At 49.7% G+C, this 104,206-nt stretch overlaps 4 protein-coding genes across 6 annotated transcripts in view; 3 read left to right on the top strand and 1 right to left on the bottom strand.

The window, feature by feature from the left end:
• Positions 1-2,778, top strand: part of HCN3 (hyperpolarization activated cyclic nucleotide gated potassium channel 3) — a 7,365-nt gene extending 4,587 nt beyond the window's left edge. The window contains exons 6-8 of the mRNA XM_021532258.3: positions 58-298; positions 762-926; positions 1,575-2,778. Of these exons, the coding sequence (XP_021387933.2) occupies positions 58-298; positions 762-926; positions 1,575-2,707 (1,539 nt within the window). The 3' untranslated portion in view covers positions 2,708-2,778. The remainder of the gene's footprint in view (positions 1-57; positions 299-761; positions 927-1,574) is intronic.
• Positions 2,779-8,615: 5,837 nt separating this feature from the next.
• Positions 8,616-12,854, top strand: FDPS (farnesyl diphosphate synthase). Its single transcript, XM_021532167.3, has 9 exons — positions 8,616-8,771; positions 8,853-8,987; positions 9,689-9,769; positions 9,856-9,978; positions 10,488-10,576; positions 11,457-11,529; positions 12,034-12,111; positions 12,189-12,323; positions 12,486-12,854. The coding sequence occupies exons 1-9, from the start codon at positions 8,643-8,645 to the stop codon at positions 12,684-12,686; spliced, it is 1,044 nt and encodes a 347-aa protein (XP_021387842.1). The 5' UTR covers positions 8,616-8,642; the 3' UTR covers positions 12,687-12,854.
• A 936-nt stretch (positions 12,855-13,790) lies between these two features.
• RUSC1 (RUN and SH3 domain containing 1) lies at positions 13,791-20,265 on the top strand. Its single transcript, XM_077789401.1, has 9 exons — positions 13,791-15,576; positions 15,853-15,957; positions 16,283-16,359; positions 16,458-16,632; positions 16,721-16,826; positions 16,917-16,963; positions 17,214-18,156; positions 18,899-19,000; positions 19,665-20,265. The coding sequence occupies exons 1-9, from the start codon at positions 13,872-13,874 to the stop codon at positions 19,852-19,854; spliced, it is 3,450 nt and encodes a 1,149-aa protein (XP_077645527.1). The 5' UTR covers positions 13,791-13,871; the 3' UTR covers positions 19,855-20,265.
• Positions 20,266-25,024: 4,759 nt separating this feature from the next.
• On the bottom strand, positions 25,025-101,833 carry ASH1L (ASH1 like histone lysine methyltransferase). Of its 3 annotated transcripts, none has more exons than XM_021532166.2 (28): positions 101,708-101,833; positions 94,365-94,875; positions 77,742-82,491; positions 70,097-70,198; positions 64,300-65,023; positions 63,265-63,444; positions 58,670-58,764; positions 55,187-55,260; positions 53,600-53,645; positions 53,256-53,364; positions 51,126-51,332; positions 49,178-49,324; positions 47,866-47,974; positions 47,535-47,696; positions 47,239-47,333; positions 46,826-46,983; positions 43,323-43,475; positions 42,679-42,733; positions 42,449-42,581; positions 40,313-40,561; positions 38,048-38,134; positions 36,236-36,326; positions 31,359-31,497; positions 29,972-30,144; positions 28,659-28,825; positions 27,711-27,751; positions 26,714-27,015; positions 25,025-25,933 (listed from the first exon to the last, which is right to left on the bottom strand). In XM_021532166.2, exons 2-28 carry the CDS (start codon positions 94,773-94,775, stop codon positions 25,842-25,844), a joined length of 9,051 nt encoding a protein of 3,016 aa, XP_021387841.2. In that variant the 5' UTR covers positions 94,776-94,875; positions 101,708-101,833; the 3' UTR covers positions 25,025-25,841. The 3 variants fall into 3 exon arrangements, 2 of the variants coding, with proteins under 2 accessions (XP_021387841.2, XP_021387840.2); XM_021532165.2 differs by having other exon boundaries at positions 43,317-43,475; XR_013341318.1 differs by lacking the exons at positions 25,025-25,933; positions 26,714-27,015; positions 27,711-27,751; ... (4 more) ...; positions 38,048-38,134; positions 40,313-40,561 and adding an exon at positions 41,280-41,340 and having other exon boundaries at positions 42,449-42,580.
• Positions 101,834-104,206: the final 2,373 nt, after the last annotated feature.

A 104,206-nucleotide genomic window follows, 5' to 3' on the forward strand; every position in this document is an offset into this window, starting at 1 on the left:
GTGGTGGCAGGGGCCAGGCTCGGCGACGTCCCCACTGACCCGTTCCTCACCCCTCAGGAAATCATCAACTTCAACTGCCGCAACCTGGTGGCCAACATGCCCCTGTTCGCCAACGCCGACCCCAACTTCGTGACGGCCATGCTGACCAAGCTGCGCTTCGAGGTCTTCCAGCCTGGGGACTTCATCATCCGTGAGGGCACCGTGGGCAAAAAGATGTACTTCATCCAGCACGGCGTGGTCAGCATCCTCACCAAGGGCAACAAGGAGACAAAGCTGTCTGATGGCTCCTACTTTGGGGGTGAGGCTGGGCTGGGGGAGCTGGTGAACAGAGCAGGGGACAAAAGCTGTCCGGGAGCAGAAGCTGGGGCATCCCTAATGTTTCTGCCTGCCCTTCTCCTCTTGCCCAGTGCCAAAGTCTTGGCATCCATTCCACCCCAGTTCTGTCTGGCTGGGGCAGAGGGAGCATCCACTGCTGGCCAGGGAGGAGTGGGGCTTAGAGCAGAACATCTGAGCCGGTTTGTAGGATTACAGGCACAGCTCTGGGAGGGAAACAGGCCAGGCCATCACAGCAGCCACACCTGGGGGTGTCTCCATGGCCTGGAGAGGGAGGAAAATGCTGTGCCAGGCTGCAGGGTCAGTCCCTGCCTCTGAGCCGAGCTTTGTGCAGGGTGGTGGGGTGCCGGGCAGCCCTGCTCCTGCTGGCAGGGTGGGAGGGGGGTGGATGGCTGTGTCGCCCTGACCCCAGCCCCGTGGCCCTGCAGAGATCTGCCTCCTGACGCGGGGCAGGCGCACGGCCAGCGTGAGGGCCGACACCTACTGCCGCCTCTACTCGCTGTCCGTGGATAACTTCAACGAGGTGCTGGAGGAGTACCCCATGATGCGCAGGGCCTTCGAGACGGTGGCCATGGACCGGCTGGACCGCATAGGTGAGGAGGAGTGACCCCCCTGGGCTCAGCGCAGCCACCTCTACAGCCACTCCCGGGGGCCCACCGGCCCCCAGACCCACGGGTGGTGGAGTCACAGAGGTGGCATGAGGTGATCACAGCGCCCCAACGCCGTGGGTGCCCAGCAGTGAGGATGATGGGGAGCGGGAGGAAGGAGCCTGTCCTTTCTCTCTCCACTAGCAAGATCCAGGCAGTGCTGTAGGACAGGTTTGTGATCACAGGTGGTGATCACATGAGGTGATCACAGCGCCCCAACGCCGTGGGTGCCCAGCAATGAGGATGATGGGGAGCGGGAGGAAGGAGCCTGTCCTTTCTCTCCCCACTAGCAAGATCCAGGCAGTGCTGCAGGACAGGTTTCCCTGGGGAAAACGTAACTGCACTGCACTCAGTGCTTGGCAGCGATCAGCTGCTTGTCCTCACCCTTCCTTGCCTGTGGACAAGCAGGACCCCAGCCCCCAGCCCCTTTGGAGTCAGGGCTCTCCTGTTGTGTCCCTGCTGCTTCCACTGCTCCAGCCTGGACCCTTCCCAGGGTCTTGCTTCCCCTGGAACGCTGGCGAGGTTTTGTTGTCCCTTCCCCACTGCCACCCTGCCCACACTCCAGGGTCGGTGACGCTCCTGCCTCCTCTGCAGGGAAGAAGAACTCCATCTTGCTCCGCAAGCGAGCCGAGCACAGCTCGGGACCCCTGAACAACGAGATGATCCAGCAGATCGTGAAGCACGACCAGGACATGGCCCACAACATCCAGGACCTGCAGCAGATGGCGATGGGCCGGGAGCTGAGCGGCAAGCCGGTGATTTGGGAGCCGCTGGTGCACGCCCCGCTGCAGACGGCCGCCGCCACCACCAACGTGGCCATCGCGCTGACCCACCAGCACAGCCTGCAGGCTCACATCTTCCTGCCGCCCTCCTCCATCTCCAGCCCGCTCTCTCCCGAAGCCACGCTGCTCACCAAGCCCGTTCGCCGCTCCCAGCCCAGCCTGGGGGGCTCCCGACCCTCCTCCGTCGGCTCGCCCTCCGGGGCGCCGTCCCACCTGCAGACCCCGGCCGCCGCTTCGCCCTCCTCGCCCGTGGTCCAGCCGCAGGCGCCGCTGGAGGGCGGGGGCCAGAGACCGCAGCCCCTGCCCCGCTCCGCGCAGAGGGCGGAGATGCCCGCGGGGCCCAAGCAGCCCCCGGCCGCCCCCCAGCCCCAACTCTCCCGCTCCCGCGGCGCCTCGGTGTCCACCTCGCTGCTGCAGCAAGCGGCGGGCGCCGCGTCCCCCAGCTCCGAGCAGGCGCTGCCGCCGGGGAGAACGCTCCACTACAGCCTGTCCCGAGCCACCGGCTCCCACATCTCCCTCCTGATGCAGCCGCAGCAGCTGGTGAAGCACAGGAGCATCCAGGGCCTGCCGCTGGGGCGGCTCACGCAGGATGTGCGGCTCCTGTCTGCCTCGCAGCCCTCCCTTCCCAATAAAGTAGCCCAGCAAGGCGACGGGAGCTCTTTGAAGCAGGGCAGGAAATCTGCGGGGAATTTGGCCCGCAGGTCCTCGCCCTCGGTAGCCGGACTCCTGGCCAAGCCGAGCGCGGGGCTGCCCGGCCAGCCCGCACACTCGCAGCAGATGCCTTCAGGATCGCTGGCTCAGCCCGGCCGCTCCTCCGCGGCAGCGTCCACTCCCCAATCCCCCAGCTCCGCGTCCAGGCAGCCGCCAGGTCCCTCCCGCAAGGGCTCCGTGGCCTTCAGCCCCGAGGTGGAAACGGCGAAGCCCAAACTCCCATCCAACATGTGAGTCCTGGCGGCGCCCACGCGGGCGGGAGGGAGCCGGGCATCCCGGCGGCACCCGAGGCAGGAGAAGCAGAGCACCAGCCCCGCCGTGCCGGAGGGAAAATGAGGTGAGAGGCACCAGCCGGGGCCGTGGAGGGGCTGTTCCAGGCACGGGGTCACGGCAGGGATGAGGATGGCGCCAGCCCCAGAGCTGGCCCAGCGGGGTGAGGAGGGGGCTCTGCTGACTGCCCCAGGGGGGTCACCCTGCCCTTGCTCATCACCATCTGTGAGTTCTGCCCTCCCGCCGGAGGCGTAGGACAGGTCAGAGCCCTTTGCCCAAACTCTGGCCTCTCTGGGGAGCTCAGCCCCCCACGCTGTCCCACAGCCTGTCCTCGGGGCAGGCTGACGCTGGCAGCTCCTCCAGCTTGGCCTCTGTCACAGCAGGGGCTGCCCGATGCCCACCTCCAGCCCCAGATTGCTCTGCCCAGCCCCTTTGCCTTTAGGGTGAGGAGGCAGAGGCACAGCCTGGCTCCTCTGCCCGGCTGGAGGGAGGAGGTGGAGCCCATGGCAGAGCATGAGGGTCCAGGGTCAGCACTCCCCCTTCCCAGAGTGCCAGGACCGGCTGGGGGTCCTGGGCAGGGCTCCCCTGGTGTGGCGAGTGCCAAGGGGCAACGCTGCGGGCAGAGGAGCAGCCCCCCAGTCCCTCTCCCCGGCTTGTGGGACCGTTTTGCCTCAGAGGTGCTGAGTGCCAGTCAGGTTGGGACGTGCTGCCGGGCAGGGCTCTGTGGCTGCCCCTCCACGTGCCCCCACGGGGGCAGCCCGGGGGGATCCTGCAGCTCCAGGAGGATGCTCAGAGGGTCAGTCCAAAGGGACCCCTCTGTGGCCTCAGGAGGATGTCCAGAAGATCATCTGGGATGACCCTTCTGTGGCCCCAGGAGGATGCTCAGAGGGTCCATGCAGGGACCCCACTGCCTGTGGCCCCAGGAGGATGCTCAGAGGGTCTCCTGGAGAGACCCCACTGCCTGTGGCCTCAGGAGGATGCTCAGAGGGTCCATGCAGGGACCCCACTGCCTGCGGCCCCAGGAGGATGCTCAGAGGGTCTCCTGCAGGGACCCCACTGCCTGTGGCTCCAGGAGGATGCTCAGAAGGTCCATGCAGGGACCCCACTGCCTGTGGCTCCAGGAGGATGCTCAGAAGGTCCATGCAGGGACCCCACTGCCTGTGGCTCCAGGAGGATGCTCAGAGGGTCCATGCAGGGACCCCACTGCCTGTGGCTCCAGGAGGATGCTCAGAGGGTCCATGCAGGGACCCCTGTGGCCCCAGGAGGATGCTCAGAAGGTCCATGCAGGGACCCCTGTGGCCCCAGGAGGATGCTCAGCCCGGGCTCTGCTCCCCTGCCCTGTGCTGCAGTCCCATTTCCAGGTCACCCAGAGCTGCCAGTCACCCGTGCCACGGGAGCAAAAGGCTGTCACGAAGAGATGCCAATCCCGGGCAGCGCCTGGGTGACGTGTGGGGCTGTGGGGTCACCCCCCCGTCCAACAGGAGCCCGGGGTCCCCCCAGATGCCCCACTCCCCCCGTCTAGAGACAGCAGTGTGCAATGTGTGTGCGAGTCGTGGCTCTGCCAAGCAGCCGAGCTCTGCTTCCAGCGTCGCTTTGGGCCAACCGTGTTCAGTCCTGGTTAGAGTAGCGTCCCCTCCGTCCTCACCGCGCTGTGCCAGCTGCTTCCCACTCCCGGAGTCAGGAACCGTGGCTTGTCTTCGTGCTCTGGGGCTGAGCGGCGGGCGAGAGGTCTCGTTCCCCGCGGAACTCACCGAGCTGCGGCGCTCCCTTCTCCACGCTCGCGTTTTGGGAGCAGCGCGGAGCGCAGGGCTCCACCGGGAATCCCGGCAGCGCCTGCCGCAGGGGATGTCCTGCGCTGCCTTTTTATCCCCCACGCGTTTCAACCTCCCTCCCGTGCTCACCCCCACGTCCCGCTCCATCCCCGCGTGTCCCCATCAGGAGGGGGGGACACGAAAACCTCCCCAAATCTCGGCTGCGTTCACACCGCGTGGTGTCGGTGTCTCGGCGGGCCGGCTCGGGCAGCACCGAGCTCTCTCCGGTGAGCGCTCCCCGTGTCGGGAGGCAGAGCCGCCCCGAGCTCCGCTCACCGCCACCGGGGCGCCCCGGGGCCCGGTGCTCGCCCCCGGTGCGGGCTGGAGGGGCCGGGGGCGCAAGTTCAGCCACCAAAGACCACGACCCTCCACTCTTGCACTCACGGCAGTCGATGTACAGAGCTTGTAGTTTTCATATCGCAGAGAAATTTAAGAGCGGGGTGGTTTTTTTTAATTTAATTTAATTTTATTTTATTTTTTCGGTCGTTGTACATAACGGATTTCAATAATAAAGAGAGATTCGGAGCCGGGCTGGGGGGAAACTCCTTCTGCACCTCCTGTGACCCCCGGGGGATGGGACAGCACCCCAGCTCCAATCCTGCAGAGCCGGGACAGCCTCGGGAGCCACCGAGGGGGTTTAGCAGGGCGGCACAGCAGGTCCCCTCCCAGGCACGCCGGTCCCTCTCGGCCCTGGGCAGATTAATGTTTAATCTTGGGTCCTTTTCCCCTTCCATCTCCGTTGCCTTGATTGCCGGGGACGGGGGAGGGGCGGGTTTGGCAGCGCCTGATTGCAGAGCAGCAGCCGAGGCATTAACGCGATTAAATGAAGGTCACGGAGCGCAAGGTGGGCACCTGGCGCGGGTCACCTTACAACACAGGTGGTAAATATTAAAGAAAAACTTTAAACATATAAACATCATCTATCATATAAAAAATAACAACAGCCCTAGGCAGAAAAGAAAAAAAAAAAAAAAGAACACCATACAATAAGGGTGTCAAAAATACACGTGTCTCTGTTAGAACTCAAAATGTTTCTCAGACATTTTTAGAAATTCCAGGCCTTGCTCAGAAGCATTTGAGACCCTGGCAGGCAGCTGGAAACAGCTGGGATTTTGAGTTTGAGCCATGGAATGAGTTACCAACTTTAGAGGTAGAACAAGCAGTCACAAAGAGTTAAATAATATAGTAAAAGTAGTTACAAAATAGAGGAGAAAAAATTTTAGTGTTGTACAGGGGGGGTTTAACACCTATACAGGAGGGTTTTTACTTTATACATAAAATTCAAAAGTTCTGAAATAGAAGAAAGTAGGCTAATCCTATTCTTCCTCCTTCTTCTTCCTTGCCTCCATGCACTTATAAATTAGTTTAAAGTAAAAAAAGCACCTTATAACATAGGTAGTAAATATTAAAGAAAAACTGTAAACATATAACACATCATCTATCATATAAAAAATAACAACAGCCCTAGGCAGAAGAGGAAAAAAAAAAAGAACACCAGACAGTAAGGGCGTCAAAAATATATGTGTCTCTGCCTGAGCTGCTGACCAAACAGCCACAGCCCGAGAAGAAAATCTTTTAGATAATTAGCAATAAACTGCCTTGAGACTGAACAACAAGAGGCTGCTGAGTTTTCTTTGGAAGCTCGGGTTGGAGGAGAGACTTTTCCACCACATGAGACCCTTGAACCAGGCCGGGTTCTCACACACCTCTAGGTCGGGGGTGACTCCGTGCGGTGGAAAAATCTCTCCTCCAACCTGTGCTTTCAAAAAAAAAAGCTCAGAAATCTCCTGTTGTTCGGTCTCATGGTTGTTTATTGCTAATTATCTAAAAGATTTTCTCCTTGGGCTGCTGTGGTTTGCTCACAGCTCAGGCAGAGGCACACACACACCCTGACATCCTCTCTGACCCAGACTGCTTCTTCTCTCCCCACCCAGGGCTGCTGCTCTCTTTATATGGTACATTATGTGTTAAATGTTTATAGTTTTTCCCTATTGCTATTACCTGTATTAAATTGTGCTTTTCTATCTTTTATATGGTACATTATGTGTTAAATGTTTATAGTTTTTCCCCAATTTTACCTATATTAAATGGTGCTTTTCTACTCTAAACCAATCTGTGAGTGCCAACATCACCAAGAACATGGAGGTGAGGAAGGAGAAGAGGAAGGACAGGGCAGGCCCAAATCCCAAATCCATCTTAAAACCTCTGACCCCCATGTACAAAACCAAAATCCCCCTGTACAGCACTCAAAAATTCTTTCCTTTACTTTGTGACTACTTCCACTATAATATCTAAACTTTTGTGACTTCTTGTTCTTCCTGCAAGGTCGGTAAATCGTTCCATGGTTCAAATCCAAAATTTTCCAGCTGCCTGCCGGGGTCTCAAATGCTTCTGACCTGGGTCTGGAACACCCAAAAATGTCTGAGAGACATTTTGGGTTCTGACATCCTTCCCCAGCCCCCTCGGGCAGGGCACAGCGGGCTCAGACAGGACACGGTGGCAAGCAGGACGTGGGCGCCGGTGCCACCGAGCTGTGCCCTGCCCGGTGTCCCCACCCGTTCCCGGGGCAGCCTTGCCCCGCTGCCCGCGGGAATTAGGCTCGGTGACACAGCGAGAGCTCAGTGCTGATTAACGGTTTCTCTCTAATTTGATTATTTGAGATTACACCGCAGCCAGCCTGATTAAGGGGGCACGGGGCTGGGAGCAAAAAAAAACCAACAAAAAAAAAAAAAAACAAAGAGATAATTTTTTTGGGGAATGAATTCCAGCAGATGTGCTATTCCTATTCCAACACTCTTCCAGCGAGTTCGTGTCCTCGGCTCCGGCGGCCGAGGCAGCGGGACCGGCTGGCGCCCACCACACACCGGGATGCGGCGGAGCCCCGCTGCCCGCCCGGGGCTGAGGGCAAAGCCGCGGGGTACGGGGGCCCGCAGAGCCCCGGGGATGCGGGCAGAGCCCCCGTCCGTCCCCGCTTCCCTCTCCCCGGGGACAGCCGGGGGCTCTGCCCCGAGCCCCGCGTCCCGGTGGCGGCGGGAGGGGGATTAGAGAGAGATGAATTAACGCGGGTGAGCCGGGATTAGGGGATTCGGGGATGCGGGGCGGGCGCCGAGCGGAGGGCCCGGGGGCCAGGCAGGAGCTGCGGGCAGCAGCGGGAAGGTGGCACCGCGTGTGCCCCATAACTGCTCCGTGCCCTATAACTATTCTGTACCCCATAATTGCTTTGTGCCCCATAACTGCTCTGCACCCCATAATTGCTCTGTACCCTATAACTGCTCCACACCCCATAACTGCTCTGCGCCCCATAACTGCTCTGCGCCCCACACCCGCCCCACATCCACTCTGTACCCCATAATTGCTCTCTGCCCCATAACTGCTCTGTACCCCGTAACTTTTCTGCACCCCATAACTGCTCTGCGCCCACACCTGCATAGCATGTCAGCTGCACGGCGCCCCACACCTGTGTGTACCGCACACCTGTGTGCGCCTCACACCTGTACTGTACCCCACACCTGTGCTACACCCCAAAATCACGTTGTATACCACACCTGCATGGCGACCCACACCCCCCTACAACCCCACAGACCGCATTGCCCCCCACACCGGCACCTCACACCCCCATTTTGCCCGCAGTTCCAGCGCTCCCCCGTCCCGGTGCCCGCGACTCCCCGTTCCCCTCCCGGTTACCGATCACGCCCCGCCCAAGCCACGCCCACGAACCTAAAGCCACGCCCACGAACCCAAAGCCACGCCCCCGCGCCAGGCCGTGCGCTCTTTCCATTCCCCCTCTCCACCAATCACCGGCCTCCATCCCGCCCCCGCCGCGCTTCCATTGGCTCAGCCGCCTTGGGCTCATCCTCGCACGATGAAACAGACCAATGGGCGCCGCTCCAGCCGCGTGCCCGCTGGCCCGCCCCCAGGCGCGGGGCACACTGGGAGTTGTAGTCTACTGTCTGCCCTGGGTAGTGGTCGCACCCGCGCCTCGGAACTACGCGTCCCGGCGTGCCCCGCGCGGGGGGCGGGCCCGGAGGGGCCGCGGGGGCCGCGGGCGGCAGCGGCGGCACCGGGGAACGGCACCGGGAACCGGCACCATGAGCGGGGCGCGGGCAGCGGCCGAGCGCGAGGAGTTCGCCGCCTTCTTCCCGCAGATCGTCCGCGACCTGACGGAGGACATGCTGGGCCACCCGGAGGTGGGAGACGCCGTGGCGCGGCTGAAGCAGGTGAGAACGGGAGGGCGGCGGCGGGAGCGGGGACGGGGAACGGGAAAGGTCCGGGCTGCTCAGCCGGCTGTGCCCCCGCAGGTGCTGGAGTACAACGCGCCGGGCGGGAAGTGCAACCGGGGGCTGACGGTGGTGGCGGCGTTCCGGCGGCTGGCGGAGCGGCAGGAACCGGGGAGCCTCCGCTGCGCGCTGGCCGTGGGCTGGTGCATCGAGCTGGTGAGAACCGGCACCCGCCGGGGATGGAGCTCAAAATGTCCCGCAACATTTCCAGAAATCCCGAGCCCCCGAAACCCTAACAACAGCTGTGATTTTGGGTTTGAACCGGAGAATAATTTAGCGATTTTGCAGAAAGAGCAAGAAGGCGCAGAAGTTTAGATATTGTAGTAGAAGTAATCGCAAAGTGAAGAGAAAAAATTTTTAGTACTGCACAAGGAAGTTTTAATATTATACAGGGGGGTTTCTGTTTTATACATAAGAGTCGATAGTTTTAAGATAGAAAAAATTTAACCAGTCCTTCTTCCTTACCTCCATGTTCTTAATAATGTTAGCACTCACAAATTAGTTTAAAGTAAAAAAACACCATTTAATATAAGTAGTAAGTATTAAAAAAAAAAAACCTATAAACATATAACACATAACATACCATATAAAATATAACAATAGCTCAAAAGCAAGGAAAGAGAAAAAAAAACACCAACAAAGAAGATGTCAAGAGTGTGTAAACCTTTGCCTAAGCTGCTGAGCAAACCACAGCAGCCCAAAAAGACAAATCTTTTAGGGAACTTACAAATAAACAACCATAAAACCAAACAACGGGAAGCATAAATTAGGGGGGAAAAAAAGTTTTTCCACCGCACAAAGCCACCCCACAGTCAACACCCGGGGGTTTTACCCATCTTTGATCCAACCTCTCGCAGTTCCAAGCCTTTTTCCTGGTGGCTGACGACATCATGGACGCGTCGCTGACCCGCCGGGGGCAGCTCTGCTGGTACAAGAAGGTGAGAGCGTCCCTGTTCCCATCTTGGGGGGGTGTCCCCTGCGGGTCAGGAGGGTTTGGGACACCTCCCTCCCCTCCCTGGTGCAGGAGGGGATCGGGCTGGATGCCATCAATGATGCTTTTCTGCTGGAGTCCTCGGTGTACCGGCTGCTGAGGAGGTACTGCGGGCAGCAGCCCTACTACCTGCACCTGCTGGAGCTCTTCCTGCAGGTGAGCCCGGCTCCCCAAAACCCCTTCCTGATTTTTTTGGGGGGTCTGAGCCTTCACGTCGGACCTTTTCTGATGTGGGTCTCGGAGTGCTCCTTGCATTGCTGGCCGTCCTGCTGGATGCACCCTGGCAAAAGCCAAAGAGGAGCTGAACAAGAGGAGTTTGGGGTCTGCACTGTGCTGTGCTGGGGCTTTCCTGGAGGGTTCTGTGAATAAATCATGGAATCGCTGCTTTGGGTTGGATGGGACCTTAAAGAGCATCTTGTTCCACTCCCCTGCCACGGGAACACCTCCCAGCTTGCTCCAACCTGGCTTTGGACACTTCCAGGGGCACCCACAGCTTCTCTGGGCGCAGGAATTCCTTCCCAATATCAACATCATTGATCCAGCATAGCCACCAGCCTTTATCTTCTTATTCTCCCCGTTCAAAACATCCTCCTCCCTCTTTTTTACACCCCTCTGAAGCACTGCAAAGCCACAGGGGGGCCGCAGATCCTTTCTTTCCTCTCCAGACAGGCTACCAGACCGAGCTGGGGCAGACCCTGGACCTCATCACTGCTCCAGTCTCCCAGGTGGACCTGAGCAGGTTCAGCGAGCAGCGGTACGGGGGGGCAGAGGCAGAGCCCGGGGCTGGTTTTTGGGGAGCAGCCCGGTCCCTTCCCAGCTCTGCTGAGCCTGGGGCTGGTTTTTGGGGTTTTGGGGAGCCCTTCTGTCCCCAAGGGTGGCAGAGGCAGGGCTTGGTCCCTTCCTGGCTCTGCTGAGCCTGGGATCGGTTTTTGGGGAGCAGCCCGGTCCTTTCCTGGCTCTGCTGAGCCTGGGGCTGGTTTTTGGGGAGCAGCTGAGCCTGGGGCTGGTTTTTGGGGAGCAGCTGAGCCTGGGGTCAGTTTTTGGGGAGCAGCTGAGCCTGGGGTTGGATTCTGGGGAGCAGCCTGGTCCTTTCCTGGCTCTGATGAGCCTGGGACTGGTTTTTGGGGAGCACCTTCTGTCCCCAAGGGTGGCAGAGGCAGAGCTTGGTCCCTTCCTGGCTCTTCTGAGCCTGGGGCTGGTTTTTGGGGAGCAGCTGAGCCTGGGGTTGGATTTTGGGGAGCAGCCCGGTCCTTTCCTGGCTCTGCTGAGCCTGGGGTCGGTTTTTGGGGAGCAGCTCAGTTCCTTCCTGGCTCTGCTGAGCCTGGGGCTGGTTTTTGGGGAGCAGCTGAGCCTGGGACTGGTTTTTGGGGAGCAGCTGAGCCTGGAGTCAGTTTTTGGGGAGCAGCTGAGCCTGGGGTTGGATTCTGGGGAGCAGCTCGGTTCCTTCCTGGCTCTGATGAGCCTGGGGCTGGTTTTTGGGGAGCAGCTCGGTCCCTTCCTGGCTCTGCTGAGCCTGGGGTTGGTTTTTGGGGAGCAGCTGAGCCTGGGGCTGGTTTTTGGGGTTTTGGGGAGCCCTTGTGTCCCCGAGGGGGGCGGAGGTGGCCTCGGGGCTCAGCCTGCTCCCTCTGGCACAGGTACAAGGCCATTGTGAAGTACAAGACGGCGTTTTACTCCTTCTACCTGCCCGTGGCCGCAGCCATGTACATGGTGAGTCTGCTGGGACGGCAGGTCCTGGAAGGCGTGAGCCCCAGGTCCTGGAAGGCTTTACTGCATCCCCAGGTCCTGGAAGGCTTTACTTCATCCTCAGGTCCTGGAAGCCTTAATCCCCAGGTCCAGGAAGGCTTTACTGCATCCCCAGGTCCTGGAAGGCTTTACTTCATCCCCAGGTCCTGGAAGGATTTACTTTATCCCCAGGTCCAGGAAGGCTTCATCCTCAGGTCCTGGAAGGCTTGATCCCCAGGTCCTGGAAGGATTTATCCCCAGGTCCTGGAAGGCTTTGCTTTATCCCCAGGTCCTGGGAGGCTAGGCTTTATCCCAGGTTCTGGAAGGTTTTACTTTTTCCAAGGTCCTGGAAGGTTTAGCTTCAACCCCAGGTCCTGGAAGGCTTGATCCTCAGGTCCTGGAAGGTTTTACTTTATCCCAGGTCCTGGAAGGCTTTATCTGTAGTCCTGGAAGGTTTTTTTATCCCTGTTATTCCTCCCCTCCCCTCAGGCAGGCATTGACAGTAAAGAGGAGCACGAGAACGCCAAAGCCATCCTGCTGGAGATGGGAGAGTTCTTCCAGATCCAGGTAGGAGCTGCCTCAGCACCCCTGGGTGCTTGCCCGGCGCTGGCTGGTGGCACTCAGGCGTCGTCACTGTCACCCAGGACGATTTCCTGGACTGCTACGGGGACCCAGCCCTGACGGGGAAGGTTGGCACCGACATCCAGGACAACAAGTGCAGCTGGCTGGTGGTGGAGTGTCTGCGCCGGGCCACGCCGGAGCAGAGGCAGATCCTGGAGGTAAAATCCTGGATCCCTCACCTGGGAGAGGGGCTGGAGAAGCCTGGGTGTACACCTGGAGTGCCAGGCGCTGCTACCTGGCTGGGAGGAGGGGGGTGAGCATGAGGAAGAGAGAACAAAGCTCCGCGCCGTGAGCTGGGACTCACTCCAGCGTTTTCTCAGGAAAACTACGGCTCGAAGGAGCCCGAGAAGGTGGCCAGGGTGAAGGAGCTCTACAATGCGCTGGGCATGGAGGCGGCTTTCCGGGAGTACGAGGAGAGCAGCTACCGGCGCCTGCAGGAGCTGATCGGGAAGCACGCCCAGCGCCTGCCCGCGGAAATCTTCCTGGACCTCGCACAGAAGATCTACAAGCGGCAGAAGTGATGGAGGGGCTGGCAGGGGGCTGGGCTCCGGCACGGACCGCCCGGAGCGGCTCCCTGCCCTGGGAAGGGTCGCGGCGGGTTGGAGAAGGTGCGATGGGGTGGCCGGGCTGGGGTTCAGCCGTCTCCCCCCCCACCCCCGGCCGTGTGTGAATAAACATAAATTATTGTAGCCGCGGCGCTGCCTGCTGTGGTCTGGGGACAGGGAGGGAGGGCGGGACCCCTCCCGTGCTTTCCGGGCTGGGGGGATGCCCGGAGCGCCGCCTCCGCCGGCGGGGCGGGACCGGGCGGCTCCCGGTGCGGCGGCGGCGGGGCCGCGGCTCCTCCCTCCCTCCCGCAGCCGCATTCGCCGCCGCAGCGCCGAGGTGAGCGGGGGACGGGAGGAAGGGGATGGAGCCGGGAGGGGGATGAAGAGGGCCGCGCCCAGGAGGGCCGCTCCCGCTGCCTGGCTGCCGGTCCTCGCCCTGCGCCCGGGGGATGCTCGGAACCGGGGGATGCTCGGGGCCGGGGGGTGCTCGGGGCCGGGGGATGCTCGGGGCCGGGGGGTGCTCGGAGCCTGCGGATGCTCGGAGCCTGCGGATGCTCGGGGCCGGGGGGTGCTCGGGGCTGGGGAATGCTCAGAGCCTGCGGATGCTCGGAGCCTGCGGATGCTCGGGGCCGGGGGGTGCTCGGAGCCGGGGGATGCTCGGGGCCGGGGGGTGCTCGGGGCCGGGGGATGCTCGGAGCCGGGGGGTGCTCGGGGCTGGGGAATGCTCGGAGCCGCCCTCCCGCGGTCTCCCGTTCCCTGCCCAGAGCCTCCAGCAGGTAGCCGGGGCCGGGGCTCCCCATCCCCCCCGGTAAGGCCAGGCCCGGTGGTGCGGTGGCGGCTCCGCAGCGGCTCCCAGGACCGGGGGATTCCAGCCAAGCCTTGGTCCCTGAGCACCCGTGGTGCCACCGCCCCCAGCCAGGGCAGCATCCTCCCCCGGCCCCCCCGTCTCGACGAGGCTCCAAGGGCGTTTTCTCCTTGGCGGCATCCCCGAGATGCTCCCGATGCTCCGGAGGGAATCCAGCCCCGGAGCAGCCCAGCTTGCTGGGATCATTCCCAGGCCACGCTCCATGGAGCAGCGGCTGGTTTCGGCCCCTGCCCGGCCGCAGAGCCCCAAGCCCGGCAGGAAGGTGTGGGGCAGCCCCTCCCTCAGGGCACATCCCCATGGCTAACCCCCAGACCCATTGCTGCGAGGTCACTGCCATCCCTCTTCCCCCGGCTGTGCCTCTCTCCAGGTTTGTCCCGCTGGGTTCTTCCTCGGCCAGGAGGGTGTTTGGTGCTTGCAGGGAGCTGGATGGTGTGAAGAGAGGAGCTGCTGGCCTTTCCTGGGAGCCCTGGCACTTCCAGCGAGGAGGCAGCGCCATGCTGGCTCCAAAGAAAGGCCTCCTGTGCAACCTCAACCACATCCACCTGCAGCACATCTCCCTGGGGCTGCACCTCTCCCGGCACCCCGAGCTCCAGGATGCTTCCACGGCCGGGGGAGAGCAGACCGGCTGCACCCAGTGCCCGGAGAACCGGGAGCCGGTGGATGCCAATTCCAACAATCCCTCGGTGAAATGCCGCTGCTGTGAGTCCCACGCTCCGGAGCTGGAGACGCTCGGGCTCCAGAACCAAGAGGATTTCCCCTGCCTGCACAGCGGAGACGAGGAGGAGGCGGCTTCCCCTTGTGATCCCCCTTGTGATCTGGCTTCTTCCTCCTCCTCCTCCTCCTCCTCTGTCAGTAGCTGCTCGGATTTCAGCTTGGATGAATCCCCGGTCTCGGTGTACTGCAAGGAGTTCGCCAGAGCAGAGTCCCAATCTCCTGACAAGCAGCTGAACGTCATTCCCACAGAAAACGCCTGGCATGGAGAGTCTCTGGCTGATGGAGAGAGTCTGCCTGACCAGGAGAGGACGTGCCATGGGAGAGATGCCAACCACAACTCCCCGGTGTCCCTGCGAGCCACCGCCGTGGCCAGCAAGAGCCCGGACAGCCTCTGCAGCAACAACTCGCTCGACTCCCACTGCGACGAGCTCTCTCCCAGCGCAGCAGCAGCAGCAGCACAGGACACCGCCGGCACCTGCCCTGACCTAGACCCCAACTGCAACCCCCTCCCCGAGCCCGGTGCCGCGCCCCCAGCACCGCCGCCTGTGCCGGAGCGGCGGGACCCCGGCATCCCGAGCGGCGCTCCGGAGCCGCGGCCCCGGCCCGGCGGCCTCCCCCCGCCGGTGCCCCCTCGTCCCCGGCGGCGGCTGCAGGTCCTCAACGCGCACAGAGCGGAGCAGCCGCCGGAGCCCCGGGCCGGGCCCGGTGAGCTCTGCCGAGACACGGGCGCCAAGACCATCACCTCCTTCCACGAGCTGGCCCAGAGGAGGAAGAGGAACGCGGCCGGAACGCTCGCCCAGGCCAGGGTTGACCGCAGTGACTGGCTGATCGTGTTCTCGCCTGACACGGAGCTGCCCCCCACCAGCGAGCTGCTCGCCGGCACCGCGGGCCGGGAGCCAGCCCGGCCTCCGCCCCAGCCCCAGCCGCAGCCCCGGCAGGACGGGCCGGCCGGGCCTCCCGGCTCCGGGCAGCGCGAGGTGACGACGTTCAAGGAGCTGCGGTCCCGCAGTACCGCCCGGCAGCCCAAGGGCCAGCGGGCAGAGCCGGGCCAGCGCCCCGCTGTGCCCGCGGGGACGGGCGCGGGCCCGCAGCCCGTGCCGGCACCCAGCGACCAGCTGAGGAGGAGACCCCGGCCGAGCCTGCAGCCCATCGCGGAGGGGCAGCCGAGGGATGTGGAGAAGGGGGAAAAGGGGCTGGGCACCGCCCCGCTCCGGAGGCTCGGGGGTCCCGCCGGGGACCCCGCGGTGCCGCGGGCGGCTCCGGGAGGAGACGAGACCCGCACGGGGGGTGAGTCTGGGTCCCTCCGGGGCTCTGCCGGGGGGCTGCGGGGCCGAGCGGTGGCAGCGATCCCGGGGTGCGGAGAACCGGGGCTTCCCCCGCATCGCGCGGCCCGGGACGCGGCGGGGCTGTCCCGGTGCCGCTCCGCCCCGCGCTTCCTCCGCCGCCCGGCCCGGCCCCGTGAATCCATGAGCCGCAGCGAGCCGGGCCCCGCCGCCGGCCCCGCTCCTCCGCCGGCCCCGGGCGCCGCCGCCCCGCCTGACCCCGCCGCCCCGCTCTCTGCAGCCAGCCCCGAGCCGCTCGCCGCCGGAGCCGCCGCCGGAGCCGCCGCCGGAGCCGCCCGGCCCGGCGGGGGAAGAGCGGAAGGGCCGCACGGCGAGCAAACCAAAGGTTGGGGCAAGTTCTCCTCCGCGGAGCCTCCGCGGGGAACGGGAGGGGAGGAGCGGGCAGCGGGACCCGCAGCGTGCCCCGTTCAGGCCGTTCCCCTCGGGGGGTGCGAGCGGCTCGTCCCGGGCCGGGTCGGTGTCCTGGGGCACGGACAGTGCGGGCCGGGATGGGCAGCGCTGCTGCGCCGGGCGCGCTGCCGCTGGTCCGGGAGAGCGCGGCACAAACCCGCCGAGCGTGCCCCGAGCTGCGGCCCTGGCACAGCCCCGGGCCCGCCCGGTCCTTCCTGGGCGCTGACCCTTCTCTGCTCCTCCTCTCCCGCTGTCCCCAGCGCTGCTGGTGGCCGTCAGCTCTGCTGTGGACAAGGTCATCGCCCACTTCAGCACCGCGCGGAACCTGGTGCAGAAGGTGAGAGCTGGGCTGGAAGGATTTTGGGATGCCCTCATCGCTCCCAAGGGTCGCGTGCTGCCCTGCCCTTCCCTCCCCTCTCCTTGTGCCTGCCCCAGGCCCAGCTGGGGGACAGCCGGCTCAACCCCGACGTGGGCTACCTGCTGCTGCACACCCTCTGCCCTGCGCTCTACGCCTTGGTGGAGGACGGGCTGAAGCCCTTCCAGAAGGATGTTATCACGGGCCAGAGGAAAAATTCCCCCTGGAGCGTGGTGGAAGCCTCTGTGAAAACAGGTGAGGGCGAGGCTGGGGGCATCCCCAGGTGCCCGGCGTGCTGCTGTGCCCTGGGCAGTGGCTGTCTGTGCTCTTCTGCACCCCACAGGCCCCAGCACCCGCTCCCTGCACTCCCTGTGCTGGCACGTGGCCGGGCTGGCCCCGCTCAGCAGCGCCAGGCAGAAGTTCCACGCCTTCATCCTCGGCCTTCTGAAGTGAGTGGTGTCGGCCCTGCCAGCCCCACTGCCACGGCAGGTCGGAACGGTGCCAGGGGCTCTAAGTTGGCTTCCCTTCGTCTCGTTTAGCATTAAACAGCTGGAGCTGTGGATATCTCACCTGCAGAAGAGCCCAGGTAAGGCCACGGTGGCCAGCAGCTCCCTCCCCGAGCCCCCTGTTCATACCTGCCAGGCTGATAATGCCACTCTGGGGCTGGGATGCATCCCTGCCCGGCTGGAGTTCCCGCGGTGGACCGGGGCATTGTTTTCCGTGGTGCCTCTGCAGCACAGAGGTGCTCTGAATGCTCTGACCGACGCGGGCAGCCTGGCTGGCCCTGGGCGGGGATGTGGCGAGGGCAGGGGGGCATTCTGTCCCTGTCCCCACAGGTGTGATCTCCGTGCTCTACTCACCCACGGCCTTCTTCGCCCTGAGCCAAGGCCCGCTCCCCCACCTCGCTGACGAACTTCTGCTGCTCATCCAACCCCTCTCGGTGCTGACGTTCCACCTGGACTTGCTCTTTGAGCACCACCACCTCTCCGTGGACGTCCGGCCCCTGTCCCGCCGGGCGCGGGGGGCCGCGTCTCTGGGGGGCCTGGAGGACGAGACCCCCGCCGCTGCCCTGGGCAGGGTGGGGGGCACAGGGGGCAGCACAAGGCTCCGGTCCCCAGCGTCCGTGGGTGAGCTGGTCCCAACGCCCCCCGTGGGGGCTGCCCTGCACCAAACCTTCCAGCAGGTCCTGCGCTGGGGCGACCAGCTCGGCCGCAGCTTGCTGGGGTCCGACGCCCCCTCCCCGGAGAGCCACGGGCCCGAGGGGGACACTGGGGGTGGCCTTGGCGGCTGGTGGGGCCAGCTGAGCCAGAGCTCCAGGGTTTACACCGCTCCCAGCAAGGAAAAGTCCCCCTCGGTCTGGTGGAGCAAGCTGCGGGCGGCTGCGGGGGATCCCAGCCCGGGCCAGGCTGGGCAATCCCAAATTTCCAGCAGCGAGCCCAGAGGCACGGAGCTGCAGCTCCTTCAGACCAAAGCTGTCCCCGAACGCTCCGGCCCGAGGCCCAGCAGCAGCAGCAGCAGCACGGACACCTCGGGCACCTCTTCCCCTGAAGATCTCTTCTTGCCCGCTGGAACTGGGGCGCTCACCGAGCCCGATGATCCCAGGGCAGGGAGGAACCTCCCGGCTGGTGCCCACATCCTCCCGGCAGCAGCTGGAGGGCCGGAGAGGGGCGATGCCAAGGGTCCTGCCAGGGGCGGATGGCTGGGCTGGCTCTTCGGGGCCACCAACGCCCCGGCCGGGAGCGTCCCCGCCGGCCCTGACGCCCTCGGGGCCGGGGCCAGGTGAGACCCGGCTCGGGCAGGCACGGGGGAAGGGTTTGGGGGAGCTGAGGGAGGGTTCTGTGTGCCCAGCTGTGCTGAGGGAGGGTTTTGTATGCCCAGGTGTGCTGAGGGAGGGTTTCTGTCTGCCCAGGTGCACTGAGGGATGGTTTTGTGTGCCCAGGTGCACTGAGGGAGGGTTTCTCTATACCCAGGTGTGCTGAGGGAGGGTTTCTGTCTGCCCAGGTGCACTGAGGGATGGTTTTGTGTGCCCAGCTGTGCTGAGGGAGGGTTTTGTATGCCCAGGTGTGCTGAGGGAGGGTTTTGTGTGCCCAGGTGTGCTCAGGGAGGGTTTTTGTGTGCCCAGGTGCCCTGAGGGAGGGTTTTGTGTGCCCAGGTGTGCTCAGAGAGGGTTTTGTGTGCCCAGGTGCCCTGAGGGAGGGTTTTGTGTGCCCAGGTGCACTGAGGGAGGGTTTCTCTATACCCAGGTGTGCTCAGGGAGGGTTTTGTGTGCCCAGGTGCACTGAGGGAGGGTTGCTATGCCCGTCTCACCACGGTTTTGGCCTCTTGGGAGTCCTGTCGGCTCCGTGCCCGTGGGATTAACGCACATCCCACGTGCTGCCGCCACCTCCCCGTTCATTCCCGGTTCTCGGCGGGGCTCGCTGCTGCTCGGGGCTCCTCGGCCGCTCTCGGCTCGCCAGCACAGCCCGAGGCCAGCCTCGGCAAGCGCTGCCGGGCGAGCTCGTGGCTCTTTGCTCTGTGGCAGGAGGCCGTCCCGCTGGCTCGCCCCCGGCCCGCACCTCCTGGCCGGGCTGAGGAAGGCTCTGGTGTCCCAAAGGAGCCGCGCCCCGGAGCCCCCGGCCCGCAGGTGAGCCTGGGCACGGGGGTGGGCACGGGGTGGGCACGGGCTGGGCACGGGCTGGGCACGGGCTGGGCACAGGGTGGGCACGGGGGTGGGCACGGGCTGGGCACGGGCTGGGCACGGGCTGGGCACGGGGTGGGTACGGGGTGGGCACCGGGTGGGCACGGGGTGGGCACCCGGCCCGCAGGTGAGGCTGGGCACAGGGTGGGCACGGGGTGGGCACGGGGTGGGCACCCGGCCCGCAGGTGAGGCTGGGCACGGGCTGGGCACGGGCTGGGCACGGGGTGGGCACGGGCTGGGCACGGGGTGGGCACGGGGTGGGCACCCGGCCCGCAGGTGAGCCTGGGCACGGGCTGGGCACGGGCTGGGCAGGGCTGGAGGGGATTTCTGCACCGGGGGAAAGCCGGGGCTGCTCCCCGACACGGCCCGGGGGTCGCACGGGTCTCGAAAGGGAGGCTCCCCCATCCTCCTGCGGGTTTTGGGGAGTCTGAAGCTCTGCCCGCCATCAGCTGGTTTTTTCCCCCAGATGTTTTGGGGGGAATTTTTCGCATTTTCTCGTGTGGTTTCTGGATTGAGAATCTGGGGCAAGCATGCGGCTGGTGGTGCAGGGGTGGCATTTGGGGTTCAGGGGGTGCCATGTGGGGTTCAGGGGGTGCCATGTGGGGCTCAGGGGGTGCCACTGCTGCTGCAGGGCAGTTCGGGCGCTCTGTGACCACACGGGCACCGCCGACGGGCACCTGAGCTTCCAAAAAGGAGACATCCTGGAGCTGCTCTCCACCGTGGATGAAGACTGGATCTGCTGCTGCCACGGGGACAGCACCGGCCTCGTCCCTGTGGGTTACACGTCCCTGATTTTGTGAAGGAGGCAAAAGGGACCCGAGGAAGCAGCTGAGCTCACCCGAGAGGAGACGTCCCCTGCCAGGGCTGTGCCACCTCCGGGGCTGGCAGCTCCCAGGGGACCCCGCCTTGCTCCTGTCACTGCTGCATGGCATCAGCGTCTGCCACCGTGTCCCACCGTGTGCCACCACCTGCCACCCTGTCCCCCTCCTCTCTTGGGGGCTGGGGGGCTCCTCTGCCGCTGCCCACCCGTGTGCCAGGGCCTCTCCCTGCCCCGTGCCCCCTCCGTGCCCCGTGTCCTGCGCCTGCCGCCTCCCCGCGCCCTGCCCTGCCGCGGGGGCCCGGTGCCAGCGCTCTGTAGAGAGGTGTAAGCACAGGGCTGAGCTGGTTCCGCGGGGGGAAAAGCTGGAAATAAAGGTTGTGATTCATGTCTCCGCCGGGGCAACGAGCGCTGGGGCTGGCGGTGGCCACGGGGCCGGCGTGGGCGGCTCGGGGCGGGATGAGGATGCTCCAGCAGGGTGAGAACCCCGGGCTTGGTCTGGGGTCTCGTGCAGTGGAAAAGTCTCTCCTCCAACCCGAGCTTCCAAAGAAAAACTCCGCAGCCTCTTGTTGTTTGGTCTCAGGTAGTTTATTGCTAATTATCTAAATGATTTTCTTCTTTAGCTGCTGGGGTTTGCTCACAGCTCAGGCAGAGGCACACACACACCCTGACATCCTCTCTGACCCAGACTGCTTCTTCTCTCCCCACCCAGGGCTGCTGCTATCTTTTATATGATATATTACGTATTACATGTTTATAGTTTTTCCCCAGTACCTACTACCTATGTTAAAAGGTGTTTTTCTACTCTAAACCAATCTGCGAGTGCCAACATCACCAAGAACATGGAGGCAAGGAAGAAGAAGGAGGAAGAACAGGATCAGCCCACTTTCCTCCATCTTAGAACTCCTGACCCCCATGTACAAAGTAAAAACCCTCCTGGACAGATGCTAAAACCCCCCTGTACAATACTAAAAAAATTTCCCCTCTGTTTTGTAACTACTTTTACCATACTATCTAACCTTTTGTGACTGCTTGTTCCACCTCCAAAGTTGGTAACTCATTCCATGGCTCCAACTCAAAATCCCAGCTGTTTCCAGCTGCCTGCCAGGGTCCCAAATGCTTCTGAGCAAGGCCTGGAACCTCCAAAAATGTCTGAGGGACATTTTGAGTTCCAGCACAGGAGCGGCCGGGGCTGGGGATGGGCTGGATCTCAGCATCCCGGCTGCCAGGCGGAGCAGGGAGGCTCCGGCAGAAGATGCTCGAGCTCCTCCACAGCGTGGGAGGAGCGGCTGCATCCTCCCAGATCCGGGAAAATCCCGGGAGAAGCTCCCGAGGAGCAGCCGCACTCCGCGGGAGCAACTGGCAACAGCCCAGGTCGCTGGTTAATTATTTCTGTCGCTTCAGCTAATCTTTTCACAGCCCGGAGGATGGCAGCAGGGGCTAAACGGCTCCGAGTTCTTCATGGTTTTGTCGTTGCTCCTGATTTCATCCCAGGATTTGCGTTTCCTGCTGTGAAAGAATGGTGTGGCCATAGCGGGGAGCCACAGCAGCAGCAGCCTGCGCCCCGGGGAATTTTTGGGTCTCTGCTCCCTCCCAGGGCCACGTTTCACCCTTCGGAGTTCCCCTTTGGGTGGCCGGGCTCTGCTGCTCTGCTTTCACTCTGCTCTCATTTCCACTTGTCTCCCTGGCATTTTTATTCTCAGCCGAGTGACGTTATTTCCTAACTGGAATGTTCCTTGGCTCGCCTTAAGGAGGTTGGATTGATTTTCCGCAGCTGCTTCTGGACTTGGAAAACGGGGTCATGCCAGCAGGGGAGGAAGCCAGGTGGTACTTCAATTTATTTATTTCTTTTTAAAATAAACACCTCTCCAAACCTTGGGTTTATAAAGGAGCGTAGGGGTCAAGCGTGGAATTTTCATGATCACAGAGAGCCAGACTGGGAAAGGGAAGAAGAAAAATCAGGCTGCACAGGAGGGAAGAAGAAGAAAAAGCTGTTTAATCCCTGAGGGACCCTGGTCTCTCTCTGCACTCACCTGTGCAGGTGGGACACGCCCTGGGGGTGACAGTCCCCAACCTGTGCAGGACAAGGGGGCTCCAGGACACCAAATGGGTTTAATGGCTCACACTGAACCCTCTGAGACGTGTGGCAGCTGGGGGCTCCCATCCCAGGGGAGTTCCTGGCTTGGTTTTCACCCCACTGAGTGATTCTGGATTCCCATCCTAGGGGGTGACCCTGAGTTCCCATCCCAGTGGGGTGATCCCAGGTTCCCATCCCAATGGGTGATCCTGAAATCCCATCCCAGGGGGGGTTCCTGGGATGGTTTCCACCCCACTGAGTGTTCCTGGGTTCCCATCCCAGTGGGGTAACCCCGAGTTCCCATCCCAACGGGTGATCCCGAGTTCCCATCCCAATGGATGATCCCAAAATCCCATCCCAGTGGGTATTCCCAGGTTGGTTCCCACCCCACTGAGTGACTCTGGATCCCCATCCCACGGGGATGCATTCGGGAGCTGGGACAGCCCCATCCCCACCTTGTCCCCAGCCCAGAGCTCCGAGTGCCACCTCCAGGAGTTCCTTGGACACCTCCAGGGATGGAGATCCAAACCTCCCCGGGCACTTCCAAGGCCTGAGCTCCCTTTCCAAGGGGAAATTCCTGCTGCTGTCCCCCCTGAGCTCCCCTGGCCCAGCCTGGGGCTGTTCCCTCTCCTGTCCCTGTTCCCTGGGATGATCCCAAATCCTCCCGGCTGTCCCCTCCTGGCAGGAGCTGAGCAGAGCCCCAAGGTCCCCCGGAGCCTCCTTTGCTCCAGGCTGAGCTCCTTTCCAACTCCCTCAGGAATTCTCCAGCTCCCCCAGGAATTCTCCAGCCTTTCCCAGCTCCCCCAGGAATTCCCTCAGCTCCTTCCCACTTCCTCAGGAATTCTCCAGCCCCTCCCCAGCTCCCTCAGGAATTCCTCAGGAATTCTCCCTGTATTTCATGGCTATCCCTGTGGATTTCATGGATTTCCCTGTGAATCCCACGGATTTCATGGATTTCCCTGTGGATCCCTGGATTTCAGGGATTTCCCTGTGGATCTCATGGATTTCCCTCTGGATCCCACATATTTCATGGATTTCCCTGTGGATCTCATGGATTTCATGGATTTTCCTCTGGATCCCACATATTTCATGGATATCCCTGTGGATCCCTGGATTCCCCTGTGAATCCCAGGAATTTCCCCGTGGATCCCATGGATTTCCCTGTGGATCCCATGGATTTATTTGTGGATCCCTGGATTTCCCTGTGGATCGCATTAATTTCTTTGTGGATCCCTGGGATATCCCTGTGGATCCCACAGATTTCCCAGGGAATCCTACAGATTTCATGGATTTCCCCATGGATCCCAGGGATTTCCCTGTGGATCCCTGGATTTCCCTGTGGATCCCATGGATTTCCCTGTGGATCCCAGGGATATTTCTGTGGATCTCACGGATTTCCCTCTGAATCCACCGGATTTCATGGATTTCCCCATGGATCCCAGGGATTTCCCTGTGGATCCCTGGATTTCCCCGTGGATCCCATGGATTTCCCTGTGGATCCCTGGATATCTCTGTGGATCCCAGGGATTTCCCTGTGGATTCCTGGATTTCCCCGTGGATCCCATGGATTTCCCCGTGGATCCCAGGGATTTCCCTGTGAATCCACCGGATTTCATGGATTTCCCCATGGATCCCTGGATATCTCTGTGGATCCCATGGATTTCCCCGTGGATCCCTGGATATCTCTGTGGATCCCAGGGATTTCCCTGTGGATTCCTGGATTTCCCCGTGGATCCCATGGATTTCCCCGTGGATCCCAGGGATTTCCCCATGGATCCCAGGGATTTCCCCGTGGATCCCAGGGATTTCCCCGTGGATCCCTGGATTTTCCCGGATCCCTGCCCAGACCCTCTGGCACATCCACGCTCCCAGCCAAAGAAAACCCCCCGAGCCAGCCGTAGGAAAAGATTTTCCATTTAATACTCGACTCTCAGGATTGAGACGCAGGCTTTTTATGCAATTACATCCAATGTTAAAATTGGTAATACATAATTTACAAAGATTAACATCCAAAACAATGATCTATTTAGATATGCTTTGTAAAAAGGAAATATATTAGCAGCATTTATTTTCAGCAATCACACAGCCTACACCCATGCAGACTAAGGTTCAGCTCTATTTGCAGTAACGTAGTGCTTCCTGGCTCCGGCGGCGATCCTGGGGACACACGGGTCTGCTCAGTATTATAAAATAACCAAAAAAATAAAAAAAGTCATTAATTTCTACACCAGTAAGAAAAAACAATTCTTTGCACTTACCTAACATTTGATTGTCTAAAAAACATTTTGTTTAGTCTTTCAACAAAAGAAAGATAAAATGACAGAGCTAGTGTTCTCGCTTCTGTACGCACTTTATTTTTTTATTTTTTTTAAAAACTTTTTAGTGTTTAACACCATTTGAGACAATGATTTCTGTTTGAAACTAAATGAGACAACTCGAGGGTTTGGACATGCGATATTCCTACTACACGCACGAGTATTTTATACTCAGGGTTCCTGGTACTGTACAGTGCTTCTCTACAGTAAGAAAATATTCCAAACTATTTTCTTATTTCTTTTTTTTTTTTTTAATAAAATATTTTTTTTTCTCAAAGGGTTTTTTTCCTTTCTTTTTTTTTTTTTTTTTGTGTGTGTGGTTTTTTTTTGTTTCGTTTTCTCTTTTTAAATCAACACGTAAAAGTTAATGGAATGAGTCATGTTCCACTAAGAGTAAAATAATTATAATAATAACAAGAATGTACATTAGGACGAGCTTGGTCCAATAAAAAGGAACATGGAACTACGGTATTGCTTTACATCCACGCAGCAGATATATACAACTTGGCACATTAAAAACTGGATTTCTTATAAGAACACCTAAAACAGGACTGGGTATGCGTGGGGCCCTTCGCTGTCCACCAGCACACGAGGGTAGTGTCAGCAGCCGAAAATTCCACAGCTCACGACAAACACTCGCCTGACGGAGTGAAAGGGTCCTGGCTTGGGTTGGTTTTGTTGTTTTCTTTTTGTTTTTTTTTCCTTCTTTTGTAGTTTTTTTTTTTTCCTTTTTTTTTTTTCTTTTAACGGGTTTTTTTTTGTTTTTTTTTTTTTTAATTTGCACAACACACGAGACACACGAGAAACCACAGCTTATCAAAAAAACCAACAGCGATGGTGGCGTCAGGAGCTGACTTCGCTTTTTATAAAATTTCTCCGCAGGGGAAAAAAAAAAGTGGGGAAAAAAACCCAAAACCCCTCAGGCCCCCACCCACCCCCTCCCCCCTGCACAGCAAGTGCCTCTTCCCAGCGCTCCTGCCCCGCTCCAAGGGCTTCTGGAAGCTTCTCCTTGGCACAGGCCGCAGGGACACGAGCCCAGCTGTCCCTCGGCTCCGCTGGGGACGTCGCTCTCTCTCCTTGGAACTTGTGCAAATCACAGGCCACGGCTTCGGGGCAGCTTTTCCTTCTAAGCCACTGCTGGCCTTTCCTCTCCCCTCTGGATTCCTGGATTCCCTTGCCTGGAGTGCTGAGGGTGGCTGGTACAATCCCAGGTTAGCAGTGACCGTGGGGAACATCCTCCTCAGAGTCCTTTTCCTCTATCCTCCCTATTATTATTATTTTTTTAAAAATTTTGTTTGTTTTTTTTTTTTTTCTCCTCTGAGTGGGAATATCAAGCGCAAATAAATTAAATTTGACCATCCTGGACAATAACCACGAGGTTTCCTCAGTACCTAACATCAATACAAGGCACGCCCACCAACACACACACCACGAGCGCTGCAGAGCAGGGTGGGCAGCGTGCCGGCCCGGCCCCCCAGGTGCCACTGTTTGTATTTTGTCACTTTGCTGCTGCCTCCCCTTGCCCAGGGCGCTGCCCCCAGCCCTGGCAGACCCCAGAGCTCGGCTGCCCCTCCTGGGTCACTTCCTGAAGCTGCTCTCGGGGATGCTCAGAGTGCGGCGCCGCAGCTTTCGGCCCGAGCCTTCCTCCAGCAGGTAGGTGACGTCGATGGCTGCAACAGAGCACAGGGACACCAAGGGGATTTTAGGGCATTTCGGTCATTCCAGGGTCACTGAGGCTGGAAAACACCTCCGGGATCATCGACTCCGAGCTGTGAGTGATGCCCACCCCGTCGCCCCGAGCGCTGCCTCGCGTCGCTCCTCGAACACAGAATTTCTGTTTCCTGCTTCTCTCAAGGGTGTTCCCCTCCAGGAAATCCAGAACACGCCAGGACAAGGTGATGAGTGACCAAGCCCTGAGCCACACCTCCAAAAATCCTCCCAACCCAAATGAAGCATCAGTCCATGACTTTTTGGCACTGCCAGAATTTGGAAGAGACTGGACAGAGCTCGTCCGGGCTATAATTTAAAAGCAGGGTCACACTTCACCCTGACCCCTCATCCCACTACAGCAGGTACTCAGAACCAAAGGAAAGCTCACGAAAGGTCAAAAGAGACTTTCCAAATTCCCCTCAGTCTTTCCTGGCTTGTCTGCTAAGTTTCTCCGTTGCAGATACGGAGTGAAGGGGAGGAATTAAGTTTATGGAAAGGTTTTGTGGTCATTAAAAATATTACACAAAAAAAAATTTAAAATATTATACAAAACAGTGTCATAGTTGCAAGAAATTTCACTTGGATTTAGTGGATTTCTGTTGCAAAGGAAAACTGACTTTCCTAACGGCCGCTAGCAAGAAATTCAGCCAAAAACATTCATTTTATCAACACAGCTCAGCCAGGCGACCCCAGACCTGCAGCAGACCCAGGGGCTGTGCAAGCAGAGCCTGAACTCTCACCGTTTTTCCCTGGGATTTTCTCGAGGAGGTTGAGCAGGATCTGGTTCAGCCTCTCCCTCTGGAGGTGCCGCCGCTCCTCGGGGCTGCAGAGCGGCCTCGTGTCCGAGGGGTTCTCGTCCCCCTTCTTCTCAGCCTGGCAGCTCTCGCTGGCCACGGGCTCCTTGTCGGGCTCCTCGGGGCTGGGCACCTCCCCTGGAGCCTGCTCAGGGGCCCCCAGCACCTCCTCCATCAGGGGCAGGGAATCCTCCTCTTGGGTTAAGTCTTTGATCTGCGGTTTCGAGCGATCCGATTTCCAGGATGACCTTGCCGGGGGGGGAAAAAAAAAGGGTTTGAAGAGCAGTTTTTCACCTGAAAGGATAATTTCCAGCCAGTCCAGCACTCATCCATGGGTAGGAGCTGTCTGGAGCTCAGTTTATTCCCTCAATCCCTGAACTCACACCCACCAATGCTTTATCTGCACCGCACCAAACTCAGCTTTGAAAAACAAATGGCTTTTCCTTTTCAGTTCCAAAAGATTTTACCTCCAAAAGCACTTTGGCCCAGCCCTTAGTGGGATGTTCTTGCAGATCTGGGCTCTGACTGCCCCACAGACACGGGCAGCACGTCCAGGACCTGGGTTCCTCCATCTGGGGAGGCTGGAGCCTCCTGTTTTGGGCATCTCCTCACTCAGCTGCTTTTTTTAATTTTGACTTTCAAATGGCTCCTTTCTCCTCCTGATGTACATTATTAGGGCTACCTATCCCTCCCAGATTGTTCCCTTTTACCTCTCTGAAAGTTTCAAATGGCTCCTTTCTTTTCCTGATGTACATTATTAACGCTGCCTATCCCTCCCAGCTTGTTCCCTTTTATCTCTCTTAAAGTTTAGAGAGCTTTAAATAATTTAAAACTTCTTCTTTCCATAGCAGCCAGGGGAAAGGGGCAGGAGGAGAGGGGGCACAACAGACAAACAAACAGCATTATTTCATCTCTTCTCAACAATCTGGGAGGGGAGACTCACCTGCCTCCGTTCCTCTTGTAGTTGTCTGGCACATAATGAGGCTGCAATAACAATAAAGATTATCATCGATACCAAATCAAATTCACAGTGGAAGGAAGTGCTGGTCTATCAAATATGTGAATGTGCCAATGCAAGACACTCTGGAAATGCTGGTGTACCTCAAAGGGACTTCACAGGAGGAGGCACAATCATGTAATAAGATAAATTAGAGCCAGACTTGTCTGATTCTTCACATCTTCTAAATAAATTTCAAGCCACAGACCACGGTGATAAAAATCATCTTTGCTTTCTGCACAGCACGAGTCTGGAACCTTCTCCAAAGGCACTACACAAACCTCTGCTCCAGGAGGAACAGAGCTCACTTGCAGGTGTGCAGATCTGCTGCTGTTTCTTTGAGCTCACCATCACCATCCCTTGAGCACCTCTCTGCCTCACAGCTGCAGGTTCTGTTACACCCAGTTTTCTTTCCAAGCTTGTTCTCCAGCCAGCTTTTCCCCCCAGGCTGTGCATACTCACAGAATCATGGAATGACTGAGGTTGGAAAAGCCCTCCCAGAGCACCGAGTCCCAGCTGTGCCCAATCCCCACCTTGTCCCCAGCCCAGAGCTCTGAGTGACACCTCCAGGAATTCCTGGGACACCTCCAGGGATGGGGACTCCAAATCTCCCTGGCTTTGGAGGGAGGTTTGGATGGGGACTCCAAACCCCCCTGCCAAAGCCTGACCACCCTATCCATCAGGAAATTCCTCCTGATGTCCAGCCTGACCCTCCCCTGGCACAGCTTGAGGCCTTTTCCTCTTCTCTTGCTCCCTGGGACCAGAGCCTGACCTCCACCAGAGCATCAGCTCCCTCTGCCTGACCAAGCTTCACTTATAACCAGTCAGGAGCTTTCCAGAACTCCATCCAGCCTCCTAAAAACAGGTGAGGAAGCTGAGAGCAAAGCCACTTACTGAGAAATCCCTCTTGGGTGTGAGTTTCTTGGGGAAGTGGTCGAAGGCGTAGGGCTTGGTGCACACGGGGTAGCGGTTGCGGTGGATCTTGTAGAAGAGGTGAGCTGATTTATCCAGGCGGTAATCACAGATGTAAACATCCTGCTCCTTCACTCCCTTGGGCCTCCCTGCCATCAAAACAAGGGGAAAACAGTCATGGATTGAGGAGGAAACACATGGTTCATCACTGTGGTTGGCACAGTGTCCCTGTTGGTTCTCTCCCTCAGAACCCAACAGAGTCGCTCTGAGGGGAGAACCTGCATGCTCTGATCAAACATTTCCCCAGCTTTCACACACACAACTATCAACTGACATCATTTTCTCTTCCCTCATTTCCATTCTGGCTATGAGGGTTTTCCAGGATCCATTCTGAGCCCTTTTCAAACAGGAATCCCTGTCCCAGGGCAAAGCCATCGTGCGTCCTCAGCTCTGAACCACACAAACATCCCCCGTGGCCTTTGGGCAGCAGGAACTGCTCCAGGGCATGTCCTTGCTTCCAGAACAGAGTGGATCTGTCCCAGTGCCTGGTTCAGGGTGAGGATGACACTGGTGGTGCCCAGCAGTGCTCAGGACCCTCCAGAGTCCCCTGCTCTGCCAACAGGGCCAGGACAGTTGATCCCAGGATATTCCACACCACAGAGGGTCTGATCCAGTGGGGGTGACTGGCATTCCCCAATTTGTGCTGGACAGTGGCTGCACTGGGCATCACTTGTGCTTCCTGGGGTTTATTCACAGAATCATGGAGTGGTTTGGGCTGGGAGGGACCTTAAATCTCATCCTGTTCCACGCCCTGCCATGGTCAGGGACACCTTCCACTATCCCAGGTTGCTTGGACACTTCCAGGGATCCAGGGGCAGCCACAGCTTCTCTGAGCAACCTCTGCTGGGGCCTCCCCACCCTCACATAAGAATTTCCTCTCTGTGTCCAACCCAAATTGCCTCTTTTTCAGGTTGAAGCCATTCCTTCTTGTCCTGTCACTCCAGTTCACGATTAAGAGCCTCTCTCCACCTTCCTTCAAGCCCCTTCAGATATTAGACACCTCTCTTTCTGTAACCTCCCTTTCTATTACTACTACTGCTATCATTATTATTACCACTACAATATTTTAATGTATTTCAACCATTAAACTGTTTTTACCCCTACCCCTGGGTTTTAACTTTTTCCAGTTCCCTCTCCATCACAGGGGGAGTGCTGAGCTTTCAGCAGGGGTTAAACCACCACAGCCCAGTGCCCAAATGCTTCCTTAAACACAAAGGAATGTGTTTAATTCCCACCTTTGCAGTAGGTGTAGAGGTCTAGCACACAGCACGTCCCCACCACGGCCTCCAAGGGGATGATTTCGTACAAGGGCACCCGGAAGAGTTCGTTGTGGTAGAACTTGCGAGATGGGGAATGATGCGTTTCGTGGGGACGGAAATAGTGGTGGCCAAAGGCAAAGCGCTCCTCCCTGGGGGTGCAAAGGGGACAGAAACACCAATCAGCCCGTGACACAACTCACTCACTGTCCCCTGCTTCATTCTGAGCTCCCTCTCCTCCCTGGGGGTGCAAAGGGGACAGAAACACCAATCAGCCCATGACACAACTCACTCACTGTCCCCTGCTTCATGTTGAGTTCCCTCTCCTCCCTGGGGGTGCAAAGGGGACAGAAACACCAATCAGCCCATGACACAACTCACTCACTGCCCCCTGCTTCGTTCTGAATTCCCTCTTTTGCACCTGGCTGTGAAGAACAGCAGAGTCACACGAGTGTTCCATGTTCTGCCTGCAGCAAGGGCAAACCCTCCCAGCATCATTTTGGTGGCCACAGCAGAGCTGTCACTGCACCCACACTGAGGAAATCCATCCATTTCTATCCCTAACCCTTTGCTTAAACCTCCAACCTCACGTGTTTCCACTGTGCAGCTGCGGAGCACAGCTGGAATTCCCCAACCTCTGCACCTGGCACTCTGCTCATTCCTGCATCTATAAGGTGAGGCTTCCACAAAATCCCCGAATTCCACAGAAATTCCACAACTGCTTTGACAGGCAGGCCAGGGGGATGGCTCAGACTCAAAGGCTGTGTGGCACGTTGTCAGAATCCGTGGTATTGATGATTCCCAGATTGTAAAAGTCTCTGTCTTTCAGCCCCATTGCCAAAGAAGTCATAATTCATCTGTGCTGGTTCCAAGGTTGTTTATTCTTGCTTATCTCTAACATGTTCTGCTGCCCTGCCCAGCTCTGTCCTGCAGGGCAGCGTGTGGGGCTCTGCCCTCAGTGGGATGTGACAAACATTAAATACCAGAAACTCCCTGGGCTGGATTTACAAGAACGTGCCAATATCTGTCACCTACGTTGGACAGTGTGTCCCCAGCCTGAACCAACAGAAAAATGCCAACACCACAGTGAGACAGGGAGGGCATGAAGAAGGAGAAAAAGGACAAGGCACACACAATTTCCTCCAGCTTGTCCCCTTTGGATCCCTCATCTAGAACCCTAAAATTTTACTTTTGCACCCGTGCCGCACTTAATTATTGCTTATATCAAACACTCAGAGCTGGCAATTCATCCTGTAAATTGAAAACTCTTTTCCATGGACAGAGATCACAGCCAGTGTCTCTGGGGGCTCTGTCCAGGGGGTCCCAGGGCAGCCAGAGGGAAGCCCTGGGTTCCCCCAGCACATACTTGTCGTTTTTCCAGAGTTTCTCGATGCGGAAGATGTCGAGCTTGTCGCGGTTGATGTGGGACAGCAGGCGGTACGACTGTCGCACCGGGTGCCCGTCAGGGGTCCTGCGGCTGTCCCGCATCAGGTACACGCAGTCACCTGTCCAGGGCACAAAGGACACACCTGTGAAGAGCCTGCCTTCAGCCCAGCACGCCCAGAAGCAGAGGAAATAATCCTTAAAATGAACACAACACGGGTACCTAATGCTGGGTTGTATAGGAACGACATGAAGCTGATAGTAAAAAGGGGGATTTAGGGTTAAAAGGAAAATTAAGCTTAGTAGGCCCTGAAAAAAAAAAAAAAATACCCTAGGTACATGAAAAGCCCTTGTACCTTGCTAGAAATGCAGCTGTGTAGCCAGTACATGATAAATGATATAACTGTTAGACGTGATGATTGGTTAGTAATTAAATATAATTACTGTTTTGTGGGACTCAGATTCAGTCAAAGAAAGAAACTGAGAGTTTCTAGCCTGGGAAAGAGCTGGAAAGAATGTAAATAATTCTTGATCTCTCTTGTTTTTCACATTGTTTATAGTGAAGTTCTATCACTGTGCCTCAAGCACTCTGCACCAATGCTGTGGGTGGTTTTCACTTCAGGACCAACGGAGTTGGTCCTTAGGAAGCTCTGTTTAAAAGAGCAGTGTATTTTGAATAAATTAGAGTTTTACTCTCAGCAGCCTTCTGAGTCTCTCATTCCCGTCCTGCCTCGACAGCAACACTGTTTAATTGTAAGAATAATCATCAGAAACTGTGGTCAGGGGCCTAAGAAAGATCACGAGAAACTCATGTCAATGTATACAATAGAACAATATCAGTTTAATAATTAATACGTAAGTTATATAAGGATAGAATATAAAATATGTTCAGCTCGAAAGCCATGTCTGAGTCAGATTTGGGTCTGTACCTGATTCCCAGAGCTCTTCATCAATAAAAGCACCTGCAGATAATCATATCCCGTGATTATGTGTGCTCCTGAAAGCTAACAAACCCACTGCAGAAGCTGCCACGAGCACTAAAATGTTTTTCACAGCAGCTTTACAGCAAAACTATCCATAACTTTCCACGCCCAGTCTGAAAACACCAATCTGTAAGGAATCAAAGCCATGACAAACCACAGGATATGTAAACGTCAGTCATGATTAGGAAAAAGTGTAGGAATTAGTGATGGCTGCAATAAATCTTTGAGAGAGAAGATACTTAGAGAGAAGTTTACTATTAAGGAAATAAATCTTGTCCTGAGAAGCCCCAAGCCTTTGGTTATTGCAATGAGATGTAGAGCTCAGAAAAGATAAAGAGAATGCAAAAAGGACTAACAAACTGGCACTGCTGGCAATCAAAAGGTTTTTCTCAAGGGTGACCCCTAGGTTTAAATTTATTCATTTTGTCCCATAATTCACCCCTTAATTTCTCTGCTCTGACCTGTGAAATCCCAGAATGATTTGGGTTGGAAAGGATCCTAAAGACCATCCAGACCCACCCCCCTGCCTTGTGCAGGGATCTTTCCCTGGACCAAGCTGCTCAGAGCTCCATCCCACCTGGCCTTCAGCACTTCCAAGGCTGCGAAGAGACTCCACTTCTTCTGTTATTTACCTAAAAATGACCAAAACCTGGGAGGTCCCAGGTTATAAAACCTGCCCTGGGTAGGAGCAGAGGTCACACAGGAACAGACAAGCCAAGGAAAAGCCTCCCCGTGCTGTCCCTGCCTTTCTGCTGTTTATGGACTTTCAGAGCCAAAGGCTAGAGCTTTGGGGATTAATCCTTCTTCCAAGTATTTGCCTAATCTTTTTTGGAATCATTTATACTCTGACCTCTCCACCCTTCTGTAACAAGGCTTGCCACAGCCTAGTTATGCTTTTGTAAAAAACATCTTTACAGCCCAGAGTTTCACTGTTGCCAGCTGATTTCTGTTTGCTCCCTAATTTCTGCACGGTTGCACCTTCCTGAGCGTTTCACAGACTTTCATCATCCACCCTCCAAATCAGCTGGGCAGACTCTGTCCACAGAAAAGTTGATCCAGGTCGGATGACCTTTGTTTTTACAGGTAGTGAGATCCCCAGTGCAGTGGGATGTCAGAGCAGCACAGGGCAGACAGGCAGCACAGGAGGTCACAGAAAGGCACAATCGTTCTGCTGTTTTGTGCATAACAATTCCTGATACTCCCTTTGCCTTTTTTGACTCAGGCAGAACATTTTTCTCATGTTCCCATTAAATTGCAATGACTCCTGGTGTTTTTTTTCTCCATTTTTCCCCCTGTTTTTGTGTATGTGTAGCTATGGCTGTTTTCCTTCCATGGATATTGGTGTTATTAATTAGCATATTTGGGGAAAAGATGCCAGGGAACCACTGAGAACAACGTGTCCATCAACACCCCAGTTTTGCTATAACCAGATTCAGGATTAAAGTGAAGCACAATTCTATTTTCATTCATATAATCTCATTTATCAATCTTGTCTAAATTTAAAAGATACTCTGAAGGACTCCTCATAAGCAGAAATTTCTCCCATATATCCAACTTAAACTTCACATGGTCCCACCTCTCTGGGTCCCTCTGGATCCTTCTGTTCCCTCCAGCATTTTGACCACACAATTTGGTGTCTTCTTCCCACCTGAGCTAAAACTGGGACAACACCACCTTCCCTTCACAACTTTAGGGAGAACTTTTAAATAAATTGGGGAGCTGGGTCCCTCAAAAGACTCTTAGAAAACAAAGAACATACTGAGAGGAGCTACTGGCCCCAAGCAGAATGTAATTAAACATAATGTAATGTAATGATGTAAAATAATAAACAATAAAATCATGCAAAATGTAATGTAAATAATTTTAAACCATCTTTTTTCAACTCTTCTTCCCCACCTCTCCCGTGAGAAGAAAGCAAGCCCAGCATTATTGTGCCTGCCTGAAAAAGGAGCATTCAGAAGGAGATGTAGACAGATGCCCTCTTGTTCTAAAGATCAAGAAACTTGATTTCAATTCCAATTTATACAGGTGTTCTACCTCAAAGATGAAGTTGCCAAGGAAAAAACACAGCAGCTGTTGCTGGTGCACCAGGGGATGATGATTTGTTACAATTTCTGGATATGTGGGTTTTCCAGGATCCATTCTCACCCCTGTTTATCAATTCCTATCCAAGATAAAACTCTATGTTCACTCCAAGGGATGGATCAGATCTGTTTTATTTGCATCATCTCCTGGGTTTAGGAATTAAGGAATTCCTGCAGAGGAAGCTTGTCTGTGATGTAAAACTCAACAATTCCAGCAGAATTGCCACGGAATTAAGAAACAAGTTCTGCAACTAGCCCTGAGATCCCTCTGAATGAGAGGGATTTGGTCACAGCAGAGTGTGACCACTCACAAAGCTGAATTTCAGTCTTTTTCCCCCAAAACATCAGCTCTTAACCTTGGAACTCAGGGTGCAGCTTCTCAATGCACTTCCAGGCTCTGTGGCAGCATCCACCTCTTCCCAGTCCACAACTCCCAGGAAAAGGCAAACCCACACACAGCCTCAAGGGCTGCAGGCCACGTTTTTGCCTCGGAATGTGGAATTATGAGGCCTTGTAGACACCAGAGGGAGTAAAAAAAGCTTTTCCTCTCACTGTCCAAGCTGCCTGATACACCCACAGCACAGTAAAGGTCCTGCCTGAGGACTCTGGCTGGAAAAATCAACAAGGTCATGGATTTCTCCTTTCCCTGCTGGAGCTGCATGTTCTGTTCCAGCACCTTGGGGTGGAATTTGCTTCATCTGCTCCCTGTGCCTGCAGAGGCATTTGGTGCCCAACAGCTGCAGTTTGGTCTCCTTAGTCCCCTGCCAAAAATGTCCCACAGAGGGAGATTTCTCTCTTTAAAGGGCATTTCTCCAATTAAGGTCACCAAGATCAGATCAGATTTTACACAAGTAAAATTTAACGCACCGTGACAGAAATTATGTTAATGCTCTGAACACCTGGAAGATGCCACAAGTCCCAGATAAAACATCACCCATTTCAACACAAAATGTAAAATCAAGTTCTGACACAGCCCTTGAAGTGAGTTACTCTCCAGCAAAAAAAAAACCAAAAAACCATGAGACACTCAAAGGCTGAACTCTGGAAAGAGCAGACAATGCAGAACAACACCCAGCAAGGAGAGCTAAATGCAAATTCCAGAATCTTGCAGATGGGATAATGAACATGCTGGGTTTTGACCTTTTTTAATTCCCCATTTTCCTGAAGACTCTCCTATTCCCCTCTAGCAAACTTATCAGCTGGTTTCACTCATTCAAGAGCAGTTTCCTCATAATGCTAAAGGGTTCTTTCTAGCCTTGTGTGTATCTGTGGCATGAAATAAAAAAAAGCAATAATCTGTGAGCTGAATTGGGCAGCTGCTTGGAGAGATTCAGGAATTCAGAGCACAGTCCAGAAGAGATAAGCTTTAGGGAACACACAAGCAATGTGCTGGATGTTTTAATGACCATTCTGCACTAAAATACTGGAGATCTAACAGCTTTCTTGGCCTTTACTTCTAAATGTTAACTACCAGCAGTTGGCTCAGCGTCATCCTCCCCTGGCCAGCACAGCCCTGGCTGTGCTAATTAACGTTTCTTCATCAACAGCCTGTGAGAACTCTGACTGTGTATCACTCCCAGCACTGCAGAGAGAGCAACTTGCACTTGTGAAAAATGAAAGTATTTTGGACAGGGTGATGCCACAAGTAGCAGCTTGCAGTTGTGAAAAATGAAAGTATTTTGGACAGGGTGATGCCACAAGTGGCAGCGTGCACTTGTGAAAAATGGAAATATTTTGGCCAGGGTGATGCCAGAGATCCCTGCACACTGAAGGGACCCAGGGGCAGCACGTACCTTGGCGGAGCAGCAGATCATCCCTCAAGAGGCAGATGTAATAAACACAGCCAGGCTGGGCATAGTGAGGCCGAGGGATCATAGGAACCTCCTGCAGGGAGAAAAATAAAAAGGGAATGCTCAGCTGCCCACCAGTGTCAGAATTTGTGGTGTTGATGATTCCCAGATTGTAAAAGTCTCTGTCTTTCTGCCCCGTTGCCAAAGAAGAATTCATAATTGGTCTGTGCTGGTTTCCAGGTTGTTTATTTTTGTTTATCTCTAACATGTTCTGCTGCCCTGCCCAGCTCTGTCCTGCAGGGCAGCGTGTGGGGCTCTGCCCTCAGTGGGATGTGACAAACATTAAATACCAGAAACTCCCTGGGCTGCATTTACAAGAACGTGCCAATATCTGTCACCTACGTTGGACAGTGTGTCCCCAGCCTGAACCAACAGAAAATGCCAACACCACAGTGAGACATGGAGGGCATGAAGGAGGAGAAAAAGGACAAGGCACACCCAATTTCCTCCAGCTTGTCCCCTTTGGACCCCTCATCTAGAACCCTAAAATTTTACTTTTGCACCCATGCCACACTAATTATTGCTTCTATCAAACACTCAGAGCTGGTAATTCATCCTGTGAGACTGAAAACTCTTTTCCATGGACAGAGATCACAGCCAGTGTCTCTGGGGCTCTGTCCAGGGGGTTCTGACCCTGCCAGGGTCCCAGACCTTTCCACACACCAGGATTGGCCCAAAATTGGGCTGCCAGCTGCAGTTGGTGTTGTGTTCATTCAAGGGATGGGATTCAGATTGCACTAAGAACGTGCAATCCTTTGGGCTCCTCACCTGCTGGAATGAAAACCCCCCTGAGCTCCTCAGAGAGGGAAATGAATGCAGGGGTTGAATTTCTTCAGAGAAATTAAGATTTATTAAGCCACACAGATATCAACTAGAGGTGTAGGTTTAAGTTTTAAGTCAGTAGAAGTGTAAGTTATAGTTTTAGGTAAGTTTAAGCTTTAGGTTTTAAGTAAGTAGAAATATCTTTTAAGTGTCTTAAGAAACTGTGCTAGCTAGCAAAAGCCCTAAGGCCTAGTTTAAAATTCAGTAACTTAGTCTCAGATATAACAGAAACATATTATTTAGATAATATTTGTTTGAGAGGTTGTGAGATTTGTAAGATAGGAAGTAGTTGGTTATAGATTTTTTGTTATAAGGTATTATATAACTTTCTGAGCCAATAGGCTGTTATAGAGTTTATTTTGCTTTTTTGATGTATCGCTTTTATTTCTTTTTATTGTAATGTAGATATTTTTGTCTAATAAGGTTTTATTACATGTATACACATATGTTTTTATTACAATATCTAAATTATTCATTTATTTTATACAATTACATTATTAAATTACTGTGCTATCAAAAGTTTTATAATCTTGTTTAATATGATATTATATATAATCTATAATCTATAATATAATATATTTTCTCTTACTTACTTAAAGTATATTCTTACTTTTAACTATAGAAGCATAAGTTAATGGTTTTTTTTAGTTCAATGTTTGTTTATTTTGCTTTTACATCGATTTAGGCTTCTTCTAAGGCTACAAATCAAACCCTCTTGAGTCCGTGAGGATTTCTATCTTTCCAATTCCCACACCACCCTATAAAAATACATAAAGAAAAACAGAAAAAAACAGAGAAAAACTGACCCCTTGTGGAGCTGAACCTAAATCAATCTTCACCAAACCTAAAAGATACAAATTCTAAATAAAAATATAAAAAAACCCCTAGGGAGCCGCTGTAGTTTTGTGGGAGCAATAGGAAGTTTTGTTTTACCCTGTTCACAGCTCGAGGTTCACACTGCTCACACAGGTAGTGTTCAACATCCGAGTTCACACCCATGCAGTCACAGTGCTGCCACACCTGGAAAAACAGATAAAAACAGATAAAAACAGATAAAACAGATAAAACTCCCAGTCACAGAGCCCTGGCACAGCTTATAGCTGCAAACTGCATTTTCTCAACAAATATTAAAGAAAGCAAGAAACTTCACACAGGAAATTTAAGATTTTTATGTGAACTACTTCACACCACGTCAGCAGACAGACAAGATCTCCATGCAACAGTAAAAGTCCAAAATTTTAAAATTAATTTCTCTCTCCCGAGAGAGCTGAGGCAGTTTCAGCTCGCCTGCACAATGCAATTTGCATTTTCTCTGTGAAAAGAGAATCTCTCCTCTTGTGGAGAGGAAGTTAAAGGCCTGAGGAGTTAATTAATGCTGCCATTAATTAACTGCTGGTGAAAAGCTCCACTTGCTGTGGAGGAGAAGAGAGAGGAGAAACCTTTGGGCTCCTCCTCACCTGCTGGAATGCAAGCCCCTCCGAGTTCTTCAGAGAGGGAAATGAATGCAGGGGTTGAATTTCTTCAGAGAAATTAAGATTTATTAAGCCACACAGATATCAACTAGAGGTGTAGGTTTAAGTTTTAAGTCAGTAGAAGTGTAAGTTATAGTTTTAGATAAGTTTAAGCTTTAGGTTTTAAGTAAGTAGAAATGTGTTTTAAGTGGCTTAAGAAACTGTGCTAGCTAGTAAAAGCCCTAAGGCCTAGTTTAAAGTTCAGTAACTTAGTCCTAGACACAACAGAAACAGAACCTTGCCACTAGAATAGACAGAATTATTCATGTAAAACAAATAAAATTGCTCATGTAAATAGAACTATTCACATAGATAAATTATGCAGATGGGAAATATGCAAGTAAGTTTAAGCATCTTGCATTGCATTTGATCATATCTTGGAATATTTAGGGGTGGAGAAAATGTGATGAATGCCATCAGCCAATTTTCCCCCAGGTTTTTAGTTAACCAGCAGAGTGTCTACATGCAGAGCTTGATTCTTTCACTCACCAGCTGGGAGAAAATCTATTCAAGCAAACAAAACCTCCCCCAGGCACACGAATGGCTGCACGTCCTACCAGGTTACAGCTACAAACCTTCCAGTAAGTTTGTAGGAAACTTCCTGAGACATGTAGGAAATGTTGAGATAATGACCTGCTTTGTTTAAGAAATCCATGGCACTGTATTTATTATGTTTGCTTTATATCAGCTTGAATAGTGGCAGTTTTTTATCAGTTTTTCTTTGCCATCATCTTTTCCAAATGACTTGGATTTGCATGATAGTACAGAATACACAGATAGGAAACAGATAGTACATTTGTGTAAGTAGATAATAGATTTTTAGGTAAGAACTGATGCTACTTTTGTACATTAGAATCAAAACCAGATTGGTTTAGAAAGAATGTTTTAGAATCAAGAAGAAGAGGAAGAGAGGAGGAGAAGGAGGAGGAAGACGAGGAAGAGAAGGAGAGGAGGAAGAAGAAGAAAGTGAAGAAGAAGGTGAAGAAGAGAAGGTGAAGAAGAAACAGAAGAAGAAACACAGAAGAAGAAGACAACAGAAGAAGGAAAGAAGAAGAAAGAAGAAGAAAGAAGAAGAAAGAAGAAGAAAGAAGAAGAAAGAAGAAAGAAGAAAGAAGAAGAAAGAAGAAGGTTGTGGTCCCTGCAGAAGAAAGAAGGAAGAAGAAAGAAGGAAGAAGGAAGGAAGAAAGAAGGAAGAAGGAAGAAGAAAGAAGGAAGAAGAAAGAAGAAAGAAGAAAGAAGAAGAAAGAAGAAAGAAGAAAGAAGAAAGAAGAAAGAAGAAGAAAGAAGAAAGAAGAAAGAAGAAGAAAGAAGAAAGAAGAAAGAAGAAAGAAAGAAGAAAGAAGAAAGAAGAAAGAAGAAAGAAGAAAGAAGAAAGAAGAAAGAAGGAAGAAGAAAGAAGAAGAAAGAAGAAAGGTTGTGGTCCCTGATGCTGCTTGGAACCTCACACTCCACACCAGGGAACAATTGCTGCTGCTGCAGTTCCTGCACAAAACCTGGGACAATATACAACAAAGCAGCCTTGCAACTGCTGCTCCAGCCTGGGACTCTGTGCCAGAAAGCTTCTGCGTGGACTTTAACACCTCTTTGCCTTCGAGATCGATATATTCACGCAATAAACAACCTCACAGCAACCCACAACCGCTGGTGTCTCTGGCAACCCGAGCCCCACTAACACCTGCACACCCACCATGCACTTTTCGCACTGGATCATCAGCCCCTCGTCCTTGTAGAGGCCGCAGATGCAGCGGATGACGTCCTCGTCCTTCTCGTGCCCGTTGTCCTTGTCACACACCGAGGTCTCGCTGCTGTCGGCCTCGCTCGCCGTCTCCCCCACGATCTCGTCGATCTGGGCCGAGGCCTCGTGCCGCGCGTTGTAGTAGGCCTTGCGCAGCCGGCACACGTCCCGCCCCGTCGGGGACTTCCTGCCGTAGTATTTCTGCAAAAAGCACAAAAAACCCCCCAAAAAAGCTTTATTTCCAAGTGCCATCCTGTTTAGATCCTGCCTGTGCACACCTGGGCAGGAGTGGGCCTTGCACAGCCGGCACACGTCCCGCCCCGTCGGGGACTTCCTGCCGTAGTATTTCTGCAAAAATCACAAAAAAAAACCCCAAAAAAGCTTTATTTCCAAGTGCCATCCTGTTTAGTTCCTGTCCATGCATGCCTGGGCAGGAGTGGGCCTTGCGCAGCCGGCACACGTCCCGCCCCGTCGGGGACTTCCTGCCGTAGTATTTCTGCAAAAATCACAAAAAAACCCAAAAAAAGCTTTATTTCCAAGTGCCATCGTGTTTAGCTCCTGTCCATGCATGCCTGGGAGGCCTGTAGCCCCAAACCTGGGGTGACATCTCCATTTCCCTCCTGACTCTGGCCAGCCTTGCGCAGCCGGCACACGTCCTGCCCCGTCAGGGACTTCCTGCCGTAGTATTTCTGCAAAAATCACAAAAAAAACCCAAAAAAGCTTTATTTCCAAGTGCCATCCTGTTTAGATCCTGACTTTGCACACCTGGGCAGGAGTGGGCCTTGCGCAGCCGGCACACGTCCCACCCCGTCGGGGACTTCCTGCCATAGTATTTCTGCAAAAATAACAAAAAAACCCAAAAAAAGCTTTATTTCCAAGTGCCATCCTTTTAGATCCTGCCTGTGCACACCTGGGCAGGAGTGGGCCTTGTGCAGCCGGCACACGTCCCGCCCCGTCGGGGACTTCCTGCCGTAGTATTTCTGCAAAAATCACAAAAAACCCCAAAAAAAGCTTTATTTCCAAGTGCCATCCTGTTTAGCTCCTGTATGTGCACGCCTAAGAGGGGTTCTCCCTGCAGCTGCAGCCCCAAAGCTGGGGTGACATCTCCATCTCCCTCCTGGCTCTGGCCAGCAGGTGCATGGACGTGATGTGCACAGGGGAGGAACGGAGAGCAGCCCTGGGAGGAGGATTTGGGGTGATGGGTGACCAAAAAGTCAATGTGCCCTGGCCATGTGTGTTCACAGCCCAGAAACCAGCCCTGTCCTGGGCTGCATCCAAAGGAGCATGGGCAGCAGATCAAGGAAAGGGATTCTTCCTCTCTCATCTGCTCTCCTGAGACTCCACCTGAGGTGCTGTGTCCAGTTCCAGGACCCCCAATGGAGGAAGGACATGGAAGTGCTGGAGCTGAGGGGACTGGAGCCCCTTCCCTATGGAGCCAGGCTGGGAATGGTCAGCCTGGAGATGAGAAGGTTGTGTGGAGACCTCAGAGCCCCTTGCAGGGTCTGAAGAGGCTCCAGGGAAGATGGAGAAGGATCATTCATCAGGAACTGGAGTGACAGGACAAGGGGGAATGAGTTCAGACTGAAAAAGAGGAAATTTAGGGTGGCTATATGGGAGAAATTCCGCCCTGTGAGGGTGGAGGGGCCCTGGCACAGATGTCCAGACGAGCTGTGGCTGCTCCTGGATCCCTAGAAGGGTCCCAGGCCAGGCTGCCCAGAGCTTGGAGCAGCCTGGGACAGGGGAAGTTGTCCCTGCCCATGGCAAGGGGTGGAATGGGATGAGCTTTAAGGTCCTTTGCAACCATTCCATGATTCTGTGATTCCATGACATCTCATACTGAAAAAACAGGGTATCCCTTCCAAAAGGAACAGAAATTTCTTTAGGTCAGCTCTTCATGAGTGTCCTTGACCTTCTCTCTGACCTAGGGCAGTCAAGGGCTCATGATTTGCTACTGAGCCCTCATCAGGAATGGATCAGCACGAGTTCTCTTCCTCCAGAATAAATTTCTTCTTTCATTCCTGTAAGAGCATTAAAGGAGGGCACATCCCTGCTGCCAGTGCACAGCCATCAGACCAGACAGAACCTCACCTCTGCATTCCTGAAGACCTTCAGCATGTCCCCATCAAAAGCTTCCACAGTTTTGTAGTAACCAGTCAGGATCTGCTTCTCAATCGTGGCAAGGTCCAAGGGGTCAGAGATCTTTTCATAATAGTCTGCATTTCTACAACAGGAATGTTGGCACAATGTCAGGCTCGCCACTCAGCAATTCCCACTGTGCAAATCCATCAGAGAAGCAGCTCTGGGAAGGCAGCACTTACTTTTTCTTTGGGGGCAGGTTCAGGAGAGGAGCTGCCAGCGCCTGCCTGGAGGAGTCTGCAAGAGGAACAGAGCTTAGTGCCATCACTGGAGTGAAACTTCCAAAGAAAAGCAATTAACAACATTCAATCTGGGTTAAAAAAAGGCTTTTCTGTTATCTGAGCCATGGGGAATTTCAATGCTTCTGCATTTCTGGATGTTGGTAGCGCAAGGACAACAGTTTCTGATTTTTTCTGGAATTTTGAAAAATCAATTTCAAAGGACAGCAACATCTGCAGATTCTGGTGGTAAAGCAGGGTGTTGTGTTGAGGCTGAAGCAAAGTGATTACTGGCTCTGTTATCTGAGCCATGAGGAATTTCAATGCTTCTGCATTTCTGGATGTTGGTAGCGCAAGGACAACAGTTTCTGATTTTTTCTGGAATTTTGAAAAATCAATTTCAAAGGACAGCAACATCTGCAGATTCTGGTGGTAAAGCAGGGTGTTGTGTTGAGGCTGAAGCAAAGTGATTACTGGAAAGGGAAGACATTTTAAAAACCAGGAGTTACTTAACACCGTTATTTTTCTAGCATTTCCTATTCACAGAGTCCATTTCCTAAGGTTGAAAACACGCCCACAGCGATTTTTTTAAAGAGAATCACCTTCACCTTTGTAGGATATGATGCTGTCACATATCTCCTTGAAGATCTGAGCCAGGCGGGCGGCACGAGCCACCTCGAGGTTCTCCTCAGCCGCCGCCAAGCGCCGCGTCCGCACCGAGCGCGACGTCTGCAGCGCCGAGAACTGGGTCATGAACACGTCTGAGAGAGGGAGAGGGGCAGAGATTCACGTTACAACACTGGATTTCTGCACAAGTTCAAATGGGTTTTGTACGTGTGGGGTTAAATAACTTTGCTATAAAAATATGGGGTTTGTTTCTGTTAATTACGCTTAGGCATAGTAGTGGAAGAGCTGATATGTGTAAGATACATATTATAATATTGACTTTTCTTAAATGTTCAAATGGATTTTATATGTGTGATGTTAAAGTAACATCATTATATATATAGTTTTCAATATGTGATGTTAAAGTAACTTTCTTATAAGATATGGTTTTTATTTGTTAATTATGCTTAGACATAGTAGTGAAATAGCTGATAACTGTGCTATAGATACATATTACAACATTGGCTTTTTGCAAATGTTACAATGGATTTTATATGTGTGGTGTTAAATAACTTTGTTATATATAAAGTTTTCATATGTATGATGTTAAAATAACTTAAAAGGATATGGTTTTTATTTGTTAATTATGCCTAGACATAGTAGTGAAATAGCTGATAACTATTTGCTATAGATACATATTATAACATTGGCTTTTTGCACAAGTTCAAATGGATTTTGTGTGTGTGGTGCTAAATAACTTTGTTATAAAAATATGGGGTTTATTTCTGTTAATTACGCTTAGGCATAGTAGTGGAAGAGCTGATATGTGTAAGATACATATTATACATATTATAACATTGACTTTTCTCAAATGTTAAAATGGATTTTATATGTGTGATATTAAAGTAACTTCGTTATGTATAAATAGTTTTTATATGTGTGATATTAAAGCAAATTTGTTATATATATAGTTTTTATATGTGTGATGTTAAAGTAACTTTATTATAAAGATATGTTTTTTATTTGTTAATTATGCTTAGACATAGTGAAGTAGCTGATATAAGTATGTGCTATAGACATAATATGACTTTTTGGAAATGTTACAATGGATTTTATATATGTGGTGTTAAAGTAACCTTGTTATCTATATATATATAGTTTTTATTTCTGCTGTTAATTAAGCTTAACGAAATAGCTGATAGAAGTATATGTTATAGATATATATTATAATATGGCTTTTTGCAAATGTTAAAATGGATTTTATACATGTGGTGTCAAAGTAACTTTTTTACATAGTTTTTATTTCTATTGTTAATTAAGCTTAGTGAAATAGCTGATATAAGCATGTGTTATAGACTATTATAACATGGCTTTTTGCAAATGTTAAAATGGATTTTATACATGTGGTGTCAAAGTAACTCTGTTATACAGATATGCTTTTTAAAGAGGAGCCAAAACCACAGCCAAAGGCAGACCCAAGGAGGGACCATGTAAAATAGCTCCTGGAAGATGTAAACTAGTTATGCATATGCATAATAGTCTATGAATATGCAAGATAATGAATGGAAAAGGTATTTAAGGGGTATCCCTGAATATAACAATGTGCTCTTGGCTGAGGGCCATAATAACCTCTGCTCTATGGTCCTTGTCTCTTATTGTCCTTTATTAAACTTTTAAAATTTTCCCAGGAGAGTGAACGTGACTTTCACACTCCACATAAGTATTCCTTCCTAAACCAGAAATATGTAAGAGATCCAACCACAGCATCTTCTCTGGTGCAGCAACTCCAGCGTCGATTATTAAATGAAGATGTGTCCTGAGTTACAAGATGTGGTTGGGGGTGTGTATTTTATTTCCATCTGTTATCTTCTGTTAATTGTTAAAATTAACACTGTTTTACACTGTTAAAAGCAGGTGGGGCAGTTCTCTTCTGTTCACTGGGCAGTTTTATTTATGTCTTCCACAAACCAATCCTCCCTCCAGGAGATCTCTGCTGTTCATGGGCCATTAATTAATTATCTTCTGTTCATGGATCACTGAGTGTCCCTGCATGGCTGATGAAATTCCACCACCCCATGGGGAAATGCTCTGCCCACGGGGAGGAGCCAAGAATTCCTACTTGGATATAACCTGGGATTTTGGGACACCAGAACAGCTTTTCCCACTGCATTTCCAGAGGAGCAGCTTTCCTCCCACTGCATTCCCAGAGGAGCAGCTTTCCTCCCACTGCATTTCCAGAGGAGCAGCTTTCCTCCCACTGCATTCCCAGAGGAGCAGCTTTCCTCCCACTGCATTCCCAGAGGGGCCCAGGCCCATCTCCACCACCAGAAAAAAGGCTCATCTTCCTTTTTTTCAGAGGAAAACTCCTCCCTTGTCCAGGATCCTGCTCCAGCAGAAGCACAGGATCCTCCAGGATCCTGCAGGAGGGCTGAGCCACCATGGAATGGCACTGCAGCCACCTCCCCGACCCACGGGGTGCCAGGGCAAATTCTCTGTTAGTAGGTTGTTTTTTTTGTTTCTACTATTACATTTGTATTTTTAGCTGTCCTAGTAAAGAACTGTTATTCCTATTCCCATATCTTTGCCTTTTAATTTCAATTTTAATTCGGAGGGAGAGGGTTTACATTTTCCATTTCATTTTCATTTCCTGCCTTCCTCAGCAGACACCTGGCCTGTCAAACCAAGACAAATATGTACCAACATTGCAAGTCACTCATTCCAAGAATGGATTTACAGAGAGTTTTAACTCTTTGTGTCCTGGGCTGGCCTCATGTCTTGGCTTGTAAGATAAGCATGTATTCTATTGCCATCTGTTGGAGGTTGGGCAGTTTTCTTATCTCTTCCAAGGACAATGCCTCCCTCCAAGGAGATATCTTCTGTTAATGGGCCATGGAATGACTCACTGCATGACTGATAAAGTTACATCATCCATTGTGAGATGCTCCACCCAGAGGGAGGAGCCAAGCATCCTACCTGCATAAAATCAGCATTTTTTGGGACACTGGGCAGCCCTTTGCTGGATTCCCAGAGGAGCAGCTTCTTCTCTGCTGGATCCCCAGAGGAAGACCAGGCCCAACTATTATCAGACCTTCAGGGAAAACTCCACCCTTCTTCAGCAGCATTTCATCTGCCCCTCCAGGAGGAGCAGCCACCATTTAACTGGACTATTCCCAACACCCTGACTCCTCAGGGTGTCAGGTTTCTGACTCTATCAGTAATTTTGTTTGTACTAATTACATTTTTATTATTATTTTTTAAATTTAGTTTTTCTCCTAGTAAAGAACTATTATTCCCATTCCCATATCTTGCCTGAGAGCCTTTTTGAAAATTGTGGTAATTCGGAGGGAGGAGATTTACCTTTTCCATTTCACAGGAGGCTTTTGCCTTCCTTCACAGACACCTGGCTTGTCAAACCAAGACAAATATGTACCAACATTGCAAGTTACTCATTCCAAGAATGGATTTGCATAGAGTTTTAACTCTTTGTGTCCCGGGGTGGCCTCACCTGATTTGATGTTGCCGTCGTCGCGGCAGATCCCGTTCCAGCGCGTGTACAGCGAGGAGCTGTGCATGCTGTCACTGACGTGCTTCACCTCCTCCTGCTTCTGCCTGATCTTCTCCCAGTTCCGTACCAAGAACACGTGGTGTTTCAGCACAAAATTCCTGCAGAGATTAGGCAGCTATTCAAGAAGCTGTTTTTACTGGGAAATTCATTCTTTAATGTGGGGGAAAAGCTGGATATTCAGAGGTGTATCCTGCGTCTTCTCTCCTCAGTGGAGAGCAATTCCAGCCTGGCTGGTAAAGGAGAACTAAGCTGCACCCTCAGAAATTTCACCATGATCCATCTTCTAGAAGAAGACACCAGTATTTGCACAGCACTCCATTTCTGAGGCAAATCCCCCTGAAATCAGCCCTTACCTTTCCCTGTTAGACATGGGCTTCATCTGCAGCTGAGGTGTCAGCCTGGTTGGGGCGTTCACGCTTTCACTGGGTTCCTCGGGGATGTGGCCCCTCTGGAAAAAGAGATTGTTCTGATAGACAGGAAAAACTGTGCCAAGAACTCAGCAAAGCAGCCCTGAGACAGAGCCTGCAGCATTACTCTACTGTACTTCTGTTTAAAGTTTCTGTTTCAAGTTTAAAATTTACAAAACGACCACTTTTTGGTCTGGTGGCACAGACTGATTTCCCACCCAAGCTCTGTCTTTCCTACTTACTCTCTTCTTTAGTTTGTGCTTTGACTTCCTCTTCTCTTTCGACCTCCCAGGTCTTCTGTGGGTGCTCACAGGCTGGTTGCTTTTGCTTGAGAGTCCATTCATGCGTTGACTTTTACCCCCAATTATTCCTCTGCATTTGTCAAAGCCACATTTGCAGAGTTGCTTTGAGGGAAAAAAAAAAAAATCAAATAAACCCCAAATGTTTAGATTCATTCTCAATATTAAAACATTTTCTGCCTAATACAACGTGACGGGTTTTGTTAATTTTTACACTTTACAGAACTGTTAGGCCTCAGTGAGATTTTTTTCAAGGTCTCACAGGGGTTTTTACCTGCTTTTCAACATTAAATGAGTGGAAGTTGTAGTCATAGGTGAGCTCAGTCCCAGCAGGCATGTCCTTCAGTGCATAGAGCCCAATCCGATACACACCGTTCACAGACCTGGGGAAAATACAATCAAATACCCAAAAATTCAACATAAAACCATCTTTGTGCACAGAGTGGCAGTGTTAGAGACAGGCAGCAACACCTCTGCCGTGCCCTGGCTTATGCTTGTGCATTTCTTTTATTTATCTCTTACAATAAACTATGGCAGTGGGAAGACATAGCCCCCTGTCCTGTCACTCCAGGACATAAATAAAATAAATAATTGGAAATAACCTCTCTCCATCTTCCCTGCAGCTCCTTCAGGTACCAGAAGGACACAATTAGGACACTTGGGGCTCTTCTTCTCCAGGCTGAACCACCCCAGTTCTCTCAGCCTTTCCTCATAGCACAGCTGCTCTTTCCCTCTAATAAATTTGGTGCCTCCTCCAGACCCTCCAATAGCTCCACGTCCTTCCTGCGGAGTTTTCCTTTCAGATCCAGTCACTTGTGGCAATTTGCATTTATAGGACAGATGATCCATTTCAAACATTAATCACCCCTCAATACTGGACTGAGAAAAACTTGGTTAACCAAAACCCCCAGAATTCTGCCTCAGACTGGAGGCAGCTCTGCAAGGAGGGGCCTCACCTGAGCAGGGCAGAATCCCCTCTATCTCTTCAACTATTTTATTTTGAGTTGGATTTTCATGTTTAAAACTTTATTGTTGCTTAAATCTAGAATCACTTGAGAACCATGAGCTACTCTGATGTGCAGTGACTCCTGTTCCACCATTTGCCATTTCCCTGCAAATCACTCACTACAAATCCCTCAGCAGTACTTCCTCCTAAGTGCTGGTGTGCTGGAATCCCATTATTTCTTTTTTAACCCTGCTTTAAAAAAATATTTGAATTGTCAAAACAAAGGGTTTATACACAGATAGACGATTTTAGAGCATTACCCAGGCTTCAACCTTCACAGCAGATTAAGAGTGTGAAAAGCAGCAATACTGGGAGGGAAAGAGCCCAGCGTAACCAGAAAAGCTGGGAGGGAAATATCCCAGTGCGACATCCAGCAGTGCTGGATCTGCCAGCAAACTTGGATCCTGCCTCCAAAGCATCCAGCACTCACCAACACCACACAGCTTCTCTTGAGCACCGTGTAAAGATTATTTCCAGCTCGATTCCCTCCCTGTTTTTAGATCTGAGTCCCTCAGCTGAACTGGCTCTCTCCCTCTCTGGGCACACGGGTTCTCCCAGGGAGCAGAACGCCCCTGCTCACCATTTCTGCATCTCGCAGTTGGGGTTGCAGCTGTGGTTGATGAAGCGAGCCTCGTTGCCCATGCGGTAGCTGTCGATGACCATGCCACTGTCCAGGTTCAGGCAGTAATGGTCGCTGTGGTTGTGGTACTGCTCAATCATCCGGTTCCTGGGGGCAACACAGGGTGCAGCTCGTCATTCTGCTTGTCCCCACACAAACCTCTCAGAGAGGGTTTGGAAGAAAAAGCATTGATAATCTTTTATATTTGATAGAACTGTGGTGACCAGGGAAAGCTGGACAGGGTAGAATGCACATCCAACCTGTGTGATTAATGCAATGTTCTCCATTTATTCCAGAGAAGATGGCAGTTTTTATACACTTCTATATAGTCTGATTGGCACGCTAACATTGTTTACCTTTGCCTTAAGGTGGTCAGGCTTTTCACGCTGCAGCTCTACCCTAATTCACACTCAGACAGCTCATTACTTTGTAATTACCTTAACATAATTTCTGACTGCGCCACAACTGAATTCTCACTGCATCAAAGGCTTCCAGGCCCCACCAAGGCCACTCATCAATGCCTAGTCCAAGTAGGTAGAGCTCAATTCTCACTCCAGACATAAATCATGCCCTCTCTCCCTCAGAAATTCTGCAACAACTGTGCACCTAGAGATGGAGGGAAACCCTTATTGTACCTATTTTTATAAGTCAAGGTCAATGACAGAGCTTGGGTTAGAATTCAGAAATTTGCTCTTCTGGAATGCCCCCTTTTGAGTCCTGTGGCAAACACATTTCTCTCTCCCTCTCAGGACTTTTCACAGAGGTGCACAGAGAGAAATGAAAGAGAAAACAATTTCTATTTCTGCTTCTTGTTTTTCCTATGTGTTTGGAGAATTGTTTACCTGGAGTGAGTGCTTGATTGGATTCTGGTGAGGATTGTTTGAGCCTGATGGCCAATCCAACCCACCTGGGGCTGGGCTCTCAGAGAGGGTCACAAATTGTGTTAGAGTCAGAGAAAGTAGCGTGTAGTTTTAGTGTCTTCCTTTTATATAGCATATTAGTGTATTTTAGCATAGTTATAATAAAGAAATAATTCAGCCTTCTGAATTGAGTCAGACATCCTCATTTCTTCTCATTGGGTTTGCCTGCATTAACAATAGAGTCCTGCAGATTATTTGTAGAAATTTCATGTATGGAAGAGAAAATGCAAGTGTGCATTCCTTGGGGTGTCTGTAACAACCAGCTTCCTCCTGAGTGGGCAGCATCTGGAATCACATCCATGGATCACAAGAGCACAGGGACAGGGGTCAGGGTTTATCTCTGTGTGAGGAGAATGCAGCTGAGAGCAGCAAGTCCCTCCAATCTCAAATATCCCACGGAATTAACAAGACAATTTCTTTCCATGCTTCCACTTGTTCTTTTTCCTTCACATTTTTTTGCAGAAGCCCATGCTCCTTGCAGCCCCACTCTGGCCCTCAGTTCCACCTGGTGCAGCCCAAATCCTGCAGAGTTCTCCTCTCACATCCAGTCACTTGTGGCATTTGGCATTTATGGGGCAGATGAGGAAGATGATCCATTTCAAACATTATTCACCCCTCTTTTCTGGACTGAGAATAATTTGGTTAACCAAAACCCTCGGAATTCTTCCTGGGCAGGTTCTGGAATCACATCCATGGATCACAAGAGCACAGGGACAGGGGTCAGGGTTTATCTCTGTGTGAGGAGACTGCAGCTGCCTTCTGGTGGCATTTTGCATTTATAGGGCAGATGAGGAAGATGATCCATTTCAAACATTAATCACCCCTCAATACTGCACTGAGAAAAACTTGGTTAACCAAAACCCCCAGAATTCCAAACCTTCCTTTTCCCCCTCGTTCTCCTGCTTTAGGATAACCCAACCACAACCGCAGACGCTAAAAATAATTCATGGGCCTTTGCATGCGAAAAAGCAACAAATCAATGTTGGCACCTGAATTCTTGCTCGCTAACAACTTCTCCCAGATACTCGATGATGAACTGTCCTGCTTTCAGGGGCTCTTTGGTGCGGATGCCCCATCCCTTCTCCTCGGCCCGGAACCTCTCCAGGCACTGCACCCACTCGTGCCTCTGGATGCGCTGGTTGCAGCACTGCTCCCCGCAGGGGCACGTGTTGGGGGAACACTCGGCGAAGATCATCCTAAAAAGGGACGACACACAACGTGAAGGCAGGGGAAGGGTGCTCTGGGATAAAAGCATAAATGTGAAGGTAATAAGAAAATAAGAATAAATGCGATAATAAATAAAAATAAAAAATCAATATATGAAATTGAGATATAAATATATACATCATCACATAAGTAATATATAATAATTTATAGCTATTAAATCAAGCTATAAATATATACATAACCACAAACATAATATATAATTATTCATAAATATTAAAAACATAAATATATAAAATTTTATAAATATATAAAACTTTATAAATATATCAAACTTTAATATAATTACAAATATATACTTATATATAAATATATAAAATATATTTATATATATTTTTATAAATATAACAATTATAAATATAAAATATAGAAACATAAAATTATATACATTTTATATAATTATTTATATATGTGATTTCAATTTATTTATATATATTTTATATTATTTATATAAAATACATAAATATATAAAAATGCATATAGGTTATATATAGTAATTCATATCGATCTATAAATCAACAATAAATCAATATAAAATAAATTTATAAATCAAGAAAAAATCAGTATTATATATATTATGTATATATGAATCAATAATAAATCAATACATTAAAAAAAATTAATAATAACAAAACAGAAGTAATTGAAGAACTAAAATACTTCTTGTTTTCAAGATGCAATTCACACAGTGATTCCCTGCCTAGCTCTCACTGCCATTCATAGGGCAAAAAGGAGATTTTAATGGGATCTGCCGTTCAAAGGGCAAAAAGGAGATTTTAATGGGATCTGCCATTCAAAGGGCAAAAAGGAGATTTTAATGGGATCTGCCGTTCAAAGGGCAAAAAGGAGATTTTAATGGGATCTGCTGTTCAAAAGGTAAAAAGGAGATTTTATTGGGATTTCCTCCGGAGAAGGGGCAGGGCAGGGCTGGGACTCACCTGGCGCAGGTGCAGCTCCTGCAGGCTGTGCCCCGGGCAAGGGGCCGGGCCGGGCACTGCCCCTGTGCCTGCCCGTGGCCAAGTGGCCACTCTGAGCCCCCAGAGCACCGGGCACAGCTCGGGGGGACACGAGGACTGGGGGGGACACGAGGCCAAGGGGGGGACACGAGCCCAGGAGGGGGACATGAGCCCAGAGACCCTCCCAGTTGGGGACACAAGCCCAGTTGGGGACACAAGCTCAGGAGGGGACATGAGCTCAGGGTCCCTCCCCAGGGAGGGGACACAAGCCCAGGGAGGGGACACGAGCCCAGTTGGGGACACGAGCCCAAGGTCCCTCCCTAGTGGGGGACACAAGCCCGGGGGGGACACGAACCCAAGGTCCCTCCCAATGGGGGGGACACGAGGCCAGGGACCCTCCCAGTTGGGGACAAGAGCCCAGTTGGGGACACAAGCCCAAGGTCCCTCCCTAGTGGGGGACACGAGGCCAAGGGGGGACACGAGCCCAGGGAGGGGACACGAGTGCAGGGGAGACAGAAGCCCAGGGTCCTTCCCCAGGGGGGACAAGAGCCCAAGGGGGGACACGAGCCCAGTTGGGGACACGAGCCCCGTTGGGGACACGAGCCCCGTTGGGGACACGAGCCCAGGGAGGGGACACGAGCCCCGTTGGGGACACAAGCCCAGGGTCCCTCCCCAGGGGCAGCAGCTGGAGCTGCTCCTGTGGCTGCTCCACCATGCCAGGGCTGGAAGGATCCACAGCCTGGAGCTGGGAGGGAACTGGTCAAACTGGGAGCAGCTGGGAGTGGCTGTGAAGGGGCCTCAGTGACAATCTGGGGGACCCCAGAGCTGCTCCAGGAGGGTCCAAGTGGGAATTTCCCTCGCTGGGATGATGGCTTTGTTGCTGGGGTGCACCCAGCAGAACTCTTGCTAGGAGATGATGAGGAAGAATCCATTTCTAACCTGTTCAGACAATCCTCCACACAGCCCTTCCCACTGTCATCCTCTGGTTTCTTACAGTTGCACGTGGTGGCCTCGTAGCCAGAGAGAGGTTTGACATCCACGTAGACATCTGGAGGGAAAAAAAAAAAAGAAAAAAGAAAAGAAAAACAAACCCAAATAGGGAAAAGAATTCTTTTCAGGTGAAAAACCAGAACTGTTTATCTACAGTATTATCATTCCAATCAGTAAAGTAAAAAAAAAAGCCAGGTGGAAGTGTCTTTGGTAGGACAAAGAGCAGGACAGAAAGGAGGGTGTCACACGAAAATTCCACAGTTATCACAGTTTAGTAATAAGATTTTACTTACTGGAACGGATTTTTTTATAAAGTGGGACATCTGGCTTTTTATACAACTAAAAGGAAGAGAAAGAATATTTTAATACATTGCATAAGTGCATCTGTTATTCAAAAGGAGCAGGGAAATTATGTTCTGTACATAGGCAACTGTTCCGTAATCATTACTAGAAATCTGTGTTCTCTTTGGGCTCAGACTGCATTAACAAATAGGTCACAAGAACAACCTGAAGCAGCAGAATTTGGGCTTGGTGAGACAGTGGAGCAGTTTGTTCATTCTGTCTGTCCAGAGCAATGTGACAAAGAGCTGTCCTGAGGACAGGCTCCCCTGAGCAGGGCTTAGAAGAAGAGGAATTATTTATATCTACTTTGGAGAAACCATCTTTGGTGGAATCACCATGTGCCAATGCTTAAAAAAGTGAAAACAAAAAAAAAATCAAGGTGCTGATTTATCAAAGTGACTCGATGATCTGAAGGGTTTTTCCCAATCTAAAGGATTTTGGGATTCCGTAAGAACTTTGAGTACAGGTGGGAGCCACGAGAAATGCAGATTCATCTTCTCTGCAGAGATGATGGGAAGGGAAAGGAGAGCTTACTTTACAATTCATTATTTCATCTATATTCCAGCCTGTCAAACAAGCTTTAAGGAATAATTTCCAATTATTCTCTATTTCACACACATTTCCTGCTCTAAGAACCTTCCTTCGGTGACCCTCGTGGCCCACAGGAACAACCCAGACATCTCCACACCCCTGTGCAGAGAAACTCCTCTGCAAGGGCCTCCAATATTCCAGGGAGAGCTGGGGAATGTCAAGGAAACAGATTCCATCTATTTATTACTCATAAAATACTGAACAGATGAGACAGGCATTGTCAGTCCATGGCAAGAAAAGTGTCCTCAGCTGAAATGTTCCCAGTGCTCCTGACTTGAGGATCAGATTCCAGGGGTGTTGGAGTGCAGCTGGAGCCACAGCACCTGGCAATGTGTCCTGCTCATTTACCTGCTCAAGTTACACCTCTGAGAGCACTTTCCCACCACAGAGCTGAGGGCAGATTCTCCCTTAAATCCTGTGGTAAATCACTTGGTGAAAACATCTCAGGGAAAAAAAAAAAAAAAAAATCCTATTTTTAAGCTTGCACATATTTAAAGCTCTTTAAAAAAGAACGAGACTGTTAAACAGTTTCTCCTCTTTCCTCGGTATGAAAATTTCAGCTCGCAAGTGAAAAATAAATTCCACTCTGCTGGGATTGATCCAAGAAAAACAAGGCCTGAAATTTCTCAGTGCTGCTGGCAGTACATCCCAATTCTCCCGAGGCGTGTCTGAAACCAGCACTGCCAAAATAAAAGTCTGCAGCCAAATTAATGACTTTTTTTCAGAGCAGAAACTCACAGGGTTGCTATTTTGCAGGAGATGGAATAATGGGAATTTTCAAGGTGAAGTACATATGCAAATCCCTTCTCCCCTCGCGCAGCTGGGATGTGTTAACAGGCTCCGGGTGTTGCTGTTTCCTTCCCATCCCAACCTTGGCAACCCCCGAGCGCTGCTGTTTCCTTCTGATCCCAAAATCTTGGCAACCCCAGTGACTTCTTATCTCCTACCTGGTTGTGTTTCCACTGCCAGAGGATGTCGTAAGGCAGCTGGAAGTCGATTCTCTTTTGTCTGAGGTACTTCCCTGGAACCACAAAAACATTTGTAAGGGGCACACACTCACAGCCACATGTCCTGAGAGAAGGGAGCTGCCCCCAGGCACCGGCCAGGCTCTGGCAGGGCCTCTCAGGGCACAGAGGAGAGGGGCAGAAGCCTCTGAGAAGATCCTGGATGTCCCAGGGAACCCCCCCCGGACACAGATCCAGGTCCTGTTCTCCTGTCCTGCTCAGGAGGGGACTCCATGGACAGCAAGGGATGGGAAGGAGATGGGTCAGACCCACCACGGCCAGCCCAGGACAGAACTGACCACAACACCTGACAGCACTACCACACCTGGAACAACTGACCACAACAGCTGACAGCACTGACCACACCTGAAACAACTGACCACAACACCTGACAGCACTGACCACACCTGGAACAACTGACCACACCTGGAACAACTGACCAAACCTGAAACAACTGACCACAACACCTGAAACAACTGACCACAACACCTGGAACAACTGACCACAACAGCTGACAGCACTGACCACACCTGAAACAACTGACCACAACAGCTGACAGCACTGACCACACCTGAAACAACTGACCACACCTGGAACAACTGACCAAACCTGAAACAACTGACCACAACACCTGGAACAACTGACCACAACAGCTGACAGCACTGACCACACCTGAAACAACTGACCACAACAGCTGACAGCACTGACCACACCTGAAACAACTGACCACAACACCTAACAGCACTGACCACACCTGGAACAACTGACCACACCTGGAACAACTGACCACACCTGAATCAACTGACCAAACCTGAAACAACTGACCACAACAGCTGACAGCACTGACCACAACAGCTGACAGCACTGACCACACCTGAAACAACTGACCACAACACCTAACAGCACTGACCACACCTGGAACAACTGACCACAACAGCTGACAGCACTGACCACACCTGGAACAACTGACCAAACCTGAAACAACTGACCACAACACCTGAAACAACTGACCACACCTGAATCAACTGACCAAACCTGAAACAACTGACCACAAGAGCTGACAGCACTGACCACACCTGAAACAACTGACCACCACACCTGAAACAACTGACCACACCTGAAACAACTGACCACCACACCTGAAACAACTGACCACACCTGAAACAAACAACTGACCACAGCACCTGACAGAACAAACCACACCTGAAACAACTGACAGCACTGACCACACCCGGAACAACTGACCACAGCACCTGAAACAACTGACCACAACACCTGGAACAACTGACCACAACAGCTGACAGCACTGACCACACCTGAAACAACTGACCACAACACCTGAAACAACTGACCACAGCACCTGAAACAACTGACCACAGCACCTGACAGGACTGACCACAGCTCTGTCCTCAAAGCTGACCCATTCTCCTGAGTTTTCCTGTGCACAACCCAACACTTCAACACCCAGGACAAGACCTGCACCACCCATGCAGGCTGGTAAATCATAATATTGTACTCAAAGAAATCAAATCAGTTCTGAAAATAGTCTCCCAGCCTGTTCCCGTGACCTTTACCAGAAGAGATTTAAGAATGAATTCAGACTTGGCAAATACATGCCTGGATTTTTTGGAAAGGCTTCAAGGGGATCTGTATTTTCAGCAATAGCTAGAACTCGTTTTAGACAGGAGTTCCTGCTTTCACTGCAGATTTTGGCTCTGTTCTTTCATTCCCTGACACCCCTAAAGGACACAGACCCATTACATCATTCACACCAGCCCCGAGGGCAGACACTGGTTAGTTCCAGCCAAAATTCAACATTCTCTGATCATTTTGCTGGAATCCTGTGTCACAAAACTGCAGGGAGCAAGCAGAGTGCCTAGGATGAGGTGTCAGGCCCAGGCCTGGTTTTTTATCCCCAGCTTTTCTAACTGTTAACAAATGCCTTTATATTCCTCCAGCAATGCTCTGTGGGTTCATATAAATTCACACACATACCCTCACCACTGGAAAATAAAAATGGTAATGTTTTCCTTACAATTTACCCCTAAATTACTTTCCATTTTCAATGCCTTATTCATCCCTAGCAGGTTCCAGGAAAGAGCTAAATCTGCTGGGAATTTGCTTTCACTTCTATGACCTCAGCAGGCCAAACAAAAGGCTCTTTCAGGTGCCCTGGCACCGAGCCCCCAGCACAGGGAAGGTCCCCCCAGCCCACCCTGAGTGGCACCAGGGCAGTCCCCTGGCAGAACCCCAGTCCTGGTCACTGCTCTGGGGTTAAACCATCCCCAGGCTCCCCTGGAGCCACGGGAGCAGCTGCAGGGCAGGAGCAACAATGTGGGTGAACCTGGTTTTATGACCCCCCATTGAAAAAGGAGCTGAGCAAGGAAACATTGTGAAGAATTTAAATTGTCGCCTTCAGCTCTGAAACCTGTTCTGTGGCTGCTGATTCACACAGGTCTGTCCAACTGCTCTGCCTTGCTGTGCAGTTGTGCAGGGAGCCAAAGAGTTTTGTGACAGGAGACAAAGCAGTGACAGCTTGTGTTCCGTGGGACAAAGATTCCTGAATTCCCCAAACCCGCTGGGCCTGACAGGACTTGCAGCGAGAAATCACAGCACTTCAAAAGCTGAAAACAATTACCTGACAGTCAGGAAATTACTCAATCCTGGTTTTAACCTGGGAAATGGTATGAGCTGCAAACAGTGGGAGCTCTGCACCATCCCCCCTGCCCCAGGAGCAGCAGTCTGAGCTCCATCCCATCCGAGGGCCTGGGACAGATTTTGGGTTATCCCTTCTTTCCACAGGATAAGGGAAGAATAGCAGGGACAGGGTTTGGAACCTGGGCTATGGAATTCACGGAACAAGGTGGAATAAGATCATCTGTAAGGTCCCTTCCCACCCAAACCATTCCATGTTTCCGTGATTCTGTGAAATCCTAATTCACTTTTTTTTTCCTACCTGAGACATAAAAATGGGGATGCAGTAAAAAAAAAAAAAAAATTACAGCAAAGCTTTTAATTCCTCCACCCTTTTATCCCTGTGTAAAGACAGACACCTTTAAGTGCATGGGGACATGGGGGAATTTATCATTCCATGCTCAGCTTTTGGGATTTAAATGGTCAGAATTGTCTGTGGCTATTCTGCTGTAATTTTACTTTGAGGTGGAGACTATTGCTCTGCATTTCATCCAAGTACTATCACAGTTTTCATCTAGAATGGTATTTTCTGACACCCAAAAAAAATCAAGAACAATGTTTTAAGCTAAAAAAAGCCTCTTGAGTCAAACTGGGGAACACAGAGGGATGACTTGGCAAAGTTCATGTGCAAAAAGCCACGGGTGACCTGGCAAGGGATAAAAAGCAGAGAAAGGCAGAAGCTGTGCAGGCTCCCCAGTGCCTCAAGAATGAAAATACAGATGAGGTACCCACCAACGTGGATAGGGGCTGGGAACAGCCCGTGCTCGTGCTCCCCTGGGGTGTATTCCAGCTTCTCCTTCTTCAGCTGGATCAGGCGGCTCTTGGGGCTGTGGAGGACAGGGACAGAACCAAACCATCACAATGGGCATCATCTGTCACTTCCAAAAATGCATTTTCTGCTTTAGTTAAGGCACAAACGGCTGGAGCATCAGGCAAGAGAGTGATAATAGAAACGGCCAAAGAACTGCCCTCCAGGTTGCCTGTCAAACACACTGATCCCAGCCCTCCCACAATGGGTTTTTTCTCCATAAATGCTGTTAAGGCAACACCCAATGGGACTTGAAATGCCCAGTATGTGATATAAAAGTAAAAACTAAAGCTACACAAACGAAAGAGGAGCAGCAGATTGTATCTGGTGGCTTTGCTGAGGAACTGTGACACGTGTACAGCCCTGCTCTCCCACTTCCCTGAGAGCAAACATTCATGTGCTGCCCTTCAGAAGGTTGTTCATCAGGAAAGGCAGAAAAAGAAGATAAATCAGAGTTTAAAAAGGCAATGAGACACCCCTTTGCAGAAAGAAAAATAAGAGTATGGAATTAGAATGGTTGTATGGGTTAGGCAGGTGACAGCTCTGTAATCTGGTGTTTATAAACATCTCCCTCTGGCCAACAACAAACCTCGGAAAATAGAATCTGATGTGGTTATATTTAGAACTGCAGTCCTGCAACATTCAAAGGAGACTTTTAAATGTTAAACATACCAAAGATTAAATGATATTGAAGCCTGTTGAAGTTTAGTACTAAAGTTTTTCAAGGGATCTATTTTAAGAACTGGACAAGTAACAGAAAGATGGCTCAATAAAAAAATGTGGTATCATTGTTTAATCATTATAGTGGTTAAACAATGCAGACCATTATAGTGAAGAGAAAATGCAAGTCAAAAACAAAATTTTGAGATACAGATATCAACAACTGGAAATACTTAGGAAGAAATTCTTCCCTGTGAGGGTGGTGAGGCCCTGGCAGAGGTGCCCAGAGCAGCTGTGGCTGCCCCTGGATGTGTTGGACAAAGCTTGAATCAACCTGGGATAGTGGCAGGAAGTTTTAAGGTCCCTTCCAACCCAAAGCACTCCATGATTCTGTGATTCCAAGCAAGCCAGTGAGACCTGGGAAAGACTTTGCCAATCATCAGGGAAATGACAACTTCCACCAGCCCAGGTGGGCACCTACAACAGGGAGCTGGGAGAGGACATTCCTGAGCATCTGACAGACTCAAACATAAGCCTGGCTGCACAAAACCTCAGCCTTGATGATCATGGATGTTTCTCCTAACTTTAAAGACTCTCTGATTCTACAAGAAAAGCTTCCCACTCTGTAATCCACTGCCTACAGCTGTTTGGTTCAGTTTCTGTGGGGATGAATTTGCAACACTCATTTTGGTGCACTCCACACCAAGAGAACTAAACTGGCCTCTGTGCAGGCTCCCAGTAACAGGGTAATGGCCAAATGGTATTTTTGTAGATGAGCAGATTTTGTTCCACTCTGCAGGGGCTAAAGACTAGGTCTGGTCTCCAAATGTCAGTCTGAAATCTCAGGCAAACTAAGGGAACAAAGACCAGACCCGGAGTTGTCTTCCCTGTACCTGCACTTCTCTCCATCACTCTGCTTCCCTGTTTTCTGTTCCATTTGTGTTCTTCCTCTCTAGCTTCCACTCCTCCCATGCTGGCTGGGATCACTTCTTTGTGGAATGACATTTTTGATGTGTGGAGCCCCATTTTCCCTCAGCCCATGGTTTGATGAACATTTTAGGTGGGGATAAGCTAGCTTTGATGTCAGACCATTGCTCTGACTGCAGAGAAGCCTCCAGTGGAAGGCTGGATTCCATCCAACCATCATCCCACCTGGACATCAGCATGGGACAAAGGAAGGGACAGCACAAGAACAGGAATTTGCCAGAGGTGAGGAGAAAGCACAGCTGATTCTTCTGGTGCACCATCAGCTTGTGCCAGCATCAGCTACCTGCTGAACTGCACTTCATGTCCTGTTCAAGTACCAAAATAATGTGTTTCTCAAAATACTCTACAGCATTTTAATTAATTGCTAATTTACCAATTGTGCATTTTTTGTGAACTGCACTTTACAGTTCACTCCTCTAGGAAAGCCACTGCTGGATACAGAGAACAAGTCCTGCAGAAGATCTTCCCTTGTTCTCAAAGCTGCAACCTTGTCCAACCACAGACTGAACATCTCACTTCCACCACGGAACTCCCAGAGGGAGCTGAGGACTGGGAGCACTCCTGTGGAGGTTACAGCCATGCTGCCTACAAAAATTACAGCTGGAAATGAGGCAGAACTGAGACTGACTCAGGACCAATCCCTTTTATCCTTACGTCATCTGCAGTGTAACAAAACCTGTATTTTAACAAGGAGGGGAGCTGGAGCGAACTCCTGAGACAAAATTCTACATGACTGCAGAGAACTGAGGTGTTTTAAAAAGACCTTTTTAACATCAACTATTGAAATCTCTTTTAACAGTCCATCAGCACTGGCCAGGCCAGGCCAAACCTGTCCTGTGCTGTTGTTGATTGAGCAGCTGGATGTGACTGGTGCAGGAACAGGCTGTGACTTGTATAAACCTCAGTGCAACCTTCTCTGCTCCACACGTCCTCGTGACATTTAGGAATTGTTTAGGAAGGATGAAATAAGAGTAGGAAAATGGTGTTTAAGGCAAAATGTCTGCAGTGAACACTGCAAACAATGACAGAAAACCAGTGAGTATGAGCCACTAATGGACCAACACTCACTGTGGCAGCACTAGAGGGTGCCCCATGATCACAGAGCTGCCTTTTCCTTCTCCACTCACATCAGGTTTTCAAACTCCTACAGCAGAAGAACTTCTGCTCTCCTCTTACTCTGTTTGCAAATATCCAACCATATGTCTGACCATGCAGTAGAATGGGAACAGCACAGAAAACCAGATAAAAATCTGATTACCAGAAAGTGACAGTTGTGCTGTGGATTTAGTTGTGCTGTGGATTTAAGTCTACTGAACCAGCTTGGTAAAAAAAGTGCCCCAGTGCCAGCAGGATGGAATGGTGGGATCAGCCCCCCGGGCTCCAAAGGAGGCCTCAGTGGAGGTGGCCACAGTTCTGTCCTTGCCCAGCTATGCAGGTCCATGCCCTGCTTCACTAGCAGTGTGCAAACAGTGCACAGGCAGCATTTCCTTCCTTGGAAGGGTGAAATTCCTCAGTGTCCACAAGCAGCTCATCCCAAACCCAGGATCAGAGCAGGGGAGAACTCAGCATGTGGAGCAAAAGGCAAAGGGAAGACAGAGCAGTCCTCTGTAAGTGATTTGTGACTTCCCCCTGAGGAGCAGCTCCAATCTCTGCTCTGTGTGAGCAGGGACAGCACTTGAGGGAATGGCCAGGGCAGGTTTAGGTTGGATTATAAAAGGTTCTTCACCCAGAGGATGATGGCACAGCCCCAGGGCTGCCAGGGCTCCAGGACACAGCTCAGGCACAGGGTGGGATAGTTGGGACTGTGCAGAGCCACGAGTTGGACTCCACGATCTTTGGTGGGTCCCTTCCAACTTAGCAACACCCAAAGTTCCAAATATTTACACTAAAGAAAAGGAGAAGACTCTCTCAGCTCCTCCCGTAAGATGAAATGGTGAGATTTGAACTGTGTACAGCAGTGACAGATCAGCCAAGTGGCAAAGTTTTAGCACATCTCTTTAAAACAGATAAAATTCAAGTGGCCTCACTTAGGTCAGACTGAGATCTGTGTTTTTTCCTTAATCTTCACCCTCTCACTGATTCTTTGACTCTGCTGCAGAGAAAGATTACAGCAGGAGCAGCTGATAAACTGTACTGGCAGCTTCCCAGTGGTCTCTGTAACATTTTCAAGTGGTCCATGACATAGTGACAAGGTGCCAGATTTTCTCTCTTTTCAATCTGTCAGATCATATTGGAACAGAAGCATAAATTCCTGACTTCAACTGATTTGTTCAGATGGCATTAGAAAGCATGTGTGACTACAAAGGGAAGGGAAAGAGGGAGGTGACCACATTCTAGTGGACACCAGGCTGAAAACCAACCAGTGAATAAAGAAATGCTGGATTTTTTTACCCTAAACATCTCAGAGAAAACAGAGATGAACTTTGCTGAACTGTGAAATGAACTGGGTGCATAGCTGGAATTCTTTCACACAGAAGATGACCGGTTGTCACCATTCAGCCAGTGAAAACAGGAACCTAATGACCCCTTCTCTGCAGACACTCTGCTCCAATCCTGCTCAGAACCTGCACACATCCAGCTCTCCCAGCACCTGGATTGCCAGGACTATTAACACTCTTGAATAAATCTCTTCTTCAAAGCTGATAACCAGAAATACTTCCAGCCTGCTCGAGGTTGTTTTCTGACTGGAGTTACATTTTACATCCTCACTGGGTTAGGTTCTGACAATTATCATGCACATCATTCTCCACAGGCTTCACTTATGTTGATGGTTTTATTTCACCTGCTCATGAGTGGCAGCTCTTTATGGTTCTATGTGAAAGGAGAGTTTCCCCTGGATTATCAGAGAGCAGTTTTGCTCTGTTTTACTTACTCTGTTGTTTTGTAGACATCAGAGTAGAGCCCAGCCTTCTGGTACTTCTTCTTTGGGGGCCGAGGGGCTTTCTTCTCACGCTGGGTTAGAGGAGGCAAAGGCTGCTCAGGGGTTTCAGATTCAGGTGGTTTCCCAAGGGCCTCATGTGGACTGGGAGGTTCAGCTGCTGTCTCAGAGAAACTGGAAGAAAAAGTGGAGATTAAAAAAAAAATCCCCTTCCCATTAAGATCATCTCACAGGATTTCATTATTCCTCTCTCAAATCTGGTCAGCATAAAAAGTTCATGTTTCTGAATTTCTGGGTGACTCAACTATTTTTAAAAAAAATGCGACTCAACAATCATGATCAAGTGGGGGTTAAGTATAATCATAAGAAAAGCATGATTCTTTTTGTGATATTATTATTACAAAAAGAATGTTGTTTGTACTGCTAATGTTTATCCCTTGGAGCCTCAGCTGAGTAATTCAGAAGGCAGCTCTTGCTTTCTGCTTTTGCACTCTAAAACGTGGTAACCCTTTCCTCAGCCTTCAGGAGAGCCACAGAGCAGCCCCTGAACATTTCTGGAAAGGAGAACTCCTGACAGAGTTTGTTTATTGATGACTTTGGGGATGAGTGTGAGATGGTGAGATCAGAGAGAGATTTTTGGTGTGTGCCTTTACCAGTGACTGCTTTAGCTTTACTCTTTATCTGCATCACTTGACCTCACTTTGCATTTGTGATCTACATGAGTAGATCCCATGGCACACACGACCCTTCAGGGCTCCTCATTCCACACAGGATGAAGGAACAATCTGTGGCTCCTCATCAGTAACCCTGTTACCAACTCTTCACATAAATCCTTCACCAACACAAGAACAGAACCAACAGTTTTAGATCACCTGAGATTCTCATTTCTGGGGTGTTTTCAGTACCCTGACAACACGTTGGTTCCCTCTACACTGAACTCCTTCATAAAATCAAGCAGAAGACGATTGAAATGTTCTCAACGACTGAAACCTAAAACCAACTGAGGTACAAAAGTGCAAAGGAAATCACCTCTTGTTGCTCTCCTGCTCGTCTTCAGGCAAAGCCTTGTGCCTCTTCCTGGCCTGCTCCTCGGGCAGCCACCTCTTCCTCTTCCAGCCCTTGCGGTGCTCGGGGTTGAGGTTGACGCTCTGCACCACGGCCTCGATGACGTCGGTGATGGTGTCGGGGCCCAGGCGCAGGGGGCTGCGGCTCTGCTCCCCGTCCTGCAGCTCCTGGCTGACCATCCTGGCCGCCTGCAACGCCTGCACGGACACCACGGCCTGCAGCGGGTACTTGCGCGGCCGCCCCGGCCGCCGCTTGACGAAGTTGTTGCCCGTCCTCGACTGCCTCTGCAGCTTTTTGGCTTTCAGGATTTTGTTGACGTGGTCCAGGTTTTTTTTGGTCGCCAGGATCTTGTTGTAATTGCACATTTTCCTCGCTTGGCGCTGCATGGCTTCCACCACGCTCCTCTTGAGGTGGCGCGGCGAGTAGCTGCCGGGCAGGCGCTCCTGCGGGCGGGCCGTGCCCTCGCCGCCGGGCGCGCCGGGCGCGCCGGGCACGCCGGGCACGTCCTGCCTGCCCAGGGCTGGCTCCCGGGAGCGGCTGCGGGCCGGGCTGCCCGGAGGAGGCGCGGCCAGCACGGCCTCCAGGCCCTTGTCCAGCGCGGGGGGCCCGTCCGGCTGCGCCAGGCGCTGCAGCAGCGAGTCCACCGCGGCCTCGGGCGCCAGGCGGGCGCGGGCCGGCGCTGCCGCCCCTGCAACACACACACGTGAGGCCTGGGGCTGCGGCGAGGCTGCCACCCTGCACGTCTCTGCAGCGCGGCTCGAGCAATGCACTCGTTCCGATATAACATGTTATATTGTATATATATATATAATATATTATATTATATCAGAATGACATAATATAATATAATATAATGTAATATATAATATAATGTATAATATAATATAATATAATATAATATAATATAATATAATATAATATAAATTATATTATATATTATATATTATATATATTATATAATATATAATTATATATTATATATATTATATATATAATATAATATATTATAGAATTTATAATATATATAATATATAATATATAATATATAATATATAATATATAATATATAATATAATTATATATTATATATAATATATATTATATAATATATTATAGAATTTATATTATATTATATATATTATATTATATTATATTATATATAATTATATATTATATATTATATATATAATATATATTATATAATATATTACAAAATTTATATTATATTATATTATATTATATTATATTATATTATAATGATATAATAATAGATCACATAATGTATGTAATGGATATAATCTGTAATATACATCATCTATATAATGTATGTTATATATAATCGGTAATAATTATATAAGATATAGCTATAAGATATATAATCTATCTAATGTATGTAATATAATCTGTAATAATTATATAAATCTATAATAATTATATATCTATAAGATATAGCTATAATATATATAATCTATCTAATGTATCTATAAAATATATCTATAATATATATAATCTAAGGTATGCAATATAATCTGTAATAATTATATGGATCTAGAATAATATACCTATAAGATATATCTATAATACATAATCTCTCTAATATATGTAATATAATCTGTAATAATTATATAGATCTAGAATAATATATATCTATAAGATATATCTATAAAATATATAGTCTAAATATACCTATATAAAACTCTAATAACATAGTAATTCTGATATAATAGATCATATAATGTATGTAATATATATCATGTATAAAAATTATATATCTATAATATATATAATCTATCTAATCTATGTAATATATATAATGTATAATAATGATATATCTATAATATATATAGTCTATCTAATGTATGTAATATAATCTATAATTATATAGATCCATAAAATATATCTATAATATATATAGTCTAAATATACCTATATATAACTGTAATAATACAGTAATTCTAATATAATAATAGATCATATAATGTAGGCAATATAGATAATCTATAATTATATATCTATAATATATATAATCTATCTAATCTATGTAATATATATAATCTATAATAATTACGTAGGTCCATAATAAGATATATCTATAAGATGTAACTATAATATATATCATCTAAATGTACTATATATAACTCTAATAATATAATTCTAATATAATAATAGATCATATAATGTATGTAATATATATAATCTATAATAATTATATAGCTCTCTAATAAGATATAGCTATAATATATAACTATAATATATATAATCTAAATATATATCTACAGAATATCTATAGAATCAATATATAATATGTATATAATGTATACAATATATAATATATATCTAATATAATAATATATAATATAATATTAGACATATATTATATATCTATATTATCATATAGATATAATATTATAATATTCTATTTGATTTTATAATATATAATTATATATATTATATTAATATATATAATATATAGTATATACAATATATAATACAATATTATATGCTATACAATATATACAAATATCCCCATTTTTATTCCCACATAATCGCCCATTTCTAACAGCAAAAAGCAATGAGGGCTCACAGAGCCCTCAAGTTTCTTTCTATTCAACATTAAAAATCCCCTGTGCACATAAAAACTCAATCCTGATAAAAAATGGAGAAACATCTGATATCTTTTTAAACTCAGTTTTCTTTTTTTTTTTTAATAGTTTGGAAGTACTGAAACAACTTTTTTCATTGCTCTTGCAGTTTTTCTACCAAATAGACAAGGCTGATGATGACAGAACTGATTGGATAAAGGTAAATCAAAGTTATCTGGGCAAAAGAGAAAGGCTAATTCAACAGGAAATAAATCTAGAGAGATAAAGCACAACCAGTTTAAATATTTTCTACCCTTCTAGCTATTCTTGAAGCCTTTTCTAGTTTAAATATTTTCTATTTTTTTCCAGTGCTCAGCAATCCAATTGTGTTACTCTGGAGAACACAACCCTCACTAAGATTTCAAAGTCAGGAGTTTTTAAGTGCAAATAAAAATGTATTTTCTAGGCTTCTAGCTATTCTTGAAGTCTTTTCTAGTTTAAATATTTTGAAATATTTTTTTTTCAGTGCCTAGCAATCCAATTGTGTCACTCTGGAGAACGCATTCCTCACTAAGATTCCAAAGTCAGGAGTTTGTAAATGCAAATAAAAAATTATTTTCTAGCTATTCTTGAAGTATTTTCTAGTTTAAATATTTTCTAATATTTTTCCAGTGCTCAGCAATCCAATTGTGTTACTCTGGAGAACACAACCCTCACTGAGATTCCAAAGTCAGGAGTTTGTAAATGTAAATAAAAAAGTATTTTCTAGCTATTCTTGAAGCCTTTTCTAGTTTAAATATTTTGAAATATTTTTCTTCAGTGCCTAGCAATCCAATTGTGTTACTCTGGAGAACGCATTCCTCACTAACATTTCAAAGTTAGGAGTTTGTAAATGCAAATAAAAAATTATTTTCTAGCTATTCTTGAAGTATTTTCTAGTTTAAATATTTTCTAATATTTTTCCAGTGCTCAGCAATCCAATTGTGTTACTCTGGAGAACTCAACCCTCACTAAGATTTCAAAGTCAGGAGTTTTTAAGTGCAAATAAAAAGGTATTTTCCAGCCTTCTAGCTATTCTTGAAGCCTTTTCTAGTTTAAATATTTTGAAATATTTTTTTTCAGTGCTTAGCAATCCAATTGTGTTACTCTGGAGAACACAACCCTCACTAAGATTTTAAAGTCTGGAGTTTTTAAGTGCAAATAAAAAGGTATTTTCTAGTCTTCTAGCTATTCTTGAAGCCTTCTCTAGTTTAAATATTTTCTAATATTTTTCCCATGCTCAGCAGTTCAATTGTGTTACTCTGGAGAACTCAACCCTCACTAAGATTCCAAAGTCAGGAGCTTGTAAATGCAAATAAAAAAGTATTTTCTAGCTATTCTTGAAGCCTTTTCTAGTTTAAATATTTTGAAATATTTTTCTTCAGTGCCTAGCAATCCAATTGTGTTACTCTGGAGAACGCATTCCTCACTAACATGTCAAAATCAGGAGTTTTTAAGTGCAAATGAAAAGGTGCTTCAGAGAATACACAATGTGGAGGAGAAAGAGCAAAACATGTTTTAAAAGTCCTCCTCTGGACAATGCTCTTCCTGGTGACAAAGGACAGGAGAATCCTCCTGCTGTGAGCTGACAAGGACACCCCAACAGCTCCAAGACACCTGGAAGCATTTCCACTTCCAGCTCTGCGTTCCAGATGAAATAATACAGATAAATTACCCTTGGTTTTCTCCTTGAGAGATGGAGCTGGGGCTCCTCACCCGCTCGGGACCCTCAGGCAGCACCATCTCCCATGGGTGCCCTGGAGCTGCTGCTTGGGGAGGGATGCTGAGGGCTGGGACAGCTGCAGCTCCTCTCTGACAAACGCACGGAAACCCACCCGAATTCCAGCTCCAGGGAAAACACCACAACCCACCCGAATTCCAGCTCCAGGGATAACAGCAGTGACTGATCTGCTCAGCTGCATCCTCAGCTCGCTGACTTTGAAGCTGATTAACTCGCGCTTCGTGTCCTGCACAAAGCACTCCTCGACTTTAACACTTCCCATTCCCACTGAGGACAACTGCAGCTGCCCCTTTCAAGCGAGTGAGGGCAAGAAAGGGCTTGAGACAGAGGAAAAAGGAAGATTCCTTTCCCACTGCGAAGGATTCCTGCAGCACAGGCTGAATGCAGCAGCTGCTGTCAACATCTGCTTAAAGCAGGGAGGAAATGGCACTTTTGGCACATCCTTCCTAGATGGAAACCATAACTAGCTCTAAGTACCAATCCCAGGGATTTACTACATATTTGCAGTCAGTTTGGGAGTCTGAGAAACGTCTGAATTCTGGCAATCGGAGCGTTTCTGCAACTGCGTGTCTTAGAAAATGGGTCAAGCTGCTGGATTTTCTTCTGTCCAACCCCAGGGGAGCTCGCATTCTATTTTTACAGAATCACAGAATGGTTTGGGTTGGAAGGGACTTTAAAGACCCTCTTGTTGCACCTCCCTGCCATGGAGAAATGATGATGCCTGGCCTCCAGTTCAGAAGGCTGAATGATTTCTTTATGATAACTGTACTATAATACATTAATATACTATTTAAGGGAGATACTAAAACTACACACCTACTTTTCCTAACTATCCTAACTCACAACTTGTGACCCTCTGTTGAGAGTGCAGACCCAGGTGTGTTGGATTGGCCATCAGGCTCAAACAATCCTCACCAGAATCTAATTAAGCAATCACCCCCAGCTAAACAATTCTCTAAACACATTCCACATGGGAAAACAAGGAGCAGAAATAGAAATTGTTTTCTCTTTTTTTCTTCTGTGAAAAAATCCTGAGAGAGAGAAGAATGTGGCTGCCACGGTCACCCTCCATCACCTTGGCAGGATTCTCTCATGTGAGCAGGAAAACCCCACAGCACAGCCTGGCCTGATCCTCCTGTGAGTTGCCCAGAGCAGGAATTCATTTATTCCTCTAATTCATTGATTAACTTCACAGGTCTGGATTAAAGCCCTGAGCTCCTAACTGAAGCTGGTGAGGAACCAAACTCTGAGCACCAGCTCGAGTCTCCCAATTCTACAACCCAACCCACAGCTCCTGTCCCTCAAAATGCCAGTGGAAAAGGTTCTCCCAGCCATGCTGTGTCCCAGCACAGGTCTGAGCACCCAGGGATCCCAAAGCAGGTCCCTGAGCAGGACTTGCCTGGAGAAGAAGTGCTCTCTGAAGTGGATCTCTTCCTGGAAGGGCTGCAGCTCGTGCTCTCCGACGGCCTCTGCGAGGGCTTGTCCTGGCTTGGCAAAGTGCCTGCAAGGCAGAGAGAGGGAAAAGGCACAAAAACATCATTTCAGTCTGGCTGGGCCACTGCAGCACTGAAGGCTCAAATTCAGGCTGCTCTGGCGTGCCTTCGGAACACCGGTGTGCTCCCAGAATGCAGGGAGGGATGGGAAGGAAACGCCGAGCGGGGATTTCACAGGCCAGTGGCAAACAAAGCACGAGTAAAGAAAGCACGTAGTGTTAACCAGCAGAATTAGCTTGTGAGGAAGGGAAAAAGGAAAGGGAAAAGGAAAAAGGAAAGGGAAAAGGAAAGGGAAAAGGAAAAAGGAAAGGGAAAAGGAAAAAGGAAAGGGAAAAGGAAAAAGGAAAGGAAAAAGAAAAGGAAAAAGGAAAGGAAGGGAAAAAATAAAGGAAAGGAAAAAGGAAAAGGGAAAAGGGAAAGGAAAAAGGGAAGGGAAGGGAAGGGAAGGGAAGGGAAGGGAAGGGAAGGGAAGGGAAGGGAAGGGAAGGGAAGGGAAGGGAAGGGAAGGGAAGGGAAGGGAAGGGAAGGGAAGGGAAGGGAAATCCCCCACATATTCCTACTCTCAAGTGAATCCAAACTCCTCGATTTTCAGAAGAGTTTGGAAAAGACCTCTGCAGATTACCAAGACCAAGCACCCTGCTCAAAACAGGGTCAGCTTGCTCAGGGCCACCACATTCCACTGGGTTTTCTACACCTCCAGTGACACAGATTCCCAGATCTGCAATTCCCTCACCATCACTGTGACCCCCAATTTCTTCTGCACAATCAGAATTCCCTGAACTCCAGTGGGACTCCTGCTGCTGGGCACCACCAGAACCAGTTTCACTCCTTTTTCTTCATTCCCTCCCAGCTGGGAAGAGATTCCTTTGTGCATCCTCTGCTCCAGATTTGACAATCCCAGTTCTCCCAGACTCCCTGGATGAGCAATCCCAGTTTTCCCAGTCTCTCTGGATGAGCAATCCCAGCTCTCCCAGTCCCTCTGGATAACTGATCCAGCTCTCCCAGTCCCTCTGGATAACTGATCCAGCTCTCCCAGTCTCTCTGGATAACTGATCCAGCTCTCCCAGTCTCTCTGGATGAGCAATCCCAGTTTTCCCAGTCTCTCTGGATGAGCAATCCCAACTCTCCCAGTCCCTCTGGATAAGCAATCCCAGCTCTCCCAGCCCCTCTGGATGAGCAATCCCAGTTTTCCCAGTCTCTCTGGATGAGCAATCCCAACTCTCCCAGCACCTCTGGATGAGCAATCCCAGCTCTCCCAGCCCCTCTGGATGAGCAATCCCAGCTCTCCCAGCCCCTCTGGATGAGCAATCCCAGTTTTCCCAGTCTCTCTGGATGAGCAATCCCAACTCTCCCAGTCCCTCTGGATGAGCAATCCCAGCTCTCCCAGCCCCTCTGGATGAGCAATCCCAGTTTTCCCAGTCTCTCTGGATGAGCAATCCCAACTCTCCCAGCACCTCTGGATGAGCAATCCCAGCTCTCCCAGCCCCTCTGGATGAGCAATCCCAGTTTTCCCAGTCTCTCTGGATGAGCAATCCCAACTCCCCCAGTCCCTCTGGATAACTGATCCCATTCAGGGATCTGTCCCAGCATTCAGGGCATTGGGAAGGAGGTGAAGCCCTGGGTGGCTCTGTGCTGCTGAGCCCATCCCTCTGTGCTGGAAGGTCACCTCATCCAGGAACAGCATTCCCTTGCCCTCCTTGGGCAGAACAGCTCACCAGGAACTGCAGACAGGTGAAAAGCCAAAAAAGAAAACCCCCAGGATTTTAAAATTCTTTAGATTTGCCCCTTGCTGCGTTGCTTTTCCTTTACAAGATCCTGCCACAATAAAAAACACAAATATTTCTGCTCCAGTCCATCGTGGCAAAGCTGTTAAAGCCCTGGGGCCTAAACAAGTGAGGATGATGATTATCTACACGCAGAGCAGCACTGGATTTTAGGCACCTGCAGAACACATTTCACTCTGTGTTCCCAGCACACATGGCTTGCTGGTACTTGCTAAATCCTTGGGTGATGTCACCAGGCAGCAGGAAGCACAATTGCCATGCCTTGAGTTAAACCAATTTTAGAAAGATACAGAAATCCCACGACTGCTGCAGGGTGAAGGGACAGGGCTGGGAATGGCAGCTCTGCTGAGAACACAAGCTATTTGTTTCCCTTTTTACACTGTAAATATTTTCTTACAGTAAACTGTTTTATTTTCCTAAAAATTCGACTTTCAGAGAATCCCAGTTACGCTTGAAAGCAAAGGCTGTGGGAGTCGTGAAAATGTCATACAAAAATCTGGTACTGCAGTTATGAAAATGCTGAGATATTAAAAACTCAGATCGGTGTAAAACCCCAGATAAGCAAAAATGCACGTGGTAGTGCAAGAGGAGAATGTGCATATCCTGAAAATATTGAGAAGACAAAATCCAGGATGCAAAAACCCCAGATTTTTGCTGTTCCACTTCAAAATATGGTTCATCATGAACAAGCCCTTCCCTGCCTTCCTCAAAGAATCCTCCAAAAGGTGACAGCAGGACCCTGAATTTCTGACCAAAATCAAGGCCCAAAATTCCTCCCCTGCCCACGGCCTGGGGCTTCAGTGCCTCAAGGGAAACCCCAAGAGCAGGGAGACAAAACAATTCCTGCTCTAGCTGGGGACCAAGGCCAAATGATCCAGATCTCAGCCCAAGAGCACAAACAACGTGGGCTGAAGAGAGAAAAAACAAGGATGGGACTGCATGGGCTGGAGCTGTACTTGGATAATTAGCTCTAATATGTTAATGGACCAAAACTCATAAAAAAGTGTGAGACTCATCTATTTTTGTAGCCATTTTGGGTTGGGCTGCCCAAGATGGATCTGTTGAGGTCTCTTAATAAATTCCTACTTTATTCTTTAACTCTGCTCTGCCAGCAGGGCCAGGACAGCTGATCCCAGGATATTCCACACCACGGAGGGTCTGATCCAGGGGGGGTGACTGGCATTCCCCAATTTGTGCTGGGGAGTGGCTGCACTGGGCATCACTTGTGCTTCCTGGGGTTTATTCACAGAATCATGGAGTGGTTTGGGCTGGGAGGGACCTTAAATCTCATCCTGTTCCACCCCTGCCATGGTCAGGAACACCTTCCATGATCCCAGGTTGCTCCAAGCCCCAGTTGGTGCTGAGCATTTATACCTTGTGCTTCTTGGGCTTTATTTCCCTCTGTCCTTTCCATGACAATTATTACTACTGTTATTATTATATATCATTTTATTTCAATTATTAAAGAGTTCTTAACCCATGAGTTTCACTTTCTTCTGACCCTCTGGGTTCAGGGAGCTGCTGTAGCAGGTCTGTCATTCCAGGGTGACTTTTCCTCCTGAGGAACTCCAAGATTCATTGAATTAAAAAAAAGTCTACATTAACCAAATCCCCTGGGAGCTGGGATTGAAAACGGAAATTAAACAGTGGGAGTTAGTGTTCGGAGTGAGAATGGACTGTAAATTCATAACAGAGAAAGAGGGAGAAGGTTTTGGAGGTGGTCCCTGTGCCGGTCCCTGTGCCGGTCCCTGTCCCGAGCGGTCCCGGTCCCTGTGCCGGTCCCTGTCCTGAGCGGTCCCGGTCCCTGTGCCGGTCCCTCTCCCGAGGGGTCCCGGTCCCTGTGCCGGTCCCTGTGCCGAGCAGTCCCGGTCCCTGTGCTGGTCCCTCTCCCGAGGGGTCCCGGTCCCTGTGCCGGTCCCTGTCCCGAGTGGTCCCGGTCCCTGTGCCGGTCCCTCTCCCGAGGGGTCCCGGTCCCTGTGCCGGTCCCTGTGCCGAGCAGTCCCGGTCCCTGTGCTGGTCCCTCTCCCGAGGGGTCCCAGTCCCTGTGCCGGTCCCTGTGCCGGTCCCTATCCCGAGCGGTCCCTGTGTCCATCCTTGCCTGGGGGTTCCCGGTCCCTCCCCGAGGGTTCCCGGTCCCTGTCCCGAGGGGTCAGCGGTGGCACATCCCGGGGGCTGCCACCGCCGGTGCTCCGGGAGGGGCCCCTGTGTGACACCCGCAACCCCGCTCAGCATCCCGGGACCCGCTCAGGTGTCCCCTCCTGGCTCAGGTGTCCCCGGTCCCGTCCCGGTGCCCCTTCCCGGCTCAGGTGCCCCCGGTCCGGCTCAGGTGTCCCCGGTCCCGTCCCGGTGTCCCCAGTCCCGTCCCGGTGTCCCCTCCCGGCTCAGGTGTCCCCGGTCCCGTCCCAGTGTTCCCGGTCCCGTCCCGGTGCCCCCGGTCCCGGCTCAGGTGTCCCCGGTCCCGTCCCGGTGTCCCCCGTCCCGTCCCGGTGCCCCGGTCCCGTCCCGGTGTCCCCCGTCCCGTCCCGGTGTCCCCCGTCCCGTCCCGGTGCCCCGGTCCCGTCCCGGTGTCCCCTCCCGGCTCAGGTGTCCCCGGTCCCGTCCCGGTGTCCCCGGTCCCGTCCCGGTGTCCCCTCCCGGCTCAGGTGTCCCCGGTCCCGTCCCGGTGCCCCGGTCCCGTCCCGGTGCCCCGGTCCCGTCCCGGTGCCCTGGTCCCGTCCCGGTGGCCCGGTCCCGTCCCGTTGTCCCCGGTCCCGTCCCGGTGTCCCCGGTCCCGTCCCGGTGCCCCGGTCCCGTCCCGGTGTCCCCGGTCCCGTCCCGGTGCCCCGGTCCCGTCGGTCCCGTCCCGGTGCCCCGGTCCCGTCCCGGTGCCCCGGTCCCGTCCCGGTGTCCCCGGTCCCGTCCCGGTGCCCCGGTCCCGTCCCGGTGTCCCCGGTCCCGTCGGTCCCGTCCCGGTGGCCCGGTCCCGTCCCGTTGTCCCCGGTCCCGTCCCGGTGCCCCGGTCCCGTCCCACCGGGCTCGGCGGTTCGCGGCAGAGGAGCGGCGGGGCCGCCAGGGGGCGCTGCTGCCCGCCGCTCCCGCGGCCCCGGGGCGGGAACGGGAACGGGACCCCTCGGGACAGGGACCCGCACCGGGACCGGGACCCCTCGGGACCGGGACTGGGATCCCTCGGGGAGGGACGAACACAAGGACCGGGAATCCTCGGGACAGGGATCGGAACAGGGACCGGGACCCCCCGGGAGAGGGACGAACCAGGAACACTCAGGCAGGGACGGACACAGGGACAGGACACAGGGACAGGGACCGGGAACCCTCGGGGAGGAACGGACACAGGGACAGGGACCCCTTGGGGCAGGGATGGACACAGGAACACGGATCCCTTGGGGCAGGGATGGACACAGGGACCGGGACCCCTCGGGGAGGAACGGACACAGGGACAGGGACCCCTTGGGACAGGGACTGACACAGGGACAGGGACCCCTTGGGACAGGGACTAACACAGGGACAGGGACTCCTCGGGACAGGGACTGGGAACCCTCGGGCAGGGACGGACACAGGGACAGGGACCGGGACCCCCTGGGAAGAGACGGACACAGGGACCGGGAATCCTCGGGACAGGGACTGGGACCCCTCGGGAGAGGGACCGGCACAGGGACAGAGACTCCTCGGGACGGGGACTGGGACTCCTTGGGCAGGGATGGACACAGGGACTGGGACTCCTTGGGCAGGGATGGACACAGGGACAGGGACCCCTCGGAATAGGGACTGGGACTCCTCGGGATAGGGACGGACACAGGGACCGGGAAGCCTCGGGAGAGGAACGGGGACTCCTCGGGGCAGGGACTGGCACACGGTCTGGGGCTGCCCCCCGGTAACACCGGTTATCTCAGACATGGGCAAACCCCTGCCATCGGCCAGCATCGTAAAAAGAATTTGTTCAGCCAGTTTTATGTTCAAAATGCGGAGCTGAGGTAGCATTCCATGGTTTTTCACATGGAATACGCTGAAATAAAGCATCACAAACATTCCCTATGGATCCCAAAGACCCATTCTGGATGGTTCCCTGATGCTGATCCCTGACTGTTTATTCCAAGTCTCTGATCCTGCACCTCTCCACCATGCACCTACACTGCATCTGGTTTTATAAATAAACAATCACTGATGCACCAAAGATTTTCTCTCCATCTGTGCCTTTCCTTTAATCTTTAATCCATGGTCATGGATTCAGAATCACCATTTGGCACCATGGCTAAAACCTAAACACCCCAAACACAACATGCAAACTGGCATGGATCTCCCCAGTCTGGCATTTCCCTTTCCTGAGGCTTTTTACCAGATGTGGTTTAAGTTTTCCAAGTGATGTGGGGCACTGGGAGCTCATTGGGAACGAGCTGGACGCCAATCCAAGTGCCAGCCTCACAAAATATCCAGGCTCCAGGTGGGAATGGCCTGGAAGTGACATCCCAGCTCAAGGAATCGCTCAAACTTCCTGGCGCAGGCAGAGCCTTCCCAAAAAGCATCTCTGCCCTCCCCCTCCCTTGGGTCATTCCTCACACAAACCCAGGTCAGATGATTCACTCCAATGGAAAACATCTCCCAGTTCCCAGAGCTGCACAGGTTCCCACAACCAGTTCACTCCTCGGAACCGAATTTAACCCTCTGAGCACTTGGAACTTCTCTTTCCATCGCTGCAGGAGAAGCAATCTCACGGTTCTGCTGCCCTCTCCACACTCCTCTCACCACCTCAAACAATTTCAGTAGCAGCACAAAGAGATATGAATTTGTCAAAGATCCAATTGTGCTTAAAATAAAGAAGGAAAACACAAACCCCCCAAATCAAGAGAAAATCCCTGTGCATACACAGGTGTGCAGAGCAGAGGAGGTGGCAGCAGGCATCAGAGCAGGAGTATCCCAGGGGAAAGGAGAAAGATGAGAGCCAGGAATGTGAGGAGGGATTTTTCAGTCCTGGTACCTGGTTCTTGCTCTGTGAAATATTAGTCACAACGATTTAAACTTCAAGGGAGAATTCAGGAAGATGGGAAGGGAGAAGCAGCTCGGGCTTCCTTCACACACTGGAAGCAGGCAGGAGCACAAGCTGCACTTGCCCTTTTGCAGGTTATCTTTTATTTTCCTTAATGTTATGCAAATGACAAGTTCCTGTTCCTGCTCCCCCTGTTCCAGTTTTGCTCGGGGCTGTCAGTTGCATTTCCCAAGCATGAATAAATCCCAAATTTCTAGGTTTGGTCTCAGGCATCCCCAGCATCAACCCCGGCTGTTCTGAGGTGTTGCAAGAGGCCTCAAGGCAGGGATTGAAAGCTCTGTTGCAACAGAGATTGTGGAATTACCAAAATGGAGTTACAAAAGGAATAGGAAACAGTTTCTTAAATGAAAACATTACTCACAACAGTAGCAGCAACACTCGATCTGAACCAAACCAAACTTCAAAGAGAAAAATGGCTTTGAAAATATCAAAAATCGTGAGAAACTTTCCCAGAAAATTAAAATTGTATGGAAAAAGCAAAGAGCTTTGCATGAGAAAGCATCCTTAGCCTGTAAGGAAGCAAGAGGAGCCTGCTGGGAGGAGGAACAGAGTGCTGTGGGTGGCTCTGGGGGAGATCCCCTGCGCTGACCCTGCAGGAACAGAGCCCCAGCGAGGGCAGGGCCGGAGCCGGCGCCGATCCCTGCAGAGCCACAGCTTCACCTTCCCCCTGCTGCAGGTGTTTGGTCCAAGAGAACCCAGCGAGCCCCGGGGAAAGCCCGACTCCCTTACCTGCCAGTGGCTTCTCCAGGGCAGCAGGCACGGGCTCCTTGCGCAGGGGCCGGCTGAGCGCCGCGTCCTGCCCGCCGAACAGTCCGGGGCTCTCGGGTAACTTTTTACGTCCGCTGGTGCTGGCAGAGCTGGTGACTCTGCAGCTGCCTATTGCACTTGTGAAAAGGTTTGTGTGTTCATCGCTGCTGGCCGCCTCCGAGCTGGGAGTGAATCCCCCCAGGGACAGAGCTGGGGAATTTTCGGAGCAGTCTATCTGCAGAGGGGTCTGCAATCCCAGCGCCAAGGAATTAGACTCCGAAGGTTCTCTCCTGACCCACTGCTCGTCTCTGCTCAGCAAACCCTTGGAAGGTGACAGGTGAGGACAAGACATGTGGCATCTGTGTTTCTCTTTATGTTTGTACCTGTCTCCAACAGCCTCCTTCCCAAACCTGTAGCGCTTCAAGGACTCCAGAACCGTTCTGGAGGAGCTGTTGGCCGCGATGGTGTCCATGGAAACCTGGGGCTGCTCGGAGGAACGGTGCTCCCGGTGCTTGTGGCGGTGCCTGTGCTTGTGTTCCAGCATCCAGCCGTAGGCCATCTCGGGTGGGACGCTGGGGTACGTGCTCATGGACAGCAGAGGAGTCCTGCTCGTGGTGAGGAAAGCTTCCTGGCGCAAGAGTTTATGCTTCTTCTTGTGGTATTTGGTGGGGTTGAGAAGCAGGTGGCCTGTATGCATGTAGGAAGGTGGGGGCAGGGGGGTAGTGAAAGAAGGAGAGGGTGGAGGAGGGTAAAGAGTCGGAGGGTACCTTCCATAATAACCTAATCCTATGGGAGCAGCTGCCAGGGGAGAAGGGGAGTAAGGCATGCCATAGGAGGGGTAGAACCCGGTGCTGGACAGGGGAAAGCTGAGGCTATGCATGAAAGGCATTTCTGCCATAGCTTCCCGCATTTTTGGAGGCCTGCCTCTCTTTTTCTTTAAATCGGGTTTTCTAATGTAGTGCAAAGGATCTAAAGGAAAAGTAGGGTGGGTGTAGAAACTATTGAAATTTATCCTGAAAATGGTAGGCAGCAAATCTCGGGGTATGAAGTGGTGACTTCTGTGGGTTATTCTAATTTCACTTAAACGACTTATTAACTCCTCTAACTCGGCGAGGAAATCAGGGTCCTGCCTCCCCCGGAGCTGAGGGTACTTCTTTTTCCTTTTTCTCTTCTGCCTCTTCATCTTGTCGTAGCTGAGGTAATCGTGGCTGCGGCGCTTGCACTTGTGCTTGTGCTTTTCCTTCAGGTTGCTCAGCACGGTGGAAGTCTCGGGTGGGATGAGGGCCACGTGGTCGAACGAGTGCCTCTTCTTCTTCTGCCCGCAGAACTTCTCCGCTCGGTCCGAGGTGCTGTTGTTGTCCGTGCCTATCCCGCTGTCGCTGGGGATGGTCTCGTCGCTGTGGGACTCGCTGACGGGGGACGGGGTGGCCTCTTTGAGCGACGTCAGCTCGCTCAGGTGCGACGGGGAGTTGGGCAGCAGCGTGGGTGGGGACAACCTCCTCCTGCCCTTGGCTGCTTTCTTCATGGCCAGCGTCTGCACCACGCCGCCCTGCCTGGGGTGGAGGTGCAGGTAGGGCACCGAGCTGGGCTCGATGAACCCTGCCTCGCTGCTCACGGGGCTCTGCCCGCCGCTCACGGCCGAGGACTGCGAGCAAACCGGCGACGGGAGGATCTCCGAGGGGTTCGCTGCCGAGGGCAGCAGGTGGGGAAGGACTTGTCCTAGGGAGGTGCCAGGAGCTTGCTGGGCAGACTTCTCCAGAACCGTCAGGCTGGCAGCGCTGCTGGCTAAAATGCCGTTCAGGACAGCTTTAGGTTTCCTCCCTCTCCTTTTTCCTATGTAAATTGTTCCTTTCTTGCTGACGTTGATTTGCTGGCCTAGTTTTGAACCGAATGTGGCAGCGAGAGTTGACACGGTGTTGTGGAGCTTGGATTGTATCTTCCCTTTGGTATTTGGTTCCACTGTACTGGACAGAATCTGATTCAGAAGTTTCTTTCGCTTCAGAGTTTTCATTTTATTTATTTTTCGAATGATTGTTTTCATTAACTGTCCATTATTTCTCTTGGCAACTTTTCTGTCTGAGTCTACTTCCAAATCACTCATGCTACAAATACTGGGGCTTTGGACTTCTTCTGGCCCTCGGAGCTGGTCCTTCCTCTCAAAGAACTCCCCGGGTCGATGCTGTTCACCGTCAGGCCCCATCTTGCTCGAGTTCTCTGTTCCAACAAAAGGTGCCACAGACAGAATAGGTGGTTTCATTTTAATCGACGACCGGATCTGCCTTTTAGGTCTCCCTCTCTTTTTAGGAAAAGCTTGTCCAGATAAGCTTTGTTTTAGGGAGGGAATTTCGACTTCGGGCTGCAAAATTGGAGGTTCTTGCTCTTCTTTCGACTGCACTGAGAAGACTTTTGATGCTGGGATCTTAAGAGTTCTTTTGGGGGGACCTTCGAGTTCTGGCATTTCCTTGGCTTTAGGTCTTCCTCTCTTGGGTTTGTATATGTCAGGTAAGAAATCATCCGACATGCACAAGCTAGAGGGTTGTTTGTGAGCGCTGTAGAACTTCTGAGTTTGTTTGTCAGTCTCAGCCAGCAGTGCCAGAGACTGTCCACTAGCTTCATTCAGCTTTGGCAACTGATGTTTGACAAACTCATGCTCCACAAATGAGGACGAACCAATGTTCTTCAGGAATTTGGCCTGCTCCAAATTACTGCTCGATAGTGCAGTGTATGAAATGTTTTTAAAAAGCTCTGACCTTTCTAGTTCCAGACCCTTTGGAGGTCGGCACGCGCTTCTTGACACCACTTTAGTCCATCGTGGCTTCCTTCCTTTTCTTTTCTTTAAAGGTTTTGATTGCTGAGTGCTGCTCAGGTTTTTTGCTCCTTGGCAGGATTTCTCGGATGCAGCTATTGCACCGATCTTGAGGAACTGCTTGCTACCAAACAAGCTGGTAAAACTAACTACTGAAGGGGTGACAGTAGCGTGGATGCTCGTCTCAGCTGCCAAAATGGGCTTTTTCCCTGTGGGAGGACTTGTTCTTGAAGTTTCCACGTAAGATGCTTTTGAATCGCTTAAGTCTTTCTCAGCACCTTTAAAATCAGTGCCGAGGGTGTGGTTCAATGTCCTGTTCAGACTCAGCAGGGAGCTGTCCGAGGAGAACGGCGTTTTGCCCATGGGATCTGAAATGCCTTCCAAGAGCTCTGCCGTGGAGCTTAAGTGCAACGAGTTGGACGCCAGCTGGGAGGAGGCTGTGGAGAGGCTCCTGTTCAGGGTGGGGACAGACACTGTGGGGGAAGGAGATGGGAGATTCCCCTCTCCCACTGCGCTGAACGGGGACTTGGCTGTCGACACCTCCGAGGCACCTCCTGTCCTGAAGTCTGGTGAAGTGCAATAAACTGGAGGCTGCTTTTCGTGCTTCGACGTTTCATAAATCCCTTTTTCACTGGATGAGTAGGCATCCTGTGGAACACACATTCCTTCATTGAACATCTCTTTGCCTACATCAGCGATTTCTTTCCGAATTGAAAACTTGTCCAAGATACTTTCTTTGCTCTGTCTCATAATGTGCTTCTCAAAGGTTTTGCTGGTAGTATTTTCCTTCAGTAAATCCGCAGGCTCATGGCTTTCAAGGCTACTGAGGTTTGAGTTGCAAGGAAGCTTAAAGGGCTCTGAGGAGGGCATGAGGGAGTCTGCTTTCAGAGTTCCAGAGTCCTTGTTAGCCAAGCCAGCTGGACTGCCAATCCCTGCTGGCTTCTTCCCACAGTCCTTGCTAACCAATCCCACAGGACTGCTGATTCCTGGCATCTTCCTCCCAGGGTCCTTGCTGACCAGTCCCATCGGGCTGCCAATCCCCGGTGTCTTCCTTCCAGAGTCTTTGCTAACCAGAGCTGTGCTGTTCCCAGGCCCTGGCATCTTCCTTCCAGAATCCTTGTTAAGCAGACCTGTAGGACTATTTATTCCCAACAGCTTCTTCCCAGCATCCTTGCTCACCAATCCTGCTGGAGTGCTGATCCCTACTGGCTTCTTGAGAGGCTCTTTGTTAGTCAGTGCAGCTGGAGTGCTGATCCCTGGAAGTTTCCTCCCCGCATCTTTGCTGATCAATCCAACTGCAGAGCTGGTCACCGGCTGCTTCTTTCCCAAATCCTTGTGGACTAACCCTGTTGGAGTGCTGATCCCTGGAGGCCTCTTCCCAGAGTCCTTGCTTACCAATCCAATTAAGGGGCTGATTGCTTGGGGCTTCTTCCCAGAGTCTTTGTTAAGCAGTATGGCTGCGCTGCCAATCCCTAATGGCTTCTTCCCTGAGTCCTTGTTCACCAACCCAACAGCAATCCCAGAGCCCGGCAGCTTCTTCACCAAATCTTTGTTAACCAACCCACTCGTGGTTATGGCTCCTGGCAGCTTCTTCCCAGAGTCTTTCACCAAACCAGATGTAGCTCCATTTCCACTTCCTGGCTTCTTCTGCTTTGTTTTGGAAGACTTGGAAGGAGGACAAGTTGCAATAAGTTGAGCCAATTTTTCCGTGACGGTTGTTGCTCCGTTAATTTCTGTTCTATCCTTTAAGTCAGAATTATGGCTACTGATAAGAGTCGGAGGAGATGACTTTATATAATCTGTCATTTCAGAATGCAGTGGGGAAACTTTCTTAGATAAAGGGGTTGGTTCTACTTCGATACCTTCTTCCACGTGTAACTCAACTGATGCAACTTCTCCAGCTTTCTTGTAAGACTTTGAAGGGTCCTAAGAATTAAGAAACAAAAAAAAAACCCTTTAGGAAGAGGGTACAAAGAATCAGTTTGAGTAACACAGTATCTTTTTATGTTTAGGTGATTAACACTTGATCTGGTATCAGGGTTAATGTATAAATGTTAATTTGTATTAAAATATATTATATATATATATATAATACCTATATAATATATATCACATATTATAGATATATCTATAATATATTATATATAAATATATAAAAATATATAAAGATATATATAAATAAATATATAAAAATATATATATAATATATTATAGATACATATATAATGTGTATATAATGTAGATATATAATGTATATATTGTAGATATATGTATATATAATATATATATAATGCTATGGCATAGGACATATATATACACTTATATATGTATATATATATACACATTATAGGTTTCATGACCCTATTAATTTTAAACCAAACAACAGTAATATCAGTAATTTAAATAAGCAAATAAACATAATAAAATAAACACATTCTGCAAATAATAGTGACATTCACATCTACAGCAAAATTTTAAAACGGTGGGCACGCTGAGGCTTTGCTGATGTTAACAAAACCCAAACTCCCTCCCAGCCCGGAAATACAAACCATTTAATCTGTCCCCCAATTACTACAAATATCCTCTGAAAATACTGTTGATGTTTGTTAATAAAAACCCACCAACAACAAAGTGCTGGGCTATTTATAGTGTGAGAGCACTTGAAGAGCTCCCACGGAGCTGAGCAGCAGCTGAGCAGTGCCCTGGAAGGGCTGGCACTGTCACCCTGTCCCTGCACAGCCCTGCTGGCAGCTCAGCCCCTGCACCAACAGCTTCTCCTGCCAGCACAACACTGACAGTCAGGAAAATAAGCGAAATAAGTCCAATTCTTCTGTTTGAATGGAGGGGAGGGAGTGGTGTTAATGCACACACACGGAATAGCTGAAACTCGCACTCATTTCCAGTTCAGACCTCACCCAACTTGAAATTTATTCTGTAAAGGTTAAAATCAAAAATTGCAATACCCAATTCCTTCATAAATCCTACTGAGAGCATCTCAATAAATTAATCTTTGATTTTAGAAGGATATTCTTTACACACAATGCCCAAAACATCTCTGCAGTGCAGGGGACACGTCCAGTCCACGCAGGGGCTGGGAATGGAAGGCTCTGACCCTCGATGAGATAATTCTGCCCAGGGCTCTGATGTCCCCAGCACAAGAAGGACACAGAACTGCTGGAGCAAATCCAGAGGAAACCATGAAATTGCTGAAGGGACTGGAGCACCTCCCCTATGGAGAAAGGTTGGGAATGTTCAGGCTGGAGATGAGAAGGTTGTGTGGAGACCTCAGACCTCACAGGAAAAGCTGAAGGGGCTCCAGGGAAGCTGGAGAAGGATCATTCATCAGGAACTGGAGTGACAGGACAAGGGGGAATGGGTTCAGACTGAAAAAGAGGAAATTTAGGTCGGATATATGGGAGAAATTCCTCCCTGTGAGGGTGGGCAGGCCTGGCACAGGTGCCCAGAGCAGCTGTGGCTGCCCCTGGATCCCTGGCAGTGCCCAAGGCCAGGTTGGACAGGGCTTGGAGCACCTGGGACAGTGGGAGGTGTCCCTGCCCATGGCAGGGGGTGTGGAACAAGCTGGGCTTTAAGGTCCCTCTCAGCCTAAAGTCACTGTGATGCTGTGATTTTGTTCCCAATTTGAAAACCTCCTGAGACCTAGCAGAACAAACACTAAACACAGAATGAAAAACATCAATGCCACAGCTGCTCATCCCTCTGCAAGACAAACTGCTATGGCAGTGACTTCCAGCACTTGATTACATTGCCCTGATCCCAGAGCTGTACCTATGGCAAACACCTACGGATGCTGAAGGAAGGGGCAGCCTGGATTCCCCTGGAATCCAACTTTGGTGCTGATCACGAAGAATTACGTTCTGGATTTGTGCCTGGATCCAGCTGAACACTGCTGAGATGAGCAGCAGCTGTGTGGGCAATGTGGGAGCCTCTGCAGCGACCCCCAGGCACCCCAAATCCAGGGATGGGGCAGGAGGGGGGTCTGGCACCCACGAGTCAGCATGACACCACCCTGAGCCTGCAATCCAACTGCTCCTGGAATTCCCTGGGACAGACCCTGAGTGCCACTAATGAGCATTAAAGCCTTCAGAGAGCTGCATCCTACTGCTACAACCTGAAATTCTGACAAGAACTTTGGAAGAAAAATCTCCTTTGTTCAGCCAATTTCAAAATTCCACCTCAATACTGACTTGGGAATTCAGCTCCTCATCCCTGTATTTGCACTCCAGACTCTTCCTTCTTTTTTCTTTTTTCAGCCACCCCCTGGGCCAGGCTCTGTGGTGCTCTCACACTGCCACTGCTGGGTATCCAACACCACTTGGCAGGCTCTGCTTTTCCCTGCTCACCTCCACTTCCAAACAAAGAGCTTGGAGGTTTGAGGAGACACTTAAATAATAAATACATAACTAACAAAACCCTTCCAAACACCAGCTTTGATCTGAGCAAGATGCCAGGATTCTGAAAACAAGACTTTAGCATCAAACACAGATCCTTTGAAAGCTGAAGGCGTGTGCCCTGGAAAGCTTCTTTCTCATCTAAGGGTGAGTGAGTTTTCCAAGCACACTGAAAACTAATTCAAAGAACATGAAGAGCAAAACAGGAAGCATCTAGTGAGATGTCACTCAAGAAGTCAAAAAAGTCTGTCATTTTTTTCAGCATTTTTAAATCCAAAATTCTTATAAGGGAATTTTTTTTCCCCATAAATATACTTAATAATCAGCATGATTAAAATAAACATTTTGGAGGGAAATTTTTAAGGACAAAATTTCATCCAGTAACCTCTAACAGAAACATTTTGAGATGTTTCCTTTGGAGAAGGTTGCAGTGGCTGCAGAAACATAAAAAAACCTCCCAACATCAGCCACAGAGTCAAAGCATCTTCTTGCAATTCTGTATCATTAAAAATTTCAGATTTTTGGTTGAAGTGAATAGCAGGTATTGCTGCCATTGCAGACAGAGACCAAAATCAAACTGCAATCATGCACAGCCCCAGACTTCAGGAATAAAAAAGGACATTTTCTCTGCAGAGGCAACAGAGGAAGAAGTGGACTCCAATGCTCATATACTGAGGGAATCAGGTAAAATCACCTTCAGCCACGTCAGCCCAACTCTCCCATCACACACACCCTGTCCTGGACACCCCCTGGGAAACAAAAAAAACCCCAGGACACTCCCAGGAACCCCCCTAAACACAGGGGGGGTTTGGGGACACATCTCTGAGTCCCCCCAGGACAAAGCCCTGGACACAAATGCCAGACACCCCCAGAACAAAAAAATCACAGAACTCAACAGAACTCAAAAGTCACAGAATCACAGAACTCACAACTCACAGAATCACAGAACTCACAAAATCACAGAATCACAGAACTCACAAAATCACAGAATCACAGAATTAACAGAACTCGCTGAACTCACAACTCACAGAATTCACAGCTCACAGAACTCACAGAACTCGCTGAACTCACAACTCACAAAACTCACAGAACTCACAGCTCACGGAACTCACAGAACTCACAACTCACAGAATCACAGAACTCACAGCTCACAGAACTCACAGAATCACAGAACTCACAGAACTCACAGAACTCACAGAACTCACAGAATCACAGAACTCACAGAACTCACAGAACTCACAGAATCACGGAACTCACAGAATTCACAGAATCACAGGATCACAGAACTCGCAGAACTCACAGAATCACAGAACTCACAGAATTCACAGAATCACAGAACTCACAGAACTCACAGAATCACAGAACTCACAGAACTCACAGAACTCACAGAACTCGCAGAACTCACAGCTCACAGAACTCGCAGAACTCACAGCTCACAGAACTCACAGAACTCACAGAATGACAGAACTCACAGAATCACAGAACTCACAGAATCACAGAACTCACAGAATCACAGAACTCACAGAATCACAGAACTCACAGAATCACAGAACTCACAGAACTCACAGAACTCACAGAACTCACAGAACTCACAGAACTCACAGAACTCACAGAACTCACAGAATCACAGAACTCACAGAATCACAGAACTCACAGAATCACAGAACTCAACAGAACTCAACAGAACTCAAAAGTCACAGAATCACAGAACTCACAGAATCACAGAACTCACAAAACTCACAGAATCACAGAACTCGCAGAACTCACAGAACTCACAGCTCACAGAATCACAGAACTCACAGAATCACAGAACTCACAGAACTCACAGCTCACAGAATCACAGAACTCACAGAACTCACAGAAGTCACAGAATCACTGGGTTGGAAGAGACTTTCAAGATCATCGAGTCCAACCCAGCCCCAACACCTCAACTAATCCATGGCACTGAGGGCCACATCCAAGCTATTTTTAAAAAATCCAGGGATGGTGACTCCACCACCTCCCCAGGACAGCCCTTCCTCCCCCTTGGACAGATGTGCAACCTTTGAAATAAGAAATGTTGACTTAGAAATGCCATGGAATAGGACAGATATTTTTGAGAGAGAAATGGAACTAGAAACAAGCTTTAAAGCATGGCTTTGCAAATAAGACCAGATACTTTGGAGACATAGAACTATGAAAGATGTATTGTAGTAGGATTTACAAGGGGTAATTTTAGATTACTTGCTTTAAGGTATTTACAGCATAGTGTGGCTAAAGCTGATAGGTCAAGAAATGCTTATAATGTATTGTAATTAGGAAATTATTAGCTTCTGATTGTAATTACATGAATTATAACACCTGTATTGTCTCACACTTCACATGAGACTGCAAATGGAATAAAAATTTTTAAAACGCCTCTCGGCTGCCCCATCAAAAAAAAAGAGAGGGATAATCCAACAGGACACACCTTGAGATACACCCCTAGGATATCCCCATCAGGACACACCTCGGGATACAGCCTCAGGACAACCTGTACAGGACATACCCTGGGATACACCCCCAGGACACACCTTGGGATACAGCCCCAGGACACCCTGTACAGGACATTCTCTCCAGGACACACCTTGGGATACACCCTGGGATACACCCTGGGACACACCCTGGGATACAGCCCCAGGACATCCCCTCCAGGACACACCTTGGGATACAGCCCCAGGACGCCCTGTACAGGACACACCCTAGGATACAGCCCCAGGACACCCTCTCCAGGACATCCCACCAGGATACACCTTGGGATACACCCCCAGGACATACCCTGGGATACAACCCCAAGACACTCCCTCCAGGACACACCTTGGGATACACCCTCAGGACACACCCTACAGGGATACACCCCCAGGACATACCCTGGGATACAACCCCAAGACACTCCCTCCAGGACACACCTTGGGATACACCCTCAGGACACACCCTACAGGGATACACCCCCAGGACACCCCCTCCGGGACACACCCTGAGATACACCCCCAGGACATCCCCATCAGGACACACCTTGGATACACCCTAGGATACAGCCCCAGGACATCCCCTCCAGGACATCCCACCAGGATACACCTTGGGATACACCCCCAGGACACCCTTGGGATACCCCCCAGGACACACCACATAGGACCCCCCCTCCAGGATGTGACACCCCACGGTGTCCCAGTCTGCGGCCACGGGGTCAGGCTGAGCTCAGCCCAGCTCTCCTGCGGGTGTGGTGGGTGTAAATCTCATTTACACCCTGAGCAATTGTCCCTGCAGAGCTCCAGAGCCCAGCTGGGCAGGGGGAGCAGAGCACTGTCACCTGCACAGGGACAGCAACACCGCGTCTGGGAGATGGGGACACAGGCCTGGAGCCAAGGCCAGGTGACAAAGTGTCCTCAGCTCCTGTCACTGTCACCATCAGAACTGAAGGATGGGACCATTTTCAAGTTAAGAATGATTTATTCCAGAGGTAAAAATCAGTCTTAGAAGTTGTGAGATTTTAGAGGAGTAAGTATTCAGCTATAGCTCAAGAGTAGTCACAAGTCTGTTACAAGATAATATATAATTTTATAATAATAGATAATATATTATTATATATATATTACTATATAATATATAACTTTCTAAACTAATATAATAACTATTAACTAATATAATAACTAATAACTAATATAATAACTAATAACTAATATAATGACTATATAGCTAATAAAACTTTCCAAATGAATATATAACTTTCTAAATGAACATATAACTTCTCAAACAAATACATAACTATCTAAATGAATATATAACTTTCCAAACTAACAGACAGTTGCCACAGAACTTATTTTGCTTTTCTAACTTATCACCTTTACTTAACTTCTGCTGCACTGAGGATACTAATGGCTTCTGTCTCCCTTTTACACATATGCTACTCACAGCTTACTCCATACACCATTTTATGTATAGTTTCTTATGTATTTAAAGCTAATTTTACTTTCAGCTACAGAAACATAAGGTGGTGACTTTTCTGCTTAATATCTGTGTGTTGTATTTTTACATCAATCCAAGCTTCTCCTAAGGCTGCAAATCAAACCTTTCCTCTGCCTGTGGAAGTTTCTATTTTTCTGATTCCCACATATTCCCATGGAGCTGTAAATGTGTCCCTGTCTCCTGCCAGCTCCTGGTGCTGCAAGCTGGGCATTCAACATTTCTTTAATTCCTTCCTGAGCCCTGCTTCCCTTGGACAAATGCAGTTTTCCATCAGGGAAGCACAAAGTCAGGTTTTAATCAGACACATTTTGTGAACGCTGTGGAAAAAAAAAGAAAACAACGTCAACATTTCCTGAATGTTTCACCTGCTCTCTCCTCCTCTCTCTACGAGCAGCTGCCTCAATGTTGCAATCAAATGGACAATGCCATAAAAAAAAGACTAAAACATTTTTCCTGGAATTCTGTGCCTTTTCAGCCCAAATTTCAAGCCCTGCTCGACGTTCCTGTGGTGTCAGCTGGAATGAAATGGCTCATCTGGGCACAAAGCTCTTCAAAAGGGCGAGATTACCTTGCATCAAAAAGCATTTTGTGCTTTAAAAACTGAAACATTTGTTCCTGTGCAATCTTTAGTTCAACTGTCTGATTTCAGAACCCATCCAATAAAAGTAGTGCCCCAAGCAATTGCATAAAACACATGAAGTTGCCATATAATTGGCATTATTCTTAGTTTGACACTGAGCTGAACTGAAAATTCCTTATCTCCTATGTGAATATACAGTTTCTTGACCTGCACCATTCATCTGAGGGATAATAATATTATTATTATTATTCCAGGTTATTTTGATATAAACCATTAGCAGGTTATGATTGCTGGGGACATGGGTCAGTGGTGGCCTTGGCAGTGCTGGGGGAACACTTGAACTCCACCATTTTAAAAGTCTTTTCAACCTAACAAAATTCAGTGATTCCAGAATCATCACAGGCACCAACAGCAAAAAAACCTCTATTTTAAAAGGGGAATCAGGGTTTATTACTACTAGATCATGATTTAGTGCCATTATCATTGGTATTTATGTGCAAAAAGGTCAAGGGTAGCTGATGTCTCCTGAGAACAGGGACATCTATCAAGTCTGGTGTCCTACTTCTCAACAAAACCCCAGTTGCAAAATACAAAATACCCTCAGCCTCCAACACCTGAAGTAGTTAGAAGGAACCAGCCTGTTAATGAAAATGTTGTGTGGTATTTCCTGACAGCCACTGGCAAGCAATAAGGATTTTTTTATGCACATAAACAGATTTACCCATTATTATTTCGGTTGTTGGACTTCAGGCCAATGCTCAGACTACAATTCAGAGCATTTTGAGGAATCACAGGAATTGTTTTGTAGTTGTGGCATCAACATATTCTAGGCAATTCCTTAATTAAAAATGCTGTTTATTTTTCACTTCCATGTTTTAGGCTTTTCTAAAAGTTTGAAAAACCAGGAAAACAACGATTCTGTGGAATTAGTCCAAGACAAAAAAACTTTTGCCCCAGAGCCTGCAGGAAATATTCCTGAGCTACCCAACAAGAAAATTTAATCAATTCTTCCTATTTTAAACTTTTTTGGCTTGAAACTTTTTTTGGTGGGTGGCTGTGATTTCATCAGCAAACTTCCCTGCATGACCAAAGGCAAGAGAAAGAGCTGCAGAATCCTGCACTCAGCATTTTCACACAGAACAAGGAGATGGAGCAGGACGAGTCCCAACCTGCTGCCCTTGTGTTTCCACCGAGTGAGAGTTCCACAGGCTGCTACTGTCACTTCTTGCCTTTTATGTGCTAAACCATTCCTACAAAATAACAGGGGTAAAATGTCTAGTTTTGTTCAAAACTCAGGTTTTTGGGCTTAGCACAGCAATGTCTGCCTGCTCCAGGACACTTTTTGAAAGAATGAAATCCATATTCAGTGTCAAAAAGCCAACTGAACACTGCTAATTTTGTTTCTTGTAACACCTGGGAATGTCAGTCATTCCTGGGTTTCCCTTTCCTGCTCTGTGAAAAAATATTTAGTAACTTTTATGTCTACGTATTTCTGGAGGACAAATTTTAAATACACAAGGGAAATTCTCCACTGAAAGGGTGGTCAGGTATTGGAACAGGTTGCCAAGAAAGTGGTGGAATTACTATCCCTGGCAGTGTTGAAAATCAAAATTCAAAGGCGTGGATGTGGCACCAGGGCTCAGTGCTGGGAACTGAGCTGGATTCCATCATTTGGGAGGTCTTTTCCAACCTGAAGGATTCTGTGATTCCAACTTACATCACCCACCCACACCCCTTCAGACTGGAGATAAACCCTCTATTCATATCTCTGAAGATACTCCCCAAGTTTTATGAGTCCTGTCAGCACTAAACTTGAGGGAAAAAAACCTGTCAGGGATGGCAGTGCAAAGGATTTTCCTATTATTTTCATTTTAACACTGGTATTCCCAGGAGGAGAATTCCACTACTTGTCTTCGTCTTTCAGTGGTTAACTGTGTACACTGCAAGTGCTAAATTTTCATTCTAATTCTTCATTGCTCTTTTAAAAGAACAGAAAGTTCCTTTTCAGAGCTCCAAGTAAAGCCACACCTGGCTCTGAATGGGTCACATGCTTGCTTGCCCTCCTCTGCATCCACAGCAAAAATTCATGGATAGCTTTCTTTTGCTGAAGTGTAATTTGCAGTGCTAAAACTCACTTTATTACATGGCAGTAAGACAAAAAAAAACAACCCTTGGGTATTATATTCAAAACATGTGATGGTTTTCAGCCATCACTCCCATTCATTTCCACACAGACACTTCTAATCCCTCTTCAGGAATCAGCAGGATGTTGTTTAGTGTCATTTCTAACAATCCAAAGTGCAAAATGGCAGCAGGGAACAGACAGACTTAAACATCATCTCAGAACAAGTCAGGAGAGAGCAGAGGATCTAAAGTGAGTTATCGTGAGTCAGGGATTTGAAACTCTTGTAAATAATGCAAATTTAATGCAACAGATCTGCATCCAGGGCTGCTTGCCAGGCAGGAGAGCAGTGACTGCACTGAGAGGAGCTGCAATTTAAAACTGACATGGTATCAACATGCATCACATCAATAATACTCTACACCATCACTAATATCTGCCTCCCTTTCTACTTTCCATTTGAAATGGGATGCACCTCTGGAAAAAAAAAAATCCTGGTGTATAAACAAAGATGTCAAGGATGAAGAATCCCTGCTGTCACCATGAGAATTTGAATATTGATTATTTTCTCTGGTAAAAACTCCCAGGGCACGATCTCTTGATGCAAAGAGAAAATCTCCAGACACAGTGGTGCCTTTTGAGTATAGAACCAGGGAATTGTGGAATTTCCTGAGCTGGAAGGGACCCACAGGGATGAAGCTCCTGGCCCCGCACTGACACCCCAATAATCCCAGCCTGGGGATCCCTGGGAGTGGTGTCCAAACTCTCCTGGAGCTCTGGCAGCCCTGGGGCTCTGCCCATTCCCTGGGGAGCCTGGAGAGTGCCAAGCACCCTCTGGGGAAAGAATTCCTGACACCCACCATAAACCTCCCTTGATTAACTTAACATTAAACCTCCCCTGAACAAGAGATTTTCAGCTGCAGGGGCCACCTCAATTCAGACATCAAGAGAAATCACTGGTTGGATATTCTAGACTGTTGCAATATTCAACTCATTTCAACAGAGTCTTGTCAAAAAAAAAACAAACAAAAAAAATAAAGAAAAAGGAAAAAAAAAAACATCAGTGTAATAACAAACGGCCATCGACTCTTCTCATGTTTTTCAAGCCAAAGTTAGAAACATCATTAGAAATAATAAGCTTGTTCTGAAATGGAAGAATGTAAAACAAAGACCACTGCCAAAGTTTTAAGTTACGCAACGTACACTTGAGAATTTCTCGTTCAATGGGCTGACACTACAAACACCTCTGCTTCCAGTGGAGGAAAACACCAGTGTCAGTGCACTGTAGAGCCTGGAAAAGGCAATTTTAGTCCTTACATGTAACATCCAGCACACTTGTTTTGTAAGCGCATCATTTATTCCTCAGAATCCCAAAATCCCACACTGGCTTGGGCTAAAAGGGATTTTAAAGATTTCATTCCACCCCCTGCCATGGGCAGGGACACTGTCCCAGGTTGTTCCAAGCCCTGTCCAACCTGGCCTTGGACACTTCCAGGGATCCAGGGGCATCCACAGCTTCTCTGGGCACCTGTGCCAGGGCCTGCCCACCCTCTCAGGGAGGAATTCCTGCCCAGGATCTCATCCATCCCTGTCTCTGGCAGTGGGAAGCCATTCCCCCTGCGCTGGCACTCCAGGCTTTGGAAGGCCACAACGAGGTCATCCCCAAATTTCACTTCTCTTTAAGGTGATTCTTCCTCAAGGCAGGGTATGCCAGGGGAAAGGAAAAGGGCTGGGTATGTCAGGCACAAATTACCTCAGCACAAGGTGAGGAATTTTGCTTCCCCTTGGGCAAGTTCTGCCTTAGGAGATCTGCCAGGAGCCCTGAGAACAGAAATCCATTTCCTGGAGAAATGGAAATTCTTCAGCCTTGGGAAGCTCTGGAGCAGGAGCCCCCTGAACAGAAAACCCCTGCAAAGGAAGGACTCCAACTTCCAGGGATTCCCTGGATTCCCCTGCTGAATCACCTGGCACAAGGATATTCTAACACTTGATTAATAAAACTTTTATGTTTATTGGAAAAAAGAGCAGACTGGAACCAAACTCTTCAAAAATTTAGCATCTATGCTTTTATATTAGTAATCCTTGCCATTTATCCTGTTTTCCCTACCTGCTACTGCTGCTCTTGCTGATCTCATCACGGAGATCATAAAAACAAATCCTCGAGGCAGGGCCACTTCCTGGTGTTTGGAAAAGCCCTGGCACCTCTCTCCAGCCACTGCATTTACATGCAGTTATCACCAGGCTGGTTTCTAACTCGTTTGGAAAAGTCCATCTTACTTGTCAGACCTTGCCTGAGCAGTGACAGGTGAGACACAACAAAACAATTGCTTCTAACAGGGGAAAAAATAGAAATCCAACCAGCAGAGACAAGCACAGCACATCCAGAGCCTCATCCCAAGAAACAAGATACCCAAACCCCTCCACAGTTACAGAAAAGAGACTAAAAATCTCCCTATTACTTTTCAGAAATGAACCCACTTCAAGTGAACACCGCTGTTGAAACAACAAATTGGCACACTGTGAAAAGAGCATTTTTCCCTGCTAGTGACCACAAAACAAAACCATTTCTAACACCAGACACTTCAGTATCAGAGGTTACACGAAAAAAACCCAGCAGAACACAGTGGTGCAGAGATGATGAAGCTTTTAAACACAGCCTAAATGTACCGTGACTTGCAAATCACCCCTCAGCCACATCACTCACTTGCTTTGAAGGACAGTGCTCGCTCTTCTCCTCTGTCATCTTCCCACTCTTGGGGGCCCTTCTTGGCTGCTTGATGCTGGTTTTTATGGCAGGCCTACAGACATAATTCTCCAGGTTCTTGGGAGGCTTTTTTGTCCTCTTTGCTTGAAGGCCAATCTTCAGTTTGAGGTTTCCCTCGGAGAAGTTGGTTTCTTTCACCGAGAACTGCTGCTGCGCATCGCCCAGAGCCTCGCTCCTGCCGCTCTCCTCCCTGCTCTTCTTCCTCCCCTCCTCCTCCTCCTTGCTGCAGCCTTCGAGCTCTGCTTCCCCTTTGCCCACCAAGGTGCCAATGTTTACCACAGAGGGGCTTTTCCCAGAAAACCCTTCAGAATCAGAACCCAAGCCTAACATAGCAGTATTCCGAGGGTCCATCACAGGCGGAATATTTGCCTTTGGGTGATTTTAGGGAAGATTTACAGAGATATGTTCCTCAGGAGAGCTGTTCCACTATGGGCAGTCAACATCTTTCACTCTGTGGGAGGAAAAGACAGACAGCATAAACTTGGATTTTCTAGTAGAAATTAAACTAATATTAAATAAAAGCAATCTTGAAATCTAAAACCAATATAGTTAACAATAACACAGAAAACCAATATATAAAAATATAATGCATAATAATATATAAGTATATATTAAACCAATTAGAATATATATATTAGAAAATATATATAGATTAGAAAGCAAACAATTGTACCATATAATTAGAAAGCAAATAATTGTATTTTAGACAAGCACAGCAGCTGATAGTCCAAGACACCGACGCTTCCAGTCACTTCCTTCAAAATCACAACTAAGCTGTAAAACACTTTTAAATAGTAAGTGAAAAAATAAAAAGTATGTGAATATTATAATTTCCAAATTATCCACGTGACACTTCCAATTATGGCTAGAGAGTTCGATATTGATCATCAAAGTAATTTTTTTATTTATAACCAGAGCCTGGTTAGTCCCGGTCTTGCTGCATCTAAGGAAGGGGCAGGCAAATGAAACCCATGAGAAAGCATCCAAAGCCCAGCAATATTCTGGTTTTAATTATCTGAGCCACCAGGAAAGCTGAGCCTGAGCCACGTGTGCATCAGTTTACAAACACGCCACAAAATCCGCTTGTTAGTCAAGGACTTTGCACAATTCGGGAAGAAGGATGGGAGAACAGATGCCAGCCCCACCAAACATTCACACACTGCTTTGTGCTTCCTGAAGCAGGGGAAGAGGGAAATCCACATTTCCATCAGCACAGACACTGTTAGGAATATAGAATTGACCTATTTAGCAGAAAATAATAGAGGGGAACCTTTTCATCTTAATACAGTAAATTAGAGTCAAGCTCTAAGTTTGTGAGGGTCCCCAGAACCTTGTGAGGCACTGCTCACTACAGAGATCCCAAGCTTCCCTCCCTGCCAGAACACAAACCAAACCTGTGCTCCTGGTAATTTTATCATGCAGACAAAAATCCCAAAATCCCAGAACTGTTTGGGCTGGGAGGGACCTTGAAGATCATCTCATCCCAGTGTGAGTGCATTGTAGAGCCTGGAAAAGGCAATTTTAGTCCTTACACGTAACATCCAGCACACTTGTTTTGTAAGCACATAATTTATTACTCAGAATCTTGGAATCCCACACTGGCTTGGGCTAAAAGGGATTTTAAAGATTTCATTCCACCCCCTGCCATGGGCAGGGACACCTCCCACTATCCCAGGTTGTTCCAAGCCCTGTCCAACCTGGCCTGGAATCCTTCCAGGGATGGGGCAGCCTGTGCCAGGACCTCACCACAAAGCCATTCCCCCCTGTCCTGTCTCCAAACATTTCTAAATTCTCTCTCCATCTTTCTTGCAGGCTCCCTTAAGGCACTGAAAAATTATTTGTTGTGGGGGCATTCTAAGGAGAAAATGCTTAAATATCTGCAGCACTTAAATAGCTTGATCATTTTTGAAATGAAATGGATCAGAAACAGGTCTGAAAAAACACTGATTTGCTGAAAAAAGTGCACCACAGGCACCAAACCAGCCTGAATCTCCTGTCCTTCTCTTCCCAAAAGTCATTAAGGCTGAATGGCATGGAAAGGTGATCTCAAAATGAGTTTCCAACAAAGGTCTCAAGGAGCCCAGCACCTTTCTGTGATGTTTGGCACCCTGGCAGGAGCCACAGCTCCCCCATGCCAGACAAAAATCGGGGAAGCAGCAGCAAGGAGCTGCTTTTGGGGTGGCTCAGGAGCGCAGGCAGGGGAAGGGTTTGAAAGGATCAGGAATGTGAAAGGAGACACCAGAGAGCACCAAGGCAACTGCAGTGGACACAGGTTGGAGGACAGATGCCAGGATTAGTGGGGGCAGAAGAAATGCTGCTGGGAACACCAGATGCAGCCAGTCACAAAGCCAGGCTTCCCTGGCTGCGTCCTCAGAGAAAACAAACTTATTTCCATGTGTTCTGTGCACGTTCTTCGTGGGGTTTCTAGCTGCTGCTCTGGCTTTCCAACTACACACATCCTCAGAAATCAAACCTGTTATTATTACTCATAAGACCAGGGGTAATTAGATAAAATCTCCATTTTACAAGGAGAAATAAAGGGTAGAGCAGTGTGACATGGACACAGAAAGTGAGTCAGTGGCACTGCCCAGTTCAAAGCCCAGTGTTAATGCAACAGGCTTCACCATGTCACTAAAAATGGGCTTTTTCATCAATGTGCAAGGAAAACTGGCCAGCAGGTAAATAATTCTGAACTAAAGCCTGAATTTGTATTAATCAAGTCCAAGAAAAGGGACAATCCCACATGCTATCATGCACCTCTTAAATCTGTGCTCACACAATTGTTTCCTTTTCTAGTGACTGGAATGCAGAGCAGTGACAATACTTCAGACATTTTCTTACAAATTAATTAATTAATTAATCAGCTTCAAATACAAAACCAACAGCAAGACTCGCACACTGACCTTCAGAAACTCCAAGACCCAAAGTGCACGGTGGGAATCAGAGCAAAGGAAAGGTGTTCACATCTTACTCCCACAACAAAGTCACTGAATTGATGGCTCCCACAAACACAGAGCAGGTCATTTATTCATCCATTAATTGCTCTCAACACAGCCAACAAAAATGCTAATCCTGGCCCTAATCACCATTTTGCCTCCATCACAGTAATCTTCTCCCAGCTCCCCACTAATTCACAGGATGTGTGTCTGCCACTCAGATCTCATCTCCCCGAATCCCCATGTGCTGTTTCCTCCCTGCCTTATCAAGTTCAAGCTTCCTGCCACTGTCTCCGAGGTGTTCTCAAGTGTACCTTGGCTCTTGCCTTGCTCCTGCTCCTCGGAGCTGTTTCCCCAGTGATGCCACTGTTTGTTTTCCTTTCTCACTTTACTTTCTCTGTGCTGCTCTTCACTCGCTGCGGGATCTGTTCCACTCCTCCTGCAGGCTGTGCCTTAAAAACTTGTGGATGTCAAAATAAATGAGCAACCAACTGGTGACAGCCACAGTTAAGAAACCTGCAAGAATTCACCCTGAAAACTCTCATGCTTTGGGACTTTAAAGACCTAAAATGATCATATTTAACCATGTGAGATAAGATACTTATCCGTATCTCTCCTTTCCATGTTTGCTGCAGTTCTGAATTATCCCACATCCGTGGTGTCAGATTAAAGCATTATAATATATTGTAGTTAAGAAATAGTTAACTTCTGATGATAATTATAACATCTATATTGTCTCACCCTTCACATGAGACTGAAAAGAAAATCCAAATTTTTAAAACGCCTCTCAGCTGCCCCATCTCTAAGTCAGAAAAAGGCTTAATCTGACACATGGGATTTAAGTTAACAAAACTTTTGCTGCATTGAAAACCATCCAGTACCAAACCCCTGCGTGGCCTCTCAAGTGAAGAGCAAGACATGTCCTCACCACTCCCTACGAAGCAAATCACATCAAACTCCCAGCCCCTCAGCCAGCAGCTCCTGTAGATCTCAAATCCCTCCTGAAATTGTTCTTCCCCAAAAAAATTAACTACGAGGCATTTTACCATCCATTTTTGACACGTGCCACCTGGAGCTAAGTGGTGTTCATTAATGATTTCTCTAATGCCATACACAGTTTTAATACCTGGCGCTCATCCTTATTCCCCTGGTGTCACATCCCAAGCCCTTCCTGCCCATCAGCAGCGAAGATTTCTGTTCTTCTGATCTTCTGCTTTCCCAGCAAAAAAACCCACCAAGGATTGATTCTACTGCCAGATCCCAGATATGTTTCCCCACACCCCCTCAGCAATATTAGCCGAGATTTCCCCCTCTGTTCATTCCTGCTGCTGCTTTTCTCGATGAAAACACACTGTCATGTCATATTTGGAAGGTGAATATTTTTCTTTTGGCTCTTTTCATTGCTTCAGCTCCAAGGGACATTAAAACCAATTCAGCTAAGTGTTAGAAATCCCGGAATATTACTACTAACTCTACGGCCTCCCACGGTCCCCTCTCAAATTCCTTGTCTTCTTTTATTTGCTAAGAAAGACAGACCACACTCAGAAAAAAAGAAATAAAAAGTGTGATAAAGCCTCACTTAAAGTATTTCTCTGTATCACAATGCCAGAACAGGAGAAACAGGAGCTCAAGGGCCTTGAATCACCTGCACAAGCATCTTTAAAATGTTTAGAGATGGAGACATTTCCCAGGAATAAAGTAACTGTTTGCTTTACAGGAGGTAACAAATAAAACACTTCCCAATCAGAATCTGCTGGTTTTTTTTTTTTTTTTTTTTTTTTTTTGTTTTTGTTTTTGTTTTTGTTTTTTTCTGACAGAAATCCCAGGGGATTTCTTGTCAGGAAGAATATTCCACAGAAGTGCTGGGAGCAGAGGCCAGGCTCAGGGAAAGCACCTGGAAGAGGACACAAATTTTGTGGGAAGAAAGGCAGAGGACAGACATGGTAAAACACCCTCCAGTGGGAGGAGGAAAATTGGGAAGCAGAAATAGATTTTTCTCCTGGTTTTTAACCTGACTGCAGCTCTGGAATCACCTCCTGAATTTGGAGGTGCAGGCTAATTCTGTCGGTTGCCTATTCATATGCAAATAAAGGCAAAATTGCTAAAATCTGCATAACCAAGTCTGGAGCAAAGGTTCCTCCAGCCTTAGGCTGCGAGTGCCAACATCAGCCAAGGCTGACTGCTGAGGGAAAAGCAGTTTGGGAATTCTCCTAAAATATTATTATCCCATCTGCCACAGGGTGAGTCAGGAGCTCCCTGAGAGGTCTCCACATCCAGTGCCTTCCAGGGGATTTTTCTGGACAAAAGCCATTTTATATCCATCTAGTAAAAGATAAAGGTCACAGCTAACCAACACTTGCCCTTTAATTCCTTTAAATCCTTTGGTTATTCCCAACCCACCCCAAGGCAGAATGGGCACACCTGTGCCACAGGTAAGGGACACAAAACCAGGGACAAACAGAGATTTTGCTTTCACAGAACAAACACAGTAGGTCTCGTGACAGATTTTTTTTTTTTCCCTTTGCGAGCTGGAGATGGGACTCATGACCTCACTGGTCCACAACAGCACCAGCCCTTGCATAGCAGCAGAAATGAATTTAATTTTAAAATAGCCAACAATCCTATAGAAAACAATATCTATTTTAAAATACCATTAATTCAGTAACTACATGTGCTATTGACACTTTTCTCTTGTAACAACAGCACTGCCATTTTTTACCAATATGTCTATCTCTTGCACCAAGGGAAAAAAACTGCTTTTTAAATCTTCTAGGACAGTTTAAACTTTTGAAAACAACTAGGAAGGAAAAACAGAAAAAGCTTCTTCTGGAAATTGTAACTCAAATTTTGTCACTGGTTATTATCACTCAAACCTTTTTAGGCGACTGCCTGTAGCAAAGAATTCAAGTCCAAAAAGAAGTTGTGGTAATTTTGTCTTTTAAATCAAGATGTTTCAGACTTAGAACTGTTTAAAATGGAAAAGAAAAAAAAAAAAGTCTCTCTTTTATACTCTCAGACAGCTGAGAAAAGCTTTGGGTAAGAACACTTCTTAAGAACTCAAGCAGGCAGACAGATGATGATTTTAGAGCCCATCTCTCCCCATATGTTCAAGCAGCTGCCAGAATTTCCCCGTTTCCCACAGAGGCACCAGGGATGATCCCAAGGTCCTCAAGGATGACCACAAATCTCACAGGATTCACCCCAAAACCCCAACACCCCCGGAAAACAAGTGCAGGTGCAACCTAAATTACTTAGCAATGAGGCCAGCCGACACAAAGTAGGAGAGAAGGTCCTGAAAATGAAAAGTGAGGAGGTTTCAAGGGATGAGGGTGAAGGCACAGGTTGTGTCCCTGCTCCCAGCAGCTCCAGTTTCCCTGCCTGGCTCTGACACCACACAGCTGGCAGCAGAGTGAATTCGTGTCCCGAGGCCATCGGATGGAAACCCACATTCCAAATTCTCTGCCCCATAATTAACGGGGTGAAGAACCACAAACCAGGAGTTAGGAACTCAGGAGACCATGGAAGAGAGGGACAAGGATGGGAACACATTTTGGATTCTGATGGGAGAGGTTGGGAAGGCCAAGGTTCAACCACCCAAACTCAAATTCACCATCAATAAAGCTAGAATAGGACTAAAACCTCCATGAAACAATAAATAAAACTGACTTAAAACTTCACAAGTATGCTTTTGGAGAAGGAAGATCACCAAGTCTACAAGACACTGACCCAATAAACCAGCCATTATCCTAAAAAAAAATAAACACCAATATTTGGGAGGGAGACTCCCCGCTCCATGCCCCGCGTGTCACCCGGGGAAACACCGAACTCGGGGATGCGCAGCTCCGCTCCGCGGGGATGCGGGGCCCGGGGGGGCTCCCGGGGCCGCTGTCAGGCACCGCCCCGGCCCCGGTACCGAGCGCGGCTCCCAGGCTCCCGCACCCCGGGGGCTGAACGGCCCCGGGCCCGCCGCCGCCGCTGTCAGCGGGCCCCGCCGCCAGCGGGGATCCCCCGCCCCTCGCCGCGCTCCCTGTCAGGGCTCCCCGGTGCCTCCCGCTCCGCCAGGGGCTCCCCCGGCTGTCACGGACCCGCCGCCCCGCTCCCCGTCCGCTTCCACGCCGCGCTCCGGGCCCTACCGTGGATCGCCCCCCGCCGCCCCCGGGGATCCCCCGCCGTGGCCGGGGATACCCCGGCGGCCGCCACCGCGCCCGGAGCGGGGATGCGGCGCGGCGGGGATCCCGGGGGGGATGCGGGCGGGCTGCGAGGCGGCCCCGCCGAGGATCCCAGCGCGCCTCCCCTCCCCCCGGGCCGCGGGCCTGAGGCGGTCCCGCTCCCCCGCCCGCTCCTCACCGTGTCAGCGGCAGCGCGGCCGGGGCCGAGCACGGGCTGCTCCGCGCCGCATCCCCGCGGCCGCCCGGGCGCGGACGGGGCCGGGGAGGGACCGGGACCGAGCGGCCGCCGCGGCGGGGCCTGAGCCGAGCGAGGCGGCGGAACCAAAATGGCGGCGGCTCCTGCTCCGCCGCGAGCGAGCGCACGGCCACGCCCCCCGCCGGCCACGCCCCCTCCGCGCGGCCACACCCCCGCGGGCAGAGGGCGCGGCGGCCACGCCCGGTGATTGGCTACGCCCACCGATTGGCCACGCCCATGTGTGAATAGGCCACGCCCACCGCGGCCCCGCCCACGCCCACCGCGAAAAGGAACGGACGGGGAAGGAAAAGAGGATTTTTTGCCCCAAAGTGGTGATTTTCACCCACAAACCCGTCTTTTCGTCGAGTGTTGGAACTCAAAATGTCCTTCAGACATTTTTGGAGGTTCCAGGCCTTGCTCAGAAGCATTTGAGCCCCTGGCAGGCAGCTGGAAACAGCTGTGATTTTGAGTTTGAGCCATGGAATGAGTTACCAGCTTTGAAGGTGGAACAAGAAGTCACAAAAGTTTAGATATTAGAGTAGAAGTAGTTACAAAGTAGAGGGAAGAATTTTGTAGTATTGTACAAGGGATTTTTAACACCTGTACAGGGGAGTTTTTATTTTGTACATAGGGGTCAGAGGTTTTAAGATGGAGGAACGTAGTCCCATCCTATTTCTCCTCTTTCTTCTTCCTTACCTCCATGTTCTTGATAATGCTGGCACTTATGGATTGGTTTAGAATAGAAAATCACCATATATAGGTAGTAGGTATTGGGGGAAAACTATAAACATGTATCACATAATATACGATATAAAAAATAGCAGCAGCCAGGGGTGGGGGGAGAGAAGGGACAGAGAGGATGTCAGGGTCTATTTGTGCCTCTGCCTGAGCTGCTGAGCAGTAGGAGAGAAGAAAATCTTTTAGATAATTAGCAATAAACTGCCTTGAGACCGAACAACAAAGGCTGTTGAGTTTTCTTTGGAAGCTCGGGTTGGAGGAGAGGCTTTTCCACCACACGAGACCCCTAAACCAGGCCGGGGTTCCGACACTTGAGTGCCTCACACACACCCTCCCCACTTCAGTGTCATTAAAATCTTCCGGGGGGATGTTAAGGGGTTGGAATGGACTTTAAAAGTCATTTATTCTCAACTCACCTGCTGTGAGCAGAGCTCTTCCACTAGATCAGATCACTCAAAGCTTGTCCAGCCCTTGGGCACTTCCAGGGATCCAGGGCCAGCTCTGCCAGGGCTTCCCCACCTTCACAGAGAGGAATTTCTTCCTAACAGGTGACCTGACTTTTCCCTCTGTCAGTTTGTTCCCATTACCCCTTGTCCTGTCACTCCAGTTCCTGATGGAGAGTCTCTCTCCATCTCCCTGTGTCGCCCTGATTTTTAAGATTTTCTAAAGCCTTCTGAGTTTACACTCTGTTAGAAAACTTCCCCACACATTTTCTATAAACAACGTATTGTTTTGCATTCCTTTGTGGGGCTGGAGGAAGTTGATGTACTGGTGGTTTGGCCAATGTCTTTGGAGAGGTGGCACCTTCACTCTCCAATCCACTGTCACCTTTAGAAAAGTATAAAAATTAGAGTCAGAAAATAAACCTTCTTCTTTTTTACCTTGCCATCGCAGTAACTCGTGTTGTGCTTTCTCGTGTCCTATAGCGACATCCCTGGAGCCCTTTTAGATCCTGGAATGTGCTTTGAGGTCTCTGCAGGCTGAATATTCCCAAATTTCCCAACCCTTTTAGTGACGTTGTTGTCCCCACTAGACTTCCTCCAACAGTTCCATATCCTTGGTATTTTGGGAATGATGCTCACCATATCTGATGGGAATTACTACAGCCATTTGTAATTGCTGTTAATTAGTGTTTTAAAACATTGTCTGCCAGAAATAGCAATTAATTAAAATATTGTGTTACAGCAATGTGTATATAGAAAACCCAAATGAACAAAAATCCCTGGACTCATGGCAAAAATAAATGTGAAGTCTCTGCAGAAGCAGAGATTTAAGTTGTCAATACCTGAAAACCTGGCAATGAAACCATGCACAGCAAATTAATCTTGCACCGTGCATGCAAAATTCAATAGTGAGGGTCCAGATGATTCCTCAGAAATGAAAAATGTCCTGGAGCCAACAAAATACTGGGGGCTTCAGGACGAGCATTCCCAGCAGGTCAGGGAGGGATCCAGGGAGTGCTGAGCCTCTGGAGTGCCGTGTCCAGCTCTGGGACCCTGAGCACAGCAGGTCAGGGAGCTCCTGGAGGGGCTCGAAGACCCTGAAGGGCCTGGAGGGTCCCTGCCCAGGAAAGGCTGAGGGAGCTGGGGCTGCTCAGCCTGGAGAGGAGCCCCAGCTGAGAGGGGCCTCAGCCCTCAATGGCCCTGGGTGTCCCCGATGTCCCTGGGTGTCCCTGGGTGTCCCTGGGTGTCCCTGGCTGTCCCT

Source organism: Lonchura striata, chromosome 33 (assembly GCF_046129695.1).
Source record: "Lonchura striata isolate bLonStr1 chromosome 33, bLonStr1.mat, whole genome shotgun sequence".
NCBI classification, from domain to species: domain Eukaryota; kingdom Metazoa; phylum Chordata; class Aves; order Passeriformes; family Estrildidae; genus Lonchura; species Lonchura striata.

Coding starts and splice junctions, on each gene's coding strand:
- FDPS (XM_021532167.3), top strand. CDS start 8,643: ATGAGCGGGGCGCGGGCAGCGGCCGAGCGCGAGGAGTTCGCCGCCTTC. Junction 11,530..12,033: donor TGGCCGCAGCCATGTACATG/GTGAGTCTGCTG, acceptor CCCTCCCCTCAG/GCAGGCATTGACAGTAAAGA. Junction 12,324..12,485: donor AGCAGAGGCAGATCCTGGAG/GTAAAATCCTGG, acceptor GCGTTTTCTCAG/GAAAACTACGGCTCGAAGGA.
- RUSC1 (XM_077789401.1), top strand. CDS start 13,872: ATGGCTAACCCCCAGACCCATTGCTGCGAGGTCACTGCCATCCCTCTT. Junction 16,964..17,213: donor TCACCTGCAGAAGAGCCCAG/GTAAGGCCACGG, acceptor CTGTCCCCACAG/GTGTGATCTCCGTGCTCTAC. Junction 19,001..19,664: donor CCGGAGCCCCCGGCCCGCAG/GTGAGCCTGGGC, acceptor TGTGGGGCTCAG/GGGGTGCCACTGCTGCTGCA.
- ASH1L (XM_021532165.2), bottom strand. CDS start 94,775: ATGGACCCTCGGAATACTGCTATGTTAGGCTTGGGTTCTGATTCTGAA. Junction 55,261..58,669: donor CCCAGCCCCTATCCACGTTG/GTGGGTACCTCA, acceptor TTGTGGTTCCAG/GGAAGTACCTCAGACAAAAG. Junction 46,984..47,238: donor CCCATGTCTAACAGGGAAAG/GTAAGGGCTGAT, acceptor TAATCTCTGCAG/GAATTTTGTGCTGAAACACC.